This window comes from Gymnogyps californianus, chromosome Z (assembly GCF_018139145.2).
Source record: "Gymnogyps californianus isolate 813 chromosome Z, ASM1813914v2, whole genome shotgun sequence".
Lineage (NCBI taxonomy): Eukaryota > Metazoa > Chordata > Aves > Accipitriformes > Cathartidae > Gymnogyps > Gymnogyps californianus.
Window position 1 is genome coordinate 50,481,542 of NC_059500.1, and position 144,179 is coordinate 50,625,720.

Sequence of the window (144,179 nt, forward strand, 5' to 3'; positions counted from 1 at the left end):
TAGACTCAAAATCTCCATACCAACACCAACACTGTGTTAGTAATTCCCAGTCTGTAATAATCAGATATTCAACTCAACTACTTACTAATGGCATTAATGCATTTAATAATACTAGTAATACTAATAGTTTTAGTCCTAAACCAAAGTGCAGCTACATCATAAATAAGGTGAAAGAAGGACACAGATGTATATTTTGGCCTCTTCTCTACATGTAACTTAAAATGGAGAGAGATCACGTAGAGCCATGTGGAAACAGCCCTTTTGGAAAAGCATCTGTGGAAGCTCATGGAGGAGGATTTTTTGCAAGGTCTCTCTGTACACACAATGACTTGGCAAAGCTATCTGTAAATCTTCATTGCCCTCTCAAACAGACTACAACTCTGATGCTGGTCCTTGTCTGGAACTGGGACATACCATTTTGATGGTCCAATCGGTAGGGAACTGTTTATTCAAAATGGGTAATATCATGACTGTTTCTGGGAACAAAAGGCTTGAGACTGCAAATGCAGAGCTGTATTTTTCTTAAGCTTTTAACTCTGAAAACCACTGAAAGAGAAACACCTCTCCAGTTTCACAGTTTGGATCAGAAGAAGCAAAGAACTGAAGACGACATGTACTCTTAAAGCTAATCTGCGTCATACACTGTATAGGGCAGGATCTCAGACACACTGATTAGCTAAATAGTGCATACAGAGGAAAAGACAAGCTATTTGGACAGCGATAAACTGCAGAGCCATGTGACAAATTGATCTATACATACTGCTCTGCTTTACTTTAGTTTCACCAATTTATCTTCAAAAGGATTTATTCTGAAAATAAATCAACCTGCCAGAAAAATATTTCCTTTTCTTCCTGTAAACATGGCTCCCTCCCATCTAATATACTGTAGTTTACCTGGCTGCAAAACTGGTTAATTACATGGCAATTTTTCAGATAAATTTATATCACTGTTCTGATATCCCAACCCTTAGGGAAGAGGTGCTATCATTTTCAATACATAACATTAACATGATCAGCTGCATACAAACTCCTGAACTAGTCAGGTCAGTTCCTCCCATTCTGAATTTTTTAAAACTCAAGGCAATCTCATGTAGGACCTACCAATTTTTCTAACACAAAATTTATTAATGAGATATTGTCTTGTCTTTTCAAATACTGGAATAACTGTTGCATTGACAAGTACCCCAGATCACATGTTGCTCTGGACTGTGTCCCTTGAGGCACTTCCAAAAAAAGCCTTTTAAATTAGATTTTCTGAGAGTGGGGTCTGTCAAATATGTGGCCACTTTTGGCAAAACACGACATCTGAAAAAAAAAAGCCTTAATCTGACAAAACCAGACTCTCCTTGCAGGTATTATGTGTCTGAAAAATCTACGATAAGGTTAATATGCTTTGTCACTTATTTGGCTTCACTTCTCTGCTGTGGGCAAGGCCTGTGGTTTTAAACAATCCTGTTTGTGTGTAAATAAATGCCCTTTTAATTTGCCATAATTTCAAGTATTTTGTTTTGCAGTTATAAATAATTAACATACCTTTTATGATTTTTTTACTCCGTTTTACCTTACGGGGCATACTTTCTCTTCTACGCACATGTGTAGCCTCCAATAGCAATAATAACAGTTATGAAGTATGTCCCCAGGGGAGACCATTTCCCTAAAAACCTTTAAAATGTAAATCTATGCACTATTCTTGCCAACATGTATGCTCCAGTAAGTGAAACTAATATTCTGTACTTGCCTGCATAATAATCCAAAAATTGAATAAATTCCAAGCACCAAAGTTAAGAGAAAGTTCCTGATTTTAACTCTGCATAACAACATGCATGGTGTTACCTCCAAGTGCATAGTTACTTCTTGCTATCTGACTTTTGAAGCATAACTTTTATGTTGAGGTGGTGGAGGAGAAGAGCCTTATATTTAATTTGACTGTATGCTTCTGCTGGTATAACTTCTGGAAAATGTAGTACAAAAGTATTGTATTCTAAAGAGCTCCATGAAAAAGAAAAAAGATGGTAATCCAGCCTTATTTGGCTAGATAAGGATAGAACGCATAACCACATACTTAATATATTTAGATTAGCAGCTATAGCAATTAGGATCATAGTTACCTTTGATCTCAGATCGGTTTTCTACAGTTTAATTCCACTTAATGCAATGGATTACTCTTGGTTTACACATCTGGGAATAAAATTTGATCTATAATAATTATTACCATTTTTTAACAAAGATTGTCATTAGTTGTGTTTAACCTAAACTTTGAGTAATTGCTCTGCTGAAAAGTGTAATATTGTATCTATGTATGCATAAATACACATGAATATATATTAACAAAATGATGCTGTACTATTGAAGAGTAAGGTTATAAAAGCAGAAATGTATTCAATTTTTAATTAAGGTAGTGCTTATGAAAAGGGTTTATTGGTCTCTTTATGTTTTATTCTAAGTCCAGAAAGGGAATTTTTCAAGCATAAATATAAACCATATAAATATTTCTGAGTCTTTCCTCTCAGAATTCTTCTAGGTTCCTAAAATATATATTCTACCCATTCTGCAGAGGGGCATGCAATACCAATGCCCATAACAAAATATAATACCCAGAGTGATGAAACTAAACAATTACTGTTGTGAATGCATCTTTTTTGCTAGGAAATAAATTGACTTGTGCCATAAATGTTGTCAAATGTGTTTCATAGGCAATATCCTTCTCACAGTGAAGTCAATGTTTGTGACTCAGATACAGCAGGATCAGACTCTCACCCTCATTTCATTTGCTACATCCTGTTCCCATGACTATTTTAAAAGACTGCATTCCCAACAGTGGTCTGATGAATGATTTAATGGACACACAGCCTTGTTTTTGGTGCCCCTGTTATTTTTGTAGAGACTGTTTTTCTGAGTTTACTTCTCCTTCATGTTTTCTAATAAATCTAAGCAGTATATCATTAATATTAATTGCTGCTATTTTACCAGCAGTAAGTAAATCAGGAAGGCAGACATCTCATCCAATATTGATACTTCTACCATGAGTATATTTTAAATTGGCCTGAGAAATGAAATATTACTGGAGATTAATACTGGAGAACACAAAATGTTTTTTTTTAGTTCCCCTTCATCTTCTCCTTAAGAGTCCTTTCTGACAGAATATTATATTATGGATTTTGTGGTCATAATGGTCTTTTGAAGAAAGCTTACGTTTTAAAAAACTGCTTGCAGTTTTTATTTAAAATCACGTGGATAAATGTATGTAGATACATCAATTATTTTTTTAGTTTGTGAACACATTTAGACTTGAAATACAAAGTAGATTCTCTTTCCTCACATTTTAAGGACATTTTAAGGACAGCATCTCTCAAAATTACACAATATTAATGGCCACTACTTACACTAATGAAGCCATGACATAACTTAAACATCATGTGTCGCTGTACATCACCTAACCCACTCTGGGGAATCATTAATCCTTTGAGACCCTCTTTTTCTGGGAAGGGGCTGGAGAGGTAACACAGCTTCCTCATTGTGGAATCAGTGAAATGACTATCTTTTTGTCCTACTTCATAACACTTCTGGCAAAAAGAAGAAATGAGTAAATAGTAATTGCTGATGTCTTTCTAGTTCTCTTTCTAAACCTACTAGCAGGTATATCCACAAGACCACTAGTGTACTCCAGTCCCTAATAGTTTGCTTTGCTATTTGCTAGAACTGGGTCTGCGTGACTCTTCATCAGAGTCACCAGCTACTGTACATGAGAGCTCATTATGTTACTGTGATGCAAATTCCTGTTACAGATGTGTTGTATGTTTACCGAGAGGATTAGGTTTGTGCGTACAGCTATGTTAGCATAATTATACCCATGCAAATATTTTTAATACAGGCAAGACCTAAGGTAGCATGACGTTTTGAACTTCAGTAGGTATAATCTACTTAATATATACTTCAAGGGACTTGACCAAATCTGAACATAATTGAAAACGCAATTCTACTTGAGAATGTAAAAAATGTCTACTTGCATGTTAAAAAATTATCTGAAAAGTATATCCCATACAAACACAAATTGCACTGGGAAGAACTATTACACTGCTGATGTTGTTATACATCAGGAGTAAAGTACCTTTGCACCTAATTTTGACCTGGTTTTAGCTCCAAATAAACTTACTAAAGTCACTATATTTTATTTCAGTGTGATGCCTTCGTTAAAGCCTGAGCATCAGAAAAAATAACAATAGCTGTCTGATTTTGCACTTATCTAATCTACTGTGGCTTACTTATTGAACAATGACACATGCAAACAAATTGTATCTTATTTTCAAGATTTCATTCTGGATTCAATAAAGGCTCATGTAACACAGAAAGCTGGTGGGACAGTTTATAAAGCATTCAATATCCTAGCTATAGCAAACAGAGCCTCTATATTTGATTTTAAAAAGCAATACGCTCACCAGCACATGCTGGATTGAACAACGTAACCTGTGAATAAAACCTTGAAAACTATTTTTTCTTAGTTAAGAAGCGGAAGAATGATTGTTAAACAGGTGTAATTACATGCGTATTTTAATACACAGCAGAGGAAAAGGTAGCTAATCATTCAGAGTACTTCAATCTGTCAACTATAATAAGCAAGAGAAATATTGTTTGGAGAGTCAATTTTTTTCAGAAGTTAATCTTCCAAATTAAAAAAAAAAATCCATGCAATGTACAAAGAGTTGTGCGTCTTAAACTTTACATGATAAATGTTCTGCTTGTGAAAGTGTTTGTACCAGGATTGCATTTATTGATCCTCTCTCAAATAAACAGGGCAGTATTCCATTCTGTCTTCAAAACAATAACTTTAAATTGTTTGTGGGACAAAAAAACCACCCCAAACAACTATCACCTGAATATGATGATGCTTACAGTTAAAATCGATTTGGAGAAAGAACCAAACCAAATCAGAAGCCAAGCAGATGAAGAGCGCACCGAGCCTCTGCAGAGCCAGGGCTGACGTGCCCAGCGGAACAGCCCAGGTTCCTTTCCCTGTGCAGGGTGTTATCTCAACGGAGCTGCCCGAGCGCATCTACAACAGAGAATTATGTCCTGGCAAGGAAAAGGGGAGACCATGCTCCTCATAACATTTGCTAGGTGAAGTTAACAAGCAGCAAAATACTTCCACTTTTTGCAGAACTTTTTTTTTTTTTTTGGTCATTGCAAACACTCCTGCATTATGTGCTTTATTCTTACAATGTATATACATATGTTGAAGGTACACAGCATCTTCTTTACTTTTAGTTAAGACACTAACCAGCTGTTGCTTAGAGGGAAAATCCTTTCATTAGCCCTATGACCTTGTTAATCATTTTGTCTAACTTCATCATGGGTTGTTTGTTGTTGTTTGGGTTTTTTTAACATTTCCAAACACTTCCCATTTTCCTCCGTTCCAGCCCAGGCTCATCTTGTTGAGCCAGAAGGGGCAAAGCCGGTGGCTAGCGGGGCAGCAAGAAGGGGCAGCCCCTCCGCTCACCGCAGGGCCAGGCCCAGCCGGAGGGAGCACGGCACCACCGCAAACAGGCAGGAGGGAGCGTGCCGCCGCCGCCTTCATTTCACTTCATTCACCGTCAGCCCGGGAAGCCGGGGAGGGAAAACTAGGGCAGCCCAGCTCCTCGGTGTCATCCCCGGCAAGGCGGGCGCTCCGCCGCTCGGCCCCGTCTGCCGCCTCGCCCGCAGCCGGGGGGAGAGAAACTTTGCTGGGAGGGCTGCGACGCGACACGGCAGGGAGGGAGCGCGCCGGGAAGCCCTCAAACGTGCCCTCCCAACCCCCCTGGCACCCCCGCCCCCCGTTGTCGGGATGCGGCCGCAGTCCCGCTCCGCGCTGCGGGCGGCCGCCCGAGCCAGCCCCGGGGGGCGCCGCGCCCGGAGACTGGCCGGTGGGAGGGTGCCGCGCCAGGCCGGGGCCGGGGCCGGGGCCGACGCCGGGCCGGGGGGGCGGCGGGGCAGGATTAGGTTTCAGGCCGCCGGGGCGTGCCTGAGCGCGCTTCCCCCGCGGCGCGGCTCAGCGCCGTTACTTGGGGGCGGGAAGGGCGAAGGCGGAGAGCGGGGCCGGGCGGCGGGGCCCGCCGAGCCGCCGGGGTAAGCGGGGCGCCGGGCTGGGCGGCGGGGAGCGGGGTGAGCCCGCCTGGGTCGTGCTCCGGGGATGCAGGCAGGGCGGGGAGGGGTCCGCCGTGTCGCTGGAGTTTTGAGCGGCCTTTTAAAACGTATTTATCTCGCGAAGTTTTATTTATTATTGTTCTGTTGATCCGCCGGGGTTTGCCGGGGGGGTGAGGAGGGCTGGAGGAGGAGAGAGGCCGTGGAGCCGCGGGGGGGGGGGGGGAGGGGGGGCTGAGCCTGTTGCTTCCCCCCCCCCCCCCCCCCCCGCCCGGGGCCGAGCTGTCCGCGGGCGGCGGGGAGCAGCACCGGGGGCCGGGCCGCGGCTCCGGCCTGTGGCAGGCGGGCGGTCCGCGGGCTCGGGCGGCTTGGCGGGGAGTCGCCCTCATGTAGACAAAAGCCGAGTCTCCCCCGCCGGGTGGCGGGAGCTCTGCTTGCCCCCTCCCTTCTCTACCCGCCCCCCCCCCCTTTTTTTTTTAACCCCAGCGGGCGTATTCCATGGCGGGGGAGGTCTCCTCACCTGCTGCCGCCGCCACAGACCTGCGGGCGGCCGCGGCCCGGGGGGGCTCCTGGGCGCAGCGGCCCTCGCCCAGCGCTTGCGGTCGGCGGCGTTGAGACTCGGTCGGAGCCAAAGCCGGCCCAGAGGCCCGAGCGAGACCGGCGGTTTCCTCCGCGGCGGGTGTGCGGGCTCCTGGCGGAGCGGCGGCCGCGAGTCCTCGGGTGCCCGTGCCGGTGTTGGCGCTTCTCGCGGGTCCGGACTCGGCTGTAGCTCTCTAACATGCCCCCGGCTCTGCATTTAAAGGTGACCGTTTTGGCAGAGTGGAAGCGGAGGGGCGAGGCGCAAGCCTCGGTTGGGCCCTTTGATGGGTCTGGTTGTGCAAAGGAAAGGGTCTGCTTTTTGGGGTGGTTTGTTTCTCGTGTGGTGTCCCCCCTTGCTGCCAGTACCTCCCTAAGTTACTGGAAGGAGTAACAGGAAGAAAGTAAAAGAAAAACTCTCACAGAGCCGACCATTTGGACTCTGTGTGCTACATTTAACAGATTTGATTTGCCATTTGGCTGAACAATGTTGTATTCTTTTTTTTTTTCCCTTTTCGTTTTCTTTTGCTTTTATAAACACTGCTGCATCCCTTTATATTTTTGCTTCTTAACACGTGTGGAAGATTTTGTTAGTGTGAGCTGTTGAACAGAAAACGTCCTTACTGGCTTTGGGTACCAGAAAGGGTAGCAGGAGTCTCTTGCTCGAGCAGAGCAATGATTTACCGTAATCAAGCTGAAAGGTCTGAATTCTGCCGTTGTGGAAGTCTATTGTGTAATGCCTTGTGGTTTCCATATCAGCACTGCATTTTCGAAGATAATAGCAGCTCGTTGGGAGGGAAGAATCTAAACTGGAAACGGAGAAAGTGGTAAAATGTTTTTGGGAAATGTTATTTGATGCTCCTGTGGAAGTGGAAAGTAATGTAACATCAGAAGAAAAGAATGCAGAATGAAAATATCTAAGGACATATCCACCTTAACTAGCAATATTTTTTATGACAGAGGACATCACCTTATTGTTTTTCTTTTCAAAATTGTTACCCATTTTTAGTATACATATTTTTTATCCGTATCTTGTTAACAGTAACATGCATGTAACATTTACTGATTAGCACTGGTCTTTCTAATGGCTTCCTCTGTGTTTTCAAGAAGCTTTTTCATCAGGAACTGGATATATTCTCCCCTCTCTTCGCACAAAAGTGCACCAGGAAAGTTAGATCAATATCAGCACTAGGGAAAAGAGAGCTGCACTACTTACATACTAATAGATGATCTTTGTATTCCATCTGGCTCTGTGTCTGTGAATTCTTCAGGGAGGAATGCCATACAACTTCTCAGTTGTGCAGATCGCTGTAAATGGTTTTGTTTTAATAGATAACACTTTAATCAGTGTATTGAGAACAGTTATAAAGACGTTTTAAATCATCTGCTCCATGTTTCATGTAAGAACATTTAAAATTCTGTGGACTGTATCCAGTAAATTTTCTAATTGGCTTTATATTTGAGCACCCTGCTGAAGCAGTTTAAGCCAATACAGTGCCATGCTGGCAGTATACTGTATCGTCATTGGTAAGGACAGTTTTGTTTCACCGTTGGCATTCCCAACAAGTCAGTATATACTTACGCCATTTTTGGCTAGACAGTATTGGAGTATTTCTTTCGTAGGGTTTTCAGACCCCGTCCTTGCATCTGAGACACTTTTCACGGTAGTCTTGTTACGTGCTGTAGTGATTTTCTGCATTACTCACCCGTTATTGTCACAATATACAACGAGAAGTTTGTGTTTTCCGTTTGTGAGGAAAATGGCAACTCTTCATTGAAGCTTACTGGCAACTGTTCAGTGGGGCTTCTTATTTATGCATTTATGTATGCTGTTGTCACCTCTGTGAAGAATCCAGTATATATTAAGAGGTGCAACTGTTGCAGGACCTACGTTTCATCAGGTTTAACGAATATGGTAATCAATTGCCTATGCTGAAAACATAAAGAGGCAATATTAACCATGCCTGGGTTTCATACATTAATTCAGTATCCGTAGTGTCACATATGTTCTGCATATACTAAGAAGTTGCTTTTCAGTTTTTGAAGCTAATCCTGTATTTCAAAAGTTAGGAGAAAGTGATTCTGGTTAATTTCAATTTGAAATATTTACTGAAATATTTTTTTTTTTTATTAATAGATGATCTGTTAGTTTCCTTAACCAAAAAAACCCCCCAAAAACCCCACCAGAAAAATTTCCACTACTGTGTTGTTGTTTTTGCAATACTCTTCACAAATCACTTTTGAATGCCCTGTATCGCACAGGTTTATCAGTAGGTGAAGGCATTAAATATAGTTTAGGCCCTGTTCCCAGTTGCAGTTATAACTGGCACATCAGTTAACATGGATATTACGCTCATGTAAGGCTCCTTACAGTGTTACAGAACACTATTAATTAAACACAGCGAACAGATTGCTTGTTCATCCAAAAGCATTGTAAGTTTCCTTAATACGTTAGTGATGTGTACAGAAGCTTAAAAATAAATGTTCAAAATCCTATTTTCGTAGTTGCTTCAAAGTACATAATGCTGTTCAGTTCTATCATAGTACTTTCCTCTAACATACAGAGCCACTATCATCTTTTTACATCTTTTTGATGCAGTGTTGTGCTAAATTTCAAGAGGCTAGTAACATCACTTTTCAAACAAAACTGCTTATAGTCTTAATATATGCTGTGTGTTAGTTTCTGAACTGCCTTTTTATTTCTGCTTTGAATGTTTCAGAACAATTTTCATTAGCATAGCTTTTAAATGTAAATTTCAGGCTTCTCGTGCTTGCGTGCTACATTCCAGGTAGTCAGTGGAAGTCTGCTTTGTTCCTTGCGGAACAGTGCCCATTAATTTTGCTTGTTTTAAATCCTTAATTTGAATCAGTTCTCTCTTCTGTCATCCAGAAGTGTGCAGTCCAGGGTCTCTTGGCTGATGAAACCAAGTGGTTGATGTTAATCTGGGAAGCCCATGTCCTGTCAGTAAGTTGGTTGGCTAGCCTTTTTCCCCTTCTTTCTTCCTTTCCACTTTTTGTTTTTGTTTATCCTCCTTTCCCTGTTGGTCACTGCTCTCCCACATGTACTGCCACACCTTTTTGCCACGTGGTTAAGTATGTGTATCATCTCTTTCATTACAAGTAGTGAAGGCTATACCAGTCAGGCTACAGTTGTCAAGTCCTTGTAATATTGCTCATAATGCTAGAAACTGCTGTATGCAACAGCAAAATTGCCTTTGTGACAGTGGAAGAATACATAGAAAAGCATGAGATCTTTCAATTTACCGTGAATATTTTCTGCTGCCTTTATATTGACAATACTCCCCACAAGGAGCCTGGGGATGGTAGCCAGCGTGCGGGAAGTAACTGGGCGAAACGGAAGAGCTCTTGGAAGTTGCAGGCAAAGCAGAAGGTTTAGCAGTAATTAGTCTCTTCCACTTCCTGTGCGGTTTGGTTTCCGTTCCCGTGCCAGGCGGTGCTAACACAGCATGCCTGTTTGAGTGATAAGCCAGAAAGTAGGGGAGGGAAACGACATGGGATGAAACACAAGTACGAAAGGGTATCTCTAGCCCAGCCAAATCCAGGCCCAGGTGTTGAAATTTAGATTAGAAGTTTTGAAATACTGTCTTTAGCAGCTGTAAAATGCATGTTGTTACCGTGCTACTTAATTGAAACAGATTTAGTTTTAATCTCAAGCAACTCCTAGCCAAAGTTTGGGCCTAGAGATCACTCTTAAGATAGGCATTTCCTCTGCATCCTCAGAGCACTTCAAGTAATGCAAGAGCTACAGGGCAAAGCCGATTACTGTGTTTTCTATCTTTGGCATCGCATGTTTGCTAATCCAGTACTATGAGCATTAGTTTCCAGGGTATTATCTGAAATGGCTTTGTGAAATAGTAGATGGAGTATCTGTCAATGAAACAGGGTAAGTTTCCTTGTAGGAACTACATGATCAGATGTGAAAGAGTAATCATTGGAAGTGGGTCATCTTTCCCTTTTCATGAATCTTTTGGCTGTTTAGCTAAGTGGCTTACGTGGTTGCAGTGGAAAGGAGGTGATCAACATAAATTTCATGTCTGTGTTTTAAAATTCTGACACCTGTGGATTTTAGTGTTTTAGGAGTAGGCACAAAGAAACCAGAGCTGCAGCATGCCAACTGTTTTCTGGCAACTGACGTTATAGAAGAAGGGCAGCATGAAGAGTGGAGAAATGTGTATATAACACATTTTTGTTTGTTAGCATGGGAAGAATCAAATTTCAGAAGTGCAAGTTTGAAAGGGATCATCTTTAACTTTTGTGCATGCTTAGTAGAAGATGGCATGTTTCTCACCATGTACCTGTCTAAAATTACTTGTGTTTTCTACTTTCCTGTTATAAAACAGGAGAAAAAAGAGAAGGGTTTGGTTTTTTTTTTTTTTTTTAAAAGCCACATCTTTCAGGTACCTGTGCCTTTAAAAACTTGAAAGTGAATTTAACTTGCTATTTGTTTAACAGTATTTCTTCAAGTTGCCAGCAAAAAAGTCTAACTCAGTCAGTCTGTGTTCTTATTACTGTAAAGAGATTAATGAACTTCAGCACTGAAATACAAAAATAGTTAAATCTACTTTAAGCTAAGCTAGTAAGCTCTTTGAGGCATGAACAGTATGTGTATCATATATGGAAGGGCTCGTTTTGGCTTCAGACTGCTGTGGTACAGACTGCCAGGAGTATGCAAAATGAGAGAATCAGAACTAAACTTCCCATTTGTGCATTTAGAAGTCTGTGATGGTATTATAAAAATATTCACTATAGCAAATAATAGACTTATGCCTTTCAGCAAATAATCATGCATGCCTCCGTACTTCTCCCCAGTGCATTATTGTTAAAATACCTAGAAGCAAGCTGGTTTAAAGGCCAGGAGTTGCAGCTGTAGTGGGTGGTGGTGGTTATGGGTATGTCTCTGTGGTGCATTTTGGACAGATGTGTGCTTGCTTCCCCTGTACTTCGGCTATGTTAATGTGCCACTAAGCTGGTGCTGACAGATCCCTCTTGTTAGCATGGATGTGGCACAGCAGGAACACAGTCACGTGGCTTTTCGCCATTTCAGAGTGCGGGCAGAGCAAACAGGGGTCATCTTGGACTGTAACATGTAGAAATGCTGGTGTGCCTCAATGCATTGCTTCTGCATCAGAGGAAGTGTCCTGAAGGAAAACATCCTGATGGCAATTTCAGTCTTGCTCCTGCTCAGTGCTGCAATCGACAAAAGCATTAAGCTGGTCAGCTGAGGAGGGATTCCCCGCTAATATAAACACAAAATAAGGAGAATTTAACTGAGAGTTAAAAATGGATTTGCTGATGCTGAGATAGCTCTGGAGCAGTATTCCTACCTCTAAAGCATGAGGTAAATAAAAAGTATTTCATGAGTGTCTTAGCAGAGCTAAGGACTTCTTTTCATTGCAAATTAGGTAGGATCATCTCCATCTATAGAGTATGTTTAGGACTTGTGTCTGCTTTTAGAAAGCTTCCATTATAAATTGTCAGGGTTCATACCTCTAGGATTGCACAAACACAGTGGTGACCTTGTCTGTTGTGTCACTTGCAAAACATGCCTTTCACAGCACACCAAGAACGAGATTTTAGGCGAGTTGAATCATAATATAAAGCAATATCCAGCTACTCCAAAAGACGGGGGCTTTTTACAGCTGCATCTCTTCTTGAGGTTCTCGGGGAGCTAAAGCAGAAGAACAGTAGCCTTGTATTTTTCCTGATTAGTTTCCTCAGAAGATGAGAGTTGAATATACGATGCTATGTGCTTGTGCACATAGTATTGTGATAAACAGGATCATGGCACTGAAATGACTGAAAAGTACTCCACATCTCTTTTTTTGCACGGTTCTCTGGTTGCATCCACACACAGCGCCAAGAGTCGCTGTAGAGAAAGAACTGGAGTGATGAAAGAACTGCTTTGGTTGGCATTGCCACTGAGAAAAACACCTGTGAACATGACATAAATGCCTCTATTTGTAAATAGGGGCTCTGAATAGAAGAAGTGATAGTAGTTTGTTAATCTAGAAGGAAAAGCTATGAGTGATTAAGGTTTGGGGAAGCCAGCTTCCTTCACAATGTTTAAATAATCTCATCCAGCCCTTCCTATATAAAACAGACATTTTTTTGTCTTGTTTTTGTAGAGTGACAAGGTGAAAACACAAGATACTTGGTTTGGTTTTCAGATCTGGTAATCGTGTGCTGGGATTTGCCTTGCCAAGTGAGAAAACAAATTCATAAAGGCTTGTTTTTATTTATTACTGATATGCATATTTTGGATCATGGAATAAGGTTACTTTGACACAGTCAGATTCAAAGGGTTTGAATGTCTGTCCTTAAGTGGTACATTGTCCTAAAAAGGGTGATCAGTGATTCTATACCAATGTATTGGCAAATTCAAATGCAGTAAAATAAACTGATATGAGGCCTCAGGCATATAGAAACTAGGGAAGTCTTGGCAATGGAACTTGAAACCATTTTAAACCCACTTGATTTGGGTTTTCTGCACAAACTGCAAATAATACAGGCTTGTCAAAATGTTCATCCTGGCTTATGTTCCTTCTAAGTGAATCTATGTTAACAGCTGTTTTCTTGCTTTTATTGTGAGGATCGATTCATGCTTGTCCTGCTCAGGTTCTGTTACTAATGGTCCTGTTGAATTTTAGTTAGGCTGTCTTACCCAGAGATCTCTCAACACCATTCCTTTCCCTATTTTTCTCCAAAGTTTCAAGAAAAACTCATTTTTCCTGAGTGCTTAGAGATCACAGCTCTCTGCATATTGGTAGGCACACCAGATTCAAGTCGGGATGCTATACTTGTGTTTTCCTATTATCAAGAAAACAAAGGCACCATTGTGAAAGATAAGATGATAAAATGCACAGCTCAGTTCATACACCTGCAATGATACTTGAACTCCTCGATTCTCAGCTATCCATCTCCATCAAACATATTACGTCACTACAAATTTCTGAAAAATTGCAGACACACTTGGGGGAAAAAAAACCCAAACCCCAAAAAGCAACAAAAAAAAAAACAAAGCAATTTCAGAATTTCTTGCTCCATGTGGAAACCCACGCTAGCAAAAACCCAGCCATCATCCAGATCTGAGTCTCAATTCCAATAGGCTTTAATAGTGGAGGCTGTAGTGTGAGAGTCCTGCAAGCCTGTGTAGCATGAAGACTTTGTGACTTCTGTGACTTTTCTTTTTAAAAGGTGACTTTAAAAAATCTGCTGTGGCTCATGCACCTGAAATTGTCAACATAGAGCTTGAAAACTGATCCCGCAGGGGATGTTTCTTATGAGTCACGGAAAAGGAAAGCAGTGAAACTGTGTAAACTATCAGTGACAGCTATGATTCATAGCTTCTGATTAAAGCAATACAGGACATGTTGTGCAACAGTATGCAGACAGCAGCTTTGATATGGAAATGCAAAAATATTACAAAGTATATTCCTAGAAGCAATTTTCAGGCAGGTTTTAAGCTCCAAAGTGACTCAGAATATGGTCACCTCTGAGGTTATTTTAATTATCCAAGGGGATATGGTTTTTGTGGATTGTTGCTTTGCGGGCCTGTTTCTTGTTTTCAGAAGTCAAGCTTTTTTTTTTCTCTTTCAGAGCTTAGTGCTTCTATAAATGTGACCCTTTTCCCTTTCTGTTATTTTTCAGGGAAATACTGTATTTGCTGCCTCTTACCATTATTGGAATAGAAGCTGAGAAGCAGAAAACATGTTGGAAACAATTGGTAATCTTTTTTTATTTGTATCACTATATTTTTGTGGCCAAATCAAGTGTGCATCGTAGATTTAGGACATTGATATATACTGCTGAGAGAGGTTTTGTAAAAAATATCTACTGTGCTTAGAAATACATGATATATTTGTGTTTTTGTATTTTGTATTTGAAAACAAAAGGTGTACCACCATTTGCTGAGTGTATTTAATTTTTAGCCTGTTGTCTTGATTTCATTGTTTTAATCTTTACTAGAATTAAAAAAGTTCACATGAAAAAGACAAATTATGGCTATTTTTGTCACTACTTATTTACCGTGGTCTGTAGCCACAGTTCCTGTAACTGAATTTTAATGAAGGCTCTTTCACTTTTGTAACCCAGTTCTTGATGGACAAAAATGTAATTTTCATTGGCTTCTGTTTTGTGCTCTGCCTCTGACTTCCTGATTCATTAGACATGTTTGGGCTTGGATTTTTGTTCAGAACTGAACCATTCAAGTCATCTGTAGTTTGAACAGTAGAGAGAGATACATTTAAACCTGTTACCTGCTTGTATGTGGCTGTTTCTAAACTGCTACTGACTGGGAATGATTATCGCTACAGATACACATCGGGCCCTCCAGGCCATGGAGCGCTTACAGGCAAAACTTCGGGATCGAGGTGACGTTGCCAATGAGGAGAAACTGAGCTTATTGAAATCAGTGCTGCAGAGTCCTCTCTTTAACCAAATTCTCAACCTTCAGACTTCTGTTCAACAACTGAGAGATCAGGTAGGAAAAGCAGCCTCCCAGGTGCAAGAGAAAAATTGCTAAGAAGGTGCAAAAATGTGTGTGTCTCTCCATGTTGAATAATGAAATCAAATAGCTTAAATTAAATGTCCGAGCCAAAGCTTCGGGGAACTGAGGGTGACATACCCATTGACTTTTCTGGGCTTTGTTGAGGCACATAGTTTGTGTATGTGTTTTTTATATATATGCTTGTTACTTAGATGTGCATGGTAGGGAAATGGTGATACTGGGTGGGGAGTTAACATAAGGCTTTCTGTCTCTGTCCTTCAAAAGGACATAGGTCCTTTGTATGAGGTCATAGGATTTTTTTTTCCTAGGAGTCTTTTATTGCTCTCTTGTGTCTTACCCTGCTAAAATGAGAATATGTAAGGGAAGCTGTGGAATGTTGACTTCAGAAGGACTTTTTTTTTTTATAGGAATAAAAGATCAAAGAGAAGTAAGAGCTCCTACCTCCTTTTTTCCTTGCTCAGGGTTTTAAGTAAAAGTATTACTTTTCTGCATGTCTTCAGTAAGGATGAGAAAAGGGGCAGCAACTCGGCTATATTGACTTGATTATTTATTATTATAATTTAATTTCCTTGTCAGCAGAATAAGAACTTCAAGAATATAGAAAGTAGTTCAGTAACTGAATTAGGACTAAACTGTGTATCTGGCTTTGCAAATAGTTGTTCCTGTTGATTCCTGCAAGATGGGCAGCTCTGTGGCTGGTACGCAGAAATGCTGAAGTGGGAGGATGCAGCCGCTGCACACTGACCTTATCGTGAGCGTGGAGCCACGTCTGGTCTCTGACCGGACTGCGGCTGGTGGGGGGTCCTCACGATCTTGACACTACTTCAGCTGTGTGGCAGAAGAGCACAGTGTGGCCCTTTATTGCTTCTTGTGGATCATCTTGATGCTGTTTTGCACAGACAAAGTTAGAATGGTGTCTGCAGTCCTATATGTGACCGTATTTTTCAGATTTTGCGTGTTTGGCATGTAGAGACTTGATGACATTGGAGTGATTTAAAAAAATCTGGGAAAAAAAGCTGTTCTGAGGGTTTGTTTGCTCTGCTATTTGAGAAGGAGAATTTAACAGTGACATGCAGAAATGATGTGAATTGTGTGGTGATGACTCCGGGAACATGTACTGAGAAATGAACGTATGCCTGAAGCATTAATGGGAATTTGGTGAAAAGGCAAATTAAATTTTTAATTCCAGACATTAGCTGTGAAGTTGAAGGATGCTTCTCTTTTTAAACAGTCACCTAAATTAGTAAAATGAAGCAGCTGATACTACAGATAGGTAATTTCAGATCTGTATTTTTTAAAAAGCAAATAATAATTTTACCTTCCCTAACCCTGCAGGTTTATCTGTGCAGTAACTTAGTGGCCTGTGCATGTTGCGTGGTACATATCCAGTCTAGTTGACAGGGGAGATGCTTGGATAGGAATTCCCTTCTTGATATGTGCTTATATGAACACTTGTACATGCAAATGGATGTTTGTGGCCATTCTTAGATTTGAGTCAGCTCTTCAGACATTATCCTCTATTTTCTCTATAGAATCGTTTCTTCCCTACAATATGAGATTGCCTGTCTCTTCTATGCTTTATTTAAATGTTTATAAAGCATATTGAAACAGGACAAAGAATAAAATCATGAAATAGGCAGTCATGTTGAAAAAAACCTATATTTCTTGGCATTTTCAAAGGCTCCATTTTGTTCAAGGACACCCTTTAGTTTTCTTTTTATGTCTGGGAAGGTGCTGTGCTCTTGAAACTCTGAAACTACAGGTTGGTGAAAACTGCAAGACATGTGAATAGTGACGAGGCTTTTTGGCCAAACCGTGCCAGACTGAGGAAGGAGACAGGTTGTTTCCCAAGCACTTGCAGTCAGAGCTATGTTTGAGACAGGGTGACAGGTGGTGCTGAGCTGTGCAGTGGCTAGGTGGTGCAGTCTCTACCCAGTTGAGGCTAAGATGGCTGAATTTTTTTTATGTTTCACGATGAGCTGCACTGAAAGTTGAATGGGGGTCTGTTTTTTCTCAAGGTGAAGTGTAAGTGACAGTCTGTTAAACTGCTCCTGTGTTTTTAATTAGTTAATGAGTTTTTAAAGAGCTGCAAGACTACTGCAGAATTCTCAGGAGAAGGCCATCTTTTAGGAAAGTATAGGTTGAAAGAGAGTATGGGAGCAGAGAAGCAATAATGGTAATTTACTTTCTAAGTCAAACTGATTCCTTGCAAGCATCCCAGCAGAAGTAGGTCACTAAGTGAGACCTACTTGTGGGCCTGGAGTGACCTCAATAAATTTGAGGGTAGGCGGTATTCCCCTCTTGAGGCACTATGTCTGGAGGGCATAGAGATGATAGTGAGAGCCCGGTCTTCTGTTTGTGCAGTGGCTCTGGAAAATGAGCTGGCAAATCTTGTAAACATCTATCATGTTTCCCTAGGAAAAAATAAGATGCAAATATGCAGTTTTAGCAGACATATTCCTTGCATTCCAGTGAGAGTTACTACCAATTTTATGGTCCAAAATAGTAGACTTCCTTTTCTTTTTTTTCCTACAGATAAGGGATCTTTTAAGCACCAAAAGAAGATCTGAAAAAGTGTGTTTCTGCATGCATGGAGGTGTTTCAGATTTTCTGTCCCATTTCCTTAAAGCTTCTGTGTGTTAACTGGAAATTGATCCCCTTCATTGTTCGTGTGTGCTTAACAAGAGCCTCTTGAGTTTGTGTTTATGTTATGTGCAGTGGTGTGGACTGAGTGGTATGTTGCTTCATCTGGATGTTGGTGAGGCACGATGCTAAAGTCAGCAAATCTGATGCTTTGGTGCTTATTGGTAGATGCTTTAAATTTTTTTTTCTTAAATGAGCAAGCAGGATTTGTTTGCACTGCAAATCTGTCATTGCGAAGTTAAGAGCTGGATTGAGAAAAGTCTAGGGACAGCAAAGGGATGTTTTTTTGAGAATTACTGTCCTGACTTCACTAGTCGCTTGAGTTGAGGAGCACTGAAGGAACCATTTTTTTTTTTCTGCCTCTTCGTATCCTTATTCTTCAGTGAATGATCGTTTTCTCATGCTGAAGAGCAGTCTCATTGTTTGAAGATAAGGAAGTGACAGAAAAGAAAAACAGAGATTGCGCTGTTTTGAACTTTTCAATAATATTTTATTTTCTTTATAAAATATTTTAAAGAGAATACTCAGACCATGCTGGCAGTCCTCTCCCGCTTCTCTTCCTTTCCTTTTTGTCTCTCCCTTGTTCCACCTCCTCCTCCCCTCCTCCCGCCTCCACTTCACTCAGGGCTCTGCCAGAACAAAATACCCTTCCCTTGGCTGGGCTGCATTCCTCAGATTTTTTTTGCTTCTGAGTTTGACCATAGTTTTTTGTTCACAATGCAGCAGTGGGGAAGAGTCCTCCCGCAGCGCAGCATGTCCTGGGTTGCATGGGATAGCTGGGTGTCAGTGCTAGAGTGGATTTAGGGAAGAAGTGGGGAAACTGTGTCTTTTCATATTGCCTGTGAACACTAGCTTAAGTCTGTGGTTTGCACAACTAGAAGAAGCCTTTAGTTCCTTTCCTGAACCCCTTTCTGCAACAACGCCGTTTGCTCTCTGTTTTGAAGTGAAATGCTTATAAAAAATGCTAATTTGGAATCTGCTTCACCTGCCCCAAGGATGGAGACGTAAAGGAGCAGCCAGCAGGGTGGTGCTGGAGCAGTGCTGGTGCCAGTGCCCGTGCCGGTTCCTGGGGAGCCCGGGGGCTTTCGCTGCGGCGCAGGCAGCATGCCTGCGGGGAGCGCCTGGCAGGGCAGGGCGCCTGGCAGCGCTGTTCTCGCTGCTGCCTCCCTGCAGGGCTCGCATGGCGGCTGGCTTGCGCTTCGTCGCTTCCAGTGCGGTCACTGTTGCAGCCGACCTCTTTGCTACTCAGGACATTTGCAGTCAGCTGAAGTACTACTCTGTGCTTCTTGAGGTCTCCAAGGGCTGAGGCTCAATGGCTGGAGTGCAGAAACACTGAGAATTTGTTCTTGTCCAAGTTGAGACTTAGCAATGGCAATTACATTGCTTTAAACGTTGATACACTGCTGACGTGGCTTGGGTAGCTCCTTTTTTGTTAAAAAAATATTTTGAGCAACTACATGTAAGCACTGTTTGATTACATTTAGTGTATATCTATGTGACTGTAATGTAAGTTTTATCATACCTGGTGGTTTTTGTGAATTTTTCTTTTTGTCTTATGCCAAATTATGTCCACATTGCAGATGTTACATACAGTAAGGAGAAAGCTGATCAAGGAAAATTAGCATAAGCCAAATAAAACAAAGCAATATTCTTTCATACGGTACTTACACAATCACAGTGCTATAAAGCTACTTCTTGATGGAATTATGGTGATTTTATTACTCCAAAGTAGTGCAATTTATATGTTATGAAAAATACTTCATGCAACCACAAGAGCATCATCTTTCTAAGATTTCCGCTTGTGGTTTATTGCTCCCCCTGGAATGACCTGTACTTCTGTGGTTAGCAAGAATATATACCAGTTCTTCTCAACTTTTACATGCTATAAGCCAGTATTTCAGGAGGGGGACAGGGAAGAGAGTGGTTGTCACGTTTCTGCTTGCAATTTGGGGATTCTGAACTTCTACCTTTAGAATCATTATAAATGTCATTATAAAACAGAAATGTTTTTAAAGTGTAAGCATGTGTGTGTGTTAGCAGGAGACATTCTGAAATCTAAGTTTTTTGCACACACACACACACACACACACAACTTTATTCTGTTAGCAGTTTGACATTTTTTCTTAGAGTTTTGTTTTTTTTCTTGGAGTTTCACAGGTCAGAAGCCACTTTATATGAGGTAGGCTTCCTGTGTTAAGCACATCCTCCATTGAACGTGTAGCTGTGTTTGTTTAGAAAAGGTGTGATAAAAATGAGGTACTGCTATCAGTTGCTATTGAAGAGGTGATGTTTGATACTGCGTTGCAGCTGTGCTGTAATCACAGTTGTACTGAAGATTTGAGGTGAAGCTTTTTAAAGTTCTAGTTAAACGGGTGTGGATTGGAGGGTTATTTTTGCCTTTTCCTGCTGTGTATAGTATGCAGCACTTCTTTTCTGTGGTATTTCAACCATCATGCAAATAAAAACGATCCAGTGTCTTCAGAATAATGGAGTTGTTAATTAGTTATGGAAAATGTCTTTGAAAAACATGAACAACTTCCATCTTCTGGTTTGGAAGGCAGAAGGAGTGGGAGAGGTCAGTCAATTCCTGTATGTTTGCAGTGATGTCCCAGCTCATACAAGTATGCAGAAGGGATGAAATGTCAGACTGAGAAGGTGGGCACTATATTGCCAGTTTGAACAGGATTTGGTCTATGAAAACATACAATGTAGAACTAAAATATGAATCGGCCTGGTGCTACTTCTGTTTTAGCATGGGGATATGTCAGTTTTCTACCAGAGAGAAAAACATAAATCCCTGAGGAGACTGTCATATCTTAGTTGAAGAACTCCTTCAAACTTACCTAGAGAAGAAAATGGTGATACTGGGCACATGTTCACATGGAAGTTAATATGCCCATCATGGCTAGCCTGCCATTTGAACATTACAAACAGTGAAAGGAGCTGTGTAAAACAGTCCTCTGTTAAGCAGTACTAGCAGAACATATATAGAACATAGTACAGGATGGTCACAAAGCTCTGCATGCTGAAGGATGTGCTGTATGGGATATTGAGTGGTACAAGAAGTATTTTAGATTCAGAGAAGGCATATAATACAGTTCATTGTAAGGGCAATGTGTCATACTCAATAACCTTTTATTTGAGGTGTAGCTCCATTTTTTGTCTTTGCTGTTTGTGCATGCAGGAAAGTGTTATATATTAGAGAAAAACAGTATCATGATGTGAACACCATTTGTATCATTCATACTATTCTAAAATTGTCGTATCTTTGGATTACTGTGGCTTGCTTGATCTACTTTTTGTGCATTGCATGATTTTTCCTGTGTTGCAACTTGTTCCCTACACATTTCCATGTAAAGGAGTGCTCTAGATACAGGAAAGACATTAACTTTTTATCCAGAGAGAGGTTTCACAGACTAGGATTGTCTCTATGTTAGCAGTCTGCACACCATGTGGTAACGTGGAAAAAACTTAAGGTGAAATTAATGAAGGAAGATGGAAGGAAAATAGACAGTGGGGTGGGCACAGCAGCAGTTCCTCAGCTACAGTCAATTTCTGTGCCTTAAAATTCTGTTTCTGTCCTTTTTTGCCTGCATGGCTCTTTCTTTGTAAAGCAGAAGGGGTTCTAGGTTTCTGCATATAGTCTCAAATTTTGCTTTTAGCATTATTGTAGGATTTTCCTTCTTTTCCCTTTTTTGTCTTAGAAGGTGACTGCACACTCCATTCGAAGTGGGGAATTGACACACAGTTGGGTTTTATAGGACTATCAGTAATACCAGTGACCCTTCCCCTTCTGCCATCCTGAAGGATGAAACCTCAGAAAGCTCCTGCCACATTAAAAGGGTCCCAGGACAGAGTAATGCTGTGCTTAGGACAGTGCTAAATGAAACTGAAGGTGTTTCATCTATTTTTCTCTAAGTTTAATTGTATTGACTGGAGTCGTAACCACTCTCAGCTGCTTAGCGTTGCCTACTTAGTTTGAAGTTACCACTCCAAAGGCTGCACTGAAGAGGTTATGTGAGCTCTCACTAACCTACATTGGGCAAAATCAGTAGGTTTTGCTCATACTATGCTGTTGCTTATTTAGGCTAACCTTACTGGCTTTGCCTGAGCAGGTGATGAGTTCTCTAGTGACTCCTTTCACCAAGCGAGCTCTGAGGATGGTAACCTTCAGCAGGAAGGGGGCAGTTCAGTGCTATTTTCTACAATGAGCACTGCAATTTAGAAAATTAACGTATATCCATGACTTACTAACATTTGTGATGCCAGACCCATATAGTATGGCCTTTGAGTGCACATGAGAAGTAGTTTGGATTTGCATCTTATATACTCTTAGGCTGCTTTATCTTGCTGTGGAAATGTGAAAATGTTTTTAAATAGAAGCAGTGCAAGACTGGCTAATTACAGTGGTGTTAAATACTCTTACAAATAATAATTTGATCCATGACAATTTTTTGTGGGGAGGAACATGACAACAGGATGTATAAGAAGATTTGAAGGTGGAGGAGAACAAGAAATGAAGCACATAAATTGACCAAGTTCAGTGATACACTTTTATACATTGAAATGGATGACATTGGGAAGGTGGAAGTGAATTAACCTATTGTAGGGACTCATGCAGATAAGAAATGCAGTATGGCATAGACTTTATTAGTTTCAAATCCATGCATATAATGTAAGGGGAAATCTTGCATTCATGGGAGGGCAGAATTTGATTGTGTCTCTGGGTGTTGTTACATGTAATGAACTGTGAAACGAGGCTTATCTACCTGTGCCTTACAGGCTTGCTGAAATGACTGTATGTGATTAAAGAAGGTGCATGTGTGCACATTTTAGGGATTATGATTTGTTTGAAACATAACCCAAGTGATTCCTCACAAATATGGACAACAGAATGTAATCACTGTGTAATGGAAATCACTGAGTTCCAAACATCCTGGTTTTCCTCGTTCCAGTTTTTTATGGCAGAGCAGGCTAAGTGCTGTTGAGGACTTTCCTTTCCAGTGCTGTCTTGTGGTATTTTTTCTGTAACTTGAGGGTCTTCCCAGGCACATAAGGTGTTCAACAAATGATGTTTGTTCTGTTATGTTTTCCTAAAGCACCCAGATGAGAAGGAATTGTGTGATGGAGAACAATACTGACCTTTTAATGACCAGACTGTTGGGAGAATGATATGATAAACCTAATGGAAGTAGCATGCTTAAACAGTTGAGACTGGTGCATAGACATATTAGAATACATTTACAGTTTTGAAATTTTTTGTTGATACTTGAAGTTTAAAAATAAGGCTTCAAGGAAGGGGAATCCCAGTCTTTTGTATTGTGGTGCAGAATGCTAAAAAATTTGCACTGTAAAACTATGAAAAGTATTTGAGGCTGCAGTATTGTGGTCCTAAATTGTGGTTAGTGTGCCAGGCAAGTATGAAAGAGATCGATGTGGAGTAAAACAGTGCCTGTTGACAGTCAACAGGCAAGTGAGACAACAGCCAAATGAGGGCTCCTGCTTCACTTGAGCTTTATACCACCACCAGCCATTCATTAGATTGGTCGGCAGAGACATGTTTGAGAATAGGTAGTATACTATGGTTGGGCAAAGCAGAGAATTTTATTTCTTTTCTGCTCTAAGAGAAGTGTATTGTCAAGGCTGTGTGTCTAAAGGTACGACTGTGGTTTTGAGATCAGCCTGGTGATTTTAGACTTGTTCAGTAATTTTGTATTTAATTCTAGCTGATTTAGAGAGTCACGTTGGCAGCCGTAGTGCATAGTGATGCAGAAACCCTGACCAGTGAAATTTATTCCTGACGTAGCTGGTGAGGTATCTTTCTTTTTTCATCAAAACATACATACTTTTTTTTAATTATTATTTTCTTGTAAAATAATCGATAAATTTGGTTTTAAAAATACCGGTACTGTAGAAGAAGCTTGTTCATACTTGTTTACCTTTACCATTGTGTTAGAGTACTTCAAGCTGCTGTGCTGATAGGAACAAAAGAATTTTAGGCAGAGTATGGAAAATAATTTTAGATTATTTTCATCAATTTTTTTCATGTTTTATGCTGATAATTCACAACTTTACATCAATTGTAAATATTAAATATAATTTTTCTTTTAAAAATGTCTTTGTAGAATTGCAAATTGGAATTTCAAATATTTTTAACAAGCAGTTGGCCTATCATGATGCTCTTGGATAAGGAGGAGGTTTCTGCTGTGTTTGTAAATCTGTGTTGCCATCAATCTTTTACAGGTAAATATTACACCTTCCATACATTCCACTGGTGAATTCCCCCAGCTTCTCCATCATGGTGTGAATGTGGGGTCCTTGCCACATAATGAGTCATATTTGTTGGCTCAGCAGAACGGCAGCCCAGCTAATATGCTAGAAGCATCGATGAGATCCACTACTCCTCAGATTAATGGGAAGTCCTCTAGTGATGACTTTGAGCAGCTGATCAGAAATATGTCCCAGGTAAGCATGTCATCTGGTAACCATGAAATGTAGATCACTGATTATCTGGAAGATTAAAATACATGTATGTTTATTTAAATGCAGTTGAGTTACTAAGCAAACCAGAGCTCACTTGCTATATAAAACAAAAAGAACCTTTTATTTTGAGGAACAATTGGTAAATGAGAAAACAGCTGGAAAAGTAGCCTTGACGTTGTCACTGCTGAGTTACTGTCCTTAGCTGGGCAGCGTGCCTCTCACAGATCAGTATGCCATTATTTTTCTGTGCTCATTGTAGGACTGCCGCTCTGTGTGTGAGGGAGATGCTTTGTCAGAGCATGCTCTTCTATGCATAACTAATGAAAGGTAGTTCTGTGACTTGCTTGGAAATAAGACGGGAAATTCCTTTTTGGCCTTGCTACGCATTGTTCTGTAATCTTAGTGCTTTTCTGTGGTAGGCAGAAATGGTGTACGAGTCCCTTCAGTGGCTGGAGCTGAGAATGACCAGGCATATAGTCAAGCATTTTTGTAATTATCCTGTAATAGAGCCAGATAGGGGAAGTCTTCTGTTCTCCTGGAGAGCCTTTTGCACAGTCCTACTTTTTCCCTTTTTCTGAAATTCATCGTCTTTTTCTAGTTCTGCTTGAGACTTGGCCTGTAGCCTGTAAAATTTTGTAGATACATATATCCAAGTTTAGTCACTACTAAGCCTAAAGTCTGTATATTTAGGTGTTGTTTCCTGATTTCCTCTTCTGGGCTGTAATAATCTTTATGTCTCAAATCTTTCATAATTGTCACTTTTCTGTACGATAGCGAGAAATCGGAACTGAACAACTGTTTCAGTTATTAGCTAGTGTAGCCTTGTCCAGCTGTAGCTGTCAAATTAGAAACTCATTTTCAAGTTGTTGACCACATTCATTAATGCTGCTTTTCAACATTTGTAACATTTGTACCCTTTTTTTTTCTTCTGAACAGGGTCGTCTTGTTGAGACCATTGAGCTTATTAAACCTTTAAGTGGTGGTCTGGGCTTCAGTGTCGTGGGACTCAAGAGTGAAAACAGGGGAGAACTAGGAATATTTGTGCAAGAAATCCAGGAAGGAAGTGTGGCACATAGGTAAGATTACTACTGGAATATTTTGCTGTACCAAGTGTTAACATGACACTGCAATTTAGTTGTGTTATTGCAGTTGTTTTTGTGGTACAAGGGCATGTTTCTCTCGTATTCTAAGCCATACATCATAGCAGATTTAAAATTACTTAACACTACAATTTATGTAGCGTTGGAACAGGGCAGCGTATGATCTGTTGTGAATTTCTAGAAACTACAGATGTAGTTTCTCTGTGATTTGTTTATAATATCTCCTTTCCAACAGGGAAAACGGGGAGCTTACTGTTCTGTTTCATGGCTTTTAAAGCTGAAATACAGACCTTGCCATCCTTGAATGCACTGAAAAACAATTTGGTGCAAAAAAAATCGGTTGTAACTAGCAGGGTTGTTTGTTAGGTAGGGTCCCACTGAGCAGGTGTGAAACCCAGCTTTTAAGTCAAGCAAGGCTTGACCTAAAGTTGTTAGACTCTTAAAAAGAGATACTCAACTGATGTTACCATGAACTCAGCAATAATAATAGCTTGCTGAAAGTACACTTTAGACTTTAATCCTGATTCTACAAGTAGTGTTGAGAGAAATGGATTTCTACTGTAAGAACAGCCCGAGGGAGCAAACGAACTCAGTGGTGAATGGCAGCAGCACTGGTTCACTGCAGACTGGTGGGGTGTATCACTGTGTGTGGATTTGCTGATCAGGATCTTGGCCAGAGCTGCTTTGTGGTGTACTCTGCATGTTGTGTGGGGCAGCTGTGTGGGGCAGCTGAGTCATCTTGGTGCTGTTTCTCACTGTGCTATAGGGAGAAATTTTCTGATTATTTGTGGTCTGAACACTGTCCTTTTAACAGAGGGCGGAGCATGGCCTACAGAGTTAATTCAGTTACAAAAAGTGGCATGCTCTATGTCATTACAATATTTTTTAACCTGCCTAAATTCCACTTGCTGTTTTTTTGTGTTTTTTTCTTTTTTCCCCCTTAAAGAGGTCTTTGTTTTTACTTCTCTTATTCCGTGGAGTTGAGACCTATCTTTACTGAATCAGGCCCTGCCTGATTCACTGGCACGAAGAGAAAGATTCAGCAACTGTTAAAGGCCTCATAAATCAGAAAAGCCCTGGCAGTAATAAGTCTTTGAGAGCACTCTGAAAAGCAGTTCAAATTCACAAGCGAAATATTATGAGTTGAAGCTAGCTAGTGTTTTTCCTGAATGCTGTTGAGTACCTTGGCTTCTACACTGTAGGTGCTTACAAAAGCTGGTGTAATAGGGATCCTTGTTTTCGTTGCTGCCCTTTGTTTTCAAAGCGTTGCCACTTCGGGACATTGAAGACAAGACTCCAGAGTTTTTGCTGGTTTGTTGCAGAAGCAATAGAAGTGGTGGAGGAGGCAGAGGGTAACTCACCTGTGTAGGCTTCGTACACTTCCTTTGAAGTAGGTCTGGGGAAGGGCTCAGTATGTAAATTTACAGTAGTGCTTCCTTTGTCAGAAAGTGAAGAGTTATTTTTTTCATTTGTTCAGGGCTTTTTTCCCCCTCATTTAAAAGGGATCCATTTTATAATTTTCTTTGTTTCTCTCTCTGCCTCCCCTTCTTTTTCTCTTTTTTTTTTCCCCCTTGGTTTTGTGCAAATCAAAATTTGCTTCTGTAACATCTTGATGAAAGTGTGTTCCACTCCACGGTTTGGTAAATATTCAGAATGGGCGCACTGAACAAAGTGGAGCTCTTGGTCTGTTAAGCAAAAGGCTCAAAGTCAAGAATAAACATAAGTTCCCAGGCTATGGTTGGGAGCGACTGAGATCTAATATGCTTAGTCTCGCATGGGGGTACAGGGAGAAGAAAGCTAGCTAGGGGGTAGTAGCCAGGGGAGAGTGGCAGTGGGATTAGCTTCAAAGGAAGCAATCACCAGGGTGCCGCATCAGCTCCTTTCAGCAAAACTGCAGGGAGAGATTAAAAGGTGGGGGGAATAGAGAACAGGTTATTAAAAATACTGGAAAATTGTCAAAATATTGTAATTTCTGTGGCAACACTTCTTTGATTTTTCTTGTTTGTTTATTTTGTCATCCCCCTTCCCTGTTTACACATACGTGACAGAGATGGAAAGCTGAAGGAAGCAGATCAAATCCTTGCTATTAATGGACAAGCCCTTGATCAGACAATTACACATCAACAGGCTATCAGCATCCTACAGAAAGCAAAAGATAATGTCCAGCTAGTTGTGGCCAGGGGCACTTTCCCTCAGCTCATCAGTCCTGTAGTTTCCCGGTCTCCTTCTGCTGCTAGCACAGTTTCAGCCCATTCCAACCCGGTGAGTATACCCCAAATGTCTGTGTATTCAGTTCTGGGCATGTATGCACTTACTGCATCTAGTATTTTGAGACAGTTTTTTGTAACTTGTATGTACATTTCCTTCACAGTTCTTAAGGTGTTTCTTCTCTTTATCTTTGTTGTACCTTTTCCCATGCAAAGAGTAGAAAATATTCCGGCTTGCTGACGGCAGTTCTTGATCTTGGACGTATTCCTTCTTCCCATCTGTCAAATGCTCTGTATCCACCAATGCAAATTCAGCATGTTTACCTTACTTTATGAAGCTTTATTTTGAGGTAGCAGTAAACAGGATCTTTTTTTCTCTTTGCCTTCTGCTTGGGCAAACAGAAATTTTTGAGGCATTGCAACCTGACCTGCACCATCAGCTGGATGGGTGCTTCTCTATTTGTTTCTCTGTTGTCTGTTAGCGGTGGGGCTTAAGTAAAGCAACAAGACAGAGACAGCAAAATGCCATGTGTAAGGACACACTTTAGGACCCCCAGAAAACAGCTCTGCTACATTTCCTTTCTTCTGAAAGCTTTTGCACATCTAGGTGTGGAGAATATAGCTCAGAAACATGGTGATATTAACTGCATTTTCTTTTTCTGGTAACTTACGTAATAGCTTGTCCTGGGATGAAACGGCCTATCTTCAGTTTCTGTAGGTTTCGCTGTTCAGTCATCTGTGGCCCTTCAAGGGAGTCAATAATTAGAAGTGTACGGAGCAATCAGTCTGGAAAAAGCAGCTATTTTAGTGTTTATTTTAATCATTAGCGTAAAACCTTTAGTGAAGAAATTTCAGAATTATTCTTTTCTTCTGTGTGCAGAAATAAAGCTGATTGGCCTAACTTTTCCTGTCAGCACATAGGAGAGGCCTGCTCTCTTCCAATATTCCTGTGACACACTGTCTGTGTGATTGTTTCTGTATTCTCCGAACAGCTTCCCTTGCTTGAAAAAATGGTCCTTTCGAACATGCCACAGATGCTTCTTGTTTTTTATGCATGCATTTCCCAGTCCTTGTGTTCTCTTCGCTTTCAAATGCTGGGGGAAAGCAGCTTATCTGGAGCCGTTCTTTTTCCTTCAGGCTTTGCTTGATCATCATTGGTTTATGTTAAGACTGTGGATTCCCAAACAGGTACTACAGGGCTTTGAATTTGCAGTACCTTGATTATTCCAAAATAACTGCTTGTTTTCAAGATCCTACCTGGTGGAGCACCAGCTGCGGTTTTAAATTTCAGATGAGTTTACGGTGTGGTTTTTTCTTCAGGAGAAACAATACCAGAAGCTTCCAGTTGGCCCTTCAGTACCGCCCCATGTGAGCGAGCTAGTGTTTGTCTTTCTTTCAGAGCAGTTTTGCTCCTGTCAGAACACGAAGCCTGCCATCAGCGCTACTTCATTCCAATGCTGTTGACAATGGACAACCCAGAAATCTTTGTTCATTGCACAGGGGGCAATGCTGCTAATGCCTACCTCGCAATACCTGGTGCTGCTTTCACCCTTAACCTCTCAACTGAGTTTATGCTTTCTCCTGTGCTTTGTTATAATGGCCGACGTGAACATGCACTTACCTGAAGATTTTAATTTCCAGTCCTGTGAGACTTCCTAGCAGCGGTATTTTTCTCACTGAGTCCAATGGGGCATGGAGGTGGACCGTCCTAGGTTGCTGCTTAAATTCATTCAGCAAGTTCTTGAAAGGCCTGACCCACTACCCAGCTCTGGTTTGTACCAGAGAAATTCCAGCTGTTATGGAATGAGCAATTTATTGCTTAAGTATTATGTAATCTTATACCTAATAGTAATTGTTAGAAAGGTCCCATATTTCCACCTTCCTCCCACCTTCCTTTATTCAAAAACATACCCAAGAAATAAGAGAAAATATTTTGCAAGTTTTAATACATACGTCCTTATTTTAATCATTTGCACGCTTATATTTATTCCTTTTAGGTTCACTGGCAGCATGTGGAGACCATTGAGTTGGTGAATGATGGCTCAGGTCTGGGATTTGGGATAGTGGGAGGAAAGTCAACTGGAGTGATTGTTAAAACCATCCTCCCAGGAGGGGTGGCTGATCAGGTAAATTCAACCTACCCTTCGGTTTACTGTTCAGTAAGGTTTGAAGTTACTCTTTACTTTCATAATCATGCTAAGTAGTGGTAGCTTGTAAGTGTAAAAAAGAGAGAGCAAGTGGTGAGATTTTTCCTCAGTAAATGTGTGTTTAGTGCAGGGGATCTGTGCATTAGAATGTAAAAGCTGGATTAGGCTCTAAATCACGTTTTCAAACCTGTTACATTATACATGTTTGGTGCAGATGCATTTAGACTCCTAATTCTTTCATGAATATGCTGGTTGTAATCCAGGGGTGGGGGACACACCAAACACTTATTTGCTCTGCCCCGACAGCTAAGAAGAGCATCTGCTTCTCTCTGCTGGGCTTACTGAAGCTTGGAGCAGGCATGTGGCTTCATGTGTCTGCTTCAGGACACAGGCTGTGCTCCTGCCTGAAGGGCTCATACGAATTGAATTTGGTGATCACAGCTCATTTCAAGCTTGTCCGTTGGACAAGTATCTAGGACTGCGTTAAAGATGGTCAAGGACTGAATAGACACAGAGGCTGGTCAGTCTTTCAACCACAGAATTGGTGGCCTGATAACAGGACCTGGAGATACATGGACAGGATTTAGTGCTGCACTCTTTCCCTGAGCAGGAAGATGGATTCCTTTTACAGACCTGTCTCTTTAATACTTTTCGTATGGGCTAAACTCATGTGAAGCTTTTTTATTGATTAAAGGTAGATCATTAGGAGAGTAAACCAGTGTAAAGCAATATAAATAACTGGGTCACAGTAAGGGAGAAATGTATTCTATTTTGAAGTTATGGTTAATCCTGAGGACCAGTTTTTAAATAGAAGTGCAAAGCTGAATACACGTTTGTATGCTGTCTTTTGGAAGTGTGTTTGGAAGTGAAACTTGAAGTTCTCTAATCTACATGCAGTTGTTAAATACCAGTAGGTAGTAACAGTAACTATATGCATTTTTTTCTGTGCTCGAGTGACTAACTGCTTGAAAAAGGATGTCCTGGATATTTCTGGGGAAATTTCTAGTAAAATTAGTGTGCCATTAAGCAACGTACTTTTCTTCTACATGTTACCAGGATATTGACTTGACACCTTAAAAAAGTCACCTGGTTCATGTGTCTTAAAAGTGACTAAAGCTATGTGGTCTTTTTCTAATTGTATGGTACGTGGGAGAAATGGCAGGATGTTAATAGATCTTTTTTCATCATTATTCTTCCTCCAGCATGGGAGATTGTGTAGTGGAGACCACATCTTGAAAATTGGTGATACGGACCTAGCTGGAATGAGCAGTGAGCAGGTGGCACAAGTTCTGAGGCAGTGTGGAAATCGAGTGAAACTGGTAATTGCAAGAGGTCCTATTGAGGAGCCACCTCCACCAGCAGTCCCTCCGGGTACACCAGTACCCATCTCAACACCGGAGAAACAGGTAAGCAACAGTGAATATACTTAACTCATGGCAAACTTTTACTTCAAACTTCCTTTTCTTTTAACTGCTATTGGAATGTCTTTCACGCTTATGTTCTCAAAAGCCAGGATTTTCTTTCCCAGTAGCAGTGTTCTCAGCTGACAGTCTGGGTGAATTTAAATGTCATGAGTCCACAATGCAGGGAACTATATGCTTGAAGCCTTTTGGGATCAAGGCTTAGGACTTCCATAAGTATAATCTGAATAATGTCTGGTTCTGAGTTGCTTGTGATTGTGCAATAATACATTGGGAACAACTGAAGCCATGCAGTCTTCTTCAGACAGAGCAAGCTGGCTCTGTAGCATTTCTCTGTCCACCTGTCCTTTTCCTCTCCAGGAACATTTCTTATTTTCATATCATTGCAGCCATCCATCAGATGGTTCCTCCCTGTGCCAACCAGCACACAGATGCTGCTGCTTTCCTACGTCACCTGGCATTGCTCATTTGCTAGACATCTTCCAAAAAAAGTCAGCCAGCTGCTACCCTTATTTCCCTGCTGATGATTTTACTTTCTGTGTGGTTACTCCTCTACAACTGTCAGCCACTTCAAAAATGCTGTAAATATTATCATGTCCTGTCAGCCCAAAACCTCTACAAAATAGGTCATTTGCATGTTTGCAGCAAAGCCTGATTTCATGGAAGCCAGGAACAGTACTGTTTTGTCACATATAGTTATGACCAGACACATTTAAATGTGAATACGTGGAGTAACTGAATGAGAGAAGAAAAAGGTGATTGTTTTTGAGCCTACAACCAGATAGAATTTAAGCCTTACAAAGAATTTTTTGTTCTACTTTTTCCTGTTGTTTTTCTAGACTTTTTATTACCAGTTACAAATTACTTTTCAGATAGGTCACTTCGGAAGAAAAAAAAGCCTTAACAATTTTTGCATGATTACCAGTATTTTGCCTCTCTCCATTGTAGTGGTATCTGTGGAAAACAAACATACATTCTTCCCCTCTTTTGTGGCTATAAGGCAAAGAAAGTTAATCTTAACATGGAGTCTTCTGCGCATCTAAGGGGAGAGACAGACTGGTACTGTTGTGTCTCTACAGCACTCAGAGGCATGAAAACCTGGCTGTATTTTAGATAAAGGGATCAATATTTAGCCCGAATATTATTTATCTGAAAAGCAGCAGTCTCAAAAGATAAGCTGAATTTGATAACTTCTTCTGTGTGTATTTCTTCAATATTTGCCTTTCTGAGGTTATATGATGCAGTGTTGAAGGCTGTATCTGCAGCTGCAGGATGTATAGGATTTCTAGTACCAAGGAAATAGCTCAAAGCCACCAAGTGGCAAAATTTGACTTTCTTGCCACCTTCCTCTCCATTTCCATGCTTTTCAATACCTCGTTCCTGGTACATCTCTCCTGGCAGAACAGGCTATTCTTAAACTGCTTCTGCCTGCACAAAGTCTTGTTTTTGGAGGGAGCACCCAGTTAATGGTGCTGCAAGCCTCATTAATTCGAGTCTGGAGTGAAGATGATGATGGAAACAGCTTGGTTTGTTTCTTTCTTCCTGGCAAATACAGGGTGGGTGAAGACTTCATGATGCTCTTAAAGCTATTAGTGAGAGCAGAATGGCTTTCCAAAACGGGCACTTCTCATCATGTCCCCTGTAGATGTCTATCCTGTAAAAATTCATGAGGTTATAAAAATTGGAGCAGTTTTTTAGTGGCATTACCTGTGGCCAAAATAATCCTGTATTACCAAGCAGAGAAGTAGTTAAAGCAGTAGAAATTTATTTTTCTTGTGTTTGATTGTGGTTTTGGGTGGAGTTGTTCAGATAAAGAACTGAAGTCAGATTCTCTTTTGGCAAGTAGCATCACAGCTCTTCTGAAGTCGTCTTTTTTTGGCACATGCATACTTACCTAGTCAAAGCGGGTTTAGTTAGTACCTGCCTGGTTGCTGTATTGGCAGTTTAAAAAATATTAGCTGCTATTTGTCATGCAGAAGAGACAGAATAAAATAGGAGTATGGCAGAATCTTGATAGATTTGTACTGTATCTATGAATTCCCATTTTAAATATATGCATAAATATTGATGTCCATATAAATACAATGAAATTGAAAGCTTGTATATGTAATCATATACAGATATATATCAGCTATGGAAGTGGCTAGTAACTATCAGTTTTAGACAGCTGAAAAATGAAAAATTTTTAATAAAAGTTTTTTAAAAGCTGAAATTAAGTTTTATAAGTTGTTTTTTTTTTCTTTTAATACGAAAGCAATATTGCTGAAATGGGATTTTAATATGTATTGTACTTTCATTAACAATGAATAAATGAATTCATTACCCCAAAAATTCTTTGTTATTGAAATTCAGAGGGTTGTAGTAGATATTAGTGGAGATTGTCATTATTTAACTAGCTGGAAGTATAATTGCTGCTTTCTAAAACAGAATTTTTAAGTTTTTCAAAAACAAGAAACATAATTGCCTCACTAGTAATAGCTTTTATTATGTTTTAAACTTGGCATGCATAGGAAAAAAATAGCTTTAGTTTTTGAACAGGAATTTAAACAAAGAGAATGCAAAATATAATTTCGATCTTTTTTTCTTCTTTTTAATAACATAGTGGTCTAAAGCTGGTTCTGAGGAGGTCCCAGAAGGGCAGCAAGCTACATATTCTAACGTTTAAGCATGCTTTGTGTAACTTACTGTACAAGAGGTTCATTGTTCAATTTGTACAAATTTCACCAGCCATTTTAGTCATTAAATAATGATTGTATAGGTTAGAGGGTAATATCCTAGGGGCAGCGGGGCGGGGAGGGCATGACCTGCATTGCTTTACAGTGAGGAATGTTACCTATGTCTAGTTTCTCTGCTGAACACCAAATAAAAGCAGAAGCAAAGTTGGTACTTTCTTTTCTACATTTGTGTCTAATTTTACATGTTAATAACATCAAAGAATGTGGTGGACCTTTAAAGAAAAAAAAGCTTCCTTTCTAATCACGCTTTTCTTATTAGGCAGATGCTTCTGTTGATAGCTGTGAAGATGGGGAGAAGTTTAATGTTGAACTCACTAAAAACAACCAGGGATTAGGAATAACTATTGCTGGTTACATTGGAGACAAAACGTCAGGTAACGATTGGTTCCTGCAGTTTACTATACAGTCTGTTGCGTACTATGGTGTATGTGCATCAAAGACTTAATTTTAGTTTTGGTATAGCATCTCTAAAAAAAGCCTTGACCATCTAAAATCTTTTTAAAATTTGTAAAGAAAAATGGTGTGTTTTCCTTTTGTGAGAAGGACATTCAGATTAAAAGCAATCAGTTTTATTATAAAGTCCCACCTCAGCATTTTTTAATAAATTTTTATATTCACTCTTGGCTAAAGCTTGTGCTGAGATGTTTTTGCAAAACAGTTCTAAAATAGATTGAGCCATTTTCGTTAGAACTAGCTGGGCTTTTAAAATTACATTTTCATTTTTAAAAGGTTCTTACAAGATAATACATTAGTGTTCCGAGTAGTTTCAGGAAGTATTGTAATTATTTTTAAACAATGTGTATAGTACTGCTGGCTTATCAAGAATTCCTTAGTGACTTCTGGATATAATAAATGTTTGTTGACCTCTGGGCTGTTGCAGCCAATAAATAAGTTAATTTAAATAAATAAATGCAACAGTGTTCATGCATAGTTGTGTATTTTTACTTTGTAATTTCCACTACATTTTTCAGAAAAATGATCCAGAACTCTTTTAGGCCTCCCTAGGGGGGATTTGGCAAATGCAATACTGCTAGGAAGGGACAGTTGTCGAATGTGTTGTAAAACTTCTCAAAGAGCTGTTGGTTTGACTTTTACGGGTGTATATGTTGTTGGAAAAATGTATGGATAGATATATCCCATGTTATTGGCAGTTTATAGACGTAATTTGCTGGCTTTGAGAAGCTGGACTAAATTTTAACAGTCTGTTCCATAGGACAGGATGGTCACAGTTTGTGTAAGTCCACTCTTTAGCAGCTTCCAGTTGAATCTTTAAAAGGCAAATTAAATTGTAGAACATGTGGTAGATCTGATAGCATATTTTAACTGGTTTAGTGTTGGAGTATCACCAGGCTTCGATTTTAAATTATTGTGCTGCATGTAACTGCATTAGAAAATATTCTTGCCTTAGGAACTAATTGGGCATATCAGTTTTGTGACTTCACACTTAGTTGAAGAACAACTTTGCTGTCAGAGAAGCAGCAAGAAAACTACTGGACAACAAGGTCTGCGGCTGAATCCTTCATGAATGACAAATAGCAACTTGTCATGTTACCATACAGTTGTTACAGGATATAAAAACGCTTGGTAGTTAGTAAGACCAGCTGTTTAATTATTCACAAAACCTGGGAAAACAACAAATTAAGAAAGAATTGTCAATGTCCTGACTTAACTGTATTTGTAGTCTTACTCTTCCTAAGCTGAATGTAGTCATTAAAGCAAAACATAGATTTAGCCCTCCTTCCTGCTAACTTTTGTCATATTGAGGCCCAGTAAAAGATGAGTTTCAGGTCTGCAAGGGCACTGGCGTGTCTTGACAGCTCTTAAAACCCATTTTGTAGTGGATTATCTTCCCATGGAACATATTCATTTAACAGAGTTGGAACATTTGTTGAGAGAAAGGAGATTCTGTTAAGATTTCTGATACCAATGTTACAGGCCTGTGACCCTCAGACCTGATTTCATGCCAGTTCATGCTAGTATTTTCTCGATTTCATGTATGTTATGCAAAATATGCATGTAGGAACTCCATAGATTTTCACTTTGCTGAGCTGTTGAAGTTGTTTCAAATTCCAGTGTGTTTTTCTTGAAATGGATTTGTTTTTGTAAAATGTCCCTTCTGTAGATGTTTTATACATATGCCTTTTCCTTCTGATTCAAAATCGATAACTGTTTAAAACGGTTCTGTTTTGGGGTTTGGATTTTTTTTTTCTTTTGTGTCTTTTTTTTTTTTTTTTGATTGGATCAAATACTGCCTTACAGCTGTAGTTAAAAGCTGGTTCAAACGTAAGTTGTAGTCCTGCTTGCTTATAATTTTTTTCTTAGTATTAACTACATAGAAAATACAGAATTTACCAGGTTAGTGTACTCAAACTGAATTTTCTGCCCTGCAGTTTTAAATCTGACCAAGAGGCAGAGATATGTTTTTTGTTGATGTTGGTTTCAACATTTAGATTAAAATAAGTTAGAATATTTCTTCTTTTGCAGCAAGAATTGGGAATTTGGCATTGTAAGATTTTGAATGAAATCTGGTCCAATGCAAGCTGACATTAATCAAGCTCATTCTTTAGGAAAATAACAATATGTATGTTTTACTTAAAGCATGTACTTTCTTGATGATTCTTTCCTTATCTTACCTGGAGATTGTGTTTTCTTTCTTTTTCTGCCTTTGGCTGGTGGCATTAGTTGGAGATTGTTACATTATTTAAATTGTTTCTTAATAAATTAGTTAATTTAATTTTCTCTGTTTCTTCATCCCAGAACCTTCTGGTATCTTTGTGAAAAGCATTACAAAAGGCAGTGCTGTTGAACATGATGGCAGAATCCATGTGGGAGATCAAATTATAGTTGTAAGTAAACACAGAAAGAAATGAGATCACTTGTCTGCAAAACTCTACTTCTTTAAGTTGTAAAGAAGTGCTCATATAGTACTTGTTTAAAACATTTAGGATTGGTGTTGAAATGGTGAGTCCTTTTTTTGACTATGTATTTGATCACATTATCTTTCTGATCATGCTACCTGTGTGTAACTTGTGTTTCTTAAGAAAATCTGTGTTGTATGTGTGTATCTTATCAGTAGGAGCTTTGAGACTGCTTCATAAAGGCAAAGTTTCAAAGTTTGATTCAAATTAAGCAACTGTTTTCAAAATTATTTTTAAAAGTATGTCATTAAAGTTTTAGATGCTGAGAGAGAGAAGAAAATATTATTATGCATAAAATGTTAGTTGTGTGGTGAAAAATCAGGTCATGAATACAGGAATCACATTTATGTGGCTGTCATAGATCTGTCCTTGTATTTGTGTGAAGGCAGCACTAAGAACAAATTATGGTCTCTCTCCAAGTACAAATGTGCCTGCATGTTTGTATGTGGAAGTATACATGGTTTTTATAATGACTTAAATGCTGAGTACAAATGGCTAAAATTGATTATTCTGAAGTTTGATTTCTTCTTCTACTGCAGATGTAGAAGGTGAAAAAGATTTGAGTGACCTCAGACAAAAGAATAATAAACATTTTTTAAATATGGTTTGCTTAAGTGTGGAGAAAAAATGAATAACTCTAGCTCATTTTTAATTACTTTATATTTAGAAGAGCACCAGAGTTGGAAGCAGTTCAGAGAAGGGCAACAAAATGATTAAGGGACCAGGGGGAGTCATTCTTCATGCAGGAGGAATTAAAATAATGGAATTCGTGTGTTGTGTAGATAGACTGAAACAAATACAGGAGTCAAGGAATATAGTATTGTTAGAAGTATTTCAGAAATTAAAGGCACTGAGGGGTGAGACGGAGAAAGAATAAGATAATACAGAGTTTGCAGGAAGGAGAATAAAAAGTGGCGTGTACTAGGGATAATGGGATGACATTGAGCAATGCCAAAGTCTTGAGTCTTGGGTTATTGAGATAACGGGGTAGCTTCAAACAGAAGAGGCCAAAATCTTGTTCTTTAAAGCATTAAACTGATGGGCCAGAGATAATATCTGGCTGGCTGGGACAGTGTTTGATTGGGAAATTGGGCTTCACGGTGTTCAGTAGTAGACTTCACTGTGTCTGAGGTTATTGCCTTCAGAATGGCTGCATTCTGTAGTTCTTCCTACCACAGTGGACGGATGTATCTCTCCTCACCCCCCCCACCCAGCATTCCCGGCCATGGCTGTGTTGGTTTATTCACCCAGTATTTTCTCCTCAGAGGTGGGGATAGCTGAAATGGTCAAGCAGGCAGGCTGCACAACGTGCCCTGCACAGCACATGCTGTCTCCTCTCCCACCTCGCAGAGCAGGTCTGCCTGGCCCCACTGGGGTGGGCACCCAAAGCACTTCTCCTTGCTTTGCTGTGGTACTGGTTGTTACCTAGCTGTGGGGTACTCCAGTGAAAGTGCTTAGTGTATCCAGTGTCATTAAGTTGTCCAGGTTTTTGTTCTTGTCCCTCTGCTTGCTTTGTGCTTAGGCTAACAGATGCTGAGAGCTCACCATGTTATTTTGCCCTGGACATTTTTTTTTTTCTGGATGGTGTCTTGCGGGCTGAAAAGCTGCTTAATCCTGCAGGTGGATGGAACAAATCTTCAGGGTTTTACTAACCAGCAAGCAGTTGACGTTTTGCGGCACACAGGACAAATAGTTCGGCTCACTTTGATCAGAAGAGGGCTTAAGCAGGAAAATCATACTCAGCCCCAGGAGGACTTCAGTGCTGCTGTTGAAAAGGACTTACTGTTCCAAACAATGGATAGTAGCACAGCCAAAGGTAATTAAAACTGGCTTTACTTTAAAGTTGGCTTGAAACATTTTTCTTCTCAATAGCAAACTGGAAATAAAATGGACCAGATTTATTCTAGGTAGCTATTACTGATGGCAAAGCTGTTGTACATGAGGGGAGAATTTGGTCTGCTATGGTTTGATTGATCTTTTAGACACAGTGGTATTATTTGCTACATTTTCAAAGTGAGCGTTGAAAGCTCTGCACTGCATTGCACTTCTGGCTGAATTGGTTCAAGACTTTGATCCTGCAAATCTTCAAATGGTAAGAAGGCAGTGAATGTTTTATTCGTGCTCAAGGGTGAGAGCTCCATTCAAGAGCAAGCAAAGAGATACCGTCCACAATGAGCAAACTCAGGTCTCGGTTCCTTTCACTCTTGTGCGTCAGTGTCACAAGCTCGAGATATGAGAGGAATGGCCTATATCTAGAGGTTATTAATAATCTGATAGGGCATTAACTATATATGTGTACAAAGTTCAGAAGCCAATGACCAATATTAATTTTGCTGGTGATGAGATGAGATTAGTGAAGCTTAATCTTATACTGTGCATGTCTTGAAGTATACGTGCCAGATCTTGAAAGTCAGTGTGTTTGAACAGAATACCTGCACAGAGGCTGAGTGCACAGACAGATTTTTTTTCAGCTACTTGTGTTATAGGTTGATATCAGCAGAAGTATATATCCTCATGGACTGAGGCATAATCCCCACCTCGCAGAAGATTTTGAAGGACTCAGTAGTATGGTATCTGTATGGCATCCTCTCATTCCCACCTTTAGCAAAAATTACAGAGGAAATGCCCAGAAAGTGCTGTTTATCTAGCCTAGAGGTGTTCAAGACAGCTGGCAGCCAGCAGCATACCTAACACAACTCTGTGGTAGGAGAGGCTTTCTGCAAGTGAAAAGTCTGTCAGGTATGCAGGTCTCCAAGTCTGTAGCATTTTCTTTTTTCAGTGTCAGCTTCCTGAATTGCACAAAGGAAAGAAGAGGAAGGCAAAGAAAAAAAGGTAATACAAGAGTGCTAAAGAACGTTATATTTATATGTTTTCCAGTAACTTTTCTTTCAATCATAGAGATGCAGCTACTGATAGTTGTGCTTTTTTTTTTTTTTTTCTTATTTCATTGAAAAATTCACTTGAGAAGGCAAAGCATTAACAGAAGACAAAATGTCTTTAAAATGTGGCATTTCTTCTTGGCCCCTCATGCCAGATTGCATTTGCCAAATATGGATCCTCTGAAGTCCAGTGGAAAAGAGAGTCGGTGCCCTGAGGCATGCCTGTGAGCTTGATGAATATTACAATACATAAAATAGCTGAAAAGACTTCTTCTTCTTTTTCCAGATAACAGTGAAACAGAACAGGGATCCCCATCACTGCCATGCAGTGCCAGTGTGGTAAATATTGGAGAGGACATGAACCAACAGGAAACAGGTTCTCAACGTTTAATATTTTATTCTGTGAGAGTGTGCTTGGGTGTGCTTACACAAAGATCAGATGTTTTGTGTGCCTTTCCATCTCCTGTGTGCTGTGTAGCTGAGGTGCAGCTAGAAAGTGAAAGTAATCATACATGTAAGCATGTACTCTTGAGTGCTGTAAGATCATTGACTACTGTATGTGTCTGAGAATAATTATGTGTCAAAGATGTCACATGAAGCAGTCTGCTTTTGCTACGTGCTCAGCCCTCTTTTTAGCCTAGTTTTGTATTTCTACTCTTTTTAGTCTAGTTGTTTATTAAACTTTTTCCCTCCTCATTCCCCAGCATGCCTTATCTTTCCAACTGCTTGCAGCTGCCCAGCTGCAGTTCCAGGACTTCTACCTTTTCTGATAAACTTCCTTTTCACAAATTGCTGAGCTTGCATTCGTTTCAATCTGTGTTCTCTGATAGCGTTTGAAATTCAGTCAGTTCTGGTCCACTGATATTCTGACTTTTCCCATACTCTTTGTGGAAATTCTTATTTTCTAATGGATATTTTCCTTTCTTTCTTGAGCTGTTAGGGCACTGTGCTGCATTTCAGAAGTCCTATGTGATGATATGTTTTTGAGATTGAGACAGCACTTGATGTGTTTTCTAACATTTTCCTGCTTCCAGAGCTAGAGGGGAACTGAAAAGCATCACCCATGAGAGTTCTGTAATATGTATCTTTTCATAACTCATGCTCTCCATTATCCTGGATAGCTGAAGAATTTCTTTTTAACACCTTTCCTTCAGATACTGCAGGGTCTCTGCTTTGGGGAAAGTATTGTCATATTTTAATGCCACACAACACCTGGCTTTATTTTCAGTAATGTTGCTGAGCAATGAGTAGGTTTAAAACACTGTCTGAGGCTGTTAGTCGCTTGAAACTCCTACTAAAAGTCAGTGGGAGTTGGGAACTTAATCTTGTAATGGAGATTCTGGTCTTCGCCTGTGATGAGCATTCAGATTAGAAGAGTTTATTTTGATACTGTAGGCACAGCACAGACCATGGACCTTGAATATGTAGGGTCCTGTTAAATCTGCTGTGTTTGCTGGCTGTTGTATCTAGATACTGCTGCTTATTGTTTCCTGCCCTAGAATCTAAAATGCGTGAATGAGGGGAAAATGAGCTGCAGGAAAGCATTTCTCTGTTTTTTCAGCCTGCAGATAAACTTTCCATCAAGTTAAGAGTTGCTCCAGTTTGCTGCCTAGCCTGTCATTGTGTTTTTCACAGCATCATTACTTTGGTCCCCTCCTTCTCTTCCAATTTCATTGCTGCTCTTTAGCTATTAGAATTATTTCTCATTGTATCTGTGCACGTATGTGAATCTAACAAAGAAGAAAAAGAGCTAGGACTTGCGTTCTCTCACTGCCCTCTAGGGCCTACAGTTTCAAAAAAATCTTTTACGGTTGTGCTCAGTTTTGCAAGTACAAAACCTCCAGATTTTGTTTGAAAACTTTCCTTGAACACTCTCTGTAAAATGCGGGGTCTGTCCAAAAGGATCAGTGTGCAGTATCACATATGTTAGTATTTCAGCCATCCCCCTGAATCAATCTGATCAGCCCACATACAGTCTGGTTTAACAAATGCCTGGGGCATGCATGTAACTTTTTTATTTGCTTTGTGCCCATTATCTTGTAAAGTTGCATTAAATTCACTCAACACTGAGGCTAGTTTAAATATGTGTCCTTTCTTCCCAGCCATGCACAGCAAACTTTTAGACTGAACTTCATGTCTTTCAGAATACCCAGGTAGTTTTGCGGGAGTGGGATCTAATACTATTTTGCAAGTTTTTCTTCTGATAAACCCAAGCCTGCTGAGACAAAACATGCCAAGTTTTTAGTCATATTTAGGAGAGTTCTGGCATCATGGAAATGATTTTGTAGTCTTGCACGGTCCATATACTTTATCAGTTATAGGAATAGACAGGACGTTTTACTTTTTGTCACAGTAACCTCAGACATAACTTTTAGATTTCCAGCTAACTACTACAGAAGAAGCAGCTACGAAGGCAAAGTGGCAGAGGATTATGGGTTCGAATTATGAAATAGTGGTAGGTAAACTTTGATTACTATTATTAAATGCCCTTTGATCTGTCCACCTATTATGTTGCTAACATACAGATAGGAATGTGTTTGTATTGTATTTGTTCCTTTATAAAAATCATACATATGCTCCTTAATCTGTTGAGATTACTTTTTTAATTATAGATTTTGAATATAGATAAACATTTTTCTGTATTGATTTTAGCAAAATAATCACAAGCTTCTTGGGTAACTGTGCCTATGAGTATTGCTTCACAGATGTCCTAGCTTCAAGAGGATAAATGTGTATTAGAGAAAAAATAGTATTTAAGGTGAACTTCAAAGCTCCCTTCATTAGCCAGAATTTGAAACGTCCTACCCATTCTGCATACTGAATGAATTGTTTGATGTAATCTTCTAAATAATGCATAGGACATTTACTGTAGATACAGTTGAAAAGCAGTATCTGAGTGTAGGCCTTTATTTCAAAATTATATGCCAGAGCTGTAGTCTCTGCATAAGTAAGTATTATTAGATATATTGTTGTCATATACAGTTCCCACTTGTTTATGCTGAAGTGGTATATGATCAACATTACAGTTTTTACCTGGCTGTCCCCATTACACGTGACAATATTTCTGGTTTCTCACTTCTGGAATATTCACCTCATTGTAAATTGAAACAGAAAGTAACGGATGTGGCTGTAAATATGTCAAAAGTAACCATTTCTTAATCTTATTTTAGGTGGCTGTAGTTAACAAATTTAGCGAAAGCAGTGGGTTAGGGATAAGCCTTGAAGCTACAGTAGGGCATCATTTCATCAGATCTATCTTACCAGAGGGGCCAGTTGGACGAAGTGGCAAGCTGTTCAGTGGAGATGAGCTGCTGGAAGTAAGAAAAAATTACTTTATCTTAGCCTTCATTCAGTAAGATTTTTGAGCAGTGACTTGCTTCTCACAGGTTATGACTTTGGGAATGTAGCATATCTTAACTGCATACCAGCCATAACCAGAAGTGCTTGAGCAGTCACTTCATATGTACTTAACGCATATTTATGTGAATGCATATGCTTACATGCATTTCTCAGCTGACAGCTGATTTTCCAGATACAGTTCAAGGTCACCAAAAAAGAATACCTAGCAAAAGCATTAAGATTTAATAGGAATATCCCTACACAGTGAAGGGACTAAACACCTGTTTACTTTTCTAAATCATTTTCTTAGAATTAAAATGTGAATTTGGTTCACATGAATGCAAGAAACATGAAGTGACAGAGTATGTGGTGTTTGTAGGGTGGTGTCATGCAATTTATGAGACTATCCATTCAGTTCAAAACTTATCTTGGTGCTGATTCTGTGCACCAAATTTAGTAGAAATTAAGCATTGACAATGTCCATTAGTGTATTTTTTTGTGGTTTTTGTTTTTTTTTTTTTAATAAGGTGATTAGTGAGTTTGTTTTTTTGATTTTTTTTTTTTTAACCCTTTTTTGTTCATTGTCATTCTAAACACTATGTGTACTTCTAAACACTGTGTATTCTTTATTTATTGAGGTGAATGAGATCTCTTTGCTTGGAGAAAACCACAAGGATGTGGTCAGTATCTTGAAAGAACTGCCTGTTAAGGTGACAATGGTGTGCTGTCGTCCGGTAGCTCCCCCCATCACTCACCCAGAAGTACTGGAGAGTCTAAGTCTATCTGAGGTTCAGCTCACAGAAAAGGTATTTTGTCTTAAAAAAATCACTGAGAAAATGACCGTTTCCTTGAGAAAAAACATACAAAGTTCTTTTACAGGATTAGAAATATGTTTTAATATTTTAGGACTTGGAATGAGATAAATAGAAAAAGGCAAATTATGTTCATTGACCGTATTTTAGGCCACCAGAAGATGTCAGTCCTGGTAGGTCATGGGGAGAAATACTCTGGGACACAGGTCTATCTACCCAAGTGTATTGGGTTCGCGTGGCAAGGTTTTGGTAGTGGGGGGGCTACAGGGTTGGCTTCTGTGAGAAGCTGCTAGAAGCTTCCCCTGTGTCCGATAGAGCCAGTGCCAGCCAGCTCCAAGTCGGACCCACTGCTGGCCAACACCGAGCCCATCAGCGATGGTGGTAGCGCCTCTGTGATAACATATTTAAGAAGGGGAAAAGAAGTTACAGGGGTAGCAATTGCAGCCGGAGAGAGGAGTGAGAATATGTGAGAGAAACAACTCTGCAGACACCAAGGTCAGTGAAGAAGGAGGGGGAGGAGGTGCTCCAGGCACCTGAGCAGAGATTCCCCTGCAGCCCGTGGTGAAGACCATGGTGAGGCAGGCTGTCCCCCTGCAGCCCATGGAGGTTAACAGTGGAGCAGATATCCACCTGCAGCCCGTGGAGAACCCCATGCCAGAGCAGGTGGATGCCCGAAGGAGGCTGTGACCCCATGGGAAGCCCGCGCTGGAGCAGGCTCCTAGCAGGACCTGTGGCCCTGTGGAGAGAGGAGCCCATGCTGGAGCAGGTTTGCTGGCAGGACTTGTGACCCCATGGGGGACCCACGCTGGAGCAGTCTGTTCCTGAAGGACTGCACCCAATGGATGGGACCCATGCTGGAGCAGTTTGTGAAGAACTGTAGCCCATGGGAAGGACTCACATTGGAGAAGTCCATGGAGGACTGTCTGCCATGGGATGGACCCCATGGTGGAGCCAGGGAAGAGTGTGAGGAGTCCTCCCCCTGAGGAGGAAGGAGTGGCAGAGACAACGTGTGATGAACTGACTGCAACCCCTATTCCTCATCCCCCTGCGCCGCTGTGGGGGAGGAGGTAGACAATTTGGGAGTAAAGTTGAGCCCAGGAAGAAGGGAGGGGTGGGGGGAAGGTGTTTTTAAGATTTGGTTTTATTTCTCATTATCCTACTCTGATTTGACTATATCTATATAAAATTAAATTAATTTTTTCCCCAAGTCGAGTCTGTTTTGCCCGTGACGGTAATTGCTGAGCGATCTCAGTGTCCTTACCTTGACCCATGAGCCTTTCGTTATATTTTCTCTCCCCTGTGCAGCTTAGGAGGGGAGTGATAGAGTGGCTTTGGTGGGCACCTGATGTCCAGCCAGGGTCAACCCACCACACCAAGTACTTAACTTCTGTTCTGCAGGTGGGCTGTGGGGGTATGGCAAAATGAACTGTGTGTTCTTTAGGATCTGAATATATTTAATCTGGTTTTGATCTTTGCTTTGTGGGTTTGTGTTGTGTAGAACTGTGTGTGCATTCACTGGCAGACACACTTCTGTCACTCTTAAGTGCAAAGCTCTGGGCAGCCTGATGTACTGAACATGTAGGAATGGCCTGCAGTATAGTACACAAAGCAATAGCATTTGTATGAAAAGAGACACAGTTAATTCTGAGTTCTGGGCAAGGCACCAAATTCAGCTTATAGTTGCTAAGCTTTTTTATGAAACCAAGTGAAGAGCATATATGCGTGTGTATGTATGTGTGTGTGTTTTCTTTTTTTAAATGTTCTGACTCCTGTCAGTGCTATTATGTTTAGATCAAGGCATATTTTTAGAGATATCATTTAATAGCATATACTTCCTGTATATTTGAATATATGTACTAATGAAGTTTTCTGAAGTTTTTAGTTGGACAGAAATTCCATTTTGTAAATATTTTTTCCAGTGAGTACTTTCATATACGTGCAGCAGAGCTATTTTGTTACAAGGGTATGTGAATTCTGTGCTAGGTTTATCAGACTTGTTTGTTAACTCTGCTGAGTGCTTGCACTTTCTCTGTGTTTAGAGACACATCACTTAGTTTTTTTTCTTGTTCTTTGTGAACAGAGTTTTGTCTCTGCAGATTCACAAACATATTTTATTGGTGAACATTCACTCTTTTTCTCAGGCTCACGTAGAACTTGGATTCATTGGGTCCTCAGACACAGAGGGGACAGCTTTGGAAATAGCTGACGAGGGTCAGAGTATGGAAGAGGTGCAAAGCTCGTCTTTGGCGATGTGGGAAACAGAAGTGCAGCACATTGAGCTGGAGAAAGGGAGTATGGGACTTGGATTTAGCATATTGGACTATCAGGTAACTTCTGCACTCCTTTCTTTGGGTAGAGGACAAAATACTTTGTATTGTTTGGCTCTCACAATATGATCTAAATACGTATTTTAAGGGTAAATGTTAATGGAAACCAAGCAATACAGTAAAGGTAAATGGATATCACTACTGGTAGGCATCCCACTAGCTACATTACTTATTCCTCTTACTGTATTAACGCTACAGGTTCTAATGATAATGGTAGTACCGGTCCAGAAAAATAGATAATCTGTAATATACTAGGGTCTTCAGAAAGCTCATCTTCTAGTGCCCCAGGGGCAGTGAATGATGTAGTCAGAATATTCAGGCATTTAGCTGTGTATTTTGCACCTGCAGTGAGGTGCTTAGGGCAAGATCCAATAAAGGACTTAGATGCTTAAAGCAGGATTTACTAAAATCCAGAACTGCAATTCTGAAATCCCTTGCTTAGCTGCTGTCTGTCCAGGACGTGCCTAAACACCCCCATTCATTCTGTGTTTGACTTCAGAATTCCTGGGTATCTCAAACTGTGATTCTTGGTGTGTCCCGATGGACAGCTCAGTGCCTGTCTCCTACCTGCACTCGGTCAGGATCCCAGGACAAATGTTCCTTCTGTTCCCTGTTGTCACAGTGGATAATTTTTAATCTGACTTAAGTAATTTCTCCCTGTGATCAGTGTAGGCTTTTGCGCAGCTGTTTGGTGGTGCTGCAGGACCCGGTCTCTTCCCAGGTCTCTGCTGGATCTTGTCCCTAAGAGTATATGCATTTGCATCTGGAGGTCTCTTCCAGGTGGAAATTATGCCCACAGGGCACTGCTTAGAATTAATCTATGCCTCTCTAGTATTTTGCATATGCACACTGATAAAGGTGAAGAGCAGTGTAGTTTAATAATCTGAAAGGCATAGTCAAGTATCTGTTTTATGAAATAGTGGTTACTTTTTAATGTGTTACTCATGATGCTCTGCAGTGAGACACTATAGCAGAGCCCTGAGTATTTGGAGTCCACATCAGCACAAAGTAAAGCGTATTTTTGCTTCAGCATCTGCTGAAGCATTGACACAAATGGTGGTTGCCTATGTGGTTAGTTACTGAATTTTGTTTATGGATGGTAATACTGAAGGTTGTGGGAGGTACCTTAAATTGTTCTATATATTTTGCAAATGTGAGTTTGATTATATACTACAATGCTAGTCAACTCTTTCTGAACCTTACATTTTTTTAATGTTATATTTGTGATTTGTCCTATGTTCTCTCCTTTGAGATGGGGTTAAAGCATTTCAGTTTGTCACTGAAGTTTCTGCTTTCATCTAAGACTGTGAACAATAAGTTTATAGTGAGATTTATCTTTGTATTTTGCTTGTTTCCATGAAATTTTCAATTAATTTTCAATGAACAGTGACTGAAATTAAGGACAGTTATGTTCATACTAATACATTCCTCATGTTTTATACAATGGCAGGCCTGTAGGAAAGTCTACATAATTTCTTACCCCAGGGAAGACTATCACATACACAGGAGAGGTGATTTTTTTCAAAACAATGTGTCATGCAGTGTCATCTAAAGTGACAGTGTAAATACTTGTTATAATAGTGAGGAAGATGTCAGTGTTCAGGCTTAAGCACTGTCTCCAGCGATGCTAGTTGTATTTCGACTTGTGAAGTGTTTTATTGCTCCATGGCATTCTTCTTACTGCATTAACTGCCATGAAGTGTTAAGGGTCTTCTTGGTATCATTCCCTCCCTCCCTTCACACTTCTCTCTCACACTAGCTTTCAGCAGTCTCCAATTCTGTGGTTTTGGGTGCTGCCTTGATGGTGTGCATCCTTTCAGATGTACATGTTGGCATGGAAACTTGTTACAGTTGCATCCCAGTTTGTAGATGTTTGCTTTTCTTTTCCTTTTGCTATCAGTAAAGCTGGTACATTATTACATTTCTCATTTTTTTTCTGTGCATGCGCTCAAATGAATTGCTGTGCGTTGCAAGTATTGACATGTAATGGTGTTCCTTGTGAATGTAATTCTATAAGAATCATGCCAATATGTGCGCACCTGTGATAACTGTTATAACAGAATCATATGTTCCTGTTACTAGTATTTGATGCTAGCTTTTTTATAAGAATCAGTGCATTGGAGGATGGGGACGTCAATGCAGTTTTCTTTTTTAAAAGCAAACACAAGTTTGTTGTGTGTTGTTGATTAAGAGTGCTGTATTGGTATGTTCCTGTCTCCCATAAAGTGGTTAATTAGGCATGCCCAAGGACTTGCCTCTTAAAAAGTGCTTTCTCAGCTGAGCAAGATCTGGTACCATGAAGTATAAGAGAGTTATTGAAAACAAGCCCTTTGTTCCACCAGAGTGCACGTTAACTTTGCCCCAGTCTGCACTGCCCAGCTGTATTCCCAGACCACTGAGTGTAAGGGAGGATGAAGTCTGCAACGCTGTCATTGCAGTAGAAAGTATTTGAATTTCTGGTGTGTAATTACTCATTACAGTACAAACAGCATTCTGCAATTTAGCAGTATTTTATGCTGGAGATATATGATGGGACATCACCTAGAAAGGAGTAATAATTTTCACAAGAATTAAAAACAGGTGGAAGTCTAAATGTGTGGGCAGTATGGACAGGAGGGTGTGTTCCTGCTGAGGGTTCATCTGGAGCAGAGCTCCAAATTATTAAAAGCTCTTGCGTAAAAATTAGCCTCTCAAGACATAAAAGAGTGAATAAAATGAAATGTTTTTCTTCCTTTTATTTAATTAGGATCCTGTTGATCCAGCAAACACCGTAATTGTGATTCGCTCATTAGTTCCTGGGGGTGTGGCCGAGCAAGACGGCAGGCTTCTTCCTGGAGATCGGCTTATGTTTGTCAACGATATCAACTTGGAAAATGGCAGCCTGGAGGAAGCGGTACAAGCACTGAAAGGAGCTCCAACAGGAACAGTTAAAATAGGAGTTGCCAAACCACTGCCTGTAAGGATTTGGGAATTCAATGGGTACTTTTCATGTCATTTAAGCTGGTACATGATTATCCTGACTTCTGTGTGCACTTTGTGTGCTTTGGGGTATGGCTGGGTGGCTCAAAACATCCAGAAGCTGGCTTTAGCAGATTCCTGTATCTCCTTGCATGTAGGAGTGGCCTGTGTAGTGTATGACTGGTGTAGTGATTGCAGGAGCTAGCACACTTGCCTTGCAGCTGAGAAAACAGTGAAGCATCTTGCAACCAGCACAGTCTTTCAGGGGTGCAAATTGCCAGGCATAATTTTGTACACTTTGCAAGGTTCTCTGAATTTGTGAGATGGTGACATAAAGTCAGTTTTATGTGCTTTGCCTGGAATTTGCCTATTCAGTTACTTTGCAAGGTAGTACATATGCAGTCTTTGTATTTAGACTGCACACTTTAAACAATGGTGAGTAGTCTTCAGTTCATATACCTCAAACTGGTTATTTTAATATAGTTGTAAATAATTTCAGGCTTGGTTTTAGAAGGTAGTCTGTAACAATTAGAAGAATGAGGTTGAAGGGGACCTAGAGTTACTGAGATAGTGTATCAGTAAGGATGCTAGTGGACTATTGTCCCTGGTGTGTTAAGTTCAAATCAGTAGAATGGCATCAGTTCATACATACAGAGAAGATACTTTTCACTGTATTTGTAAGCCCAAGTGCAGTCTTTGGGGTTCATTTTTGCTTTTCATGAAATGATAATCTTGTAATCCTTGTGGATGCAGATACCAAATTTTCATTCTTAGTAAATCTTTGTGGAGAGAGTGGGAGGGAATGGCTGATGTTTAAGTTACTAGAACTTTAAGTTACTAGTTACTTTTCATAGTAAGAGGGTACTTTTTTTAACTTGCTTTGTTAAATTTGTTTTTTGTGGTGGAAACTCTGTGTTACACACTAAGATGTCTTGCAAATCAACATTTTCATACTTAAGAAGATGTCACTCTAAAAGAGAAAATGCATGGGGGTTTTGTTTCTGTTCCCAGCAGTTTTGTACACATTCAGCATTTGCCCTCTAATATTTCACGTATTATGCTTGCCAATTAATTAAACATTGTCAATAATCACTGACTTCTTTGTAGTACTGGACAAATGCACCTAGCATCAAATTATGTTGGAAAAAGGTACTGGTTTATAGTCAGAATTATGTTTTGTCCTCTCGAGGCTGTTCCACCCAGCAGATACAGTCTTAAAACACAGACAGTGGATGCAGTCTTCCTGTCTGCTAACAAGATTACTCTGTGGCTAGCATGGTTCTAAAGGCCTCTGCTGTTAGGCTCTTTCCCTGGTGGCAGCTCTGATGGCAGTTTTAGTATATGTTTAATAAGAGCAGAAATTGGTAATGAGTTTAGACTAAGCCATGGGCTCTGTGGTGTAGCTGGATAGGCCTTTTTCGTTACTTGGGGAAGTAAAATGAGATGTGAAGCTGAACCAATTCAGGTAAATTTGAAAAAAAATTACTGTCTCTTTACCTACCCAACACTGTGACCGTGATTGAAATGAACTCTTTGCTGCATTTGGAATTCATTTGCCTCTCTAAACCCCCACACATAATGCACTCTGCACGCCCTGTGTCCTGGCCACTCATCCAACTCAGAGCTTCGTTCTTTCTGCAGCTTTCACCAGAGGAGGGCTATGTCTCTGCTAAGGAAGATTGCTTTTTCTACACTGCCCAGTCACTTGAGGAGGAGGGGCCAGCTGATGCAGCCCTCTTCCATGCTGAGCTGGCTCTGGTTAGTGGCCCAACTTACCAAAGATTTCTTAAGTCTTTACATTTTGTAATGAAAGGGGTTGCTTTGTCACTGTTCATGCTTATTTTTTAGTGTTTACTGTCACCACATTACTCATCCACAATAGTTGAGATGGATCCCCACATGGTAGAAACTGGCATCTGGAGATTTTGGCTGTTTGCATGAGCTGTGAATCTGGCCTATGTTATGTTAGTTGCTGGAAAAAAGGAAGTATTTTGCTGAGATTTTCAAAAGTGCATGGCTACTCCCTTCTCCTTGCATGCACTGAGTATCCCTTTGAAGATCTCACCTTGTGTAGAGAAATGTTCATGTGCTTATTTTGTAAATAAATCTCTTCGCCTATATATCATCATGTGTCACTTCTCTACCTTGAAAAGTTTTTTGAACTCTCTTACTGCATGTAAGCCAGCCTTACAAGGAATGCTGTCTGTCTTCAAAAGCTGTGAACGCTTCCTCCTAATAGTATTCTTTAGACTTCAGCATCAATCAGTGATTATGAGATTTGCAAGGTCAAAAGGTGTTCACTTGTACAAACAATGCGGCTTACCTGAGCATTCAGTGCCTTACATAGCCCAGAAGTTACCAATAAGAACTCAGATAAAAAAGGCAAAGGAAATAGGACTCTACAAAAAAACAAAAAAAAAAAAAGAAAAAACCCTCAAACCCCAGAATATAGATACATTCCAAGTGTGTCTTCTCATGGTTATTTGTACTGATCTGGGTCTGATACTGAAGTTATTTGGCCATTATTTTCTGGGGACATGAGTAGGGAAGCAGTTTCTACTAAACATCAGAACTTAAGTCATTAGAAAAAAACAAAACCAAAATACCCCCTGAAATTAATCTTTCCAAGGCAAAAATCTCTGAATTACTGATTCCAGTATGTTTGCTATTTTTTCACATTTGCAAATGGCAAGCTGGTTTTAATAACTTGCTTTTAAACAAGACTGCCTGTTTTTTATTCTGCAGTTTGTTACCTTGGTACAGTTCTTAGATAATAGTATATGCCTTACTCTATTCATTGAGAAGAAGTATGAAGAAGCCAGGTTATATGTTGTAAATATCCTTTAATTAAAGATGTGTTGAAAAGATCAGATTAAAACTTAAGTATTTAAAAATTTGACTTCTATCTGTGATTCATATAAAAAAATTAAAATTGTGAAAGAACAGCGAAAATACATGGCAGATAATAATATGGTTAAATTGTCAACTCTGTCAACTGTCTAATTAAATGTTCAAAATATGAAATTGAATATGCAGCCAGCCAGCTGAAGATGTGTTTGCAGAGTGCACTCATGAGATACTGTTTTTCATAGATAAATCTCCACTCAGATTCTACAGGTCTGTCCCTGTTTTGCACAATCTTTTTTTTAGGGCTTAGCTTTGGTAACACTAGTCTGCATTTTCCAGAAGATGGGCTGAGAGTAAGTTATACTAAAGGAGCAGTTTGAATTAGCTGTTAAGTCTTTAGGGATGAGACAATTAAGAAATGGATCATCTGTACCCCAAAAAGAAATCAATATGTTGAATCACTGCAGACTGTTGCTGTTGTGCATCTGACATAATTAATTCATAGTATGATTAGCCACAGAGGCTGAAAAACAACAGTTAGGGCCCATCTCTGCAGATGGGTGCACTTGGCTGCTTCATAGAAGTTTACGGTATGGTCATGGCTCTGAACTCACTGATCATTTTTGTTAGTATACTCTGCTTTCTTGAGCTCTGACAGGGGAGATGAAAGTACAATCAAAGTGTAGTAAGGGAAGCACCATAAATTAAGTCTTTTAGGACTTAATGTTATTCTAGTATTTGAAAGAATATGAGTCTTGAAAAAAAATTTATTTCATTTAAGAAAAAAAAGGCAAAAAATACTGCCCACGTCCATGTCTGGAATTCTTTTTAAAATTTTATTTCTCATGTAAGACAGGAGAATTGCCCGTATTAATCTTGTTGTCAAATGTAGAATATTTTGGAAATCATAAAAAATCATGTCATAAATTTTTCTTATAAATGTATTGGAAAGCATTGCAGTTTCCAGAAGTTTATTTTTTCTACCCTTTTAAAAACAACCGAACCTATGAAGTTGGGTGGAGGGAACATTCCTGAGAGGTGGCACTAAGTGAAGCTCGTTATTTTTTCAGTGCTAATTCTTGTGATAGAAAACTAAAAAGAAAAAAAAAGCCCTAAAGAAATCAAAATATTGACGCCAAGGAGTACAGCAGAATTCTCCCAACACCTCATGCTTCTGTTAACGGGCATGAGCCTGCCTCAGCCCTGCAACTCATTTCAGTTGGGACTCTCACTTTACTTCAGATATTTTTTGCAACCTCTGAAGATGTAGTAACATGAATTGTAACTGGAAGCAGAAATTTTTCCTACTGTGCTGTGCAAATTAACTTCAATGTAAAACATGAAGGGGGGGGAAAAAAAGAAGGAAAGTGTCAGTCAGTATGTAGCGACTGAGGTGCATGTGTTCGGGGCTTATGTGGTGTGAAGGTAACAGCCTGGCTGATTGAATTGCTGTTGTTGTTAGGTGGACTCCGGCGAGGCAGATCTAGCGGATGAGTCCACCTTTGAATCGCAGTATTCTCTAGAGAGTGACGTCTTCCAGGCTTCAGTGATAGCTCTGCATGGCAGTGCCTGTAGCGGTGAGCTGAACTACAGCTTCTCTCTTCCGTTGTCAACTCCCAAGGTAAAAAGGAGGATGGTTTTATTGATGACAAACTTTCATTATAAGTGTGAAAAGGCTGTATTATTAGATAGAAATGTTTTATGTTATCCTGGTTCAAACTGCACTGTTTGTTACCAGATTGAAGTGCAGTTTTGTTTAGGGTAGTGCTGGTGTCTTTCAGACATCTGTGTTGAAGAAAGGCAGCTGGAAGGTTGAAAGCTTGGATTTGTGTTTTGTATAGACAGATAAAGTATGATGAGATGTTTGTAGTGTTAAAGCTGTAGTGAGCAGTCTGCTACAGAAACTTAACTGTTATTACTTCAGAGCATAGTAAAGAGTAGTTACACAAAATAACTGCATTATTCTACAATATTTTAGGTATGAAAAGCAAGAGTAAATTTTCATCCTAAGCTTTGCTTTTATGCTTCACAGTTAGTATGTTTGCTTATTCATTTACTGTGTTCTTGAATGAAATGTTCATAGTGATACTGTAATTAGAAGTAAATCTGTATATATCAAATCTGTGATTGCTAATAATTTAAAGTCAGTAAATGAAGGTAAGTTCTTTAAGAGATTACAAAGATCAGTATCTTTTTTCTTGCTGGTCACATACCCTTAATTACTTGTTTGTATCAGAGTCGGTGTTTTGTTTCTCTCCATGGTTTCTCATGCTCTTTTTTTCTTGGCAATCTATAGATTTATTTCGCTAATCCAGAGTCTTCCAAGTCATTTCTCCTAGCAGTCATCTTTGAAAGCAACATTGTAGGGACTTCTTCCAGGGTTTGCAGTCTGTGGTCTTGAAGAGAGTAGCTGCTGCTTTTTCCTCCACACCTGAGCTGCAGTAACTCCCTTTATCGCTTATGGAGTATGTTCAGCCCTGGTTGGAAAGCTAAATTCATCTTCTAATGGTTTCTCCTAATCCACAGAAGAGCACATCTCTCCTGTGCCAGTGGGACAGATTGCATTGTTTAACTCTGTAATTGTTACTTAAACGGATTATACATTTTGCATGCTGAGAAGCGTTTTATGAGATAGAGGCTGGATTTACATTATGTATCACATTGAGGCTCTAGAAAGTCTTAAGTTATTTTCAGCATTGACTTAAAGATGGCTTTGGTTTACATGTTTTTTTGAAGATTATGGTCCTGACTTTTCAGTGTTCCTCTCTGTGCACCAGTATGAAGTGAGTATTAAGTTCTCATCAAGTAACATTTTATACTCCGCAGTTATGAGTGACTTCACAAAGTAAACATAGCGGGAAAATCTGTTCATAAAAGAAGACTTTTGAAGCAGCTATTTTGAAGTCAGCTATTTCTGACTGCAGGGCAGTTGAAAGGTTCTGAATGCCTTTGGTGTCACTTTTAAAATAGGTGATGGAAAAAAATACTTAAAGTCAAAGTAATACAAATGCTCTAGTGAGGCCACACGTTGCTGTAGTTACAAATTCCTGAAATCATATTTGTCTTCAAAAATTCCAGCATTGGCTTTTCTTTAAGTGAAATGAAAATAAAAATGGGCATATGCTGCAACTCTAATATATATATGTGGCATATGGAATAAACGTTGAGTACAGTCTGAGTCCTGTTTTCACTGATTTGGAAATGGATAGAAAACAGACTTAAAAGTAGATGTCTCAGCTGTCTTTGAAACCTTATGAAATAATTTAAATAGATTATAGTCCTGGTGTTCTGTTCTCCAAAAGGTAGGAAATTATTTCATGGATTACATCATGAAGACTAGTTGTATTTAGGCTTTGCTCAATTATCTTCTCAGATGTTACTTAAACCACTTATTTACAGGTGAACCTTTTCTGATGATTGTCTGGGGACAGAGTAAGCATGTATGCACTTCATGAAAATTGAGAAAAACTAAGGCCCTTGATACAAAATGTTGCAAAATATACCAAAATCCTGGGAAATGTGTTTTCCCCACTTTTTGGAGAAGGAATAGAAGAATTAATAGGATCAGTGGATAACAACTAAGACAGATAAAGGTAGACGTTCTTGTGACTACGTTTACTACATTTCAGAGAAAAATCCCTAATATTGATACAGAGCCTCCAAGTCCAACCTCTAAGTCCTTGATATATCTTTCTAATATCTAATGGCCTACATGTTTTTAAAATTACTTCTTTGGAAAGCTCAGCTAGAGAATGTTTGAAGATTTTTTTTCCAGAAGGTTGTGATTATTGAAATCCCTTAAAATATTTGAAATGCAGCACCTTGGAATCTTGAAAGTCTAAACAAATTTTCTGTAGAGAACTTAATCCTAGTACTGAAGCAATAATCGATACACTTGCAATAAGTACTAACTGCTAAGCTTCTGTAACTGCTTCATTGTATTTCATTGTTGTCACACTTCAAAACCTCGTTCATTTTTTGCTGAGATTTGACCAAGTTTTTGCTTTTCCCTCTTTGTGTGGAAGGAATATCTAAATATGTTTCTACTGAGTTAAATGGATGATTAGATTGCTTATTGTCTGAGATACTTATTGTCTGAGCTGCTTGAAATTGCTCTTTGCTTGCTAAGTGTTTTGAAAGACCTTGATCTTGCAAAGTTCTTCCACGTGAGAAAGGCAATTGGATGCTTTAATTTTAATAACTTGCTGGAGTTATGTCTAGTTTGAGAATGTGTTAGTGGACGATACTTTGCTGAAGTTAGTGGAGAGTTATTGATGAGTGCCAAATTAGAATTTGGCCTTCAGCAGTAACTTATTTTCATTGATTTCTGGTATTTTAAAACCGAAGAAATTGCCTGAGGAATCAAGTAAATTTTACAGTAAAATGCCTGTAGGGATCTACTGAAGACACTGATATGACAACAAATATGTTTAAATTCTGTGAGATTAGTTTCTGTTAATATTTTAGCATGAAATGTACTTTTTAATTATACTACAAAAGAATGTTGATCATTGTCTCCTGTGTTTAACAGTCTGTTGAAGAGGAATGTTCAAATGCTGCAGCTGATTTCCGTGTATCTGACAAGAATCTGTACAACATGGATCTGAATCAGAGAGCGAGAGAGCAAAAGTCTGTAGTGGGCAATAGCCTGGAAACTGCAACTGGTTTTACTAAAAAGGATCTTCTGCCTGTGGATGTTTCGGATACCAACCGAAATGAAAATGAAAACACAGCAACATGGACTGGATCTCAGACAACAGCAGAAATTGCACTGAGTACAAGCCTTGCTACTACCATGCAGCTTGATCCCACTGGAAAAGTAAAGATTTTTTTTTTTTTTTTTTTTTTTTTTAAATAATAATTAAACCTATGGAAAGGCCATATTACACCATAGAATCTCCTACAGAAACTGACACTGGCCAAGAGCCATGTATAGTTCTTTGATTATAAATATCCATCAGATGTGGTAGCTCACATCAAAACTTACGGATTTAGACCTGTCCAAAATGGGAGATTGATTATGGCGTCAAGATAGTCATCTCCCAGAGGCTGGCGATACAGGGGTATGTAAAAGTCTGCTCATACTTCATAGCAGGAGACACTGCTGGACCACAGTGTACCCACTGGGCAGGCCAGGGGGCTTTTCTTATCCCTTGTTAACCTTTGCAGAGGCATGGGCACAAGGAGGAGGTGCACAGCTGGAAACCAGGCCTAGGAAGCCAAGGGGGAGTGGTGTGAAAGTCTTGCATCCTGGTGTTTGCGCAAGCCTGCACAGTTCAGCTCACAGACTGGCCTGTGATGCCACAGTGTGCAAACATAATGTTCCTTTATATGACAGTCCCTGTGACATGTGTGTCTTTTTTTTTCCATTCAGTGGTTTATTAAGAAACTCTTGAAAGAGCTGCAATTTCTTACAAGATTTGTTACTTGAGCACTGGCAGATTGTCAGACGTCTGTGGTGAAGGAGTCTGAGAGCCCTTGAATTCATCCCACTAATTTTAAGAGTGTAACTGATGTCCCTAAATTAAAAGTGTACTTTGTGGTAGATTTGCTATATTACCTGAATGAAAGCAGAAACCTCATGTATGTTGGTTTGATCTTTGATGGACTGACTTTTCCAATGTCTGTGTAAGGAATCTGTATTAATTATGCACCTAGCTTTTGTATAAGGTAAGATGAGTTGAGGTCAGTATGTCCAATCGTATTTTTATCTCGGTATTCTGAACTGATGTTGTTTTCCCTTGTGTTAGGATCAAGTGCTTTTAATGGAAAAGAGATGCCCAGTATCTTTGGAGGAAAGTTCCACAACCCCAAATTCAGTCAAAAACATGTATGAGAAGACTATCACTATTGCAAAAGGCAATTCAAGTCTAGGTAAGGTAGCTAACGTTTTTTGTAACCTGTTCAGAAACACGGCTTTCTGTTTTTCTTGTATGTTTCCTGTTTTATTAGTAAAGACTAAACATTTTCCTTTTAGTGAGGAAAGCATAACAGGATATTCATTCTTTGCTGCTTTTGCCCTCTTTGGCTATGATAGCAGTGGATCCGTTTGCTGTCACTGTAAACACAAAAGAAAATGTCCAGTCTCACTGAGAATTTTTTTTTTTTCCCGTAAAGGAGTTCAGTCATTCCTAAATGTTAACAGAACAGTTTTAACACATTGTTTTTTAATGTCTATACATTTATATAATATAGTGGAAAAACGAGATATAGCCAAGGAAAGCAGTAGAAGAACACTTTGGTCAAAGAGCTGCAGACGAGACTTTGAAACGTCTGTAAACACAAAATCATCTTGCTTTCTGAGGATGGTCAAAAGGGTCTAAGCAAGCTGTTCACTTCCTTGCTACATATTTGTACTTGTATCTTAAGTGCCTCAGTATTTCTGAAAATCAGATTGTTGGTACATTTAATAGGTAGTATTTTTAGCTCGATGTCATTATTTTGTAGAGAATTTCAGAGTTTTAAATATCTGCAATCTTCAACTTCCCGAGCATACTGACTAGAGGCACATTTTGGAGTGAACAGGCACAATAGATGAAAATGTTTTTTGGTGTCTTCTCCTGGTCTTTCATGCAGCCCTGGGCAGTGTGAGGGGGAGCACGGGGATAGCATCCTCCCAGGCCAGTTCCCAGACCCAGCTCCAGAGAGGCTTTGTGGTGGGAGGCAGTGGTGCTCCCCTCCTGTTTGTGGCCGGTGTGTTCATTTGCTTTGGTTTAGGTTCCTGGTGCCGTTTCTTTCGGCCAACTGCATGTCTTTGAAGACTCTCTGGTGTTGGTAGGGCAGGAGTTTGTGTGGGCGCTGGCTGTTTGCAGTGACTCTGCAAATGCTTTAAGATGGGTTGTCCACAGAAAGCACCCTAAAAGCGGCCCATGGGCCCCTTGTTTGTAAACAGCCACCACTCAGGCCTCCCTTGCTGTGCAGAGGTGGGTGGGGTGCTGTGATGCTGTAATTTAGTGGGCTCTTCTGCCTGGAATAAACAGCCCTCTGACGGCTAGATGCTCAGTCTGCCCCGTATCACCTTCTCCTTCATGATACAGCCAGCCTCTAAACTGGATCGGGGACTGATCTGGTTTAAAAGCAACCTCCCCAAAATATAAAGCTGTAGGCAAGGGTGATGTGGGTATAAGTTTTGACTTTCATTGGTATGAGGTGCTTGGGTAACTACTGCCTTTACTGGCCTCATTGCCAGACTGTATAAAGTGCAGGTCACAGTGCAGTTCTAGACGTTTGGATTTTGTTAAAAAAAGTTTTGTTTGCAATAACCTCTTAACTCAGTGGAGCAGTGTTTTTCATGTATGTCTGTGAGTATTTTAAGTGCAGTGAACATACAAAGTAAATTTCATGTCAAGCGTAATACAGCATAAAAATACAGACTTGGGGCAGGGTGCACATTCGCAGACATTACATGCATGAAAAGTAAGACTAGCCTGTCATGTATACATAGTATGAATGTGAATAATGCTTTCTCTTGGCTTTTAACTGTAGCCTTTTTTTTCTAGTCTGTGTGTGCTCTGGCCTGGGAAGCTGCCTGGGCACAGTGACCAGTTTACACACATGGCTGCACTGCTTTTACCTTTATTTTCACAAAAGGAGCTAAATCAAGAGCTGTGAGTGATGCTGAAAGCTGCAGCTGCATCAATTATTTAAGTTGAGAACTGTCACTTCTTTTTTCTTTTTAAATGGTGTCACCCATAGCTTGCAACAGCTCTTCAAATCCAGCCACAACTGGAGCTCTAACATTTTGATTGTGATTTTTAAAAGGTGAGAGGACAGAGCACCCACATGCAGGAAGAGCTGAAATGCCGTTGTCCTGTGTGCTTCATTTGGCGACTTGACAGTGGCATTTGCATTTTTAACGTGAAACGGTAGCTGTCCAACGTGTGACATCAGCCTTGCAGATCTGTTGTAATGAGGATGTCAGCATAGAAACCAGGGGTGATGTTTTTTCTAAAGTACTGTTACACTAGCCTCGGTAATACTGTTGTTTGTCCCTGGCTTAACCAAGCAGCAAAGTTAGGTTCAGAATTTCAAACCACATTTCAGCTGTTTCCTTGGCAGTTTGCTTTTCTGTGCATGCTGCCTATATTCTGGTGGAGACCACTCTGCCTATATTCTGGTGGAGACCACTCTGTTGCAGAGTTATGTTTACATTCAGATCTGACTGAGTAACCTGTGTGAGCAGATCTGTCAGATGGTTGTTGGAAGGAGTGTGTGACTGTAAACTCTGGGACATCCACCCCAGGATAGCACCTGTAAATGCCATCTATGATGTGCTCAACATTGTAACAGTAGTCATCTGAGGGGTAGGTGACAGTCAGTTTACCTCTACTTTTTCTAATAGCAAGGCAATGAATCAGTGGCATTGTGTGTCTGTATCACAACTCTGATACACCCATGTTTAAATTCCGCCTGACCACAGCTGACATCATTACCTGGCAAATCGTAAATATAAATCTCCGGTCAATGGTAACACCGTATTCTTTCATCAGTTTAATATAAAGTGCCATCATGAACGTGGGTTTTGCAGTTTTTCCAAAAGATAAACCTTGACTTCCACATACCAAAGTAGAGAGGTACATGTATTCCTGTGTCTAAGAAGCTTATTGAGCAGTTCCTTGCTAGTCAGGGCCACCTTCTCATACTTTAGACAGCGATGTTGATCTCAACTACAAGTGGGTGTGAGGAGCCAACACTATTAAGAAATTTTTATTTTCTGGAAGGAGTCCTAAAAAGCACAAATGAATATCTGGATTAGTGTTGTTCTTTAAATGGTTACAGTGTTTTATTTTTTTCTCTGAGACAGATGTAATGGCAGATGTTTGTATGATTGGCTGAGTCTGGATAGCCTGGGACTTATAGCTGCCTTCTAAACTCTGTTCAACCAGTCTGTCTCCCAAGGTCAAAGGTCACAGAGTAAAGTGTTCAGTCTCTGTCTTCTGTAGCTGTGTTTGTATGTAAATGATTAGAATTTTTTCATAGTCAGTATCCTTGGAGGTTTTGCTCTGGGTAGCTATCATCTTCCTTTCACTCACAGTCTGGACAATAAGTTAAGGGCTTGCAAACACACAGCTGCACTCCCCGTGCTTGCTAGCCTGATGTTTACATGCAAACCCAGGAGAACACATAGTGAGGTAGTCACTGCCTCCTTCTCCAACAGATATTCCTCTATAAGGTGCTCTTACTTCAGTGGTTTCATCTTGCTAGTAAAGGAAAGCTTCCATGTTAGTGCACAAAAAAGAATAAAAACAAGTTTGGCAGTATTAGGATAGTGGAAGTCCACTGGGTGGACTTTCAGGGTGCTGGCCCTTCAGCTACCTTTGCATTGCCTTAGGGAAGAACAGTTTTTCCTGGAACTGTCATCAGGGTTGATTTCATGAGCACCAGCTGCCCTGACAATAACAGTGACAACTCATGCATATAAGAACAGTTACAAAGACGTGTGAAGCTGTCATGGTTTAACCCTAGCCAGCAACGAAGCACCATGCAGCTGCTCTCTCACTCCTCCCCCCCGCCCAGTGGGATGGGGAGGAGAATCGGGAAAGAAGGTAAAACTTGTGGGTTGGGATAAGAACGGTTTAATAATCAAAGTAAAATATACTACTACTACTACTACTAATGAAATATAATAATAATAGTAATGAAAAGGAATATAAAAAAAAGAAGAGGGAAAAAAAAGAAAAAAACCCAGTGATGCACAATGCAGTTGCTCACCGCCCACTGACTGATGCCTGCGCAGCGATCCACCCCTCCTGGCCAACTCCCCCCTGTTTATATACTGGGCATGACGTTCCATGGAATGGAATACCCCTTTGGCTAGTTCAGGTCAGCTGTCCCAGCTATGCTTCCTCCCAGCTTCTTGCACACCTGCTTGCTGGCAGAGCATGGGAGACTGAAAAATCCTTAACTTAGGACAAGCGCTACTTAGCAACAACTAAAACATCAGTGTGTTATCAACATTATTTTCATACTAGAATCCAAAACACAGCACTGTACCAGCTACTAAGAAGAGAGTTAACTCTATCCCAGCTGAAACCAGGACAGAAGCCCAGCACCACAAGTAAGTCCCTGTGTTGGGTTTGTGTGGCGGGGAAGGTGCTACAGGGGTGGCTCCTGTGAGAAGCTGCTAGAAGCTTCCCCAGCTCCAACTCTGACCCACCTCTGGCCGAGGCCGAGCCCATCAGCGACGGTGGTAGGGCCTCTGTGATAGCATATTTAAGAAGGGGAAAAGACTGCTGAGGAGGAGGAGGAGGAAGAACGAGAGCTACAGCGAAGAGAGGAGTGGGATGGGAGAGGAACAACCATGCAGACACTGAGGTCAGTGATGAAGGAGAGGGAGGAGGTGCGCTGGAGAGTAGATTCCTCTGCAGGCCGTGGAGGACCCCAGGCAGAAGCAGGTGGCTTCTGGAGAAGGCTGTGACTCTGTGGGAAAGCCCACGCTGGAGCAGTTCGTGGAGGACTGCAGCCTGCGGAAAGGACTTGCCTTGGAGGAACTCATGGAGGGCTGACCCCTGTGAGAGGTACCCCACGCTGGAGCAGGGGAAGAGTGAGAGGAGTCCTCCCTCTGCTGGAGCAGAGGAGGAAGGAGTGGCAGCAACAGAGTGTGACGAACTGACCGCAACCCTCATTTCCGCTGGAGGGGAGGAGGTAGAGGAATCGGGAGCAAAGCTGAGCCTGGGAAGAAAGGAGGGGTGAGGGGGAGATGTGTTTTTAAGATATGGTTCTATTTCTCATCATCCTACTCTGATTTGATTGGTAGCAAATTAAATTGATTTCTTTTTTCCCCAAGTCAAGTCTGTTTTGCCTGTGACCATAACTGGTGAGTGATCCCTCCCTGTCCTTGTCTTGACTCGCAAGGCTTTTGTTGTATTTTCTCCTCCCCATCCTGCTGGGGGGAAGGAGTGCGGCCGCGTGGTGCTTTGTTGCCGGTTGGGCCTAAACCACAGTGGTCCCCGTGAGCTCCCCATGGGGGAGGAGGAGGAAGAGCGTCTCTGTCTCATTTCACATTGGTGAAAAGAAAGTGGAGTTAAGTGGTGTGTATAAACATTGAGAAGTAGTGTCCTGGTGTGCCACAGGTGGGATCGTGCTGTAACTTAAGTAGTGGACTGTGTCCATCAGTAGCGCGCGGGCTCTCACAGAAGTCAGAATGCTCTTCTGGGCCTAAGCAATGGGCTGCCTAGGAGAGTGGGAAGGCAGCCACTATCTCAGTGGGATCTGATTCAGGCTTTCTGTTGAAAATAAGTGTGTGGTTGTATTGGCCCTGTGCTCCTAATTAACTGTTTAATCATTTCACCTCCTTTCCGAAGAGAACCATCATAAACTAAACTGAAATGTGTATAAACTCAGTGAACCATCCAGAACAGTGGTAAATTTGACTGTTTTAGAAGCAATTTCATTACCTTTTTAATTTATTTTCTGCTTAAATTTTCCACTGTCTTAGTTTTTTTATATTGAGCCTGGTATGTGAAAACATGCAAGGTAAAGTAAAGATACTGTGATTGTGATTCGTAACTGCTGTCTCCTGTTGGACAGAAAGAAATGGAAGGGAGAATACGGGCAATGTTTATAGGCTTGCTGACATTGGCAGATTGGCTGGCTGGCTTTTATCTTCCCTGCCCCAGGTTATATTTCTTTTTCTTGGCACTCAGAGCTGGGGCTCAAAGACGTTATTAACTGTTCCATGTGTTTTTCACTATAGGGATGACGGTAAGTTCCAATAAAGATGGCTCAGGAATGATAGTCCGCAGCGTCATCCATGGAGGCTCAATAAGTCGTGATGGACGGATTGGTGTGGGGGACTGCATCCTGTCCATTAATGAAGAGTCAACCACTAACTTAACCAATGCACAAGCCCGGGCTATGCTAAGGAGGCATTCGCTCATTGGACCAGATATAAAGTAGGTAAAGCTAGATGATGAGTTGTGATAGGAAGAGGCTAATAGTCAAAATTTGGTTATTTATGCAAGTATTATAAATGAAAATTTCGTTTGTTTTTACAACATGAATTTACCTTTAAGTTACAGCTTCAGATGGCTAATTCACCCTCAGATTACAGCTTCATGGGTTTGAAAGATAGAATCACTTGTGTGAGAGGCTTTGGATGGTCTTAGAAAAGTTACTACTGTCATTAGTAATCATCATCATTACTGCTCTGCCTGGTTTTATTGAAGGAATGGGATTAGTCAGAGTTTTGCATTCATAGTATGAATCTTCTAAAGAAAGTAAAAATTTCCTCAAGGTGTTTGTGTTTGTCAAAGGTGGATTGTCCTGGCCATTGCACAAATGATTTCGTTTGATGGAGATCTTTGTAATGGATTTTGGTTTTGACTGCCAGACAGAAAGTATGACACATGATGTTAATGCAGAAAAGTAATACTTAAAACATCTCTAGTATATCTGTGACAAACAGCAGAAACAGTCTGTTTTATGAAGTCACTTCCAAGTTTTTATTAGTACATATGAAGGGGCTGTAGCTCTAGTACATAATGTCTGCTCTTGGGAATACTACTTTAAACTTGCAGTAATTAATACAAGTTTTGAAAAATCCGCTTGCTTGATGAGAAAGTTTCTTCTTCTCAAGTTCACTCAATTTACAGAATTTTGACTTTTCCTTAAAGTACAATTCTTTCTGGCTGTTGTGGTTGTGGAGTTAACTTTGCCCACATGCACCATCTAGAAATGAGGTTGTTCCTAAGCTTGTGGACAGTGCTCTAGACACACCAATGCTGGGTTTACAGCTCCAAAAATGTAGTAGCTGTTTTTCTCAAACGCATGATAACATGGATAGGGTCAGATCTGCAAATGTTGGTAACAGAAGTCTCTACCTATTTAAGAGGGTGGCCATGAAAGGGATCAGTTCAGTCCCAGTGCAATTGCAGGTAACTGTGTGGTTTCTGTCAGTTCAAAATGGACTGCAGGGCATTCCATTCTTCCACAGAAGTATTCTAGCTTTGAAGAGACCTGGCATTTTGGGAACAGGTAGGCAAAGCATCTTCACTGTGGGTGGTAGGTTTAAGTGTGTGCGTGTCGTAAATTTAGGATTATGATTTAACGCAACCTTGTTTAAATAATGGGATATGCTCATATAATGAATTACATTATTGTCAATGCTGTCATGAATATGAGCGAGTCAGTGTTGATAAAATGTGACATTGATTATTATTGTAGGCTTTCAAACTGTATTATAATTCCGACTGCCACGACTGAAGTCAGTTGGTATGTGCACATGCATGTGTGTGTACGTCTGCATAGTTACACAAATGCTACAGCACCATTCTTCTGTGAGGAGTCTTTTATTAGTGCCATAGTTACGTGATCAAACACAGATGTGTTCATTATTTGTGCTTATCCTTTTATAGCTGCTGCATTTTACACTATGTGACTATAAGTTTTGTTTTGTAGTTTTAGTCTTTTGCAGATATGTCGGAAATACCAAAATCTTGTCTTAGAGGTGAATATTTTCCAGAGAAAAGTACATCCCGTTTCTGAAAGATCTCACAGAAAAGGGGCAGTTGCTATTCATGTTCTTACTCAAGATATTTGTCTTTCATGTTATATTTATGTTCTTCGGTGCATTCCCATGATAAAGATTTAAAGTGAAGCTGGCTTCTGCACTTCAAAGAACTGAAAGACCAAATCCTTTGATAGCTTCTAAAGGAGTCTTGCAAGAATAAGGACAGTGTTTTTGGGCCTACATAGTTTTGATACAAAACTATTCAGCATAATTAAACTTTTCAGTAATTTATACTTTCAGGAGCAGTACAGGATCCCAGAAAAATATTATGTTACAAACATGTGGGTAATGTCCCAAAGCAGAATTTGGAGATACGGAGCATTATCTTATGATAGTTCTTCCTGTTTGCTGAGATGGATACACAGCTATATAGATGTAATTTCAGAGCTAATGTGGTACACCACCATGCAGGATTTGTGATTTAAGGGCCAGCATTTGAAATAAGCAAGTTGAATCCTTTGGTGTCTTCTTTGGGAAACAAGGGTGCCCAAGCACTCAGGTGTGGCTATCTAGATACCATTCCCCTTTATCCATACAGGGCTGCAAAGTTGGCACGTTAACTTTTAGACTGAGCTTTTCTTGGGTAGCAGGGTGCCCCCCCCCAAGTGATTAAGCAGAATTATTTTTATTTCAAAGCTGTATTTCAGTGGCAAACATTATTTGCTGAGGAAACATAAAGCTGTTCATACTTGCCACTTAAAGGCTTTCTTTTATTTTATTAAAGGAAATTTGATTTTGAACAGTTCAAGAACCAGCAATCTGAGTTTCAGATTTAGGTATTTAATTTTTTTCCCCTTTGTGTGTGGAAAACCAGATGTGTGGCCTTACCAGAATGCATTCTGTTTCACTTCTCACTCCACCTTGCCAGGAGCTCTTGTATTTCTGTAATAATAGCCAGGGTTTTGTGCTCAGCAGCAGCTGCTTGTAACATCTGTCAGATAATTACATAGCTGAATCAGCATTCACCTCCCTAAAGTGTGGGGATGAATTCCTGATCAAGAAATAAAAGATAGATTGCAATTCCATTTTCCATGCTTGTTAATAATCATTGCTATAGACAATAATAAAGAGCAGATGCTTTCTGGGGGAGGTGTAGATGAAGCAGAGGTGGACTGGGAAAAAAAAAAGAAAAGAGAGAAAGAAAAAAAAAGCTCACACTTTTAACTACATAAGTATGCCTCTCACATTCAGCATGAGACATTGACATTTGTTAACACTGTTGTAAAAAGATGCTGCATCGTATGCTTCACATTCTAGATCTTCTCCAGCACCTGCTGATGATCAGGCCCTCTCTTATGTGTGAGTATTGGCGATTCAGAAACTCATTATGGCTCTATGTTGCAACTTGTCTGTAAAATCATTCCATGCTTTTATGACATCCATAGTAATGTCAGGGATATATCCAGATATAGGTACATGTTCTCTGTGTGTGTGTGTGTGTGTGTGCATGGACATGTGGCTGCACATGTGGATGTGTATACATATATTTTTAAAAAAAGGTATGAGTGTGTGTGTGTATATATGTGTGTGTATATATATAGCTTTAAACTTGAAGATTGGAGCATACTTCCTAAGACTGGAAAGAAAACACCTGTATTCTAGAGAAATTATTGCTAATATTTTTAAATTTCATCTATGACAGCCACCCCAGATGTGCTCAGAGCACGTGTGTGTGTGTGTGTGTGTGTGTACAGGGTTCACTACTAGAATTGGCATGAATATGATGTACTGATATCTGGATTAATCTCAGTGTCATATTTTCTGTGGCACTTACATTTTACTTCATTCACGTATAAAAAGGTTCAAATTAGACCTTAAGTATTAACGACAGTACTTTGTCCTAAACATTTTCCATACTTTGTTATTTGGTTTGTTGGTGTTTCAAGGTTTTGTGTGGCTGTTCAGTCAAGCATGTGATAAATCTTCCTCTGTACTGCATGCAGTGTTGTGTTTACAAGATATTTTCGTATGTGCACCCTTTGGTGTTTCCATTGTCACTGCTTTCATTGCTACTGCATATCTCTGGGGGGAGGAGGGTGGTTGTACCTCTCAGGAAAGGAAACCAGAACACTTTCTCCTTCAAGCTGTACAGCTGTGAAAGAGAGGAAATGATTAAACCCTGCATATACTTTCCCTTGCAATTGTTGAACTTAAACTTCTCTTGCAGATAAGAAATGCAACACAATAGAGCAGTCATTTACTTGTTTCCTGTTTTCTGTGTCTTCATCCCTATTTCCTGGGACTTGTTTCTCATACTCTCTTCCTTGTGACCATATTAAGACAATTATCAGTCCCTTTTGCAGATGAGCCATTCAGATGCCTGGGTGGATTTTTATTTCCACTTTACAGCACAAGGGTCAACATCGTTGACCAGAGGAGCCCAACACACTTCTTGTTCTGGGCCCCTCATCATCCCAGTCACATGCTGAGCTGTTCAGGATGATGCTGGATGTCTTCAGACCTCACTGTGACCTTCAAGAAGTAAGCTACAGTAGTGATCCAGCAAGTGATGGATTTGATAACTGTGGGCTGTCTGCCCATGAAGTACTAAACAGGGAAAAAATTCTTGGTAGATAGAAATCCAAGGTCTTTAGTACAATCTGACCTTGCTGTGTGTCACAGAAGGCAGGAGCAGGACAGACAGCCACTTAGCAAAGGTGGCGTTCTGGTATACGTATTTCCTAAAACTAATTTACAGCAGAGCTAGATTTTTTGTATAACTTTTCAATATTAACATGCAAAGGAGAGAGGGGAGGAGGACAGTCACATCAGTAATACAGCTTAGGTAATAAGAGCAGCTAGGAAAACCTTTGTAGTTAACTGAACTTTGGAAATCATGAGCAAGAAACAAAGGTGAATTCCTACACAAAATATACCTTTTCACGCGTTTGATCCATGTAATTTAGTTCTCTTTTCTACACTATTTTTCGCAAAATGCAAATAAGTGTTCTGGTTTATATGTATGAAGTAGCTGAAGCATTATTGAAGTTTAGCTGTAGATAAGAATGAACAGTTAAAAACATATTGAATGTTCCTTTGAGTGCTTAAAATTAGGCAATTAGAACTGTAGTTAAGCACTAGAATAGAAATAATGTAATTTTCCAAAGAGCTAAAATGTAACAGCTCCCAGTGATACTATCTAAATTTGACTCCATCTGTGGAAGTCAATTAGGTAATTCAGTTGCACAATTTTAGATGCATTTTTAAAAACGGTTGAGTGAACCTCTTTTCTTCTCAGTTCCTGTGCTGTACACAGAAAGGGAAGCTTACCTACCTAAGAGAGCTTTTGGGAGATGTTTTTAAGTAGCATATAAGGCTGTTTGAGAGCATCCTTTGAGCCATACCTTTTGAATGTCCCAGCACAGTGTCAGTTATTCATTCATATAATGAAAAACAACAGGGTGTCCCAGAAGTTGGAGCATATGGTTTGCCTCCCTCTTAGCTGATCTCTAACGCTGATGTTGCACAGAAGTATGAGATAAGGACTGCCACTACCCTTGGACCTTGGGACCCTGCATAATTGTTTGCCATGTGCTCCTTGCACAAAAGGACTGGACAAGAGTTGAAAGATGTTGGACACTCTGCTATCGGTGGTCACACTCTACTGTCTACATCCAGGCTGAATCTGGGCATATCTGTTTCCTTTTTAGGAGCCTGCCATTCTCCTTTCCGTAGTTTGAACAATAGCTTCCAGCTGCAGTTTAGCATAAAGGAGGTTGTCCAAGCCTTCTAGCCAGCAGAAATGTTGCTTGCAATTGTGGTATCTTTACTGCAGCTGTCTTTCAAGGGAAAATACATTATTTCATACTTATTTTTATAGGGTGAAAATCGATGAATTTGATTGGGATGAAACTGATGAATGTAACTGGTTGAATGATACATTTTCTTTCATTGAAATGCAGCTTGCACATCTTGTAGCTTTTGTAGAGGCAAGGTATTCTTACGGGCTTACTGGGTTGTGCTTCTGCAGCAGCATTTGGCCCATGAGAGTTTTGTGACCATAATACTAGCACTGTGCTGTAGTTCAACACATTTGGAGTTGGAGATGGCTGAGAAGTAGTAGTGATTATTTTCAAAAGCTCTTTTCCGTCTTGCTTCTCTCCGTTTCACTGCTAGGGCTTCGCAGAATAAATGCTTTGTGTCTTGCGTGTTTTCCAGTGCTGGAATGCCCTCCCAGAAAGACAGCTAAGAGTCAGTGACCTTCTGCTGAGTGTTTGTTCACTAGTGTATGTATGAAAACACTTTCTGTCAAGCACGTAACACCTGTGTGTTTGAAAAAAGGCCGAAGCGGAAGAGAGAGGAGATTTAAGGAAGAGGAAAAAGCTGGTGATAATGTGGATGATTTAGAAATTTCCATTAAAAGAACTGGAGAGTTCCTCCTGTTCAGCACCCTGGGCACCTCCTTAATGACCATCTTCTGCACTTTTCTATATATGGTAGATGTGAGAGGAGGTAGGTAACATGCTTGGGCACAGACGAAGACGACAAATAAAGATGGTTCTTATGATAATTTTGGTAGAGTGTTTTGGACAGACAGCATTAGTCGCAAAAGTTTATTTGCTCTGCCTTCTGCTGCTTGCTGTGTTCAGCAGAAAACCAATGAGAGGGGGAATCGGTGGCAGTCGGGGAGTGACAAGCAGAAGAGGACTCCAGTCAGGGAGTGACAGACAGGAGAGGGCTCCAGCTAAGTGAGAGACTCAGAGCTGAAGGAGTCTCTCCTCAGCAGCTTACACGTCCTTGTGAAGTGGTCAAGATTCGCCCCCCCCCCCCCCCCCCCCCCCCCCGCCCTGTTCTGTGGGGAAATATGTTCATATTTCTTTTAACCATGTGATGGATGGGAGGACAGCCATTTTTTTTACGTTCTTTTTCCATCAGCCTTACTTCTTGGCAGACTTGGATCTGATAGCTACGCTGCTTATTGAACAACTGAAGGTTTTTAAGAAGACCAAGCATCGTTAAAGGAGGGCCATCTAAGTAGTCCAGTTTAGGCCATGGTGTCCTTTTGCCTGTAGAGGGAGGTTTTTTAAGAAATATCCTTCATGCCTTAATCTTTTTTCCTGCTCTTTGTTTCCCCCTTCTCAGTCTGTTGGGCCATTTCTGTTTCTGGCATTCAAACATGATCGAGTTACACCAGGGCCTCAGGAGTCTGCATGTCATTTGGCTGGTGAAACATGACTGTCTGTCCCAAGCTGGCTGGAAGTGCATAAAGGGGTGGAGGAAGGAGTTGAGCAGGGGATTGCTCCCTGCAGCGTAGGTGGTGTGCTGTAACAGATTTGTATGTCTAAACCCATGCAGTATTTTTCACCGAAAGCATAGAAACCTAAAATAGATACAAAACCGCCCAGGAAAGCACAAAACCTCTCGCAAACCAACTTCCAGAAGCATTTTCAGCCAGCATTTAGGATGGTAATGGTGCTTCACACCTCACAGATCCTTCAGTGTTTGTCTTTGCACGAGGAATCTCTGTTTTGACTGAAGCTGGATTGTCTCTACTACACTCTTGTCGCTGTTCAAGCACCATTTACTTGAAATTGAGTGGCTAACCCTCAGAAAATTATGTGCCATTCGGCTACCTAATTTGACCATAAATGCATATTTGTTGCAAAGTCACAAAGGATTCATATAACTCCTTATTCCCAACATACCAGCATGGTGGCTTTGAAGTCAATGACTATATGAAGTAGTCTTGAGTGGCTTTCTCATAATGATTCCTCACACCCACCAAAGGTAGGACCAACAGTCCTCATGCTGCTTTAATCATGTCCCATTTTATTGCAGTATTACGTATGTGCCAGCAGAAAATTTAGATGAGTACAGGGCCAGTTTGGGACAACAGACAGAGGGAGCTGTGCCACTTGATCTTTTTCCTTCACATACTGTCAGGTGAGTCAAAAGACTTACTGTTTTCTCCCATAGGGCTCTCAGATGTAACTCTTTCCATACACTTTGCACAGTTCAGGAAGATAAGTTTTATTTTAGAAGAGCTGAAAGATGGATGGTTTTCTTCAGACCAGCAGCCATTCCAATAAAAAGCTGTTCAGAATACAGTTTTTGCTTTGGCTAGCAAATTTTTCTGACATTTTTACAAGGCTGTTTTATAGGTGTTTGATCTACCCAAAAAGGAGATTGAATACTGCCCCATCCTAAACTTCTCTTAAATACCATGCAATTTGATTTATGTATCGCCACAAATACTCAGTGCTTCCAACATGAGAATTTGGCATTGATGGTCTTTCCAGAACGTATACTGGAGAGAATGAATTACGCTGTCCTTTTCCTTGAGTTTCAAAAATTCATTACAGTTATAGGCCAGAATATTCAAAGTGACTAATAATTTTTGTTTTCTTGAAATTAACTCCAAAAGCAGTAAATGTTTTTGAATGCTGCTGTTGTAATTTCTTCCATTTTGGAAACAATAAATAGTTACCTTCAGCTTTGATTTGGTTCTAGTTCCAAAATGTAGAGTCTTTTATTCAGTGGTTGTCAGTTGATAGCAACTTAATTGCGGAGACAAGTGGACAGGGAATCCCCAAACACAATATGTATTCTAACAGACATCTGAAAAAGAAGTTCCTTACATGGACCCTGTGTATGAATTCTAACACTGGCAGGGTGATCCAATACATGAAATTTTGCATTGAAATCTAGGGATTATGTGGGTACTTTAAAAATTAATTGCATGTTCCTGTTCATCAGCAGGGAACTTCCAGAGCTTCCAGAACGTGAAGAGGGGGAGGGAGAAGAAAGTGAACTTCAAAATGCAGCTTTCAGTAACTGGAACCAGCCTAGAAAGTAAGTGCAGATCTAGTTGCACAGTATAAAATCTCATCTGAAATACAAAAATTCTGAAACCTGTAATGTATTTTAAGAGGAATAAGAAAACAACAGAATTGCTGCACTTACGTATATTGTGCATTGCAGGAGTAATTTACTGTTGATTTTTACTGCCATTGGGCTAAATCCCTGCAATCTAGCAATTTCTTGATTACTTTAGTAATTTATCTTTATAGGTTGACTCTCTGGGAGACGGTAAGAAGAGACGAAGAGGAGGATTCAAAGTTCTGATTAGAATCCAAAATAAAGTGAACAACAGTAGACACAATTACAGACTTTCTGAGCAATTCAGTAGATAATTCCCACTGAAAGACAAAAACTTTCCAAGGAGGAGTTACTTCTGAGTGTTTTTAAAGCATTGTGCAAATCCACATGTCTTCAGTGTGCAGCATTGTCACAATCACAACAGATTTTCATTTATTTTGGTCCTTGTTTTGTCACAACAGGGTTGAACTCTGGAGAGAGCCTAGCAAGTCACTGGGCATCAGTATTGTTGGAGGACGAGGGATGGGGAGCCGCCTGAGTAATGGAGAAGTGATGAGAGGGATCTTTATCAAGCACATCCTGGAAGACAGCCCGGCTGGCAAAAATGGAACGCTGAAAACCGGAGATCGGATTGTGGAGGTACCAGCCGAGTGCCTTTTGCTTGCAATACCCCCAGCATCTCAGGAGCTGCTGAGATGGATGTGTGGTCCTGGGCCGACAGCTGTGTAATTGCTCCAGCTGGCACCATTTGAGCCATACATAGTGTAGTACCATCTGCTGATGTTTGTGTGCAGACAGCTTTAATTTGAATATACAACCTAAAGCATAGATGACTGACTGTGTGAGCAGGGGTCTACAAAGCCAGCGGTTCTACCTGCCTGTTTTAAAGCCAGCATGTGTAGGAAAAAGCTTTGATTTGGTGAAGCTGAAAGGTTTTGTCTTTGCATATTGGAGAGCAACAGAAATGGCCAGTGAATAGCAAATCATGCAAATAAATGCCAAGCTTATTTCCCTCTTAAATCTTGATCAGATCACATAATTTGTGTGCATCTTGTGTAGCAATTAAGGGAGACACAATCTTTTTCCTGCTGACATGAAGAAAGGTGGATTTGATACAGAGGAAGTTAAGAGTGTTGTGCCCATGCTTGAGGGTAGGGTAGCCAGTGGTGTTGTAGGGAGGAATTTATCTAGATTTCTATTCCGCTTAGCCAATCCCGTGCTCATGCAGTCACTTCTGCTCTCTCACTTAAAGATACTGAAGAATGAACATACTGAAAGGAATGTGTCTTTCCTGTGATGATTATCAATAAGTCAGGCATAACCCTGTCTCCAGTGTCAGGCCATTAGGAGCTGCACTCCTCTTCACCCTGCTGGATGTCCTTAGCTGACTGTCAACCAGTAAGAACATAACAAGCAAGGTGATAGAGATGGTGATTCTTCCCCTGGATCAGACTGGGCTTGCTTTACATGGTGATACTTAAACTGCAGTTTACTGTCTGCTACAAGATCCATATAAAGGATCTTGAAATAATACCTTAATATAGGTAGCACTTTCTACAACAGGATGGAAGAGTTTCCAGTGTATAACAAGTTGGGAGGTGGAATTTTGCTTGATGGCCACAAAGTTAAAAAACATTCATTATACCTGAATACCTGGATTTTTATGAATGCAGCGATTGTCTCTGACAATGATGCTTGCAGAAGTTGGAGTGGGTGAGTGAAATTAAGTAACTAATGTTGTGTTAATGTGACTGTTTCTGAATGGATTATTTCAGTTTCTCAAGTTGTGGCATATCTAGGCTTTTCTCTCTACTAGTGCATACAGTATTTCAGACATGGGGAGTCAGAGAGCCTTAGTGTTATTGTTCAGTTCCTCATAGATTTAGAATTTTCTCTCTCAGATTGTTTTTGTTCTCTCTTTATTTACATTGGATGGTTAAGTTTAAGGTAGAGTTAGACAATTAAAAAGGTAGGGGTAATCCTCATTGTATAACTTTGTGTGCAAGAATTGCCACTAACAAATAACCTTTCTGTGTTAGCTTCTAGCTTTTATGGTCATTGTGAGAATGCTTTACTGATGCTAACCTCACCATAATGTGGTTCTTACCTGGATCGCAAGACACTGTTTTATACACCAATACATATGAAGGCATGAAGAAAAGCAACCAGGCAAAAATTTTTCCTTAGCCATCCTTTGTAAATGCTTTCTTCTAGAAGAGAGAAAGCTTTTCAGCTCTGACCTAAAAATTTAACTTCTGGGGAAAGTGTCTAGTAGCTAAAATTGGTCTTCTCTTGCTTTAAAAAAAAAAAAAAAAAAAGGAATGAAAAGAAAGGGAAAGAAGTACTCTGTACTGACATAATACCCTGTAATGAAAGACCCTCCAGCACCTAACAAGTTTCAGTTTGTAAATCTCATAAAGTCCTGGGAGGTAGGTTATTCCAAGATAGGATTTACAGGAAGCGGTATTTGGCAAACACTACCACTCTCTTCAGATTACCTTATCTCTTCTTATTATCATATCTCTTCTATTACATTGCCTGTGGGAAAACGTATGGAGCCTGAACCAAGAACGTTGAAAAAACTGTTTTTAAAACCATGAAGAATATTTGATGTCCTTTCAGTGCTCTTGGAAATCTCAAACCTGTGTGTGAGGGACCTCAGGCCAAGTCAGTAGAAACCTTTCCACCAGTAACAGAGGTTTGGGCTTAGGTTTTAGTCAAAGTTCCCTAACCAAAACCCAAAGCTGACTCATGATTCTTGTAGCTTCTTGCAATGTTAAGATGAGGCCTTCCAATTACAGGTGGATGGAATTGACCTCAGAGATGCCAGCCACGAACAAGCAGTGGAAGCCATACGGAAGGCAGGCAATCCTGTAGTCTTTATGGTACAGAGCATTATAAGCAGACCAAGGGTAAGCATAAAGAATATGAAAAGAGATGTAATACATAGTAATAGATGAAACAAATGTTCAAGGTGGTGGTGTTTGGGAATGGGATATTTAATCCTGAAAGTTCCATCTCAGCTATTTTAGGAACAAAGATTTGATTTAAGTATTATTTCCATTTAGAATGAAATCGATTTGGATTTGGAATTACCCTCCAGCACGCCGTCCTCAAACTATTTTGAAAAGCCTCAAGAAAGATAATTTGTTGGGGGGCAGAGTAGGAGTCTTAACTAAACCCAACTCTTAGAGATTGACAGCATGTCTGAGAAGCGCATGCAGAAATACAGCACCTGTTAAAAAATTCATTGGACATTAATGAAAGGACCTAGAAGTACACGGAAGTTTTCCGTCACTAAGCTGCATGGACATTGCAGACAAAAGCTACTAAGCTTTAATATATGTTGCTTGCATCACTAGAAACTAACCTTCTTCATTGTAGAATCTGTGTAAGCTGCATGTTTATTTACTAGTTGTCTCATAACTCTTGTTCCCCAGCCAGAGTCTCTTTATAGTCCTTCTTCAGCTTCTGCTCCCTGTGGGCAGAAAACTACTAACCCATTTTATCGTCAGTCATCTAAGGTAAAGTTGCATGAAAAAGCTCTATTGAATGTTGGTTATTGATACTCAAGCTTCTAAAGTAAGACTTTTGCATTTGCTGTGATGTGAACAAAATTGCCACTGCTGAATGTTTAGGCCAGTTTGGGATGGGAGTGATGCCCACATCATCACCAATAAAAGTTTATCACAACTTACTTTTATTTAGAGAATGCTCCTTTGCTATTTTTAATTGTAGTTCTTTGTTCTCTTTATTTTCCAATTATTAAGCTTGTTGGTTATTTCTTAACTGTTTATTAACAAACCATTGTTTCTCTGTAAGCAGAAACATTGCAAATGCTCTTTCAGTACACATGCGTTGTGTTGTGATCTTTGTAAATGGCATTATATTTATTGTCTTCATCTTTCGTAACTTGCATCTGTACTTTCTAGTAAGATCTTATAAGGGAATTTCCTGCCTTCAGTCCCCTAGATAGCTACCTGCCTGCACACAGTAGCTATATTTAATATGGTACCTATGTATTTAGCCAGGCAGGCAGTTTCAGGTGACATGTTGCTAATGAGTCAGTTTCTTCCCCTTTGTTTTTTTTCATTCAGGCTGCTGTAGTAGTTAAAGAGAACCTAAGTGTACTCCAGAATAGCCCAAATAATGCAAATGGGCTGTGAAAAGCTAGTTGATAGTTTTGCTAGCAAGCAGTTATCCATCAAATCTGTGTTTCATACTGATACTGCTCTGGGTATTTCTGAGTAAGAAGTAATCTATCACCGTGGTTATGGTCCCAGATAATTTGTAGGGTTACAGCATTGTGCTATATGAAATGCTAGCTAGTTTCTGATACCTTAGCATCCTGGACACATTAATAAAATGCTGAACACAAGTTAGTTGAAAAAAGAAGGAAAAAAGAAGGTAAAGTAAGTTCTGTTATTTTAGGTTTTGTTTTGAAAAAAAACCAGTAAAAGGAAAAATACCCTTTATTTTAGCATTTGCTTTTCTTGTCCTAGACTGTGCAAGAAAGCATGCTAAACCTAACTGTTTAGGCAAACTCGAATGCTCCATATTTTATCACAGTAGTCAGTCCAGATTAATACAATACTGTTGCATGGTTTATAATTTGAGCTAGCAGTAGTATTTTAGGTGCTATGCCATCATGACAACATAAAAAAGGCAAGATTTTGAATTACTGTGGCTGATCTTCTGTTTTCTCTTTTACTAGGATTTCACTGTTTATATACAAAATGTTTGTGATGCTTATTTTAGTTGCTTAAAATTTCATCAAGATATAACTTAAAATTTTATGCAGGTGACAAATGTAATGGTTACAGTGTAACAGGATCATTACACTGGCAAATTACTTTTCCCAAACTTCTCTTTATAAAAGACAAAACCAAATGTGAATCGCATGTGTAAACAGAAAATCTCGTTGTACTGTAGGGAAACTGCCTGTTGACTTTGAGTGACTTGCCAGTGAAAAAACCTTGTTCATGCACAGCTCTACTTTCTCATTGCTGAAGATATTGTAGAACCAAGACATAATGTTGTCTTACCAAATTACATTATTTTTTGTTTTGTATTTTATTCATATCAAAAAATGATATTTGAGAATAAATGTTTAGGGATGCATTTTCTATTTTCAGGAGCATTTAAAAAACCAAAACGCTTTAAGAAAATTTTTAAACAGCAACATATATCTGGATTAAATTACTGTGATGTAAATATATCAGTTGATGCTGCAAACTTTTCACATTCCTTTCCACTTACAATGGTTCTTATTTTCCAGTAGCGTTAACCTTACAGCCCTTACACATTTACACAATTGCCAGATGGATACACCTCGTGTAGAAATTACTTTTAAGTATACATTGAACAGTATTTCCAACATACTATGCAAAATCAGAGCTGTTCCCTCTTTATTAAACAGGTTCTGATCTCAAAATAGAGTACAATACAAAAAGTGCATAAGGAATATAAATGGTCAAATTACATCCTTTAATTTTGTCTCAATACAAAAACTCTTTTTGTGTTAAATAATAATAAGGAAGTACCTTATATTGTTTAAGGAGAAGACCAGAGAATTTAGTTTCATTAAACTACAAATTCAGAAAATTATAGGTGCATGCACAAACATACAAAGGGATCGGTAGAAGTTATTATTAGATATGAAGTCCATTTAGAGATGCCTAGTACTACTAAACTTTCTCTTTTGCGAAATACGCAGTGAGCGTGTTACCACAAGAGGTAAATCAAATTATGAGAATTAATCTGCAGGTTTCAGAACAAAACTAAACCTACTGCATTATTACAAAGAATTGTGTTTGTTCTAAGCCAGGGATCCGCAATTTTACAATTAACTAATACGTAAGAGTATCCCATATCCTGAGATGCTTGGACAAAATTGTACAGATGTCACAGCAAGTGTATTTTCTGTTGTTCATGCTGCTGAATTATGCACTTTGTGGGCTAGAACAGGTATGAGGATCGGTGCTTTTCCTCTATGCTTTGCTAAACATAGCTGATACAAACACAGGGCAAATACAGTTTTGCTTACCTTCGCGTGTCTGTTGCAAAGTGCAGGAAGTGGACCTTGTTTGGTTAGCACAAACTGCTAAATAAACATGTTTTATTTCATGAGTCACAAAGGGTTCATTTAAAAATGTTTTTGCTTAGTTTCTATTATGTTTTCCCTTTAGAATACTTCCCTGCCTTTCTTGCAGAACAGTCTTTTCTGTAGGCCAGCTGTCTTCAGCAGCACTAACCCGTTTGCTGATTCTTCTCAGTTCAGCACTAACAAGGTTGGATGGTGACGTACTGTCTGCTTTTGACTCACAAAATATTATATGTGTGCTTCTTTGCCATTAGTGTCTCTCTGCGTTTAAATTCTCTTATACCAATTTGGGTAAAATACTGTGCTGATGAGAGTGGAAATTCTGTGTAGTGTATTAAAAAGACACAGACACGCATGCACATAGAAGAGTTTTGAGTAAGTTAAAAAATGCCAACTCCATTAATCATAACCACTAAATCTGACCTAATCAGAGCTACCAAAGGAGTAGGTTCTCAGTTACAAAATCAGTCCCTGTGGTATATGTTAAAATATCCACCTGACTGTAACTCTCTCATCAGCGTGAGGTGTTTTGCTGCTATGTGCTTCATTTTCTTTTTATGTGGTTAGGACTTTCCAACTTTGATGTTTCTTTTCTCTTTTTGCATGAGAAAAAAACATTGGCAGCTTTCATTTTATAATGCTGAAAATATTTTCCCTCTGCTTCTTGCAAATTCTTTTAATGCACCATGAACAGGATGCTGACATCTTTGGAGATAAGAAAAAAGTTAGATTCTTTTTTTTGTGGTCAGTGCTTACTGCATGTTATTCATATTGGGAACAGAGTTAACCTCTAACACAATAATAAATAAAGGCTTAACTCTTATGTGCATGCATTTCTGATTTAATAAAACAATTTCTAGCTGGTTATACATCTTGGGAGTGATTGTGCCCTTTGTCAATTTTCCCATGTTGTCAAATATAGCAAGTGTACAATGAATATCTATGATATGGTATGTGGTGTATAATTGCATGTGTGTTTTTGAAATCTGTCTTTGTGTTTGTTACAGTTCTGAGGAAAGGGAGTAGAAGCGTAACATAAATGATGGCTTGTATTTTCTATATTTTCAAAAGTATTTCTGAAAAAAATTGCACACATTTTTAGAGAAAACCTAATGTTTTTGCAGTTTCTGCATAATTCCTTTTTTAACATTGATATAAGGATGGTCTTTTGTCATCTCTGTCCACTTCTGCTGTACTAAGGTTCGTGTACAGTAAGAAACTTTGCTGAATCAGGGTCCTTAATAACCCCTTAAATACTTTTGTCCATTTATTAATGGAGTTAATAAAGTTGCAGCAGTTAGTAAAATGAATCCGTAATTGAAAATGAGTTATTCATTAACAATGCTGTGTATTACCAAAGGTGCTGTAACATGTGGATTGCTGTTTTCTGTTACTGTAGGAGGTATCGAATCCAATTAGGGTTACCTTCCATTGTTCCCCAACTAACCCTTTTGCTCCCACACCATTCAAGGTTTGTCTTGATTCCAGTGAGTGGGTCCTACCGTATGTGTGCTGTACGTTTGTACATGGCCTGTGATACCTTCTGGAGTAGTGCTTCTTCCTCTGCATGTGCCTCCTTTGTTGAAAGTGATACTGCTCCAAACTTGCTGCCATTTGTAATATCTGCTTGGCTGTGATCGGAGTGACCCTCGTAGCCAAATGGGTTCATGCACTGTCTGATGCTCTGCGTTTTAAATGAAATACTGTGCCGTAGCACACTGAAAGTATTTCATGAGTTAAAGCATTTTAGGTTTTTTGTGTGTGGCCCGATTCAGGGAGCAAAAGTCTTATGTGTGTGTAAACTGCGGGGGCCAGCTTCTGCTGCTGGTGGTGCATGTGTGGCAGGCTGAGTTCTGGAGGCAGGACGTGGTCCCCTCCACCCAAATGGCATTGTAACACCCTTTTTACCCTTCTCACAAAGGAGCCTTGCTTTTACTTTTGTTTCAGCATTTCCTTAAACCTCAAACATGTTCAGATGTATGTATGCATGCACAGAGGTACAGAAAGAAGCGGGTTTTTTGTCAGTCAGATTATGGTGGCTGCAGTACATAAGTGCTAATCTGTCAGGTTGTGGCCATATATCCACACCTTACAGATCTTCTAGAGGTCATTGACAGCAATTTTTTGTTCTTTTTTTTTCTGGTCATGTTTTCTTTGATTTTGCAGAGTTCTTGGACAGTGTCGTTTACCAAGAGTACCACTAAAATGATATATTAATTTTGGTTTTAAAACACAGAGACTACTGTAAGGTCTGCTGATCTGGTCTGCTCTCACACTGTATTTCCTCACTTTTTCTGTGTGCTGTGTAGCTTTCCAGTTAAAACTCTAGGAAGCACTCTGAAAAATTAGTAGAACTACGACTTCTAGAACTACTCTCCCCTTCACCCCTCCTTGAGGTAGAGGTCTGTCACCAACTTTTCTCCATGGTGGATACATGAATTTTTGATTATGAAAAGTCACTTTGAATGTTATTAAGTAGTGTTTCCACCCTACTCTGATTCTGATGGGTAATAATGTCTTTGCTAGAATTTTGCTGCTTCGGTTGAGGTTTATGTCTGCCCTGTAACTATTAGCAAGTTTTAGAGTATAATTTGCATAAACTGTAAATAATTCCTGCATGAAGTTTAGTGATGGAAGGTATCATCTCAGCAGGATGGCATTGTCTTAGATTTGAAGCACACATCAATGTGACTGATATAATGGTACAAAAAAATCATATAGCATTTATATACTTTTTTTATAAAAATGGTGGGCTTGGGTGCCATATTAAAACTTCCACACTTTTGACATTTAATGACTTCTTAGTTAAGCTCCTAGAACAAGTTCCTGAATGAAAGGAAAATCTTTTTCAAGCGGAAGCAGAATGAGGGAGCTGAAATAGGGCATTTGTGTTTTCTTTAAGTCTTTGGAGTATACAGAGAATGAAGGTAACTCATTTTCCCTGAGAGATGGGACCTTCCTTATATCTCAGTATGACTAGATTGGTAACTTTCTAGTTTTTTCAACGCCATTTAAAGTGGATTGAAGTCTTCCAAGGTGTATGTTGTTATCCATTTCACTGTTGCCTCTGATGAAGAAAGTGTGTCAGTGTTTTTGGCACCCAGAGACACCATCTGAGATATTGTGTTCAGACTTTTGCTAATGGAGGTAATGAAAGCTGAAATGATGAGAACAGGGCTATGAAGCTAGGGCAACACCTGAAAATCCTAGCGAAAAGTACTTGGTTTTCATCTAAAGTTTTTGTTGTTTACATCAACAGCTGATCTGCCAAGTGTCAAAGTCTGTTGGGCATGCATAAGCTTCAGAATGATGATATTCAGACACGAGTTTCTTGCCTACATGTTTACTCTGAGCAAGCCAAAATTATATAAATTACAAACACTTAGCCAAATCCCTGATCAGAGTCCATGTTCCTCAGGAAAACCTATTTGAATGGAGGCTTGCCAGATTGTGGATTTGGGTGTTTAACCATTATATTGCAGTAGTTGTGTGTTTATACTTTTTAACTTTTTGTGAATATGAGTAGACCACATACATCAAGACCGAAAGTATTTGTCTCCTTTGTGATTTAATCTGTATCCTCCTTTATTTCATCTCCCTTGTGCAGCTTAGAGGAAACCAGTAAATAAGACTGAAAAAGTCCAGTTACTGTGGATTTCTTCAGTTATCATCTGTTTAATTTTGTTTTTAAATTGTCCTTTCAGTTAATATGCCGGTTTTTGTTTGTTTTTTTTTTCTGGAGGCATTTTTGAAAGCACCAAGTTCTTTGTTTAATTTCCCTTTCCTCCTATGCGGCTTCCAAAGCATGTGATAGGAAGAAATTATATGCGGTGGCTTTTAAAAATAAAATCAAGTCTTTTACAAATATGACATTAAAAAAAGAAATCACTTGAGTCTTCATAAGAGACTTTTTCTGAAATGTAAAATGGCACATAAAACTTTACTGAATTGGGCTTTTATTGTGAGCTCTGTTTGCTTCCGAATACATTTTGGAGTGGTGTTATCTCTTACCTTGCCTGGTGTTTGTTTCTGTCTTTGATCTCTTGCAGCCTTTCTGTGCCGTGTTATTAATTTAGAATTCCAGCTGCTTGGTATTTAAACTTCAAAGCCATAGTCATTGCCATTTTGACATTTTTGTATACTAGTTTGCCCTACACAGAGTCTGCATCTGCTTAGCCACTGCATTTTTCTTATTCTCCACAGGCATTTGGTCAGTCCGATTTAGAGCCAGAAAAGACTTCGCTTTATAACTTGCCTCTGCCCCCTCCTTCAGCATTTTCAGGAATGAGCTGTGATGTTGCACAGTCACCTTCTAGCAGAGTCCCAGAGGATATGGAGAAGGAGGATGAGTTCGGTTACAGCTGGAGTAAGTTTATCCTTTGCGATAATGTTTGAAATATTCAGTGTTGAAATAGCACTGTAGCAGAAGATATGGGGGGTCCAGTTTGAACTACTTCGTTCTCATGTGCTTCGTGGTTTGGGTGTTAAGTGTTGCTGTCAGCTTTCAGTTGCGCTTGGTCAGATGCACATGGTGAATATAAAACTAATTTTTTGTTCTTCATTGCACTCTAATCTCTGTTTTCCTCCATGGTCCCAATTCACTGTTTCACATGTAGGACTGCTTGAAGAATTTCAGGGTACTCTAGGTAACTGATGGCAGTGATTGATGTGATAGCTTCTGTTACCTGAAGCTGTTACTGGAGGGAAGATTATTCCTTTTATGTGTGAAAAGTCTTTTTTTTAAGAGAAGTTTTAATGTTTTCCAAAGCTGGAAGGAAAACAAGGAACTAGAAATATGGTTATAAATCCTCTAAGGCTTAGCTTAAACAAACGTGTGGTGTACACTTAAAATTTTCTCATTCAGTTTGGGATTCTTCTGTCAGATACTGCCCGCTGGACACTGACCTTGACTCTCTAGGTGACTTGTGAAACTTCTAATGTAAATTCAACCTCTGCTGCTCACACTTTTACATTTAGAAAAGATCATGCAGCGCTATGGAAATCTACCGGGGGAGCTACACATGATTGAGCTGGAAAAAGGAAGGACAGGTCTGGGACTTAGTCTTGCTGGTAACAAAGACCGATCCAGGATGAGTGTCTTTATAGTGGGAATTGATCCAAATGGAGCCGCTGGCAAAGATGGCAGGTTACAGATTGCAGATGAGTTACTAGAGGTGAGTTTTTGCAATTTATACTGAAACCCAAACATACTGACTTAAAATGCACTAAAATATTAGATTCTTGCTGCAATATAGATGTTCTTCAGTGGACTTTGAAATCCTGAAGTAATCCAAGTTGACATCACTATGCTACCAGATTTTCGTTCTGGTGTATGCCAAATAGTTGCAGCTGGGATTCTTTTTCCTGGTTATAGTAGTACTAAGTAAAGGTATGCTTATATATGAGCATAAGGTATATTTTTATATTACCACAGCTCAGCTGATGATACTTGCAGATGTATTCTCTGCTATAGCTTTTCCCATTCTTTCTGATAGCAGTAGGTAACATTACCCTCACAGAAATGCTTTATGTAACTTCAAAACTGTATGTGGAGGTGTTTGAGGATGCACTGGGGAGATGGTACAGGGAGGGAATGGTGAGACTGAGCAAAGCTTGAGGGAGACACTGAGAGAGTAAACGATGTAGGTTGGCAGTTGCAGAGTAGGAGAGAAACTGAGGGATTTGTGGCACTGTGGACTTAGTCTCATGGAGGGACCTGTTAGTTGCAGAGTCCAATGTTACCTGCTAGACGGTTCTCCTGAATCAGGTAAAAATTCTGGTTTTAAAACCTTGATGTTGCAGATGCTGAGTATCCCCAGAACACATTGAAACACATTTGTCTGAGTCTGCTCTCATGTGATTTCTTGCTTGCTGTCCATGATGTAAACCTGCAAACTGATACTAAGAGATTGTCTCAGCCTCTTCAGAGAGGAGACATCTGAACTCGCTCCTTATGTTCCCAAGTAGCTGTCCTTCAGCTGTGGCGGGCCATGCCCTGTCCCCCAGCTGACAGCCTGACCGTGGTTCTTCACAAGCCCACGGCAAACACTGGAAGCAGTACTGCATCTGGATTGTCACCTCAAATGTAAATGACAGGGCTCAGTATCCCCGTGACCATGCCTGGTGGACACAGCCTGCATGAGAGCTGAAGGGTTGCTGTTATGCTCAACCCTCAGTTCAGTGTCTTGCGTCTGTTGCTCACTGTTCGCTGCTTCTCTGCTTCTGTTAGTACTGCCTCGGTGTGTGTTGCATTAGTTTCCCTTTGTGTAGGTCCAAGCTGTCCTTTTCCAATCATTTCCCCTTTCTAAGAGAGAACTTCTGCACTGTAGTTTCCCATTTCCAAGAACAAATGCAACTAATAAAATGTGAGCAAGTAATGGCCTTATTCTGCAAATTCACACTGATACCTCCAATCATATCTGATTCATAGGAGCTTCAAGGGGTTTCAGTGCGTCTGCTCTGCCAAATGAAGACAATGATTGTCAGGTCAAATCTTCAGATTGTGAATGCACCATCATTCAGACTCCTGTGTATAAAGTGCCTGGCTCAGAGCTGAGATTCGATAAATAATAGCAATCTCGTTGCTTGATATCAGCAATTCATTTATTTGTTATGGTTAGAATTTCCCATGGCCCTGCTTTATCACCACATCAGTCATGAGGTGATCAGTGGCAAGTGGAAATAGATGATGTGCCAAGTCAACCCAGTATAACTCAGAGAATGGCAGTTTTAGCACTGTGACAGTGTTAGTCTGAAATCAAACTACAAGGAATTTTTTACTGAAAGAAGGGAGTGACAGCAGGACACAGCATACTCTGTTATTTTAATACAATTGCTGCTTTAGCCAGTGATGTGGGATAATGGATTTTTTTAAGGCTTAAAAATTAGTTTAAGGGAATTAAAATATTTTGAGAAATAATTGCTGCCTTCCTTTATATAGATAAATGGGCAAATACTCTATGGAAGGACTCATCAGAATGCTTCCTCAATAATCAAATGTGCACCATCTAAAGTAAAAATAATCTTTATCAGGTAAGTTCTGGTTAAAGGTTTGGCTAAAAAGGTTTATTTTTAATATGCTCAAGTTTTGCATAGAGTGTTTCTGTTTTATTTTTAATTTTGTTAAGATAGATGTGCTTTTGAACCCAGTTCTTAGTAGTTGTTAAACACGTCTTGAATCTTCTGTTTTGATATTTACATTGTGAGTGCCAGAAATAAAGCACTAGACTTAAACTTGTTCTAAGAAATATGGTGCTGTACATTCTTAATACATTCTTTAACTGAATCTATTGTAGAAATAAAGATGCATTAAATCAGATGGCTGTTTGCCCTGCAAAGTCAGCAGAGGCTTCACAGTGTACTTCAGGGACACTTCAACATCAAGAGGTAAAGTAAACTTTTGTTTTTCTCATTTGACTGAGATACTAACATTGTTCTGGATAGAGGAGTGCCGTGTCTGCTTAGCAAATAATACAAAAGAAAAAGAAATCCAAGTAAAGCTGCTAGATTTAGTACAGCTGTGCTCAACTCTGTTTTATTTTATGTTCATCTAAGCTATGAAGTAAATCTATCATTCCCATGAATAGGGTTATAGCAGTTTAAATGAATCCAGAAAATGATCAGACCCACTTTAAATGTTTGTGCGCTGCTTTATTTTGATGCAAAATGTTGAATATAGTTGCTCACGGTTATGTTTTCATTTTCTGTTAGATTGATATCAGTGCTGCAAACTCCAGTGCTTGTTCTGACTTCAGTTCATGTAAAAACATTCAGTATGTGGAACTCCCTAAGGTATGTGCTGAAAATTAAATTTACATCAGCCACATTTTTATTCACTAGCTTGCTTTTTTGTAATGAAGTCCCTCTTAGGGCAAACAACTTTGTCTCTTACTGGAAGTCAGAGATTTCTAGAGGTCTTCCCTTCCTATTTGTGAATGGACCCCAAAGTTTTCCTGACGTAATGACTGTCTTTGGCAATCTCATGAGTCTCTTTAACTTCACATAAATTTGCCAGTTGCTCTGTGTCTCTGGAAGAAGTCACCTCCTGTCCTGTTTGCAAAACTTTTGGTAACCAGATGCTGGTGGTACCTCAGGTAAAATCATTGCCATAGTTGTTCAAAGTAAATGAATTAGCACATTACAAGCACCAAAGCCCCCCCCCCCCCCCCCCCCCCCCCCCCCCATATTTAGTGGAAATGGTGCAGCTGGGAGAAAACGGCCAGGTGTTCTGTAACTATGAAGCTTCCAAATGAGGGTGGAAAAATTGCTGCTCCTGCTTATGACATAGAGAAGACAGTTGCATTCAGTGGACATAAGGATAGAGCCTTGCAGACTGTTGGTAAGTTTTTCTCCTTGGAAGGCATCTAGCCTTCCATTATTAACCAGGAAAGTATCTTACAGATGATAGTATCTGGATGATTTAATTTTAGGTGAAAGCATTAGGGAAATTTCACTCTGCCACAAATTTTTACTAATTTCATGGGAAGAGCATACATTTTTCTATCCTCTGTATTTTCCACTCCTGTGTGTATTTTTCCTGTGGTTTCAAATAATGAGTTTAAGCTATATCATGAAGTTTTATTTACCTCAGTTTGTAGGTAAATAAATATTTACCTGTAATATTTTGTGTTTCTTACTCCTATTTATGAATTTAACAACTGAATCACAATTGACCTTGTAAGTTTCAAAGGAGTGGATTTGGATTTAGTAGTGTTTCAGATTTATCTTGGTAGCCAATATACTGTTTGCAGGTTGGCAAAATCTGTTTCAGAAATAGATTAGTTTAAAACAAAAACATCGATGCATTGTGAAAACCCAAACTTTTGTTGTGTCTGCAAGCTTCACTAGTCTTTACTGGATGTATTCTAACATTCTGATAAACACGGTATCTAACCATTTGCATTTTTCTGTTTGCCCCAGGATCAAGGAGGCTTTGGAATTGCCATTAGTGAAGAAGACACAATTAATGGAGTAGTTATTAAGAGCTTAACAGATCATGGTGCAGCAGCAAAGGTGTGAGAACATTTAAAATCCAAATAGGGAATGAAAAATGTTTTTTGCAGTAGCATCCAGAGCTTATGTTTTTTATTCTATGTTGCTTCCAGGATGGACGAATCAAAGTTGGAGATCGGATCCTGGCAGTGGATGATGAAATTGTTGTGGGATATCCAGTAGAAAAGGTGCTTCTGAAGTGTTAGGAATGTTGCAGAAATCACACCACTTAATGTAGGAGATGATTGTGTCTTAAACGAACCAGTGAGGCTTTCATGACTATTCTCTGACTTCATTTTCAAAGCTGACTAAAGAACCAAATATCCACAGGCATCGCCTGGATAAGGAAACTACTGCAGAATAAGCTAAAGCCTGAATTTAAAGCTCAGCTGCTATTTTACATTAATGCATTACATGAATCGTCTATCTCTGTGCTACAAATGTGATTTCCCCCCCCCCCCCCCGTGGTTCAGATCTTATGACTGAGAGGCACTTAGGTGTGGGCTAAAAGCCATGAACTATCACTGAGTAATGACTCTTCATAGCTACTCCACTTTGAAAGTATTAGAACCAGTAAAATTAATGTACGTAAATTTACATGGGTGAGTTGCATCAGTGGTAAATCAGGCCATGAGCTGTGCTTATACATGAAGAGTGTCTGTAATAATGGCCTCATTATATTCCAAGCCTGGTATTTCAACCCTTTGGAGAAAACTATCTCCATTCCTAAGTAACAAGATTTATTTCTAACTTCTAGCTCTGCAAACTCGATTTGGGTTCTGTAATGAATCAAGGAGGGATTTTTTTCTAGCACCTGCCTTGCTACCAAGAAAAGTGATTCTTTAGGCATGAGATTACTTTCTGTTTGTTAAAGGGCAATTACAAGAGCATCCATCTTACTCTTTGATGCACTACTATCTCTGAAGCAGTAAATGAGTAAGAGATAGTGAAGCTGTCTGCAGGGAAGTAGGTAGGCTTTGGAAGAAGAGACAGAGAGATTGAGTAAGTAATTTCTGAAAATAGTTCTAATTCTACTGAAATGTAAGGTCTCGGCAGGATTTGGTGTCTTTTCTGTGAGATGGCAATTAATTTTGAAGGTTCTTCAGTATCCCTTTAAACTAGATTTTGCATTACACCCTAGTGTCCTTCTCTCCCTCCCACAGTTCAGGTAGTATTTTCAGATTTTCATTCCAGCTGTGCATCTGATTAAGGAGCTAGGATGGCAGTAGCACATTTATTTAAACCAGTAGATGTTTTGGCATTGACTTCTGTGGGATCAGAATTGGGCCCCACCCAAGCATTAAAAGACAATACTGGTTTTCAGATTTTTCTAATAATGGCTATAAACATAGTATTTTGTCCAGAGAAGCCATCAAAAGACCGCCACATTCTCGTCTGGTATAGTTGGCAAAGTTTCATGGAAGCTACTTGATTAACATCAGCCAGGTCTGGCCCACAGTTAACTCTATTGCTGTTTCTTATAAAAAACATCAATATTTGTCCTTGTTCATTACCAGGAAAACCTGCAGGATTGTGACTTGTAGCTCCAGTTTCCAGAACAGTTCTTCTGCTTTAGTTTTGTTTTACAACTGAACAGTCCAGTTACACTCTTCACCAGCTTTTCTCTTTACCATTCAGTTTATTAGTCTCCTGAAGACATCCAAAACTATGGTGAGGCTTACAATCAGCTCAGCAGAGACGGATAGCCAGACTGCAGCACCAGTCCCTTCCAGCACTGCTGCAGCAGAGAGGAGGAATACGCAGCCGCCAGCAACTGTCCCCTCTTCCAGCTCACCAGAACCAGAAGCAGTCAAAAGTAAGGTTCTCCTTGTGTGTCTGTCTTCACTGGGGTTGTGACATAAAAGATGAAGACCCAGCTTGTAAACAAGTTTTCTCTTTTTGTATGCACTCAGCTGTCTTCTGAGTTGCATTTTCTAGTACTTTTGGATTACAGATTCGTCTAAATAAAGTAGTGAGGCTGTACACTGAAGACCTACCTCTTGCCTTCTCACTGGCCTGTTGTAGAGGCGGGAGGATGGAGGGATTTCCTTCTCCCTCCCAAAGGCTGTGCAGCGGGTGCCTCTGTCATGGTTGTCTAGAACTAAGTGGGAGGCATTCCTTGAGGGAGAAAAGTCATGACATCTTTCCTAGAACAGGGGAATGGTTGAGACTGTCTTGCCATCTGTGACTAGCTGCATTTGACTCTCCCCCTTTAGAGTGGAGAGTCGAGATGCAAGTGATTGATCGTGGTTATTGGTTAAGTAACACACTACTAAGAAGCTAATAATAACTTAATTGAGTAATGCGCACATCAGTTAATTTATATGTACGTCACTGCAAGTATTACTGAGTCACATTTCTGTTGCTTATTACTAGCAGTAGTATTGATACGCAATTGTACTACTATAAAGAAATCTTAAGAAACACACGGGAGACCTACTAGGTAATAATTCTGTTGTCTTCCCCTCTGCATTTAGTTTTAGGGTAAAATCTATTGCTTTGTCCAAGTCTATCTCTTCCATCTCCACCCTGCCACAGCAAGTCTTAGGGATAAAGACCTGATGGAGATTTCAGCAGTGCTCCCTGCAGCATCCTGGGGATTTGAGATTGCAACTTGGTTTCACTACCATTTACAGGCATCCACAACCCAGCTGTTGGAAGATCTCTTTCCTCTTCATTCTCCACCTGATTTATTAATTTATTCCTTGTCTTTCTTTTACCAAGCCCACCTTTTTGCTGCCCCTGCACCTTGTTTTCTCTGCACCGACTCCTTCCAAATAAGCAACCCATCCCTAACTACTTTTTCCCTGTTGGTCTGATTTCTACTACATCTCTGCCCAACTTTGGTGTTTCCAGCAGTGCTATGTACACAATTTTTGGCCCTGTACTGATGCAGCTATCTAGATGAGGTCAACCTTGCATACCAAGACTCCCTTCCAATTCTTCAGTTCATGTGTTTCATGTACATTTTATGCCTTCTGGACAGAATTAATATACTTAAGCCTTGACTCTTGTACTCAGCTCAAACTAAGCTTGAGCAGTTGCTCATCATACACACGAACTTGCATAACAGAGCAGTAACCTGTTCTGTACTCGCACAGAAGCTTTACCCCTAAAAAGTCTTAATTGCCCTTCTGGTGCCCTTCAGAGGCCAAGACTCTTAGTTTTGAGGCTTACTGTTCCTGCAGGACGTATTGCTCACGCTATACCTAAGTATCTGTCTAACATAAATCCGTATTTCTGAATGGTCAAGTCCTCTGTTAGTTTCAGTGGAACTTCTTTTAATCAATGCCCTTTTAAAGTGCCTCAAAAGGATTTAGATGCTTGTTTTTACCTTTTGGAAAAAATGTAATTTTGGTGTTTCTTTAAAGCACAGAGAACATCAGTGATAGAGATAATCTGAACTTCCCAGACATTTCGATTGCAGATTCTTTCCTTTAGTTGCTACACAATATCCCCTCCTAGTATTTTTAACTTTTTTTGTCTGTGAAGGATACAGAACTGACTAAAATACTGAAGCAAAGATCCACTTGTGATGTACCAGAGATACTGAATTTACAGATAAATTGCTACATAACGATGCCATATATATTTGCACTATAAGAATATATATTTACACTACAAAACTTACTGCTTCCAAAAGCTGTGTCAGTGGCCAGTTAAAAGTTGAGCTGGTGTAAAAAAGTTCCTTTTGAGAGCCACTAAATACAATGAAGTGTGTAAAACCTTTGACTTGACCATGGATTGGTGGACTTCTGAAATACCACTGTATTTCATTCATACTTAATATTCTTTCTCATGGTACAGATCTGAGTCTGAGACGGAGTTTTCAGTTAGATGGACCTTGACTTGACCCATTGTGAAAGTGCAGGGCTGACATCCTTGAATACATGTATTTAGTACATACTATGTACTTCATTTATCTCCGATCTACATTGCATAGTTGCTGGTATAGATGTTTAAATTAAATTCTATCCTAAACAGAATCTGTTGTGTTCGGCTTCGATAGCTTCTTCGGCTATCCAGACTGTGATCCAGGTACTTGATGGTATAAAAGCAGGACAACTGCGATTAAAACTGCAGATGAGTACTTGTCTGAGGGGAAGGGAGAGTTGGCAGCATCATCCTCTGTAGGTCAGCTGTTCAGCTGTTGCTGTAGGGCTGTCAATGGTCTCTCAAAACGCTGTTTTAAACTCACTTTTCTAATACCGAGCCCTCTTACTGTAATCAGGTTTTTTAATTCTTGTTTTAGACACAAGCAGATCTTCAACTCCAGCCATGTTAGCCTCTGACCCAGCTACTTGTCCCATCATTCCTGGATGTGAAACAACCATTGATATCTCCAAAGGGCGGACTGGTCTTGGTCTGAGCATTGTTGGAGGAGCAGACACTTTGCTGGTTGGTTGGAAAAATATGTGTCACTCAAGTGAAATAACAATGATGAAATTAAAATGTCTGATAGAAGAGATTTTTTCTTCATTAGTTTCTGTAGCAGTTATAGAAAGATACCAAAGATACCAGTTGGGGGCGGGGGGGGGGGGGGGGGGGGGGGAGCGGGGGAGTAAAAAAAAAAAGAAAAAAAGCACTTTTAAAATTGAAAGTATAAATGAAATTCTTAAATGTTTTGGTAATTTGTTCATCATACATCTGACTGTTTTGTTTATCACTGATGAATTATAGTAGGAATTTTCACTTGCTCTTGGTTCAAACTAGGGGCATGTTCTTTCAACATGCAATTTATTTTTGTTTTATTTATCCACAGGGAGCAATCATTATCCATGAAGTATATGAAGAAGGAGCAGCATCTAAAGATGGAAGACTGTGGGCTGGGGATCAGATATTAGAGGTGTGGTGGTTTCTTTGGTTGCTTTTATTGTCATTTGCTAGCTAGGCATCTTCTGTTTGTCTAAGGTCCTGCACACTTTATCATTGTATGCTTTCATTGCAGGTGAACGGGATTGACCTCAGGAATGCCACACATGATGAAGCGATAAATGTCCTCCGACAGACTCCCCAAAAAGTTCGTCTGACTGTGTACAGAGATGAGGCCCAGTACAAGGAGGAAGACATGTATGATGTACTCAATATAGAGCTCCAGAAGAAGCCTGGCAAAGGCCTTGGGCTGAGTATTGTTGGGAAAAGGTATGAATGTACCTAGAGAGTCAATGTCTGGGACTTGCTGGGCATGCTCATGTTTCTGTTGGCATCTGGTGCTCAGATCCTGTGGGCTTGAAGGCCGCACATGTCATTTTTGTGCCTAAGCTAATTGGCCATTCCTACAGGAACTAGCCCAACGTTACTCAACAGAAAAATGAGACAATGTTTATTGTGTTCTCAATAGCAAGCCATAAAAGTGGCCCTCAAACAATACTGTAATGCAAAATTCATGTGTGTATTTGCAGAAATGATACGGGAGTGTTTGTGTCAGACATCGTCAAAGGAGGAATAGCAGATACAGATGGGAGACTGATGCAAGGAGATCAGATATTGACAGTGAACGGAGAAGATGTTCGAAATGCTAACCAGGAGGCTGTTGCAGCTTTGCTAAAGGTATTGAAAAAAGAGAAGGTGGATAAAAGTGAAGACTTGAGATCCAGATTTTTTTAAAGCTTTAGCTTTATTCAGACTGAGTTCAGACTGTTATTGAGATGTCAGTGAGAATGAGCTGTGGACCCAAATTTAAGCTTCCTAAAGTCTAGAGCTTTCAGATTTTGATACTTTGCCTGATGAAAATGGGAGTAGTGGTGGTGCAGAGTGCCATATGTTTGTAGGGCAATAGAAGACCATTACCTAGAACAACCTAAAACTTAACACTGTATTTTCTCCAACAAACTGATAACTGGTTAACTATCTCACATTTTTAGAAAGATATGCAGAACTGACTTTAAATGATGGAGAATTCATCAGAGTAGTTGTGCCAAAAAGTGATTACTTTTATAGTTGACAATGTTCCATCTTTTTTTGTTGTGTGTGTGTGTGTGTATGTCTAGTGTCACCTTACATCCGTTAAATACTAGAATGCATTTTCCAGTGGCCAAGGCATCTAGTATAAGAAATTGCTTTCTCACAAAGATAACTGAAGTAAACTCCTATCTGCAGCTCTTGAAACCAGAATTTCTGCACTCAATAAATTTTGTGCTTCTGATGTCCTCCCCCTATTTCCAAATTGGAGTGAAGTCAGATACACAACATTTCCTGTGGTCTGGCAGGAAGTCCAGCTGGTCAGCCAGCTTGTCTGTTTTCTATCCAGGGTTTTGAGGCATTCCTGCTGCATGGTAAGGATTCCATCAAGTCAGCATTTTCCAATGGAAAACTGTTCCATTGGAAAAAATTTAACAGCCACTGCTCATCGCTGACTCTTGGATACATAGATACACAGTCATGCTTCTTTGCACTCCCATTCAAAGGTATATTTTTCCAGGTCTTCAGGTCTTGAAGAGTTCCTCAAGCTTTTTTTGTTGGTTTTTTTTTGGGGGGGGGGGGGGGGGGGGGCGGGGGGGCGGGGACGGACAGGGAGGGAGGGGGAAGTAGAAAGCGGAGGTAGGAACACTTTTTCTGTATTTTCAGCATATGCCTGTAAGTGAGAATGCCAGAAGTGGGTCTGTGTTCTGACAGTGAACTTGTTAGTAGGACTCTTCTGGGGTAATAGTACTTTTCCATTCTTACTTGATACTTTATTTTATCTAAGGACAGTGCGTTTCTTCTTCATATGCTGCACTTTTACATCTCCTCTAAACTAAAATGCCATTTTATGTGGAAAGTTTCTTTCATTTTGGCAAGCATTTTGGAGTATCTAATTGAAGATTCTTAGTTCCCACTTACCATTCGTATATTCATGTTTTAAATACTTCATCCCACTCAGTAGTACTTGTAATTAATTGTCCTAGCCCTGAGAAATGAGGCTTTTAAAATACCTTGGATACATTATTGTTACCAATTCTGTTTTGTTCACACAGTATAAATGGAGTAAAGCATGATCACTCACATGTAGGCAGTCACCATTTTTAGTTCAGGTATCAGTTCTATTTTCATTCATGAGAGTAAGATCTAGGAGTGAATTGTCTTGAACTGCCTGAAATGTATTTTGCTAGACAAATATTTATAATCTTTGGAAAATCCCAATGTAGTTTAAGCAGCATGAGACCTCTAGAATGTGTCATCAGGCTGAGAATTCCGCCTGTTCTTGCAGTGTTTCTTTTTACATAACCCTAAAACGTGAAAAGCTGATCATTTTTCCCCTCATTTGACTTACGGATTTGTCAAATGGGAGATTTCAGGAAGAGAGGGAAAGCTGTAGTAAAACTAAATGTGGATTGATTTATTCACAAGTTCAGTTGGAAAGTATTACCTCCCACTTTCACATATTATAACCTTTAAACCTCATTTGTGGGTTTGCATTTTATGCGAGGATGTGGTAATTTTAGGTACATAGATTACTTCCTCAGTTTTCCATTTTGGGTAAGAGTCGTCTGCATGGTTTAATATGAGTCAATTCATACAAGCAGGAAAGAATGGTTTTGCCTGAGCTTTGATCAAGTCTTTCCCAGGACATAGAGAAGTCAACATTATTTAAAAAATAAAAAGCAATTTAGTAATAAATCTCTTTAGTGTCACTCCTAAGAGAATAGCAACAGGATATGAGATATGGAAACCGTATTTGAATGAATGTGTCCTGTTGTTGGCTTTGATATATTGGTCTATTTCTTACTGTGAATTTTCTGACAAATACATGAACCTCTCTTAGGGTAATACAACTAAAGAGTGATAAATAAAGGCAAACTTATGTAATACTAATTTCTTTGGATACAGAATTTCATACTAACAACTTCTCAATGGAAGAAAGAAGGAAAAGCAAAATAGCAACAAAACTTGGAATTTTCTCCATTTGAATACGTTGCAGATAGGTGGTCTTCTTTTGACGCTACTTGTATTATTTCAGAAGTCCAGTTTTCTAAATGTTGTTTGTGGTAATAACTTACCTATCTGTTTCCAAAATCAGGCTACGGTCTTGGTTTCTAAATATTTGATTGCAGGGTGAATTTTCTTCAGACATGCATTTTATGCAGACGTGTAAATACTTAGTAGTATAATTAAAAGCTTAAAGAGTAGTGGGAGGATTTTCCAATGTGCAAACAGTCCATATCACCCAGCTTCCTGTTGCTGATGCAGAAAGGTCACTTAAACTACAGATAGATGTTTGGAAAACTTCCTGCCCAAAATTTCTTGAATTATGTTGGTATGGATCCAGAGTAACAGATAATTTCAAGAGTGGGAGAGAGATGACTAACTACCAGCTTAAATACCATGTTCTCAGTCATATCAACAGAAATAATGATTAACACTTTGAAGCGTTACACTATTTTTAGTGCTTACTGTGAAAATACTCAATTTCACTATTCCTTGAAAAATGCCATTTTGAAAATATATGTTGACATTACAATTGAGAAGCCAAAACTACTCCCTGTTAAGTGAAAGGTAACAGAATTAGTCATCTTGTGTAATTTTCACATCTGTATTGTAATAGTGGTTAATCCAAAAAGTACCCTGCTCAGTATTGAATATCATGGTGTACTTAGTTTGTATGGCTCTGATCCTGCCATGAGCTCTGTCTGCTCAGTGCTCATCGCAGGGTTGTTAGCCTGTTATTTTCCCCTCTGTCCATAGTTCTTTCTTCTTCCACCATCTAATAAGTGACTTAAATATTGTCATAAGCTTTAATGTTGTAGACAGAAGAGATGTGTTACAAGTGACTGGTTCTTCAGTGTTCATTAGGTACAGTAAGACTAGAGGTCGGAAGAATAAAAGCTGGTCCGTTCCACTCCGAGAGGAGAACATCCCAGAGCAGCCAGGTGTGTAACTGTAAAACTGTTTAGTTTGGAAGAAATAGTTGTTAAATAATGAAAGCAAATAAAAAGAATTGGTTTTATGATGACAATGATTTTCCACATACCTGATCCAAGATGAAGAAAAGTAGTTTTTATCTACTTTGCAGCTTTTCAGTAACTATTTTATATGTTCACTTTAGCGTATTGTATCTGTTAAAGACATGATCCAGCCAAAAATGTAATCCAGAAATGGCTTTGCTGTGTCGCCTAGTCTGGTTTTTATAGCTCCAGCCTGAGAAGCAGAGAGAGCTCTGATTCTCATCGATACCAGAAGAAGTTGGAGTGGACTTTAAACCTGTTATTTTTGGAGTGCTTGGCATGCAATGGAGTATTGTTTCAGTAAACTTAGTGAATTTCTCCACTCCTTGCATATTCTTACCGTAATCTTGGTCATCAGAAGCAGGAAACCTGCACCCTTTCCATCAGGCTTCTCTCAAGTTTATTTATTTTATTGTTGGTCTAGTGGTGGAGTGTTATAAACTCGCATCAGTTTCTGCATTTGAATGCATCCTTCATCTGGTAGCAGCTCACATCATGATTTTCTCCAGCAGGAGCTATATTTCTGAGAGCTCCCAAGTTACCTTGGAACTTTCTCTGGTTATAAAGTGGGTATGCAGATCATCAAGTACTGAAGATAAATAGTTTTAAGACATGTCATCATTAAATAGTTTCAAGTGAGCAGGTTAAGACTGGATAAGACTGAAATGTTAGGCTCTCTTCAAAACGGGTCATGCCAAACAAGGTGAAAACGTGCAGGCTCTGGGCGATCTTAATCTAAGTTGCTAAGTAAGAAGAAGCTCCCGATGTTGAACGTTTTGAAGAGTCTGTAACAATCAGTGAACTAGTCTCACTGGGAGCCATGTTATTCCTCTACGTTGCCCTGCAGGTATAGTGAAAATCTTTCTGGAAATTGTGCAGATGAAGCTGAGTGGAGAGCCTAATCTTAGTTTTAGCTGATGCAGTGGGTGAACGTGAGAGTACACATGAGGATGTATAAAGAAATGTCTTTTGTATTCTGTCCCTACCTTGATAATTGTGGCTAACTTTTGCACCAGAGGATCTGTATGAGATGGTAGAAGGTGCAAATATAAGGGCACAGTCTGGCCCTCAGAAGCAGCACTTCAAAGCATTGCATAGGGTTGTAGGCATGCAATCTCTGTTGGTCTAACGACGTTTCAAACAAGGAGCCCTCTAGAGTGACCAAGAAATATGTGGAGGTTCACTGTGTCGGCTTTAACTGGGCACAGAAAAAATAAAATACAGCAAAATCCACTGAATACAGTGGGTTACAGTTTTATCAATTGAGTGTCTGAAGCTGCTCTCTAATCCAAGTCTAACACTGTATTTAGGTCAGTGAAGGAAGTGGCAGTCGCTCATCGTTCAGCTTCCCAGTTTCTGGGTCCAGTGCACCTGAGGTCTTCGAAAGTGGTCTAAAGAAGAATACCAGTAAGGTTTCTTTGGTGCTTTCAGTATTTTATACATGTGAACTGGTAGCTGAGATCTTACACTTTCTCTAAAATGTTGTCATTATGTGCTGTAGACCTGAAAGTGATTCCTTAGTCATTAAAATGCTGCAGGGGTGGTTATTGTACAGTATGTTGTATATATCTTTGAATAGCTTTTTATAAAAGAAATTAGCAGCTTGTTATACCAGCAGTTTACATATTGAGAATCTAAGTTGAGCCATAATTTTCTATTTAATTTAAATACGTCTTCAGTCAAGCTGTCTCATTCATAGAAATCCAGATACTGTATAGTTCAATTAGAATAGATGTGGAATAGCTGTCTTGTGCTCAAATTTAGAACAAAGTTACTTCTGACCAAAGTATTGCTAGCAAGTAATAGTTTTTTCTATTGTATTTGAGCATGCTTAGCAGTCTTATTCCAAAAGTGATTTAAGTGGAGAGAATTAATGACTTTTTCACCCATTCTAGAAGTATTTCAATCCTATTAATTTAATGACAGCCACTTTCAAAATCTGCTTAAAACATATGTCTACAATAAACCAGTAGAAAGTTAGAATCATCATAGTGGTTTGGGTAACTTTAATGGAAAAGTTTCCTAAAAATGCTAGTTTAACTTTTCTTTTTCTAAATTCATTTGACAGCGGCTTCTGAAATACAGGGACTAAGAACAGTTGAAATAAAAAAGGTAAGTTACAGCATGAAGTGGTATATATCAGGAACAGGTTTTGTAGATGTTGTCAATAGATGTGTTTACAGAAAGGAAGAAGTCTGGCCCTGTTAATCATTTTGAGAGAGGAATTGATGTGGCAATAGCTAATTAATTTGCCCATCTTTTCAGGTCAAGACTGTGTCATCTCCACTACCTATATTTTTATGTAAAATCAGTACGATTTATGCTATCACATTTTGTGACCTGTTTTGAAAGCAAAAAGAGGAAGGATTAGTAAGAGATAACGGGACCTAGTTTTACTGTTATCAGACTGAATTAAATCCAGACTCTGTTTTAGTGAAGTCAGAGGAACTGTACCAAAGTTGCAAGCCCATTGTTTGGTATTTCATATTTTTCTTCACACATATTTTTAATGGGTAGGCTTTTACATGACAGCTGCCAGGTTTTCAACTGTGAAATTCTGTCGACTTCCTTATTTACAGGAGCATGGGAACTGAGTCACAGACTGCTTCTGATTGTTCAAAATATTTATATTTATTTTACTTTGCCTGGCATGTAGTTCACTTGATTACATGGATTGTGTTTAGCCATTCTCTTTTTACAGTAGAATCTGCAAATACCAGTTTACAGTAGCAGTTTTTGCAGTTAGGCAATTAGGTAGTTGTACGGTAGTGAACAGCTAGTTTTGTTCTTCAACAATAGGACACTAGGGGGAGCATAAAGATTAATTTTAGTCTTCAGAAGGTTAATAATAGGAGATTGATATAGACGATATTAAGGACAAGCAATCCCATCTGTCCAGTTTTCCTTGCCCAGACTTTCTGTGCTGACATTAAGGGTCTGATGCTGAATTCTGTGAGTATTTAGTTTAGTTAAGATAAAACGTACAACTAAGTCAGCAAATTGTCACCTACCACTGATAGGAAGAAACATACATTGTGCTCTCTGCACTGTCTCGAAATGATACAAAGTGTATTAGCTTAAAAAATGGCTTGAGACATAGGAATTCTGATTTTCATAAGATAGGGGCTTTAGTAATTTTTTGAGATAAGCCTACAATTTTCTGTATGTGTTTTTCTTTCCAGAAAAATCTAATCTTTTTTCATGACAATAACAGGGCCCTGCAGATTTGCTAGGAGTGAGCATTGCTGGAGGTGTAGGAAGTCCTCTTGGAGATGTTCCTATATTTATTGCCATGATGCATCCGAATGGAGTTGCAGCTCAGACTCAGAAACTCAGAGTAAGTTAATTGTTAAGAAGGTTGTACAGATTGCATGGGTAATGCACAGTAATTACTCTAGGCAGGCAATAAATTAGCAGTTTAATGATACAGTCATAAGTGCTTCTGGCTGTGACAAGAATTTTTGTGGTTTGGATTGACAAAACAGTAACTCAGATTGGTAGCATAGTAAAAGGTAATTGCTGAAAGATACAAACTTTGGGAAGGAAGTCCTAAAGCAATCTTGGGTCATAGAGGTGGTCAGCTTGTGAAAATGAAAACTAGAGGGAGTGGTTCAGAATGATAGATTCTGCAAGTGAGCTCCACTGATGAGCGTGGTGGTCATTCCTGCAACCGTATGTATGCAGTGTGTTTTATCTCTCATGTTTTCTGTGCTTATCTGTCTTAGGATAGAGATAGTACTTTTTAGGTTCTGAGTTAAATGGGAGGTCTTATCTGATACAGCACTTACAAGCGTACTGTATATCTAGTCTGTACCAGAGGTGGTTGAATTTGACTCATGCTCCTTGGAAAATGGACAGTGTTATTTCAGGATGAATTCAAACATATAATCTCTGATAATTCACTACTTCAGTCTGTCTATCTTCAGGTGACATGCAAAATGCATCTCTTCTTTTACATGCTGTATATTTCTAGAGTGTTAGGATCAATTCTGTAAAGCATCATTACTTTTTTACACAGAATACACTAAACCAGTGTAATTTGCTCATTGTGATGTTGAATTTTCTACCTTTATATTGGGTCATTATGTAGTTCAAAGATGATTTGCCTTCAGGAGAAAATGTATCGTGAACAGTTGCTAATTTCTTTCTTCCTGCCCTATATCACTGATAAATCTGGCTGACTGCAAATACGCAGATCTGCTATTGTTAAAAGAAAGTCACAAATCTATGTAACTAAACTTATTGTTAGTTAGATTTTCTACATTTTCTTCTGCAGGTTGGGGACAGGATTGTTAGCATCTGTGGAACATCTACTGAGGGCATGACTCACTCCCAAGCTGTTAGTCTCTTAAAAAATGCTTCAGGCACTATTGAGTTGCAGGTAAAAAATCTTCAGTGACATTTGGAATATTTTCTGAATACTATTTTGCCAGCTGCTACAATGAATTATTTTAGCATCAGCATTCACATTTTACTGGTTTACAAACTCTATTCCTAGGTTGTAGCTGGAGGAGAAGTGAGTGTCATAACTGGTCAGCAGCAGGATCCACCTACATCCAGTCTTTCATTTGTGGGACTAACTTCAACAAGCATTTTTCAGGATGATTTAGGGTCAGTAACTATAGAATATACAACCTCTGTAGCATGTTATTTTAGGTGGAACTCAACCTAAAAAACTTAGAAATTCTAGCAAATAATGGATGAATTGTTTGACTTAATCATGACTTACACATTTGGTATACATGGGACCTGTAGGCCGTAGATCCTCTTCTGCATTTTTCATTATGTGATTTGCTGTGCTGCTTTATTTTGCCCCTCTGTAGTGTTATGATGTGATTTGATTTCTTCTCTGTAAATATGGCCTCCTTTGTTTCACTGAGCCTTGGTAGCTGGGATTAATTGGTACACCCAAAATGTTTTTTCTCAGACTTAAATAGCAAGGCCCTTTCCACAGTGGTACCTGTGTTTCTATAATGTGCTTTCTAGCACTGGGCTATCAGGAGCATCGAACTTTTCTGGTGTACAAGGTATACATACTGCTTCTGGTATACTGCAAGGTACAGCTATGTAAACAGGTTTTGCCTCAAACTGTGTCATAAATCTGAGGCATTTTTCTTCTAGGAACAGGGAAAGAGAGAATGGGGTTCTTCAGGCACACAGATCTATTTCGAAAGATAGAACTTCAAAATTTCTTACAGTCAAAGTATATGTGGGGAAATACACCTACAAACGGTCTGTATAAATGCATACATACAAATACACAGTCATATATTAGAGGAGGAGAGAAGCAATTAAACCTTCCAACATAAACTATTGGGGCTAATTTTAGACATTTTTGGGAGGTCTAATGGATTACAGGATTTTTAAAGTAGATGTTTGTTATGGAGATTGGAGGTACTGGTATTGCATCTCTACTTCACTAGTAAGCGCTGTTAGTGGGACATTGCAGCTGTAACTATGCCCTGAGCTGGGTGGAAGAGGTGTTTGAAATAGCTACCTTTAAGTAATAACAAGACCATTAGACAGTTATAGTGTTTTACGTGAACTAAAACAGCCAGTTCATTATAATAAAAGCATTTGTAGTTACAGTGGAAAGGGAAATGTATTGCTTAGCTTGAAAGGAGAAATGTTTTTTGTTGAATATTCTACATGTTAAATCATAAGTTCAGACAACATCGCAATACTCTTCTTCCTTTTCTTAGACCTCCTCAGTACAAGACCATTACTCTGGATAGAGGACCAGACGGCCTAGGCTTTAGTATTGTGGGCGGTTATGGCAGTCCCCATGGAGACTTACCCATTTATGTGAAGACGGTGTTTGCAAAGGTAAAGTGTAAATTTGTTCAGACAGTCCATTTATTAGTTAGTTCACAGCAGCTACTAGCTTAAATCATGGCCTGAGTTTGAAGCCAAAGGATTGTTACAGTTTCTCACAGCTTTTCTTCCTTAGTGCAAGTGCTGGTCAAAATGTGCTTGCAGCATTTGAAGGCTGTAGTCTTAGGAAGACTCAGAATTTCCAAATGCATGTGACTGCATATGGCAGAGTCTTCTTCAACTCTCAGAACTTGATTTGTGCACATACTTAGAAAAACAGCCCCCTTGCCATATGTTTAGAGTGTATTTTCTTCAGGTTGTAGAAGGGACTGTTTTATTTATTTTGACTGAGAGTCTGAAAGGTAGACCAAGACAAAACAATTGAACTCAGTCTGGACCTCTGGAGACGTTCAGGTACTGACCTGGATTTGATAGTTTGGACTGCCCTAGGAAACAGCCCTGAGTCAGAGAAAACTGGAATCAAGAATCCCAAACTGTTATGGTAAGTCAAAGTACAGAGCTGGGTTTTGATTACTGAATTTCTTATACCAGTTGCTGAACACTTCTTCAGGTCTTGAAAATTTTACTTCTATAATGGCAGAGTTTAAATGACATACTAGCTGGATGAACAGGGTTAAGGGAATATAAAAATCCTGTAGATCAGATTTCTAGATGTTGTGAAACTTAGACAGGGCAGGGCATACTGCAGCACTAGCAGGCTGTACTACAATTGACTGTATTTGAATCATTGAAAATCAAAAAATTTTTAAGGGGTTTTGTGCACTGAATCCATCTTATTCAGACCATAAGGACGGTGTGGCAGGGAGAACAAGAAATGCATGAGTCTGCAGTTACATGTTGTATTGTTTCAGGGTGCAGCAGCAGAAGATGGACGCCTGAAGAGGGGCGATCAAATCATTGCTGTGAATGGGCAAAGTTTAGAAGGGGTGACCCATGAGGAAGCGGTTGCTATTCTGAAAAGGACAAAAGGAACAGTCACTTTGACTATTGTGTCGTGAACTGGCTGCCCAAAGGGGTAGGGTCAATAAGACTATATTATTTACATTCTGCATAGCAAAGAGAATGGAAATGTTTAGATAGCCTTCTTACTCTTCCAGCTTCACAGGACTGTGTTACAACACTGAAGAAAAGTAACATTTAACCATATTTTTGTATACAATAGAAGTATTTCTCTTACTGTCAAACCACTGAGATGAAGTTATGTCAACTATGGAAAGACGTGGATATTTTTCCTATTGGTATTATAATGAATGCTCGTAAGCCACCAAAAAAAAAAAAAAAAAGAATGTTTGCATTAATAACCGCACAACAAAACTGGAATGTTTTGCTAAGAGGCTTTGGATATTTGAAGTACGTTGGAAAAATGATAAAGTCAACAAGGGGGTGGCATGGGCAGCAGTAGTCAGAAAACAGAAATAAGGTTATTGAAGAAAGAAAGTATTAACAAAATATGGAATTTTGGGAAAAGAAAGAAAAGTATGTAATCTGGGGGCAGATGATTAATGGACTTAGATGGTTATTTGTATTATTTCACAGTGCCCAAGTAGAAGGAGCTGGGTGGATGACTTGGGTGGGTTTTTTTGCTTGTCTGTTTGTGTGTTTGAATTTCCTAAGTCATGGTGTATCAAAAAAAAAGAAAACTATGTTTTAGTTTGGCTTAGGTTTGAGGGTTTGGGGTGGTTTGTTTTTTTTTTTTTGAGGCAGGGAGGTGTCTGTGTGTGTTTTGAAAGGAGAGGACTGGTGTTGAGGGCTGAAAAAGCCGTTTGCTAGTGGAAGCTACTCCTGGTAAATGAGAGTGCCCAGCAACTGCAGTATTAGAAGAACTAGACTTTTCTTTTGTAATAGTAGTGTTTTCTAGCCTACATGGGTGTGATAGCAACCTTCCCAATATGAAATGTGTGTAAGCAAAGGTTGTCCTTTTCCAACATGCAAGATTAACTACAGGCTCAGTGCAGATTTTTCTGCGAGCTGCTTGAATCAGAGCCACGCACAAACCACTCAGGGCACATTTACTTACCTGCAGACAGAGACTTGTGGATATTGGTGAAGCCAAGGTGGAAGATGTTGATGTTATGGTGTTGCTGCCATTATCACTAGCAGCAAAGGTAGAGTCCTTGTTGGACTGAGGAGGCCTAAAACCAGGAGTTGAGGGTGGGTAAAAGGCTGAAAATCCCTCTCAGTGGAGGTGAGTAGTAAGACAGCAGTGAATGTCTTTCTCCATCAGCATTAAGCAGAAGAGGAGATTTGAGGGCCACAAATATTGTTTTGGGGTTACCAGTTTTAGCGGCACAAATACCAGATAGTGTCTAGTAAGTACGATGCAACCATGGAGCCGTTCTTTGGGCAGCAGTGTGGCCAATGAATTTATCAACATCCTCAGTTTCCTAAGTTGGGATCCTCACTAGAACTTTATCCAAAAACCGCACTTGCTGAAACCCTTAGCTGATTGTAGCCTGCCTTTGCCTCTGCTCCTTCTAACTGGCTTTTAGGAATCTGGCAGATAAAGCACGCTTTGCCCATGATTTACCTTCCTGCAGAAAAATTCCAGCAAGTCTTTTAAGGGAGAAAAATACCTAGCTAATTAGCATGCTAATTAGCAGCAAGACCCTTTGTGTTAATTAGCAGAAAAAATTGTAGCAAGAAGGCCACCATGTCAGTTGTCATTTAAGAGAAATCTGAACTGAAAATGCAGGCAATGGTCAGGCCATTATTAGGGGAAGATACAAAAGGCTAGCATTTGTTTTAGTGGGACACAAAAACAGTATTAGGAATGTCTGTGAAATAGTATTAACGAATTGATAGCTATGTCTAAGTGAATTAACTAAAAAAACCACCCTCTTTTGTCTCTCTAACTATTCTAGAAGTTACACTGTGGTAGGCTAAGATGAAAGAAAACACATGGTACCCTTACTGGATGCTGTTGTTATTGAATTCCTCTTCTGTACTTATTCCTTAGTTAGAGTGAGAAATGCCTACATTAGAGTATGTAAAGTTACTTTAAATAGTATCTATATTTGTAACAGAAGTAGTGTGCAGCTATTTTGTTACTGCTGTTGTGTCTAAACAGAGGATTTAAGTGAATAAATTCCAAACTGTCATGATGAAGAATAAAGTTGCAGGTGTGTTTCTGGTTGCTTTACAATGGCATGCTTGCATTATTCATTCTGTTGTGAAAGACTAATTCAAAACAATTTAATAAAAAAAAAAAGGCATTACTCTATATGCGAACCTTAAAGCATCTGCTAAAAATTGCTTTATTTGGATTTTAAGAGTTTTATATTCACTTGCAAACTCTTAGCAAATCCATGAGACCAGATACCAAAACTATCTAGGAATTAATATGAACCTGTCTTGCTTTTTTGAAACAGACAGCATTAATCATTGTTCAGTCTGTTTAAAAAGCTTTCCTTCAGGCATGGGACTTGCCATGAGGGATCGAAACAGTGAGTCATGGAGCCTGAGACTTTGCTTTTTGCTGTGACCCACGCTGCTGCTGAAGCACCCGATCTCCCCTAAGCCCCACGCTGGGAAAGCTGTTGCGTAACCACTGCTTAGTGGTTGCCATGCACTGGACCATGATGTGTAATAAACTTTGCAGGCTTAGGATGTTTGGTTTTCTTTATCATTTGGTATTCAATGCAACTTTCATATCACAGGGGTTAGTGCTGTAAGGTGCTAGGTACTGTGGCCCCAGTTCTACCAAGTCTTCCGGTTTTGGTTACGTTTTTTCCGTGTGACTGTGTTAACTATGGGACTTGACAGGATTGGAGCTGAAGGGCCTGACATCTTAAAGGCTCCAGCCCATTGTCTGTTCAGATACCCAGTCCTTTCTTTTAACTCTGCTTACCTCTCATGTATTTAATGCTAGTAATCTTAGAGTGGTATTAATGAAAGAGACTGTCACTTTTTGTAAGCGTGCCACTGGACAAAGGACAACTGGCTCATGGGAATGCACATATTTAATTTCTTGGCAGTGAGCAGGTATTATTGGCATGGCTACTTTCCTAGTCATTCCTCTGCTGGATTTTATTTCTGGGTTAGCTTTATGGAAGCAATGGTGTTGGTAATCCTCAGTTGGAAGAGTGGGTGGAATTTAGTAGCCATTGAGGATGCCCTTCCCGTCACCCTATTTGGCCTCTTTTTAAAAGAAAAAAGAAGCTGTGTATTCTGTAGACCTAAACATGGACTTGCCTAAAAAACCCACCCCAAACCTAAAAGAGGAAAAAAGTTGTCATCTTTGTTCTTAAGTGGCAAAAAGATGTTTTGTTTTACTGACAGAGACTTGCAAGTAATATGGAGGAACTTAGTACTTTTAATAGTGCTTTGCAAAGGAAGCCTTAGCTCAAAGGGAGAGTGACATTGGAAAGAGGCTGGTGGTGGTTTCCCACACACACCTTTTTCTTGCTCTTTAAAAACAAATTCTTTGAAGCATCTAAAATATTCATGTGTAGGGAGCACTTCTGTCTTAGGCACCACTTGAAACTACTAAGAATAGATAAAAATTTTCACTTCCTTTATAAATGCTATTAAAACTGTGAACACTGTCCTTAGCATATTCAACACCGGCAGTGTATATACAAGATGGTTTTATTTCTTTCTGAATTGGAGCTCATGCGTCTTCCTCAACAGCTGTGTAGATCTTGATTTTAATGCATTTTACTTCATAGCCACTGTTGCAGGGTTATGTGTTAGCTTGTGAAGTTGTGCTACCAATATTCGGGAAAATGCTAACACTGTCAGGTTAAACTGATCCATTTCAAACACTTGAGAACAGTATACCTGCTAATGGAAGATGATGCCTAAGTAGATCGATGTTCCTAACTTTTTGCCATATGTTTTCATTCTCCTGTGGTAAAACGTTCCACAATATTATTGAACTTTCTACTCCCAGTGAAAATGGTCATGTGAAATGGGCAGAAAAAAATACGTGTTGCTTCTCTTATTTCAGTAGAAAGAAGAGGAGAATAATTTCTGATAAGCTACTAATCCTGAAAGCTGTGTACATCTCAGTTGAAGGTAACAGAATTATCCAAACTGGATTATTAATTTTTAACTCAAGATTTTTTGTTAAGTTGCAGCAGCAAATTGTTTTTAGAAAGTGAACTAAGCAGGCTTCCACTTAGTCTTTCTCATCAAACTGCTTTCTGGTCAGTCCATTTTTTTTGATCTTCAGATAGGTAGTTTAAATATATAACTTTTTTTTTTTAATTACATAAATGGAATGTTTCAGTCATGTACAATGAATCTTATCTGTGTTCTTAGCTGAGAGTGCTACATTGGATATTTTAAGTGCTTGCAGTTAGATGTCCAGTTTACCCATAGATAAACAAGTGAAAGGTTTTTGTCTAAGATGGGAGGCTTTGAATTTGTCAACACTTGTTAATGTTTTCTGGTATTTCAGCCATTGGCAGTTTATTAGTTAAGACTACACTTTGTTAAGCGTAATCGAGTTTAGTTAAGACTACACTTTGACTGAGCAAGGTAGGCATTATAGCTAAAAGTGAGTGAATGTTCTTCATGAGTATTTCTGTGCAATGTAGGATACCTTTTTGAGACTCTCAGCACTGGTCAACAACAGAGTGTCACAGTTTGATGTGTTTTCATAACTTTTTTTCTGCTCCTCAGTGTTCTTAGCCACGGAAGAGTGCACGATACCAGGACTGGGAAGACTGAGACCACAGGGTACATCTTCAGGGTGCATTATCAGGTTTCCACTACTGCACACCAGACGGAAATAAGGGAGCCTGAGTTTCTTGTTGGGCACCTCACACAAGCACTTAGGTTGAGGCACATTAAAAGTCTTTGCAGGCTGTAACTTTCAAGTACCTTCTCATCACGGGGATGCCATAGCCACCGCGTCCAGCGCTTCAGAGTTTCACATTATTGGGGACTTCACAAAAAGCAGTGGGAGCAGCGTCTTGGATAGTTAATAGGAATGAATTATTCTCTGTTTCGGGAGAATCTTTGTCTGAAACTGTCAAAGACATACGCATTTTATTTTGGCTTGAAAAAATCCATTCATTACTCAATCTTAAATGTGAATATGTCTCATGGGAGTAGAAAGGTCAGTGTTGCAGATGAGTTATATAAATATCAATATAATTCTAATGGTTAAAGCAGCAAATGTTCACAGGAATTCCTGTTTGTGACAGGAACCACTGAGGACAGATGATAATCAAGATTGTCATATGGGGAAAGCATTAACCTTTGTTACTGTCACCAAGACCAGAAGATGGTTAGAAGTGATAGTGTTGATATTTTTGTCATGCTTTTTTAGTAAGTTCACACCAACTCTTCTTCCCAGATTTTATTCTTTTTCCCAAGTGTAAAGTGCCTGCAAAGAGCTAGTAAGGTGTTATTCTTTGGATGTTCTTGGAATGAAAAAAATGGCTCAGTCATTGTTTCAGATAGGTCATTTTTCTTGGTTTTGATGAATATATACAAATACAGGTAGTAAAGGAAAATGTCATTCTTAATGATAGAATTCTCTTGGGGAATCCAAGCAACTCCAAACCTAGTGTCTGGGCCAGAGACTTCAGTTTTGGTAGTTGGGGATTTAAATAGGACAAGTGACACATTTACTGTAGTAAATCAGTGTTGTTTCATGGTGATCTTAAACGCTGGATAATACCAGCTGCACCTGCACCTTCTTTTTGCATGCACCTAGATGATTCACTGCCTGAATTCCCATGTGCTGGAAAAGTTCCTGTAAAGACAAAGAATGCTTAGGCTCCACCATTTGCCTTGCAAGTCATGCTTTCATGGAAAATAGCGTCCAGCAGCATTTTGGAAGAATAACTGTAGGTTTCTGTCTGTATGAGAAATTCTGAGGTTTAGGTCCTGGGTGGACAAAAGCTCTGATGCTATTCCTGACGCACTTGCTCTCTCAGAGATGTGGTGGTTAGAAACGCGTACCTGGGCATAGCAGGCTCCAGGGTCACTCCCTGATGGGATTGATGCATACGAGGCTCTCGTCAGTCAGCATACAGGTGTGTACCACAAATCTGACAAACTTCACTTGTAGTCCTAGAAGTCAGGGGTGGGTTGGTTGGTTGTGGGCTTTTTTTAAGATCTAGCCTTGAATGTCTTGGCTTTAATTTAAAGATTATGCAGAGGACCTGCATTTGTTCTACCTTTGTCTCCAGTTCTAGCATGTACTTCCCTTTTTAAGCATATCCATAAGGAGAAGTAATCCACTCAAATTTATTGTTAATGTAGAGTCAGAGATTGTTCTAACCAGGTATGGGTGTTAATTACTTCACAGAAATGTTTGTGGACACAGTCTCCTGGTGAAGATTTTACAGCCCCTTTCACAACACTGAACGACAGCAGTGATTGCCTTTGTGTTAAATTGTGTGTCTAACAAAGCCTTTGCAATAAGTATAAATCTGTCCTGGCCAGGAAAGTTAATTGCTCGAGACAAGATGGGAACCTCTTGGACTGAGCTGAATTTCCTAATAACAACTAAGCACGCACTTTTCAATCTATGCCTTATCTTCCTAGGAACAACTTGGCTTTTGTTCGTGTCAAATGGCAGCTGACCGTCAGAATTCTGCGTATATAGTCTCTTTCCCTCTGGAAAAAGGCCTTTACTTTTCCTATTGCAGTCACTAGAGCTGGAAGAAAAAATATAACTGGACCTTTGTCTTTAAGTGCAGATTTATGGAATATTAGCATTTAGTAGAAATAACTCATTAACAGTTTACTGTTTGCTGTCATATGGCATCCTCTTCTTTCCACCCTAGGAAGTCAGAGACTCTTCGAAGCTATTTATTTTGCCAGCAGCCAAACCATTCCTGTCTGCACTTCCCCTGCTCCCATTTCTTTTGATTTGTATGTGTATTAGGGGGGTGGTATTATGTGTGAAGGGAGGATGTCAAAGGCTTTGTGTGTGTGTGTGCATGCGCGCACGTATATGTGCATATATATGTGTAGTTTGGGGAATAGTACTGTGTAAATGCTAACTATTAGCCTGCAGATATTTCCTTCTAGGCATGATTTTTCTTCCATGGAAGAAATTAAAATAGGCGCTCTAACCCTTTTTTATCCATAGGTCTCAAAGGATTTTTAAAAAGAGAGTAAATATTTGAGGTATTTTAATGTCAGGAAAAACTACAGCAAAGGGATTATCTTTCTTCTCCATTAGATTGTGATTATCATGATTCCCGATGAACCTTTCTCTAATGTGTGTATATATCTTTTCTATTAGCCTGGTATGTTTAAGAATGGAGTACATTCCAATTTGTGCTTTCAGGGCAATGAAATCCTATTTGAAGTTGAGAACTGTTTGGGTCTGGGATACTGATGCAGTGTTTGTGGGGCTGAGAACACCTCATGAAGTATGAGTACACTCCAGACTTCCTCACTGCTAGAAGCTTTTTATTTAGGCCCATGTCAAAGATCTCACATTCATAGGACTGTTCCTTTTATATATAGGAACTGTACTCGATTTTACTCAGTTGATCGTTTGAACTCATGTACCTGTATATGTTATTGACACTCAGACTTGAGCTTAAACCTTAAATCTGTTGGCCAAGCTAGCAAACCTCTTTGACCAAGCCCAAAAGTGTCAGCCCTGAATTAGATTGGTTTCCTTCTCAATGTCAGGGAGAAGATGAACCAAGAAAAAATCTCGGGCAACAAACAGCAAGGAGACAAAGGTATTTGCTGGCGCCTGGCAGCCTGTTTGCTTTTCTCTGTAGTGAAAGGTGGCTGGAACTGCCCTAGTCTGAACTTGCAGTTCAAAAGTGAATGGGAACAGGAGAGGGGAAGTGCTCACCCATTTAGGCACAAATAGGCCTGGAGGTGGCCACCAGCAATCAAGATAACGCTGCCTGCATGAGTGTTTCTTTGGTATTTCAAGACAAAAAAAAGTGTTTATGCAGTCAGCTGCTGGTTTCAGCTTGGGCACTTAGCCTGGGAGCTTGGGGGTGCTGAAGCTTTGTAGGAGAGGCTATTTGTCTGTAGTACCCAGGCCCACATGCACACTGAAGTCAGACTAGCCATGGAAGAGGGACCTAGATTTGTCCATAGATGCTGACTTTTGTGTAGCTGCATTTCTACGCATTAATCATTTTCAGTACTAGCCGCTAGATAGCACTAGAGAATCAAGGTAAGTCTCAACAGTGCGGGTTGCAAAGATGTAAACGAACTCGAGCACTCCAAAACTAACAACCACTGGAGTCTGTGGTTGGTGTTGAGCTCTGATCAGCAGCCTAATGGAAACTGTTCAATCAGGAGAAAGTTATTTTAATTTCTGGTGTGTTTAAAATGTCTACAGTGATGTATTCCCAAGCAAAAAAACAATAGAAGTAGCATGAACAGTTACCCTACTCCAGCCCTCTTTTTATTACTTTTGATCTTTATTGAAGGCCACAAGCTTCAACAAAACATGCACTAAATCCAAAATGTTTCATACTGGCCATCTGTGCTGGTTTTGGCAGGGACAGAGTTAATTTTCTTCATAGTAGCTAGTATGGGGCTATGTTGTGGATTTGTGCTGAAAACAGTGTTGATAATACAGGGATGTTTTCATTATTGCTGAGCAGTGCTTACACAGAGTCAAGGCCTTTTCTGCTTCTAACACCACCCCACCAGTGAGTAGGCTGGGGGTGCACAAGAAGCTGGGAGGGGACACAGCCGGGACAGCTGACCCCAACTGACCAAAGGGATATTCCATACCATATGACATCATGCTCGGCATATAAAGCTGGGGGAAGAAAAAGGAAGGGGGGGACGTTTGGAGTGATGGCGTTTGTCTTCCCAAGTGACCGTTACATGTGATGGAGCCCTGCTTTCCTGGAGATGGCTGAACACCTGCCTATGGATGGGAAGTAGTGAATGAATTCCTTGTTTTGCTTTGCTTGCGTGTGTGGCTTTTGCTTTACCTGTTAAACTGTCTTTATCTCAATCGACGACTCTTCTCACTTTCACTCTTCTGATTCTCTCCCCCATCCCACCAGGGGGGAGTGATCGAGTGGCTGGGTGGTGCTTAGTTGCTGGCTGGGGTTAAACCACGACACCATCACAAAATGAACACTTTAAAATTGAAGTAAAAATATGCCTCTAAAAATATCCATAGCGATATATGCTTTCCAAAATTATGCCTCCAAAAACATATCCTCAACAGAACTGATTTGCAGAGAGGGTAAAAAGTCATCTGTGCCTGTCACTTTCTAGAAGTTTACTCTATCCCTTGCAAAATTATTTGGCATTTTTAGTTTTCCAAGAAGAGTTTAAGATAATGAAGAAATTATTACTGACCATCTCTGTGAGAAGCCAAGAACTGATGTTTTTAATCTCTGCTATGAAAAGCAATAAGGGTACAACTTCTACTTGCTTACTGATAGCCTTTCAAGAAGCCCCATATGAATTTTTTTCTAAGGGATTAGGAAACGCAAAAAGGTCTTAGGAGAAAGGCATGGGTTACTGCCTGCTTGTGCTGTGCATTTTCACAGGTTTTGCGCTCCTCTTGCAAACCATATACTTAATGCACGTAAGTGCTTTGGTCTGCACATCCATAAACAGTTTTTCTGGCAGTGCTGAGGAATATACAAAGGTATGCATGGTGCTGTGCAAGGTAAGAAACTTCGTAATCTCGTCTGAAAACTGCATTCCTGACTTTGGTTTCAGAATACTGTGTAGGTGATCACAAATTCTCCTATTATTTATTAACAGGGTTTGTATACCCAAATGCTGCATCCTGCTTTGATAACATGTCCCAAGAGTTTTTGGCAAGGGCCTAAATTTGAAGTTTGAAGGTCTTCAGCTCCTAGAGTAATGTCTCCTAAATGTTTGTCTTGAAGGACAGATTCATAATCAGCTCAGGGCATCTGGCTCTTGTGGCTTGCTTCTGAAGTACATTAAATAGACTGATATCAAAATATGCAACTGTACTGCAGCTTATTTGCTATAGGCATGCTTCATCTTAGGTACAGGGACTTCAAGGACCGCAGTCTTGGCTGTCGTTGATAGAAGCTCACAGAGACTCCCAGCGGACTGGGCTGATGCATGTGTGAACTCTTTCAGCCAGTAAGCTGTTTCTTGCAGAAATGACAGCCTGTTATCAAGAAACACGTGGGCTATCTTTGAGGCTTGCTTACGCTTACAGTACGTACCGAATATCATTACCTACCAGCTTTGTACAGAAATTCACCTTTTCCCATCAGTATGTGAGAGGCGTATGTTTAAGCAAGGTAAGAGATTTAACAGCACTGAATGTTCATCATCTGTTTCTCCACAATTTAAATGAAGATTTTGCAGCCCTCCTTTTCCCTCCCATGCCAGTCCCTCAGCTGCAGCTTGGAGGGCTAAACTTTCGTGGTGACAAGAGTCAATTATGCAAACACAGAGCTGAGTAAGGTTTGTCAATCACTCTTCCAGCCTGCTTCAGGCATCCTTTACTAGTCGACAGCTATTTGCAGTTGGCTGGCTGGCAAAGTGGTTACCTACAGGGCTGGAAGGTGAACGAGTGTTATAGTGCAGCTAAGGCAAGATTAGTGACTGACATCCAACTTCTTTTCGGCCTTATTTATTTATTGCATGTATAAAACTATACTAAGCATGTCCAGACTACTACTATATTCCATTCTCAAATGCAGCGGATTTTACAGTTTGTTCTGTGATTTGTTTTTCTCCAAGTGCCAGTGGCAGGGAAGCTGTTTTTGTAAGTGCTTTGAAAACAAGTTCCAGCAAAACTGATCTTTATCAGATCCCATTGAAAAGGCTGCACATACTGAATAGTGAAACAGGCAAGTTAAATTTTAATCTGGGTTACATAAAAGATTGTTCTTAAAGTGGCACGTATTGACATTGTTCTCACACCCATTAACTTGTAGCTGGAAAGTGAAAAGGCCAAGAGACATTTAAAACGTCTGTGCGTGTGTGTATAAACAACTTTTAGGTAGGTTGTAGTAGAATCACAGAAACCTTTCTGCAGCGTCTTGGCTGTTGCCGTGTTTTGTTTTTGACTCATGGGGTGGGGGGATGGTGCCTTGCAGACTAAGAGTTATGTAATTCAGTAGCTCTTTTGGGGGAAGGGTCCTTATTTGGGGACCCATGGCCAATGCACTGAGGATCTTTTTCACGTAAATTTAGAGGAGTAGTGAGGTTGTGCCCAGAAGCCCACGTGTGGCCTGAGCTGGGAAGATTCCTAAGTAAAAGCAAAGGGATACAAAACATACACTCAAGCAAAATACAGCATGCGTTTAGCTTATTACAGGTGGTAAAATTTAGTTGAGTTGCCCACGTACAATTCTAGCCAGTTGTTTTTAAAACTATGTGCTGTTGGATGCTATTCTTTGTGAAGGACCTGCAGTTACTGCAAGAGGAGAAGCAAAGACACACATGCCTACAAAAACCAAGCTACCACTCCTGAGAGCTGTAGGATTGCACCAGTGCAGCCTAGGAAAAATGAGAAGACAGTCTGGTGCTTTAGTTCTGGGTTTTTTTTGATTTCTGATAGTATTTCTTATCTGTAGTGAAACTTGAAGCAAGAATTTTTCCAATTATGTAACCTCTGATCTTTAATATTCATTTTAAAGTATTTACAAGGTTTCTCTTCTAATTAACTTTATTTTAAAATTACATGGAGTTTTTATAGGGAATTAAGAGCAGGTTTTTTCTGTGTTGTAAAGTCATACTTTAGGATATTTTAAGATCTAAGAATAAGTAAGTTCTGTAGTGTGCCAAACTCGGAGGTCATTTACATACCTGTGATGCCTATTAATCTACATCAGAGACCTTTCATATTTACACCTGTGCACTTCAGATGATAAAATGGCCCAAAGCATTTGGTTCCCCATTTGGTTTCAAATGCTGTTCCATTAGCATTGGGTATGACTTCACTTACATGCAGGACTGCTTCTTAAATCGCCATGGGGAAATTTTTCCTTGGTTCACTTTTTGCCACGGGAATTAACTATTAATCAAAATCCCAGGAACACTGCTGTACCTAAGAGTTTAGTGAAGCGGGTTGCAATGGCCAGCTGCTGGGTGAAGTGGTAAGGCCAGGCGAGAACGATACACGCGTAATTATCAGGAGCAACAGAGTACAAAACAACCTCAAGAGCTGGAGGGCCAAACTAATTTTCCTTAACCTATTTGCTGCTGAGTCTTTGGGATGCACATCCTCCTTGTTAATTGTATTCAGTCCCCAAAGACACCTAAGGCTGTCTTTGAGGCTGTGTCGTCAATGCAGTGAAGTCTCAGAATGATGGGTAATGCAGTCTTCTGTGAGGAATGATCAGAGCAGGGAAAAAGGGTCAGAAATAGTGAGATGGCCCTCCATTTTGTCACAAAAGCTGTGCCTTTTATAAAAGCTTGAGCTAGGCTCAAGCCCTGGCACAGGAAAGCCAACCACACAATAAAATCCTATGGTTTGTTGACCAGAAACAACTGTCGAGCCCACACTTCACACATTTTAGTAGTGATGATTAAACCCAACTTCCTCCACTGTGGTTGTGGTCTTAAACTTACTTGCACCAAATTATGTGGGTAATAGTTTGCTTGTATACATTGGCCAGCATTATTTAATTAGGAAAACGTGCTTGGCAGGAGGGAGATGGAAGCTGGAAAAGACAGAATCCTTGTAAACAACCCGTGTGGTTCCCCCAAAAAAGCAGGGTGAAAGTGTGTGAAAGACAGATGGTAAAACACTGTATAAGTGGTAGTATGTGTCGTTGCTGACAACCCAGAAAGTCAGGATGAGTAAAGGTATCTGACCGAAAACTTCAGGAGCCAGACACTATGCTATCCTGTCTCAGGAGAGGTGCAGGAAGGCTTGACATTGCCTTTCTGGTGCTCTATAATCACTTTTCTAGTGCTTACAGTGCACCTGAGTAAGGCATGGCTCAGAGAGGTCAAGAAATTTCCTGCCTAGGTATTTCTGCTGACAACAGGCAGTGTGGGAAAATTGTGCTCTATCACTTAAGAATCAGTGGGGAGATCTGCTAAGCAATCTCCTTTCTGTTTTCATTAAACAGCAAACTTTGTCTTCCACACGTCTTACAGACACACCAGAGATTCAGATTTGTGCATTTTGATCACTAAAGTCCAGTTAAGATTAAGCAGGGACACGACCAAAATAAAACAAAAGGAAGTGTCTTTTTCAGAGTGCAGTTACCCCAAGAAACTGTCTTCAGGTTATGCTGTGGCATTCAGACGAGAGATGAGGCGAACTGAAAGCAAGCAGCGGACAGTCGGAAAGATGGCTGATGTTTAAAGCCAAGCTCAGTTCTAAAGAGAAATAGCATATGTATTGTATGCTTTATTGATAGGCTCCTAAGCTAGGTGATGTGGGAAAATAAATCTGAATTTCAGCTGGAAAGTCTTCCCTCTCCATCTGTATAATTATTGTTTCCCTCCTTGCTTTTTCCAAAGACGTGTAATTACTACTTTAGCAGATAAAACCTGTAACTAGAGTTAAGGCAACTATAGTAAGCAGCTGCCTTTGCATTAGTGATTAAAACAAGCAGGGCAGATCTGAATCAGATTTGTAAAGCATAAATTTACCTTGTAGCCAAACCAACTAAAAGTAACACACCCCTTACCATCTCCTCAATGAAAGTTTCCAGCAGTCATGCTGCAAACATCCCCTGGAACTACTGTTATGGAAAAATAATTGACAAATGGTCCAGATGCTTTAAGGGATGATCAGTCCAGTGGGTGGCATGAGGGCTCCCTGGCCTTCAAGGGGCCAGAGCAACTGCCCATTTTGCATCCAAATTTATATTTTTAAGCCAAAGTGTAGCTGTGATGCGAATCCAGCTACACGATTCCACCCATTAAAGGTATAAAATCATGAACTTTATGAAGAAACTTGTTCAAATACCCCAATAGAATATAAAGAAAATCCTTACTAAATACTTTTATTTATCTGGGACAAATAGGATGTAAATTGCCAGAAAAGTCTTACCATATGTTAAGAACTGCCTGCTGTTCCAGACAATGTGATGGAATTCAGGAGTTTATATCAGTTTTGATGCAGGCTTCAGGTATCATCCTGAGGAAGTTACACAGTTAAATATAGGCACAGCTACCAGTTCAGGTTATTCCAGTGGCTTGACTTTGCTGAGATCTGCCTGCCACAATGCTGTTCAGTTATGACTTGATTATTCCAGGAGATTTGGAGAGGCACTTCAACAGAAGGTGCAGGTAAACTGGAGACTGCATTTACAAGGTACATGTTTCCAAAGAAATGAATTTGTAGGGTGAAACTGTTGTTTCTGAAGATATCCATCTTATTTATTTTTCAGTGTAGTTATTCTCAACTAATTCTCATGTGGCTCCTCCAGCTGACTGCGCTTGGGGCACAGCTTCAGCTTCAGTCTCCTCCAAAAAGTGTCTAGTTTGGGTGATCCACTACATGAAGTAAACTAGTATGGTCAAAAATGTACTTCAGGAGTAAACTCCTGATCCAGACAGAAGTGCTAATGCAGGGAAACCCAGACAAAAATACATGTACTTGCAATAAAGTTTTGACAATACAAGGTAGTTGTTAGCAATCAAAATTGTTGATAATTTTTAGAAACTGTTTTAACCAACAGATTTGTTATTATGATATCTGTGCCTTGATAAAGAGGGGTAGCGTTCACTTGAGGTCCAAGTCTAACCTGTTTCAGATGAAGGACATAATGAATGTGTTTACATGTAGGAGGCTGCATGCAAATAGGAAGGAACTGGGCTGCAGCTTAGGTAAAGCTTGTACATTCTTATACAGAACAGCATCCGAGTGATGTGATTTAAGTATGTGCTTTAGTCCTGTCCTCAACATAGATGCTTCCATGTTTTATGGCCATAAAAAAATGAATCCTTTTCCTTTGCGTATGTTGCAGGAGGGAAATATTAGATGGCGTTCAGGAAATGCCATTGAAATACACATCTCTACAACACGTAGAGTCTGTCTCTCCAAGTCACTACTTGGCCACTGCATTTTCACAAATCAGTCCTCAGCTTAATGTATTAAGCCACTATGATAAATCATAGACAGCATTTGGGAAGTGGCATTCCTGGCTCTTTGCCAAAGATTAGTCACCTTCTCTTTGAATTGGACCTAGGACCTATACTTTTTACCAGTTACAGAGTCCATCAACAATTCTAGCTTATTTAAGGACTACACAGGGAATGAGGTTCACATGCAAGATTATAATGTAGAACTTCTGAGATGGTGCACTTGCCTGTCTTCTGTATCCAGGTGTCCTGGTTTCAGCTGGGACAGAGTTAACTCTCTTCTTAGTAGCTGGTACAGTGCTGTGTTTTGGATTTATTGTGAGAATGATGTCGATAACACTCTGATGTTTTAGTTGTTGCTAAGTAGCGCTTATCTTAAGCCAAGGACTTTTCAGTTTCCCATGCTCTGCCAGCAAGCAGGTGTGCAAGAAGCTGGGAGGGAGCATAACCAGGGCAGCTGACCTGAACTAGCCAAAGGGGTATTCCATACCATGGAACGTCATGCCCAGTATATAAACAGGGGGCAGTTGGCTGGGAGGCACAGATTGCAGCTCTGGCATCGGTCAGCAGGTGGTTAGCAACTGCATTGTGCATCACTGGTTTTTTTACTTCCCCCCCTGCTCCTTTTTTTTGTTATATTTCTTTTCATTACTATTATTATTATAATATTTCATTATTATTATTGTTAGTATTATATTTTACTTTAGTTATTAAACTGTTCTTAACCCACGAGTTTTACTTTTTTTTTCCTTTCCTCCTCCCCACCCCACTGGGAGGAGGGAGGGGGAAGTGGCTGCGTGGTGCTTAGCTGCTGACTGGGGTTAAACCATGACACCAGGAAAGCTGCAGTGCTAAAGGGAGGAGCAATTGGAAAATCGGCAAAGCCCAAATTTTATTTAGAGCTTTGTGGGTTGAAATCAATACCATCTGCTCTAGCCAGGATGTCAGAGATGGCGAAGGAATGAGCAAGAGGGTTCAGGCAGATGAAGTGAGCAGTGTTTCGCCCACAGCGGGTAGAAGTAGTGCAGATGTCAATGCTGCCGAAGTCTGAAACTCGGTGTGTTTCTTTGGGAGGGAAAGGTGCCGTGCTGCTCTTGGGTGAGAGGACTTTCCAAGGGCTGCGCTCCAGCTTGGCCCCGCCACGCACTGGGTTTCACCTCCTGCTTAGACAATGGGCTTTGCACTCTGGTGCAGGGCAGCGTTTCACAGATCATAACTGCAGATACATGGGACAAGGGCCAACGGGCTCTGCTAGGTTAACACAAATTTTGGCTTTCGTACCCTTCCCTTCTTTTCTGTGCTTTTCAACAGCTGCTGAACATGGCAGCGGTAGTTTTTCAAACGTTGTTAGCTCCATGTGTCACTTTGCCTTGATTAGCTCTGAAGATATTACTGAGACACTGCTGAGGCAGTTTAGGGAAGATGTAGTGAAGTGGAACAATCTTCACTAGATTGCTGCCTTTGTGATCAGTAGCTTCTGATGTTGCGTCTTATGCTTCATTTATTTAATGGAGACATCGTAGGAAGAGGATGGATTTTCTTTTTTCTCTCTGCTGTTTCTCTGTGAGTGGCCACAAAACCACAGGTTACTCTTTGTGTTTTCACTTCAGTATTTCTAAGGTAGTAAGATATGAATCCTGAATTAGGTTTTTGAGTCAGAGGTGTGAGAGATATATAAATATATATAGTATAAATATACACTATATGCTATTATATAGTGTATATACTCTATCTATATACTATATACTATATAGTATATACTGTATATTTAGTGTACATGTAGTATACATATATACTGTATGTACACTGTAGTATACTGTACACTAGACTGTGTACATATAGTATATATGTATAATATATAATAGTATATCTATACACTCTCTATAAAAGCATATACAGTATATATATACTATTTTATGTAAGTGTGTATATATATGTACACACTGTTTTAATTTTATTTACCCTCATCTGGTTGCTGTTGGATGCGATATTTAGAAACATGGAGCCATATATAAAGCAGATTGTAATGTCATTATAAAGTCTCTTGAGTACAAAATGGGTGAGTTAGTTCTCACAATGTTTTAAAGTCTAAAGGTCCTCACACACTTACTTGTTACAAACCTCCAAATAATTTCTCCGAACTCCAAGTACCTTCAGAATGTTTGCTTTCAGGAGCTACCTTAATAGTTTCCTTTTCACTGCCATTGGTACATAGATGCACATTACTAAAGATATTCTCCATCTTGTCTTATTACATAATTATTATTTACTGCATACAAGTGTTGCATTTTAACACACTGTGACAACTCCAAAATTATAATGATAATTTAAAATCTAGAATCTATATTATATATAGTTTCTGCTTTAGGGGAATGAAAAGCACCAGGTAATAGCCTCTGCTTGCCAGGTAAAATGTGTGGGCCACTTGCTTCTGTTCAAAAGGCATTACAGCTGGGATTGGAGAAACAGGAGTGGTGTAGCCCATAAGCTGGTGCACGTTTGCCATCAGCAGTATTGTTTTTCGGTGTCAGCAGAGATCCCACCCCGTGGTGCTCCACATCGCATGGTGCAGCAGAGCAAAGGCAGGTCAGATGTCAGGGGGCTGCTGGACTATGCAGGGCTGGATCGGGTGCACCAGGAGAGATGAGAAGCAGCATGCACCGTGTCATGGGGTTGCCACCTTGAGGGACAGCTCGTTCAGAGAGGAGTTGAGAGCAGAGGCATCGGACTTGAAGAGCACCATGCAGTGACTGCTGGCATTCTGGAAATGGCCAGTGACCTGTGAGTGGAGTTAAAAAGAAAGTTGAGCTTGGTTACAGATGATCTTAGCCCGCAGGCCCCACTCCCCTTGCCCTCTCAAAAACAACAGCGACAACAAAATAAGTATCATGGACAGGAGAGAACTTAGCATTTGTTGTGCTTAATGTGTAGGAAGATGTTGACAGAAGCAGAGCCTTTCCACATGGCAGTGACCACTAGAGAATACAGATGATAAAATTAGTTCAACCAAAGTGACCAAAGAACTGTTTTAGCTGTAGAAACTATCACAGTATAGTGTTTCCCTGAGATATTTCTTGGAGATACATATATATATTTTTAGAATGTTTTAAAGGAGGGATTTTATTCAAAATGGCACTTTCTTAACTTAGAAGAGCTCTGGCTCACAGGAGTCTAAGTATTTTGTTATCTGCATGTCCACTGAGATTACCAAATGTCTTTGTACAAAAATATGGGAAAAATCAAACACCCACAAGTAGACCACTTACAAACAATTCTCAGATTAATCAGCCACCCACACTAGTTAACTGAATTGCTTTCTTAGATCTTACCCCTCACCTCACCCTTCACCCCATTTAGACTATGAACCTCCGTCCTTCAAGGATACAAAATCTTGAATATTTTCCTCAGGGTAGGCATGTAATACTTTTCATTCAGGAACATGTTACTCCCCAGCACAGTAAGGAAAAGGGCTGACCCAAAGCTGTTTACCAACAGCAGCACTGGAGTACTTACCAGGTGAGGTACCAGCTCACAGCTGCCTTGATGACAAAGGATACGATGTCCTGCTCTACGCAAAGTACTGAAACTTTCTTTGGGCCGGCAGCTTGTAGAGTGTGAGGCTGCTTGTTGCTCACTAATTGCATCACTTAAAGTAAAAGAGGGAATTATGAACCTATATAAGTTGTTTAGCGGATCTAAACTATATAGGCCATTGTGAGATGCTCAGTGGAGGAAGGGGATGCAGTTCTCCCTGCTTAATAGTAAATTAAGAGTAAATAGGACTGGAAAGGCTGTAATACTAGAGCCAATGTGATTCAATAAAAGCATTCAAGTGGGAGAATATAAAAGTTTGTAACAACATACTGGATCTGATACAGAGTTGACCAGGGAAGTGGTATTTGGTCTCGAAAATATCATCACAAGAGAAATGTCAAAATATTCAAGGAAACTTGAAGCACGATTTAAAAATTGGTGGTCATATCTGGGGTCCTCAAAGACTTTGGGACAGCTGCTGACAAACTGAGATGAGATTTGGTTTTGATATGGCTGGCACAGAAAATGGATCACAGAGGCTAAAAATTCCATTGTAGCTGTTCTTGAGCTTCAGTCTTGTGGCCTTATGCTTCAGGTAAACACACAAATTTGAGTGGTGGTGGAAGCTCTAATCTTTCTATTTATTTCGGAATTTTTCATATGTTACCCTTTACCAGTGTGGCCAAACTGTCAGCCCAAGAGGCCGCTCCAATTTGTTAGGACCTCAGGGTTGGGAGGGAGGTGGTGGGAAATGACTGTCAGGACAGCATCCGAAACATGTCAACTGAACATTTCTGTCGGCTCACAGCCCTAGGCTTAACCTAGGATTATCCATGCAGCCTGCAGAGATGCCCCAAACCTGGCAAGAGCCTTCTGAAAGACTGAAAAAGACCCTTGTTCTACATCCTTCCAGTCTGGGATATGCAACAGCGCCTATTACTCTGCACACACTTGAATGGGAAGTCGCAAGCTCAGCAGAATAAATCCTGAACACACTGAACCTGATTGCAACAGTCCAGCTGGTTTTAAGAGAGGTAGTATTTCCCCTGGGAATTCTGTTGCTTAGTGTCAGAAACTGCAGAATCTCAGCAAGAGGAAAATAAAACCTCTTCAGCTGAGACGCTCCAAAGAAATAGAAATTATTCCTATATCTGCCCTGAAGATGTACTATGTAGAGCCAGGTGAGCAGCAGTCCTCAGACAAGGTGCATTTACAATTGCTATGTGATGGCGACTTGATTATGGTTGCTGAGAACAGTAATGATCTATTTAATGCAGTATCTGTGATGGGTTAATAATTGAAACTCACAGCTGCTGTTGCAAGGACATGGTGTTCAGCCCTTTATTCATATCCGGATCTTTGGCTGCTAACTGGATCTTAACCAGTGGGTTTGATTAACTGTGCCCTGATATCTCTTCTGTTAAAAGGGTGGTAATTACACATTCCAGGAAAAAGAGAAAAGACAAGTCAGTGGAACAGATTGGGATAGACCCATGGTATTTTGCTTCAACTAAAGAACAAAAAGTAACTCTTTTACATTGGCTCCTGAAATAAAGAAAGATGCACTTTGGTTGTTCAGGATGGAATTACAAATATACCTGTAGCAGAGAAATAGAATAACAAATGGGATTGTGTAATGAATTTCCCTATTAGTCTCTGCATGAAGGAATCTTAATTGGTGCTAAAATAATAGGTCATTTGTGTCCAGCACTGTAAAGATGATGAGTTTTTTTGATCCAAGAAGTTATTTCATTCAGGAGGAAATCTTACAGACCATGTATAAAAATATCTTGATCTCTGACCTTGTTTGTTGGAGGTTATATAACTTTTCCCAGATAATTATTTTGCTGCATTGATGAGAACCTATTGAGCTGTTATTTAATGCTGAGCTACTGCACTGTGCTTTTGAAAAAGAGGTCATAAAAGGATTTTCTCTGTCTCTCTCTCTCTCTTTCTCTCTCATAAAATTGAGTACAACTTTTTGTCCTGAGTCTGTTCTCCTTTTCTCAACTGAAGGTCTTAGTGCTTTGGAAATTTCTAGCTTGAGCCCAAACTAAAGAAGTTGTCTTCCTCTGAATCATGGAAAAATATACCTGCCTGCAGAAAATCGGTAATAAAAAGGTACAGGTTGACCTGAGCTGCTTAAACACAACTGTTCAGTGACATTTAAGGTGCTTTATCTGAGACATCTCCACTGGGATGGAAGAGACAATTCAGCCCAAGAAAACTTATTTTCTGGGTTTGTTTTGTCCAAGAAGGTTTTCCTGTGCCTTCCACTTAATCTGGAAGTCTTGTCAAAAGGGAACTATCGATGCTTCCTGCTCATTTCCTTAGAGGCAGAAATCATCCTGAACATTGCCTTGTGAATGCATCTATCTGTTTCGAACTACATTTCAGAGCAGCAGCGCTGACAGAGAAAGGAAACCATGCCTCTGATTTCACAGGCAGTCTGCACATGCCCTCAGTCTGGTGGTTTCAGTGTGTAGGATTTGAATCTGTGTTTATGAAAGTCTTCCTAGTTAATACTAAAACAGCACAGAGATCACTAGCCAAAAAATAGTAGCTCCCACCTGGGATCATACTGAATGGTGGGCCAGTTTTCTACATGACACCAGTTTTAGATTGTTGTCTATGCCCAGCCTGCTTTCCTTGTATAGATTTAGGGATGGAGCAATTTTTAGGGTCTGATTTCCCATTAATTTCAAGGGTAATAAGATGCCTAAATAAATAAACTTCTGAGGTTCTAGAAATTTGTCTCCAGTTCATGGAGGAACTTTAGCTTCACTGAACTCTCTTCACACATTTAGGTTTACACCGGTATGCCTTGTTGGGTTCATTGCTCTGAAATCTTAACTTTAGAAAGTGCTTGATTTTCTTCTCTCCTCTTGGCTTATTTAAGTTTCTTGGGAGTCTTGTTATAGAGCAGAACACAAAATGCATGAAAATGGACAGTGTAGACTTTAAAAAAAAAAAAAAAAAGGAAGTTGAGAGGGTCAAATGAGTCAGTAGAAAGAAGCTACAGCCACTCCTAACTCTTATCATCTTGACTGTGTATTGTTCCTACAGATTTGAACTCTCTAAAACAGACAGCTCATCTGAATTTTTAATATAGTCTTGGTTGCCAGGTAAAGTAAATAATAACATTGTATTATGCAAAAAACTTTTGCCTTTTTTCTGGGGCATTCATTTTGCAGTTCCTAAAACCTGAATTCAAGTACTGGGATCATCCTCCTGTCTCAGTAAGAACATGGTGCAGTCCAGCCTGGTTTCTGTTGCTTCATATTCTTTTACCAAGGGATTCTCCTGTTGCTCCCAAGTCTTTTACTTCCCCTGAGCTAGTGAAGAAAATTGCAGATAGGATTTCTGGAAGCAAACATCTGGATGTGTGTCCACTGACACTCATAAGAAAAGCATGCTGCGTTCTGGGGATAGGTGCCTGCTCCAGACAAGGAGGTCTGGCTCACAGTAACTCTTGCTGTTGAGATGGGATCCCTAGTAGATGAGGATCGAGCTCTGATCCCATGCAGCTGCACAACCCTCTCTCAGAGAAGTGAGAGCACTAAGAGGGTGTGAGGACGAGCAGAAAGAAAGTCTGCAGAGAGATAAGGATGATAAGATTACAGACAGAGGGAGGGTGGTTGGAACAGGATCATCAGGTGTGCGAGGATCCAAGAGGGAAAACACCTACATGAGAATTGTAAAGTCTGAAGAAAGAAAGCAGAGAGGTTAATCTAGGAACTGCCTGGTGTCACTGAGTCACCAGCGTAAGACCTATGGATGGAGCTGGTGGCAGAGGACAGCTCGGCAGCGCTGAGGATCTGGCCTGGGGAGCTCCAGGCACTGGCTCTTCCCCCCCAGTTCACTGATGCTTGCCTCATCAGCAAAGGATGATTGAGTGCTTTATCAGGGTGGCAAGGAGGCCTGAATCCTACCTCTCTTGTGTGTGTCAACTGAGAAACAGCTGTTTCATACCTTTTAGTTGCATTTGTGTTGCCTGCAGGGTCTTTTCATATGGCTAAGGGGGCCCAACCAGACTCACCCAGAAGAAGGTTGTTTAAAAGGTAAATATCAAATTGAATAAAGATTTTTTTTTTGAAGGAATCATTAGTTTTTGGAAAATTTTGCTGGACTTGAATGCACTGAATGTCTGAACTGAGTAACTGCTGAAAACACATTTCTTGAAGCAAGCTGGTAATACATGACTCCAAGGTGGAAACGACAGCAGACATATTGGGTCAGCAAAAATATGTCAGGAGTAGTTATCTCTGACTATCTTAAAAAGCAGACTTCTGTAATGAGTCAAATGGCAATAACTGCCATTTTTACTTAAAATTTGCTGTATGGAAATAGGCTCCCCCCCCTTTTTTTTTTCTTTTTTTTCCTCTCTTTTGGTTATTTAATTCTTCAGATTTCTCTTGTCTCTCCTTCTTGTTAGTACTTTATCAATTATTAACCAAGCCTTCCCCAGCTTCATGTATTTAAAACAGCTGGTGTGACTTCAGCAGTCCCTCATGATATTTTTGAAACCTGATGATTTACGGCTATAAATAATAACTTTTATTTTCTTTTTGTGCTTTTTTTTTTGTTCTTTTTGTGCTTTTTTTTGTTCTTTTTGTGCTGCTTGATTTTTTTCCATCACTTAATTTGTAACAGTTGTCTAATGATGCATTTATGTTACCTGTGACAAACATATTACATTCATAGAGACTCAGGAGTTCAGACTGTTGCACCAAGAAAGGTTTCATGCTTGGATTTAATAGGTAGGAAGTCACAGATTAATTCTGGTACAGTGCTTCTTGGAATTCAGCACGACCTATTCATAATGCTGTATGTCTAACCTTTTCTCTTTCGTTCTTACAGGCTAAGGAAGAAGAAGACAAGAGCTATTGGTCTTGGGTTTAGATTCTGGAAGTCAAAGAGCAACTCAGGGAGATAGCTTTTAATTTGGACCCAATAGTCAGTTCGTGTAACTGTTCAGCTCCAGATCTTTCAATCTAACTTGAATGGCCTGGTCATTCTGAGAAGTTGTTTCCCACTGCTGTGTGAAAAGAAAATATCAATTGACATGATATATCACTAAATGCAGTTCCAATGACGGCCGTGACTCAGATTGTATTGCGTTCAGTGTCATGCTTACACTCTCAAAACATGACCTCTGTAACCAAGAGGTGACAGATGGGAGTACTTCTCAGAAAGCTTCCCCCCGAGGCCCTCGCATATACACAGATTTTGTTTCCCAGGGAACAGGGTGGTATTTAGTGTTACAGCACTGCTGAAATTCTTGAAAGTGATTTCTACAAGGTAACCATTTCAATGACATTGTTTTTCTTCAAGACTTGTGACATTGTCCTACAGCATGCATTGTGCAATGTTTGTTCAAACTATTGTGGTAGGTTAATTGCTGTGGTCATCGTTCATTTTAGTGTAGGTTGCATACATTTTTCAAGCAATCAACATGGTTTGCCTTTTGTATTTGTATTATAGGGCTCTCTACATAGCCTGTTTCAAAATTCTATTACATGAACTCCCTTTTTCCTTCCCTGTCAACAACACGGGTCATTTGTAGAATCAATAGTAAATTCTCCCCAACCTTCAATTCAATGTCAAACTGTAGCTCAGCTCCACCAGACGTTTTTGAGTAATGAAAAGCACATAAAATTTTGATTTATGCCTGTTTCGTGTGCATAAATGTATACAAATATCTATATATATCTCTATATACACCTAGGTATTTGCTTCTCTCTGAACTAATTATTCATGTTGTGTTTCTTTGCGAAAGAAACAAATGACTTCTGAGAGACATGACATGGATCTTTTTCTTTTGTTTAGGGTTGGGGTTTTTTTCAGGAAGAAAAGGGTTCTTGTTCGCCTTCAAATTTTCTGGTAACTTGCATCTATTAAGAAATTGCATCTTCCTTCTTTGGCTCAGTCGCACATCATAGGTCAGAACAAGAAAAGATTTTCCTCTTCTCCTAGTGAACTGGGCCAACAACGTTATTGCTGGGATCTGCCAGTTTGTAGGTGTTCAGAACTTGACGGAAGTACTTTTTCCATACTTTATTGTCAAACGGTTTGATCACCTGTATAATATGGTGATAGCCGCATGTGAACATGCACATGCAATACAAGGACAGTACTGTTCTTCTTCTAGGAACTGAATTTATTTCCTGCAGGTACTACACTTGATGGATTTTGAAAGGAAGATTTGTTAAGTAAGTGCCAAAGCCAACAAAGAAGAAAAGTCTTCTTTCACATGAAACAAGCACTTTTTAAAGAATCAAGCATGTTACTGGTGGCTATTGTACTTTAGCTTAAGGCCACCACATAAATTATATTTGACAAATTAATTATGCAAGGTTATGCACACCTGTTTGTATCAGTGCTATGAAATATTCATGTCAATGTAGTTTCTATTTAACTGAATACATTATTCCCTTCTCAAAGTTATTTCACAGTCTTCCTTATGTCTAGGCATACTAATAATGCTCCATTATCTTGGTTTACAACTGATTGAGACAAACATATTATGTTATGTTATCCCTCCCATTAAAACAATGCCAATAACCCCCATTGAGAGCATTAGTTAAACTTTCAGAAAATTCAGGGGACGTTGATTTGTTATTCTATATCAGTTACCTTTCATGCTGAGGTTACAGACAGAATGCCATTGATTTGTTCATTTAAAAGGAAGTTGCAATGCACGATGCATTCCTGTTCACTTGATTTTTTAATTTGTGTGGAATATTTTCAGCTGAACACTATGCATTGAACTGTCAGGTTTTTAGAAATTTTCTAAAATATAAAAATGGAAGTGACCAAGTTTGAATTGAAATACCTGTGATAAAAAAGCTGGTAGAGTATATTACAGCATAGGCATAAACAAATAAATCTTCCTAAATATAAATTATTGTAGCTGTATTGACTAGGCAATCTGGCCCAGCACATCCCATGAATATATATTTTTTTTTTGAAGTATCTAAACTCCTATAAGGAATGTTAAAAATCTGGAGTTGTAAATATAATAGTAAATTAGAAACAACAATGATTTATTGTAAATCCACAGTAGAAAGCTGTCACTGCAGATTAGAGCCAGGATGAATTTGAACTGTGCCTCTTTCACCCTTTTTATTTGCTGAACGTTTCTCTTATACTCCCTATTGCTTAGCAGGTGCAGTAAGATACCTGCATATTGAAGTAAGTCTTCCCCCCATCCCCCGTCCACCCCACCCCACAAAGCAAAAAGATACCGCAATGAAAATATTTGGGTGGACAAAGTCTGGAATTTGTGATTTAACACATTACCCTAATCTGTGTTCTGGGCTGTACTGTTGAGAAGATGACACTCAAGACTCTGGATTCAGGGTGATGTTTCTCCTTATTAGGTCAAATATGGCAGTGACTCAGTCCAGAATATGCAGTATTTCTGTGAGGCTTTGCATTGCGGCAGAAAAATATGCCGCAGGTGCTTGGAATATCTCATAACACAATGCATTTTGCAGCACAGTTTTGGGTCTCTCTGTGTTGCCCACAGCATTTGGGAGCCAGACTCAAAGCTCAAGGCACAAGAGGAATTTAGCTCAAAATACTTTCTCTGCTGGCCTTGGCTGCATCCTGTTGATGTGTGGTGTTAGAGCGTGGACATTGAGTGATTTGAAACACAGCTGATGTGAGCTTATTTGTTATCCTTCTTCCATTTTCACACAGATGATTTGAGCAAATGTGATACCAGAATTCAGGAGTCAGATGAGAAGAGATCTTCTCAGGAAAGAGAGTGAGTTCATTTTCCTCCCAATGCTGATGCAGAAGATACTGCTTCTTTGCCCTTCCCTGCTGTTCGGCTTGCTGCTAATCTTGTGCTTGAAGGATGCATTTATATTCCCCTCACTAGGCATGGCCTGAGAGATTTCTTTTCTGGCCTTTCTTGTTCCTTGGGAAAATGTTCAAATATGACACATTGCAGTGTTGTCTTCCTGATCCTGCAGCTGACCTGAAAAACTGGTAGCAGAAGAGAGTGCACATGCTTAACTTTGAATTTTACGGATAACAATCAGGTGATGTTAATTCTGGCAAGCTACAAATGTTTGCCTTTCCTACTGTGAGAATCATTCCTTATGGAAACTGGGAAGAACTTGAACCTTCTTGCCTTGAGCTGGAATTGTTTTTAACTGAAAGTATTTTAAGCCATTTTTCTCAGTTTCTAAGTCATGACCCAACTCATAACTGAATAAAATTGCATAAGAATTACCATACTGTATCACTATACAAATCATGGCATGGCTGATCATTTCACATGGTAGGCCAAACAAATATTCTTCTACAGTATTGAATGTAGTGATAAGATGACATTGTTATCAGTGACGACGCTCTGCGATTTATCACTACTCCCTGGTGACAGTGAAGGGAAGCTGGCTGGAGAACTCCTGCAAGCATCTCCAGGGTTTAGGACATGTTGGCAGATGCTAACTTTTGTAAGAAACAGAAGGAATAAGGTAAGAAATAGCAGGTACCTTGTGTTTGGCCTATATCTGATGATGTTACCCTCCAAAACTTTGAAAATTTCTGACACAATGCTACTTTACTGTGTTCATGCTTAATAACTTAGGTGTGGTAAAGTGCATTTGAAAGTAGAAAGAAAAGACTCTTAAACAACTTCATTCTGAGGGAAAAAACAGTTCTGGGTTCTCACTGCTCCCACAAACGGAGTATAAAATGAGGCTTTCTTCAGTGTGAGGAGAGAGCTAAGCTGTTGCATAAAGTTAACCAGCAGTGACCATGGTGCTCATTTTTTATTAGGACTTGTAAAAACTGTACCTACACATAGGCACAGCTGACCAGCGATGACTGGCTTTCGTGTTGTAACTGTTCAGTATGGATTCAGTATATATTTGGTTTGACAAGGGTGCCAAATATTTGTGAGATAGTGAAGGTGGGTTATGAAATAGCAGATATGGAACATCCTACTAGCACTACCTAATATGGAGTGGTATTTTTGTTTTTCTATTTTGTTTCCTATTTTCCTGCCAGCTGTCTAGCTATTGCTTCCTTAGTATGTTTATCTGGGCAAATCCAGACTAGAGTTAACATGGTATTGTCATGTAAGGACCTAATCCAATATATCTTGTATGTGTGAGTAATGCTTATCTGTATTAATGGTCCTGCTGGCAACACTGATATTACTCATGTGAACAAATCTTGAAAGAGCAGATCCAGCCTTATTCTGGCAAAACTGGAGATGTAGGTAAAAACTCACCAGGAGACCAGATGTGCCACCTATTGTAAATTATGAGGTGGTGGGAGGAGGGAGAAACGGTGTGAGTGCCCTGTCACTGTCTGGCAGTTCTCAAAACTGGTTATGACCATCTTTCCTCTGTGATCCTGAAGATAAATACTTTTTTGCCTTAGACCATTTTACTGGAAGGGACTCAATAAATGTCACTAGATGCAACTGACAACTCTGTGATAAGAGCAGTAATGTGATACTGAATCATCTCCAGAGGAACTCTCCCTTTTGGCTGTACCAAAAGACTTTCTAGTCCAGGGCCTGGCAGTATTTGACCCTTTTTTCCTCTGTCCAGCCAGCATCCATCTGCCTTGTCTAGATATGATGTGTTTATCCGAAGCAGATGAATCGTTTCTCCTTTGTTAAAATCGAGAGCATTGGAGGCCTAGCTTGTCCAGATTACTACTTCTTATTTGGAAAATTTGTTCTATTTGCTAGTACGTGGGATTGCTGGCTGGTAAAGGGCATGCATGAAAGCAGCCCTTGATGAGGAACCTGCTTGACTCGTTCTTGGCAGTGGAGACAGCCTGTGTGTGAACTCACCACCTAACCAGTGGCTCGCTGGGAGACACTCCCCAGAGCCTCCCAGAAGATGGGCACGCAGCTTCCACACTTATCACCATGATGTCAGTCTCTCTGCAGGCATCTGGCTTTCTCTAGTCCAGCCTCCTGAGACAATGACACAGTCCCTTGGGTATCTGTTTTAAAGCACAAAAGCCTTTGTGTAGGAGCTTACAAAAGAATGCAGAAGTCTTTGAGCCAAGAGCTGAGATCACCATGTATATTCAAAATAACAACAGAAAATGGCCATCTCTACGGGCAATGGTGACTTAAAAATACCCTTGAGCAGCAGTGTGGGAATCAGCTGGAATCAGCTTTTGGCTGCAAACGTGCAGCAGCCTCTAAATGTCTTAATACTTGGGCACTATTCTATTAATATTGATTTTAGGCAGCTACTAATTGGTAACACACACAGGAATAAAGTAGTCAGGCTGCAAAAGCCCGCCTCACTTTGAGAGAGTGTCTGCCAGAACTTTTACTGTGCTCTAAACTTGACTGTTAGTGAAAACAAAATTTGTTAATCCCTTATATGCTTGGAGTTTTATGAAACGACCTGTTTCATTTGGTTATACATACTAACACTTCTCTGTTCTCCTTTCTTTAATTTAAACTACCATTGACGTTTCTGAGAACTTGTTTGGGAGAATGATAGAAACTTTTGGTACATGGTTGCATAAGAATACTTTGAAATATCAAAACTCGTGACATCAAGTACCACAGTCAAGATATAAGGCAAAAAAGGGCAGTAGGTAGAGAAACAAATACACTTTTCCTTCAATTGGAGTGGTCATACCGGTTCCCATTATTCACAGGATAGTCTCCTTCAAATGTGCAAGTGAAATAAGAAAAGGAATTTCCAAATTAACAAGATTTTTTTCTTTCTTTTCTCTTTCAGAAGTTCTTGCTTAGAAAGGGACATCAATAGGCAAAAAGATTGTTTGTCGGTATAGAAATATTTCTGTAAGGAGTAAAAAGATCTGTTTCTTACTACCTGTAACCAAATGGATGTATTGAACAGATGATGAACTTACGCTTAAGACATTGGGCCAACACTCAGAAACACCTGATACAAGTTTCTCATGCTGTTAGACTTCCTGTGTATTCTTGGATACACAGCTGTTGAATTTCATACCACCTTTAGTTTTCATGTTAAATTGAAAGATGAAGAGTGCTATCAACATTTACGGGTATCGAGCATGCATGTTCATCTTCGTGCCTCCTGTGTTCCTCTGCTCTTGAGTTCTGCTTTGCGTGACATGATGGCCATGGCCTTGCAAACGAAGTTAGGTCCTGTTACAGTAAGGGCATATCAAATCACTGAGAATATTGAGAATAGCCTCGCAAAAAAGCCTTCGTGGATCAGATACTGTGATCTCAGAGATTCTCTGAAATAATCCTGTAAGTGGCTTGTTATCGTGGAAGTGGGCATAGTCATGGTCTGTCTCAGTCGTCTTCCAAAATGGGTTGAAGAGACTGTTATGCTGCACTTTCCTAAATTGCTGCGTCTCCTAAGACCTTCAGTTGACAAGGTGCAACTCTTTATGTCCTTGTTAGACGGAAAAGGGCTCCGCTTGAGTAGTTTCGTCTCCTCTCTGTATGATTCATGTATACAGCTTTCAAAAACTTATTGAGTGTGTTGTATGAGGGAGAAATCTGTCATTTTCATTCTTGCTTTCAGGAATGCAGGATGTCACTAACGGTAAACACTGTAAAGGGGAGTTTATATCCACGTGGAGTGCGGCAGAACAGACTCTCCCACTCCCAGTGCTCTGCACAGGATACAGAAAAGGAGCACCTACTGGCTTTTTGTTGTTTACCAGGAGATGCTAGTACCAGCAAGTGACTTCAGTGGAAAAATGCACTGGAAGATGTACACAATATATCTGTAACACAACTTGCCAGACCCTTTTGATTCAACATGTGCTAGCATAAGCATAAGAAAATCAAAGATTTTAATGTGAGGAAAGAAAGGGGCAAATAAGCCCACAGTTTTTTATACTAAAAGCAGATGTTGGGAAGAATCTGCAACTCAAAGGGGACAATTTTCTCAAGCAGAAAATAATGCATTGGAAGACAGCATTGTCTGTGATATGTTCACACAACTTGGGACAAGGAAATTTTTTTTTTATTCCTTTAGACTATACAGACCAAGTAAGGACAATGAAAGACTCTGAGTTTTTGTGTCATGTTCTTAATTTAGATTGTGTGGTAAAGGGGCATATTTATGTGTGAAATATACACATGGGACCTGCAAGGCTGCCTGCATGTTAGGACAGATGCAAGTTTTGAGTGGAAAACTCATCAATTTTTTCAATACATCTGTTTCTGAAAATGGTCACAGTAGCTTAACAATGCTTAAAAATGAGATTGGACAGACCTTTTACTGCTCTGAGCTATTTCACTCCACTATATCTCTCACTCCACTGTATCTTTCCCTCCTTTCTTGTTCTTTAATTATATTTAATAATATTATTTCCTGCCTTTCTTATTCACATGGAGTATGAGTTAATGAAAGTACGTGGATCTTGGTGATCCAAGGCTATTTAAGTATCATTATATTAAAAAAATCTACTGGATACTCATCTGAAAATATTCTTAAGGTGATATATATACATATCTATGTCTATATATCTGTAGATAGGTAGACAGACAGACAAGACCGTGTACATCAGACAATGCAGTCTGGTGGGTCATTTAAATACAACTTAAAATGCTTGTGAGTCAGGGGAAGATCCAAAAGTAATTCCATGGAAATGAATGCAGAAAATGTAGATTTCTGCTGGGATGACTCAAACACAAGAGATTTTCCTGGCAATTATGTTGCAACAGCAGTTGCTTGTAAATTTATTTGATCTTAATGAACCTTTGGACTAATTCTGACTTGATAATTTTATACAAAACCTTAAAAAAACCGATGAAGGTTGGCAAGAGGTACTGCAGGAAGACTCACCAGCTGTCGTTAGCATAAATATGGCTTGGTGAAAAAAGGAAGCATTTTTCAGAATAGGTAGTACTCAGGAAAGAAGACTGTTGAGATATGGAAGAGAAGAGCATATATGGATTGGACTGAAAAATAATAGTTTCTTAAGAACAGTGGTACATGGGCTTGGTGAATAAATGGGATCAAGGTAAATGTTTGGTTTGAATTTCTCACATGAGTTTGTTTGTTTTGGTTTTTTTTTCATTTCATCTTTGTGTTTGAAGTCCACTTCAGATTTTTTCAGATTTACTACAGAAAGCTGACGTATATTCCACAAAATGATCTGGTGTTACCCAAACTGAAATCTTCACTTGTAAACATTCACAAAAAACACTTCCATGGGAAATATAGTGCTTAATACTGTGCTTTTGTGGCAGGCTTTACTAATTGTGCATCAGGTGATTTGTCACTGGAACCAAAGTTTCAAGGAAATGGAACTGAAATGAACAATGGAGAGCAAAACATGAGAGGGATGTTTAAGCACATGAATGAAAGGAAAACCAGGTAATTTTTAAAAATTTCTTTCAACGAAGTTAGAGTTACTCCATTAAAACCAGATTTGCTACTTAAGGGGAATCAAGTCAGGTCGTAATCACTTTGCCGATAGAGTCCATTTAATCTCTGACATTGCCTATGAAAGAAACACAACACAGTTGTATGTGCTAGGGACTGTCAGCATTTTAATCAACTCTTAACTATTTCCTTTTCTCTCATACAAAGAAAAACTACAACGCATCTGACATATAAAGGAAAGGTGTATTTTGACCTTTGGGTATTTGTATACTCTTACTTAAATCTTAGAACAGATGGGTTTCTCAGTCTTGAAAAACAATTTAGAGCCCCGGCTCTGACTTTCCTGTTCAACTGAGCACTGAAGCAAATGCTTTGAAACAACAATGGTCTGTTGAAATTATACGACTTTAGGACGGCTACTTTAAATCTCTGCTGAATAAGACTGTCTTTTCATTAGATCAGTGTTGGGAATAGTTTGGATAGTTTGTTTTCATCATAAATATAATGAGCACGCTTGGGGCTCCAAGGGACAAAAGCTCTCTAATGTCTTTTGATCATGGAGTGTGGCAAGTGATGCTCTGGGGAAGACACATGCATGGGTCAAGTGAGGATGCAAATGGGTGAAGTGGTTGAAATGCACTACATCTGCCCACAAGTGAAAGAACAGGAAGGCAACTAAGTGGGGCAAGGACCGCATGAAATGGCAAGCAGAAAAACTTCTGGCACGTGCTGGCTGTTGAAATGCATTCTGTTAGTCCCCGACCAGCTGCACTCACTGACAGGGTATGGATGGATATTTTTTCTCCATGCTGCGTGTTCTGCCACCAGATTGATGGCATGCCCCCCTGAGTTTTTTTTTTCTTTTTCTCTGAAGCTGGTGTGAATGCCATTGAGTACTCCACCCCTCTCATTTTGATGGGTCTGTTTGGCACCATAACCAGCTCTGAGCTGAGAAGCCAGAATGCTAGAATTTTTCCTATTTGTTTTTATAGGTCCTTTCTATCACTTCATAATTTTTTTAAGATGTCTGATAGATAAAGTGTGCTTTTAAAGTTGCCTAGCCTGAATTTTAAAAATATTTGGAAAGGATTACAAGACACTAAACAGTCCCCATTACTTAGAACATGCTAAAGATTGTCTTGAAATTTATGAGGTTTTAGGTTTTTTAAATTTTATTTTTTGGTAGTGCTTTTCTGTATTAATGCTTAGAAACAGACAGTTCAACGATTGCAATAGTAGGAAGATCTGTTGCCTCACTTTTTAAATAGCAATTGACCATGAAACATTAGAACAGCAATATTACAGAGATGAGAGAAAAGAAGAATGAGCAACTTGCAGGTTTTTATTATGTAATTTCACATATACCTACTTACTCAATACCATTGCATTTTATGTGCATTTTTTGCACATTAATTGCACAAAATATACCGTTGTGTGCATTTTTCTTCTCAAACTGTGATAATAGAAGCAACTTCTCACACTTTTGAAAAATTAAATAGCACATGTGGGAATATGAAGATCTGTGAAAGCCTGAAGTGTCTTAATTAGGGTCTTTTTTTGCTGGATGGGAGAACCTTGTTAGCATAAGTCCAGAACTTTTTATGTTCACTAAGTCAGAGACAAAGGTTTAACAAACAAAACCTTCTTGTCCAGCATATTCTCACTATCATAAGTTTTCTAGCTTCCTCTAGTTTTGTTTTTTGAGCCAGGCTGATTTACATATCTTTTTCTGTTTAAGTCAAGTTTTCTGTAAATTAATGTCAAATGTAACTGAAACCTAGCTATTCTTGATAGTTTTATAATGACATCCGTGCCAGAGTAAGGCAAGCATGCCAGGACAAATCTTCTAAAAGTGCAGAAACAAGTATAAAGTAAAAATTCACTCAAATTGAAATAGTTCGCTTGCAGTAAAAAGACAAAACTTAATTGCAGTGTGACTTTACTGGGCAAAAAGATAACATCACACGACTAGTCTATAAAAAACCCATCAGTGTCAGGTACTCACTGCAAATTCTCTGGTGATCAGTCAGGTAGCAAGGCATACAAGCAAAATTTGGCTTATACACTGTCTTCACCATAAGGTGGATTTATTTCAAATCAGGCAAAATGATATCACTGATAATTAAATTGTTAAATAAGGAAAAAAAAAAAAGAAAAACAGGGAAATTCGATTTCTCAGAGGTATTTACACCAGATGAACCATTTTGACTGCAAGGAAAACTACTGCAGGACTCCATCTCAGCTTCCTTTTTCTCATTATTGCATGCCAAAATCCAAACTAATTCTTGATTGTGCACAGATTTCATCATCCTAGCTACCTGCAGCCATTGATTGTGACTGTAAGGCACTGAGGCTGCTGGCTGCAGTAATTTGTTTGTTGTGTGGCCACTGTGAGCAGTGGCTGCTCGGGCTCGCATCTCACTCAGAGCGCCCCAATGATAAGACAGTTGCCAAATAACCTCCTGTGTACTTTGGACAGAAATCTCAGTCTGAAAGTGTTTCTCAGTGCCTCGTTTCTGTTTGTCTTGTCACTACAGCAACAGCGAATTGTATTTTTATGGTTCTATTATGTATCATGTCTTTTCCCACTGTTGGCCTTGTGTCCTACTGATGACCTTGATCTTGTAAATTTTTGGTTGCAGACTGGCATAATGGAACACAGTAACCTGTTTCATTGAGAGTAATTGAATATTTTCCTGACATTAAAAAAAAAAAATTATTTGGCTTAAAAAAAAAAAAGAAGCAGTTCTGTATGGGAGAGAAAAGGACAATGGAGAAATGTGCTTAGATTTGCAACTCAGGTCTGCCATCTTTATCTCAGACGCAACCTTCTTAGAGACATCTCTTGCCAGGAATTACAAAATGATCAGGTTTTAAAATATTTTTAAGCAGAGCAAACAGCTAGTCTTCAAATGATCCCTTTTCTGAAATATCACTTAGCAGGTTGGGTTTGCAGAAATTATATTTTACTATTAACAGGTTAAGAAGTTACTCACTAGCCAGTGTCCCATGTGCCAGGTGGGGGAGTCGTTGTGGTATTACCCTCGCTGATTTATAAAATCTCTAATACTGCAGATCTATGGAAAACAAGAACCCTGTTATGCTAGAGGCCCTGCCCTGTATGAAAGCCCAGATGATAGAAAAACAAAAGAAACTCTAGGTACTGTACTGAGCACATTTGTTTACACATAAAAATACAAACAAGCTACTAAAATACATTGAAAGAAGAATAGGCATTTAAGTACTAGGCTGCAGACTGTAGGATCAAAGCAAAAGGAAAATTGGGTAGATGAACAAAACTAAATTAACAACGTCAAAGCTTTCTGCAGGATGCAGTTAAAAACTTTGTGTGTGAAATAAACACTTAAAATCAATACAGATTTCATGCTGCAAGGATGAAAGTGCTATGGGGGCATCTCATTTCTTCTGGCCTTCCCTGACAATGCTCTGCTGTGTGGGTGAAGATCTACTAGAGAAAAGAACATGTGCTCCAGCTGGAAATGAGGGGGCTGCACAAAGAGCCAAGCTGTTTTACTACTGGCATTTCAGTTGCATCATTTTATGAAGTACAATGCTGCTTTGCACAGGGAGACATGGTGACAAGCTCAGAAATTATCACGGCATAAGTCTGAATCAGGTTCTCTTCTAATATGTACACGCTGATTTCTGTAATAGACAACAGATCTTATTTTCTTCCTTTGTATATGCATGCAAATTGTATGGTGATGGAGATGATATAGCCAGGATATTTAACATCAGTTTTAGTGTATCAGCACAGCAGCACTGAAACACATATCTGCAATTTCATATGAAAACCATATAAATAAGCAAACCACAGTCAGTAGCCTATGGCTGTGGAAGGTTTGGCCTGTACGTTAGAAGCAATTTCACTACTATTAAACGTAGATTGCATGCCACACAATAGCTAATTTACTCTACTATTTAATTCCTGTAACAGAGTCAAAAGCCACTAAAAACATACTGCTGGCTTTGCAAATTAAAAAGAAGCAATTCAAGGGACCAGTATCTGCTGCTGATGCAGTGCTGCTGTGGGAAGACCTGATCTCGGAGTTTTAAATTAATACATCTGTAATCCAAGTTTTGTTAACAGGCTAACTACAGTGTTATTGCCAATGTGTTATGGTTAAATCTGGAGCTATTGTTAGCTCTGTATTTCTCACTTCATTGTAGCAGCTATTCCATGAATAGATAACTAGAGTAAGACTGAAGGTTGTGTTCAATCTTGTGACTTCATGGTCATTTTTCACATGTTTTTGTGAAACTGTTAGGCACAATCCTTTCATGGTCATTTTGGCTTCATGAACTTAAAAAACAAAGCTAAGGTTTTGAGGCAGTTAACAACAGGTCTGCCAAGTGCGCTGTGGAGTACAGCTGTCCTTTTCCAGCAAACCTCTTGACACAGGTAGAAGAGCAGCACAGTCTGTGCTGAGCTTACCTTTGGGTTCAGAACATTAATATGCTGTAAGCACCATACCATAACATCCCCTTGGGAGTATCTTCCCAGCCTGAAGAGGAACAGAGGACAAAAAGCAGCTCCACAGTTTGGAGTGGGTTAATGCCATACATGCTAGATAGTTGGGTGCTCTGCAAGGGGACAACATAGGAATGCTGTGGTGAAACAGATTGAACCCACAGTGGCTGTTGCCTTTCAGTTTAAAGACATTTCTCCAGGGAAAGTTTGCCAGGGTTTAGTTCCCACTGGTGAATATGGGCAATCTGTATAAAAAGGGGTGAAAATCTTCATATGCATGACTAATTCCCATGTCAAATGAAGGCAGAATTATTAGTGTGTGGTTAATATCTCTTGTCTTTTTATAAATGCTAATGTTGATTTATTGGGAGAAGCAGGATGGCAGAAGAGCACCTTTTCCCTTGTTTTTCCCCTAGATTTCCCCTGAGTAAAACCCGGTATTTAATAAACGTGCAGTGTATTTTCCAGACTGATTAGACTGTGCGGTGAAGTAAGAGCTTTTCAATTTTTTCAAATGTTATTTCTTTATAACCTTTATCTCCCTTTGTGAGGGCATCAGGGACCTCTCTTAAAAAATAATAGAAATTAAGTTTGAAAATGATGATCCTTCACAGCCACGTGGTGTAACCTTTGAATGAAGAGGCATTTGAGAAGAGTTGGGACTGGTTTTCAGTACAGGTTGCAGAAGGAGTAGAAAATTTCAACAGGCCCAAGGGCATGGATTAAAGCCCCCCTGAACAGTAAAAACATAATGTAATATAAAATTGTATCTATTTTCTGCCACTGTCAGCTGGACTCAGGAGCTAGACTCAGAATGAATGGATGGATCATCCTGTTACAGCTGTGAGCGGACTCTGTGTCCTGTTTTCTGTATGATGAACTACAGAACTGGAGCTTATGAAGTACACTCAGCTTTTTGGCATAATGAAACAGAAACTTTAAGGCTTCATTCTTAGTATTTCAAATTTCCATCTTATTGCTTTGGGCTGACAGCCAATGTAGTGACAGCATTTATACATTGTGTAGCTTGTTCTGTGAAGTACTAAGTTGCATCCTTTCTCTCTTTTTTTTAATATCTCACAATCTCCAAGCAAGGCACAAACTGTTCCATAACATCTCTTAAACATTCGTCTTTGGCAAAGAAGAGAAATACACAGCACCTCTCTTCAATGACTAAAAAACATTGAGTCAAAGTGAATAATTCATTCCCCACTGAGTACAAGGTAAGATAAACACCTGTACATCACACATACCAAAACCAGCTTGATAGAAACCTCCGTTCTTCTGCAACCTTGAGCAGGACTTTTACCAAGAGGACAGCAGCAACAGACTGTGGTGAAATACACTCCGACAATCTTTTCCCTTCCCAGCCTTCTACATCTAAGTCATGACAAAAGACAGCAAACACAGGGATCTTCTTTGCATCAGTTGCTATTAGAGAAATAACCTTATTTTCCTGACAGTGGCTAGGCTGCCTGCTTGACCTGCCAGGATGCTGCAGAGATTTCTAATGGTAGCTGTCTCCCTACTGATAGTGTGGGAACCTATCAGATGAGGAAAGTTTTCAGTAAAGATGGGAAAATTATTTTAAGCTATTGGCTATGCTGTGCTATTACTAAACACCTGGGTGATCGGTGGACCTGCAGGTGACAGCACTCATTACTGGCAGCAGCAGCAGCAGGGGCTTCAGAAGGACTGAAGAGTCCTGAATTCAGCTCAGGGTACGAAATGCAGGTTCTCGTCGGAGATGCTTCTGCCACTGGCAGACTTCTGCTTGTCCTCACCCTCTTTGGCTGCTAATGTTTTCCACAGATAGCAATTTGCTCAGATGCTTGCCCTCACCCTGCTCTCTTGCTCCTCTGAACTTTGTTACAGCTGCTGTTTCTTCCTCTTCTTTCATCCCTGTATGTTAATGGGGGACACAGTAACAACACAGATAATTTTAACCAGTGATTTAATGTAGAGAAACTGATTAGAGGCTCCACTTTTAGCTGTCAAAGTTGGCCTAGGTATTTACTGAATTTTCAAGCACTCTGTCCTCTAACCTAGAAAGTAGTAATGTTCCTCATATTCTAAGCATTACCAGACAAAGACACCCACATTTTGCTAACATATGAGAAAGCATCCATCATGTGCGAGGATTTTTCATTTTCAGTTCCTCCAGGCATAAGAACATGACTGACTTGAGTAAAGATGGTGTTTTGTTAGCAATAGGGATATTTCTTGCTCTGTCATCAGCATTGTGTTACTACACCAAAGGATATTTCCCTTTGGGGTAGGAACTGACCAGCCATCAGAACTACTGTAAAAGGGAAAGGAAAGTTGCAACTGCTGGCTGAGAAATTGCACAGAAGTTATGCTTTGGCTGTGGTATAGATCTGCAAAGCAGAACTAGGTTTACCCAAGAAGAGCTTTACCCTGTCAGTAGTCACAAAACCAGTAGTATTACTACTTTAAACTCCGTTTAAAGCTGGTTTGTATATTTCTAAATTACACAGGAATTTTCATGGGCCACCAAAATGTGAATTTTGGTCTTGCACACATCAGTACATATTCCTCAAAGATGGCGAGTCACTGTGTTCCTGGAGAAGCAGGGAGAAAGGCTGGGGGGAGAAAAGAGGGATGTGGGGGCACATGTGTCCACAAGGTGCTGAGGATGGGGAAGGGTCAGTGAGAATTTTGTGGGTTGTGAGGTGGGAAGGGTTTAGGAGCTCTCCTGGGACAGGAAAAGGGAGGTGTGGTGGGTTGACCCTGGCTGGATGCCAGGTGCCCACCAAAGCTGCTCTATCACTCCCCTCCTCAGCTGGACAGGGGAGAGAAAATATAACAAAAGGCTCATGGGTCGAGATAAGGACAGGGAGATCACTCAGCAATTACCGTCATGGGCAAAACAGACTCGACTTGGGGGAAAAAAAATTAATTTATTACCACTCAAGTCAGAGTAGGGTAATGAGAAATAAAACCAAATCTTAAAAACACCTTCCCCCACCCCTCCCTTCTTCCTGGGCTCAACTTTACCCCCGAATTCTCTACCTCCTCCCCCACAGCGGCGCAGGGGGATGGGGAATGAGGGTTGCAGTCAGTTCATCACACGTTGTCTCTGCCGCTCCTTCCTCCTCAGGGGGAGGACTCCTCACACTCATCCCCTGCTGTAGTGTGGGGTCCCTCCCACGGGAGACAGTCCTCCACGGACTTCTCCAATGTGAATCCTTCCCACAGGCTACAGTCTTCACAAACTGCTCCAGCATGGGTTCCTTCCATGGGGTGCAGTCCTTCAGGAACAGACTGCTCCAGCGTGGGTCCCCCACGGGGTCACAAGTCCTGCCAGCAAACCTGCTCCAGCGTGGGCTCCTCTCTCCACGGGGCCACAGGTCCTGCCAGGAGCCTGCTCCAGCGTGGGCTTCCCACGGGGTCACAGCCTCCTTCGGGCATCCACCTGCTCTGGCATGGGGTCCTCCACGGGCTGCAGGTGGATATCTGCTCCACCGTGGACCTCCATGGGCTGCAGGGGGACAGCCTGCCTCACCATGGTCTTCACCACAGGCTGCAGGGGAATCTCCATTCCGGCGCCTGGAGCACCTCCTCCCCCTCCTTCTTCACTGACCTTGGTGTCTGCAGAGCTGTTTCTCTCACATATTCTCACTCCTCACTTCAGCTGCCATTGCTGCTGCGCAGCAACATTTTCCCCTTCTTGAATATGTTATTTAAGAGGCTACCACCTGTTATTTAAGGCATTACCACTGTTGCTGATTGGCTTGGCCTTGGCCAGCAGTGGGTCCGTCTTGGAGCTGGCTGGCATTGGTTCTACTGGACATAGCAGAAGCTTCTAGCAGCTTCTCACAGAAGCCATCCCTGTAGCTCTCCTGCTACCAAAACCTTGCCATGCAAACCCAATACAAGATGATAGCTCCCTCTTTCTTCCACCACCCCTAGTAGGTCCTATTTGGCTATCTGTCACATGAGTGGGGAGGGAAGGGGAAGGCTGCTGCTGCTACAGGAGAGTCAGAAAAAGAGACCAAGCCCAGGCAGGATCGTCGAGCTGCAGAGGACCTGCACCACCCCCTAGACTTGCTGCTCCTGCCAATGGTGGAGAGATGGAGACTTCTGCCACTGGAATGGCCCTCTGTCTCCCACCCTGCTGCCAGCCTCCACTGCAGACAGCCAGGCCAGGTCGGGGAGGGTGAGATCAACCATTTGGGCAGCTGGGATTTCTCAACCAGTGGCGCTCTCTCTCTCTCTCCCCAGTGCCCATCTCTGGTCCAAGACAGGCAACAGCAGGGCCAATGCCAGCTCTCTTCTCTCACTGATTTTTCACCAAGACTAATTACCTAGCTTTTTAAAAATCACAGCCTTGCCTGAGCAGCCTTTGAGGTTTTTCTTGGTCTAGATGACTACTATGCAATAGTTAGGGATGTAGGAGGATGTTTGACTTCAGACACAGTCCTGTGTCTGAACCTGCTGACCAAAGGAGGTGGTGAACACAGCAGGTGACGTGTTCAGGAGCACCTGCTCTGCTGACAGTGACTGCCGAAGAAGCTGCTTAGGTTTGTGTTTGACCTGAAATGGTGGGTCTGTATTTGGTGTATGTGGCTTTCCATAGCAAGATGAAGAAACTCTGCAAGGAACTGGGACCGTTCACAAGGCTCAGGTATGAGG

The 144,179-nt window shown here is 39.9% G+C and overlaps 1 protein-coding gene across 1 annotated transcript; it reads left to right on the forward strand.

The window, feature by feature from the left end:
* Positions 1–14,397: 14,397 nt before the first annotated feature.
* MPDZ (multiple PDZ domain crumbs cell polarity complex component) lies at positions 14,398–105,327 on the forward strand. The gene is made up of 49 exons (XM_050912624.1): positions 14,398–14,434; positions 15,024–15,190; positions 24,104–24,325; positions 25,280–25,419; positions 27,492–27,705; positions 29,648–29,776; positions 31,000–31,203; positions 34,213–34,327; positions 36,711–36,799; positions 38,492–38,687; positions 40,037–40,135; positions 42,126–42,205; positions 42,921–43,067; positions 43,728–43,895; positions 46,043–46,228; positions 48,975–49,184; positions 50,828–50,944; positions 53,496–53,654; positions 56,565–56,852; positions 57,784–57,907; positions 63,729–63,927; positions 66,801–66,842; positions 71,322–71,426; positions 72,243–72,335; positions 72,824–73,001; positions 75,164–75,274; positions 75,803–75,886; positions 78,551–78,652; positions 79,865–79,936; positions 82,669–82,831; positions 83,443–83,639; positions 85,406–85,497; positions 85,761–85,851; positions 86,176–86,256; positions 87,385–87,477; positions 87,570–87,644; positions 89,095–89,272; positions 91,709–91,854; positions 92,219–92,302; positions 92,405–92,598; positions 92,859–93,006; positions 96,219–96,305; positions 97,691–97,787; positions 98,449–98,492; positions 99,595–99,717; positions 100,657–100,761; positions 100,879–100,991; positions 102,083–102,206; positions 103,067–105,327. The coding sequence occupies exons 1-49, from the start codon at positions 14,419–14,421 to the stop codon at positions 103,211–103,213; spliced, it is 6,438 nt and encodes a 2,145-aa protein (XP_050768581.1). The 5' UTR covers positions 14,398–14,418; the 3' UTR covers positions 103,214–105,327.
* The last annotated feature ends 38,852 nt before the right edge of the window (positions 105,328–144,179 follow it).

What these genes read in the sequence shown, in the direction of transcription:
- MPDZ (XM_050912624.1), top strand. An exon ending in TTTCAGCCCATTCCAACCCG is followed by an intron (nt 27,706 to 29,647) that starts GTGAGTATACCC and finishes TATTCCTTTTAG; the next exon opens with GTTCACTGGCAGCATGTGGA. An exon ending in ACAGGAAACAGGTTCTCAAC is followed by an intron (nt 40,136 to 42,125) that starts GTTTAATATTTT and finishes CATAACTTTTAG; the next exon opens with ATTTCCAGCTAACTACTACA.